Source organism: Ranitomeya variabilis, chromosome 1, assembly GCF_051348905.1.
Source record: "Ranitomeya variabilis isolate aRanVar5 chromosome 1, aRanVar5.hap1, whole genome shotgun sequence".
NCBI lineage: Eukaryota > Metazoa > Chordata > Amphibia > Anura > Dendrobatidae > Ranitomeya > Ranitomeya variabilis.
The window spans coordinates 1,112,122,616-1,112,266,794 of NC_135232.1; the positions used below are offsets into that span (position 1 = coordinate 1,112,122,616).

Sequence of the window (144,179 nt, forward strand, 5' to 3'; positions counted from 1 at the left end):
AAACACAAATTCTTTGTTATTATTATCTTAATTTAATTTGTCTTAAATGAAAAAACACAAAAGAGAATGAAGCAAAAAGCAAAACATTGATCATTTCACACAAAACTCCAAAAATGGGCCAGACAAAAGTATTGGCACCCTCAGCCTAATACTTGGTTGCACAACCTTTAGCCAAAATATCTGCGACCAACCGCTTCCGGTAACCAGCAATGAGTTTCTTATAAAGCTCTGCTGGAATTTTAGACCATTCTTCTTTAGCAAACTGCTCCAGGTCCCTGATATTTGAAGGGTGCCTTCTCCAAACTGCCATTTTTAGATCTCTCCACAGGTGTTCTATGGGATTCAGGTCTGGACTCATTGCTGGCCACCTTAGAAGTCTCCAGTGCTTTCTCTCAAAACATTTTCTAGTGCTTTTTGAAGTGTATTTTGGGTCATTGTCCTGCTGGAAGACCCATGACCTCTGAGGGAGACCCAGCTTTCTCACACTGGACCCTACATTATGCTGCAAAATTTGTGGTAGTCTTCAGACTTCATAATGCCATGCACATGGTCAAGCAGTCCAGTGCCAGAAGCAGCAAAGCAACCCCAAAACATCAGGGAACCTCCGCCATGTTTGACTGTAGGGACCGTGTTCTTTTCTTTGAATGCCTCTTTTTTTTCTCCTGTAAACTCTATGTTGATGCTTTTGCCCAAAAAGCTCTACTTTTGTCTCATCTGACCAGAGAACTTTCTTCCAAAACGTTTTAGGCTTTTTCAGGTAAGTTTTGGCAAACTTCAGCCTGGCTTTTTTATGTCTTGGGGTAAGAAGTGGGGTCTTCCTGGGTCTCCTACCATACAGTCCCTTTTCATTCAGACGCTGACGGATAGTATGGGTTGACACTGTTGTACCCTCGGACTGCAGGGCAGCTTGAACTTGTTTGGATGTTAGTCGAGGTTCTTTATCCAACATCCGCATAATCTTGCGTTGAAATCTCTTGTCAATTTTTCTTTTCCGTCCACATCTAGGGAGGTTAGCCACAGTGCCATGGGCTTTACACTTCTTGATGACACTGCGCACGGTAGACACAGGAACATTCAGGCCTTTGTAGATGGACTTGTAGCCTTGAGATTGCTCATGCTTCCTCACAATTTGGTTTCTCAAGTCCTCAGACAGTTCTTTGGTTTTCTTTCTTTTCTCCATGCTCAATGTGGTACACACAAGGACACAGGACAGAGGTTGAGTCAACTTTAATCCATGTCAACTGGCTGCAAGTGTGATTTAGTTATTGCCAACACCTGTTAGGTGCCACAGGTAAGTTACAGGTGCTGTTAATTACACAAATTTTTCACCATTTTTCTAGCTAAATCAGACAAGATGATTTTCTGGATGTTTTCTCAATTTTGACTCTCATAGTTGTGGTCTACCTATGATGTCAATTACAGGCCTCTCTCATCTTTTTAAGTGGGGGAACTTGCACAATTGGTGGCTGACTAAATATTTTTTTCCCCACTGTATCTGTCTGAGATGGTTTAGTGAATCCTGCATTAAGTAGAGGGGTTGGACACGATGACCTTTGAGGTCCCTTACAACTCTAACATTCTATGATTCTGTGAAATAGGAGACAGCGAGACTGCTATATATACATCACATAAGAGACACTGAGACTATTGTATATACATCACTTAGGATACACTGGAACTCTGCTGTATACATCACATAGGAGACACTGTAACTGCTTCCTTCATTATTGAGATACGAGAGCAGGGGTCTAACTTCACCCACAATGAATGTCCTGACGCTGCCACTGGCCACCTTTATATAGGATCTGGTATTTGTATTTTTCCTTATATGTTTATGTGTCTTATTACATCCCTGTAAATATTTTGTATGTTACGGCCTTTCATTATCTAGTTAATCTTTGTCATAGAAATAAAGTGTAGTGCGGTGCAGTGTTTTAATAGGCTATAGGGATTCAGTGACGTTTCGGTTCAACCTTTTTCATATGTATTTTTTGGCTGTTTATAATACCACCCATGTATATTTATATCTTTGTATTGGCTAGTAGGGAGATGGTTGAGATGTCCTACTCCTCATATATTTAAATCTGGAGACCTAGGTGGGTTATATTGCAATTTTTTTTGCTTTTTAATTGTTTTTAATGTTATTTTTCAGTGATACTATGCAAGTCAGTATTCTATATACTTTTTGTTTGTTTTAAAATATTATGGGATCACTGGTGTCTTAGATACACCACTCTTTTTCTCCTTTCTGATTTTCTTGTTTCTGATGTACGGCACAGTATCGTTCTATCTGGGGGAGGGGGGGGTCTCGTCTAGCTTATCCTCTAGCAGTCCTTGACAATCTGCTTTAGGTCCCCACTTACCATGTACATTTATAATATATGGCATTACAGTTCTTGGGTCTCCTCTGGTACCAGTGCCATGGTGTGAGTGCAATCTCTGGACCCCTAAGGCAAAAACCACTAAACAGTGATGGTCCATTCTGGTGGTCAGCTATTATCTCCTCTGTTCAGCCAATTTTAGATGGTATTTTACCTCTTTAGACGGTATTTTACCCCTTTGTCACCCCAATTAACCCATAAAAAAATAGCCAAAAGTTACTTGACAAAAGATTAATGGCCACTTAAATTCCAACTTGAATAGAAACAAGAAATGGAAACAGAATCTCCACCTCAGAGGTCTCTCCGACATATTAATGCCGTGTTTGTTATGTCTGGATGTACACTGAGATCAAGTCGTTTTTCACTACAGTATACACTGAATTAGCATCCACCGGCGAGAGATCCTTCTGTGCGTGTTTACCTTCCTCCGGCCAAATCAAATCTGAAGTTTCTGGAATTAAGGAATTAAACCAACGAGGGTATGTTTAACTCTTCTGCCACCAGAAAGCTCAGCAGACTCTGTGCCAACTCCGATCCTGTTGGACCCAGGGCATCACTTCGAAAATGGCGAGGAACTACAATGTGGCTCCACATTGGTAATTAGGCCTCATGGCTCTATGTGCTGGGCCTTCAAGACTTTACTTCCAAATGTAATTATTTTCTTTGGTTCTTTTGCTTCCTCTGAAGGAAAACATGACTAATTTGGACTTTTCCTATAGATGTACAGTATGGTAATAGTAGTCTCTTTAGGATGAAAATGGCAGTTTTGCCTGCCAGATTTCCTGTTAATAAGAAGTATTTAGAACAGATGACAAATGTATGGTCAAATTGGGTGCTAACCCAATACCAGATCTTGATTTGTTTAATGACCGTTGATAAAAGTCTTGGCCTAATTTTAGTCTCATCTGCCTAGGAAGAGTCTTTTACATGGTTTTGAGTGATTTCATGTGGGCTTCCTCGATAGGCTGTACACGTGAGGAAGCCCATGCGAAACGCGCGTTGGTGCTGTGGGATAGAAATCACACTGGGATAATTATGGGTAAGATCAGGTGTCACATTTGCATTTGTTGATGGTGCCCATATCAGCATATCAAATGTACCTTTCCTAGCTATAAAGTAATATGTACAGGTTACACTTAGAGTAAATTTACTGGTAACTCTTTTCTTTATAGGAATGTACTACTGATATGACATGGGAGACATCAAGGGCATGAGCATATCATTAACACAAAACTGAAAATAAAGATTAAAAAACAACCACAAGACAGATTTCATCAACCAAGATATCACTTTAATCAGTATAAGGGCGCCGACCTGACACTGCCTGTAGGTTACTATGCATAAGCCTGCTGAAAGGTTCCCTTTAAGAGGACCTTTCACCAAATTATACATGTTGAGCTGGACACACAATATAAAAGTAGTTGCAGTGCAAAATAAAAAAAATTGCAATATTGCCTTGCGCTGGCGTGTACTCCGGAGGACAGAGAATGAACTTCAATCCAATATTGCGGCCAGCATGCAGCCAGCGGGGTAAGGCTACGTTCACATTTGCGTTGTGCGCCGCAGCGTCGGCGCCGCAACGCACAACGCAAACAAAAACGCAGTTGCGTTTTGAACAAAAAACGCTGCGTTTTGCGCCGCATGCGCCCCCCCAAAATCTATACAATGTTTTGCATATTTATTGGAAAACGCATGCGTCGTACAACGCACCACGACGCAAGTACTTGCGTCGTCTGCGTTGTCAATACAAATCAATGGGAAAAAAGGCGCATCGACGACGCAAAAGCGACGCAAACACGACGCATGCGTTTTTTAAAAAGTCAGCGCCGCAAAAAAAATGCAACATGTTGCGTTTGCCGCGCCCTGACAGGTGCGCCCTAACGCCGCATGCGGCGTACGACGCACCAAAACGCATGACAACGCATGTACATGCGGCGCCATGCGGCCCCAATGTTAAAGATAGGGCCGCACGACGCATGCGTTTTGTTGCGGCGACGACGCTGCGGCGCACAACGCAAATGTGAACGTAGCCTAAGGAAAGGGTGAATCAAACACCTGAAAACCCCGCCCATATGACCCAAAACTGGTCCCGCCAAATTCAGGTGACAGGTTCCCTTTAAGCTCTGCTCAAGTTCCTCTCCTGCGTGTTGCTTCTAACCTGTATTTTCGAAGAAGGGTGCCTGTGGTTAGTTTGAACATTCATTTTGTGCCGACAGACTTTTAAACTTCTGTTGGTGGTATTAGCTCTCTTGATGCCTAAGATGGGGGTTTCAAAATGGCCTTCTTAACCCTTGGTCCATAAAGTTCAGCATGATAGTTGTAACACTAATGAGCAATCAATCATCTAATTACCCCATGACCACTTTTCTTATTTATTATCAGAACTCCCCATTTTTCCCATCTCTGTGCAGTTCTAGGTGCAGGAGCGGCCACCCCACCATATATTGTAGTTGGGTCGTAAGCAACATTGGGACATTACTGGTGCCTCTTCTCTCAAAAATGTATTTACAGTTCCCATTGGAGTCCTCATGTTTTTTTAAATATATTATTTAATTCCAATTTCTCATTGAGTGTATTGTAAGGAACTGAAATATGAAATTACCATATTTCTATTTTCTCCAGATTCTCGAATCAAAGGCAACATGATGAACCGAAAATATTTTCCTTCCATTAGATGAAAACAGGCACCCCAGTGTATACGTTTCCAAATCTTTTATATCCTTTATTTTGGCTGGCGGTATAATTTTCAGAACAAGAGTAAACAGCGCGTTTCGGCATCTTAGCGCTCAGAGAATCTGGCCCATGTTTTATATTCCTGGGGAGAAATTTAACAACTTTGGAAGTCAGAACAAATTATATCATGATGTTTATGGCTGTGGACACGGAGCCAGTACAAATGAATGGGCTCCAATTATGGAAAGAGTCCTATAAAAAGCAATAGACTACGAGCAACCGATAAGTACAGTAAGAACAACGATGGAGCCTTTATAAGAAAAAAGTGAATTAGAAGATTTTAGGATTATCTAAATAGAGTGCGTGCACATTTCTAACCAGTTTATATTGCTCTAGAGCATCGAACATAAAAAGTAAAGCAACTTGGCAAAAAGCTTGCGCGTAAAGTCTTCCAACATTTCACGCACAGAGCTCTTACGTAGATAAATTTGTCTCCATGGTTAAACACCTGCCTATATAATGACTGTTAGTGGACATACGGAAGTCATAGGGAGAGATTTTGCACTATGTGCTGGAGCAGAGACAAGATATTTATTTTAACAAAAAATACATAAAAAATGCCCTTCTGTCTGCAGGCCCATTTAGGGTTGATATTTGGTTGGCCACAACTTCATTTGCCGGAGCTTTTTTTTTTTCTACTTGTCTTCACATAGGTGAGGGAAAAATGCTGCACAATAAGATCGGTTTCCAAAACAGACGTGTTAATTTTTATCAATTAAAATGCCAAGTGTGGGAACGAAATAAAAAAAAACAAAAAAAAAACAACAATATTTCATTGAATATTCCGCTTTTCAAGGCTCTGCGCTGGAGGTTGTTCCAAACATCTTGGAGAACTAACCACAGATCTTCTATATATGCAAATCTGTGTTTTCATCAGTTCTTCTTGGTACTTGTCACTTTCACACTTTTTTGAAGGAGCTTGTTCCAAACATCTTGGAGAACCACAGATCGACTGCAGACGTCGCTTGTGGAAATCCTTCTTTCTCTTCATGCGATCCCAGACAGACTGGATGATGTGAGATCAGGGTTCGGCAGGGGACAGATCATCACTTCCAGGACTCCTTGCTCTTCTGTATGTTGAAGATAGTCCTTAATGACATCGCCTATATGTTGGGGGTCATTTTCCTGCTACAGAATAAATTTGGAGCCAATCAGATGCCTCCCTAATGGTATTACATGATGCGTAAGTATTAGTGATGAGCGAGTCTACTCGTTACTCAAGATTTCCCGAGCATGCCCAGGTGGTCTCGGAGTATTTCGGCGTTCTCGGAGATTTAGTTTATGTCGACGCAGCTCATGATCTGTGGCTGCTAGACAGCTTGAATTTATGTGGGGGATGCCTGTTTGTTAAGGAATCCCCACATGTATTCAAGCTGTCTAGCAGCCACAAATCATGCAGCTGCATCGACAAACTAAATCTCCGAGCATGCCGAAATACTGGGAGAACACCCAACCATGCTCAGGAAAATCTCGAGTAATGAGTATACTTGCTCATCACTAGTATCTGACTGAATTTCTCAGCTCTAAAGGCACCGAGAAACGAGCAACGTTGAAGATTATAGACACAGCTGTCGGATAAACTATTTTCAGAGTAAATAAGGACAAGGAGTCCTGAAAGTGATGATCCAACCCCCACAGAGCCCTGATCTCACATCATCCGGTCTGTCCGGGATCACACGAAGAGACAGAAGGATTTTCACAAGCGACGTCTACAGAAGATCTGTGGTTAGTTTTCCAAGATGTTTGGAACAAGCTCCTTCAAAAGCTGTGTGAAAGTGACAAGCACCAAGTAGAACTGATGAAGACAAAGGATGGTCACCAAATATTGATGCGATTTATATTTCTCTTTTATTTATTCACTTTGCATTTTGCTAATTGATATTTATAAACTATTAAAACTTCTATTTCGCAAAGCATTCTTCGTTTTCTGAATTTGTTTCCCAACACCTGCCTAAAACTTTTGAACAGTACTGTACACTGAAGGGTCTTGTCTGAAGCTTCCAACAGAAATTGCATCATATTGGACTCCATGTTACGTAAATTTTCCTGTCAAAACAAAGGACACTACTCTAGAATACACCCAATACAATGCCAGTTTTACACGTCTGTGAAACGGGAACCGTGCTCGGTACAGAATACGTGGCCAGATCGATGTGTCTTCTAACTTGTGTTAACTAATGTACATATGCCTAGGAGGTATTCTGTCCCGAGCAGAAAATGCAAAAAAATGACTATGACCATCAAGAAAATGTCAAATTTTCTACAGGAACAGCTTATTTTTCAATGTGGTTAGCTTTAAAATGGCTACAAGTCATATTATCAAAGGGTGCACATACTTATGCAACAGGGTTTTTTCCCCCAGTGCTCAAAAACTAGCAGTGGCCAGTGTCCTAAGCAAGGTGCGTTATACTTAGCTCTCTCCAGTCAAGCATGCCAGCGTTTTGGCGCTCCTCATTTGCAGCATCGGTGAATGTAGAGTTCAGCAACATGACGATGCCGATGGTCTGACCTGTCAATCAGGAGCGCACCGGTTCCTCGGTAAGAGTAGGTGCACATAACATCTTTTTACGGCAGATCAGTGTCGACAAAAGATCAACATAAAGCACAGGGTTTGGAAATTGTAGAGCGGGTAACAGAAGTAACACGTTCATTCTTCAGGTGGGCTTTATTCAGAAACCGGTGAACCGCTATTTGTAGATGAAGAGCCGCCGGCGGCTGAGCCGCCCAAAAGAGAAGCCGCAAAACCACTAGCAAAGCGGCGTCCGTTTCCTGAGGTGGCTTCGTCTAGCAAAATTTCGGCTGGCCCGTCGGTGTCTTAGAGATGTGTGCACATACTCCTCAGCAGGAAGGTTCAATATGATGTGGCAACCCCTTACGGATGGGAGAATGAATGGTTGATGCAATTCACCCATCATTACGGCACTTAAAACATAGCCCCGTGGATAAAAATTGTTCTGCCTTTTCTGAATTGTCGAGATCGGACAAAGAAGCAAAGATCAGTGGAAGTGGGAAACTTCAATGTTGTTAATTACAAACCAATAACTAGCATTTAACCATTATTAAAAAATATCCTACTTTGTGTATACAGCTCCTATGCGGAAGTACACGTCTCTATGGTAACAGACTACGAACATACCCTAATGTAGCAGTTTTCTAACTTATTCTTCCTCCTTTTCTCACTTTCTTACATGTGACAATAAAAAAGTGACAAATGGAAGGGAGTAACACATGACTACAGACTCTGACTACACTTAGGGTTTTGTTTGTAGTCTGTAACCATAGATACAGTTCTGCATTGGGAGCTGTATGCTCAAAACGAGATAGCTGTACCTTTACATAAAAATTGTATTGGTGTGACAACCATTTATAAATGAATCCTAAATAAAAAAATTAAGTAAATTGTGCATAGCGGCCAACGTAAAATGTAAGAATGTCCACGCGTTAACAAGTCAGATTTAGCTTTATTGTTTTGGTAAAAGTTATGTTCGCCAGGTTAACAAAAGCAGAATGATAATTGATTTGGTGTCTATCCCACAACTTCTCACACCAGCAGCACAGGTCAAATCAAACCAAACCATTCCTCTAACAGAAATCCAGCTACCCAATGAAAAAGAACAAAAAAAAAAACAAACAAAAAAGAATCCATGGAATGCAAATTCAGCAGTATAAAAATGTAAGAAAGTCAACTTCACTTAGATTTCAAAGATAGATCTCGCTATAAAACTATATATAATGTTCAATAAGAAAATTGTTAATTCAAAGTCTACAACAGTTACATGTCATAAAAACCTCAATAAATTATATATATATTTATATATTTATAACTCTTAGTGACAGATCAATCCATGCACAGCCTTGCATATTCTTATTACCGTAAGTTATCTGGAAAGGGAGAAAAAAATAATAAAAAAAATAAATAAAAAAAAAATCGAGGCGTTAGGATATTTGGAAAGTACACACAGCAGACGGGTGTAAAAGAAGATTTTCCTTAAGAAAAAAAATTTAAAAAATCGGAATCGTGTTGCCTGCTCAATACCTTAGCTCAAACTAATTTGGCACCCTGGAAATGTCTTTGTGTTTTAGTAAAAAAAAAACAAAAAAAGATCCTGGAATGACATTACTACATGATTTTTTTTTTTAATAAAGTAATTTCTAGAAAATTAAAGGGGCTTTAGCTAATCTATAGTGATGAGCGAGCATGCTCGGGTGCTAACAGAGTGACTTCGGCGTGCTCAAAAAAATATGTTCGAGTCCCCGCGGCTGTTCGACAGATGCAACACGTGCAGGGATTGCCTAACAAACAGCCGTGTGGACTCAACCATATTTTTCGAGCAAACCAAAGTCACTTGGTTAGCACTCGAGAACACCTTATTTAAGCATGTGCGCTCGTCACTACTAATCTTCCATGGTCAGGAGCCTCCTAGCTTCTAGCGATGCTCTCCTGAAGATCAACAATTTAGACCAGCGGCATGGTCGTGCTCTTCCTTGTTGCAAGCAGAGGCAGAGTTGCCTTTGCTACATTGGGGGGAGGAGAGAGCAAAGGATCATAAGCTGGAAAGATTCAGAAATCAATTTCAAAGCAGCGCTTACAAACTTATGTCAAACCTAGGTCACCGGCCACTGCTGAAAAACTGCAAAGGCGGCCAGTAAACTAGACAATGAAGAGTAAACTAGATAGATCATCAAAAAGCCCTCAAATTCTTAAGAACAGAGAGGATTTTTTTTAAAAAAGGGGGTCATTTACAAAGTTGCTTGTTTTTTACGAGCATTTAGTAATTTTACTTGTAAGAAATTGAAAGCACCGCCTTTAAGTTTGTTTTTTTTTTCCTTATGGTCCAACAAGAAAGTTAATAGAAAACAAAGAAAAAAAATAAAAAAAAATAAAAAAAAAGCAAAACAAAAAAGTATAGATTTTAGGGGAGAATATAAGAAAACATTCACATTCAGGGTAGAGAAGGAGGGACGGGCGTCCTAAGTAGAACATATTTAAACAGATTATTTTAGTGCTTAAAATTGATAAAATTTGTTTATTGCAATATTGTAAAATTCAGGTTTTGCTTTTTTTGTTTTGTTTTCCAATGCAGTCCACGAAATAAACAAAATAAATACTTTATCCACAAGTTTGATGCAAGCACAGAGTGTTCATGACCTTGCGGGGTGTATTCTCAAGGTCATTGATGAACACATTAGAACTTTTCTATTGACCAGCAATCACTCCCACTTTGCAACTAATACGAAAAAAAAAAATAAAAATAAAAAAAGTGAGCATGTTCACACAAAGACAAAAAAAATTAGATAAATATAAATTAGAATTTTTTTTTTTTTGAAAGCCGTTGTAAATAATTTCTCTCTGAGGCGCTGTCTTTCTACCAAACAGCAAATATATACATATACATACAATCATACAATGCAGCTAACAGGACTATACATTTTGTACACTTTTTTTTTTTCAAATATTTTTGGATAAACATAAAAAAAAAAAAGAAAATAAAAAAAAATAAAAATAAAAAAAAAACCAAAACAAAATAGAAGCCTTTTTTTCTGGACTGTTAATAAGTTAAATGTAAGATTTGTGGAGGCAAGGCATTATGTAAAGCTAGGCCTAGGGGCAAGAATAAAGGATTCATTAGGTTAATAATATCTATAAATAACTTTACAAATATACAACGTTAACAAAATAACAATTTTTAGAACAAAACCGACAGTATAAAAATTAGATTATCGATGAGATCAGTGTCATTCTAGATTGCAATGCTTTTAAACCAGGACCAATAACACTTTTTTCTTTTTTTATACATTTTTTTTTACGTATATACATTAACTGTGCATGGGAATTTACATTACATTTTGATACAATTCCTTTTGAAATTAATTGAACAGTCCCCGCTTTCAGGTATCTGAGGTGTAGTTAAAATGCAAAAATCATAAAGGAGGGTTCAATAATCAGAATTAAAAAAAAGTGAAACATCTTAAATCGGTCATTTAAAAATTAAACTTTACAGTGAATTTCGGGAGTTGTATATATATACATATTTTTTTTTAATTATTGTGTTTGTGTGTCTTAACCCGAAATGGTAATGATACATTGGTTATAAAACCACATATTTATGGTAGGTAAAATATAAGCATGTTTCACAGCATTTACTGCTCATATTAATCGTAAGTTCTTACAATAGCATATTTAATGGATTAACAGAAGACTGGTCCCTTTCCATAAATGAAGTATTTTAATCTGCTGCTAATGCCGCTGTTCTCCTGAATCCAATGCAATTTTCCCTTCGTTGCTGTGCCTCTCCGTTCCTGAGATATTAGCGTTTCTCTCCTGTACATAAATTGTGTTTTTTTTCTTACAAGGGGGTGTGGTCCTCTAGAACACTCCCATGAGGAGCTGAAGACCACACCTACTTTTTCTGCAGAGGGAAGAAGTGGCCATATCTCAGGAATGGAGAGACTCAAGAACAAAAGAAAAACAACGCCGGATTCAGGAGAACATCAGCATTTACACCAGGTAACAAAGTTACACATTCATGACAAATAATGAAGACATTATCCCATTACAAAATATTAGTTTAATAAATAAAAATTTCCAAATGTTATTTTGTAAAATATATATATTTTTTTTAGTTTTGCATTAAAGTCTCTCAATTCTGATCCTTTAATTGTTTTTTTTTTTTATCTAAATTTTTCATATCATATGCTTTATGTGCTTACAAGTGCTTCGGTAAATGGTAAGAGCTGAAGGTGACAGAACAATTGTCCTATAATTGGGATATGTGATGGCCCAATAAAATAAAAATAAAGTGTTTAAAAAGAATGTGAGATATACTAGTGCTCAGATACCCAAAAGCAGAACAACGTTTAAGATTTACCCCCAAAACATTCATCATACTGCATGTAAAAAAATACACAAGAAATAAAACCCTAGGAAGTTTTGTTTGGAGCTTGTTTGGATTCTCTTCTAGCATCGCAGGCACAGATTGGTTGCTCACTAGGGGTCACAGCACAAGGACCCCCTTAGTGTTAACATTCTCCTTTTTTCAAATATATAAAACTTTAATATATTTCTTTTTCGTCTTCTTTATATCTTGGCACATAAGTTCCTTCAGGCCAAACAGTGCTTTATGACTTTCTATACAGCAAATATTTTATACGGCTCAAAAAAACAAAACAAAACAAATCCTTGTAACGACCGGGCAGTCCTGTCCATATGCCTCTAGTCTACATTCCTCCTGGGCGTCCGGTATAAAGTCATGTTCGGATGATACAGTTATATTGCTGGTGCTTAGGAAGACAGACCTCGTCCGGAAGAATATCATGTGCAAAGACCGAGTCGTCTCCCGATGAGCAAGTGCTGTGACTGTCCTGGCACGCCGGTGAATACTGTTCAAATGGCACAGAGAGGTCAAGGTACTCCTGAAATAGAAAAAATAAATAAAAAATGCATTACATAAAAATAATAACAATATATAATTTGACAAATTAGTTTGGTCTCTATTAAATGGGTTTCTCATCTTTTAAATGGGGAAAAAAATGCTTAAAAAAAACGACAACACAAGAAACTTTGCAATTTACCCCATATTAAAAAATTCTCTCTGTTCTCAAGAATGGAAGAATTCTATAGTTTACTGCTTGTTGCCAAGGTTACCGACCACCTCTGCTGTCTATAAGAGGAGACTAGAGTTGTAGATCTTTGATTTAGAGCTTGCAGTTGCTTTGAAGCTAACAGGATCGATTGATGTGGGCAGCTTCAGTGCCCTTGCGCTCCTATGATGCGGCAGAGGTAGCTGGGAGCTCTGCGCTCAACCATGCTGCTGATCCAAACTGCCAATCATTAGGAAGGCCACTGCCCCCTACAAAGCAGAGGAGGGGTACACAGCGGTGCAGTCACTATCAGGAGTCACAGTTTTTCACGGCAAGTGAGCGATTTGCATACTTCCGGACACATTACGACTAGACGTAGATACAAGTGAATTGAGAAATGCTGGGCATGACTAGTTGGCAGATGACCGCATGTATGCAAATTGCCAGCAATAACGCCTAGTTGGCAGATGACCACATGTATGCAAATTGCCAGCAATAATGTCTAGTTGGCAGATGACCGCATGTATGCAAATTGTCAGCAATAATGGTGAATACTGACAGCATGAGCACCGCACGATGTCAGCATTCAGAAGTCCGCAGTCACAGAGTGTCTGCAGACTTTTATCCGGAGACCGAACAACCTTCTAATACTGTACAAAAATAATTAAAAATACAAAAAATACCATGAATAAAAAAATAAAGTATTCTTGTTATTTATTTTTCTATTTTATTATTTTTATTTTTACCAATTTAATTTTCAAGTGTTATCTGCTGATTTCCCCAGTTTATCATCACGTAGAAAACTAACCCTTTTGTGATGTGTGAAGTTATTTTTATTTAAAAAGCATTAAGAGCTGTGTGATCAAAAAGAGCTAATCATTCTGACAGAGTAATGCACAGTGCACATCTCACGTCATTCATTCGCGCAAATTGCTTCAATTACGAGTAAAGAAACAAGTTGTCTCAGTCCGTGCACAGAGGGTCTTTGTGTAACGGAGGCTGAGGGAATTCTCTGATGGGGGGCCTGCAGCGGACTGTAGGATTTTTACAGAGTGCAATGAGCTAGTAATGTTATGGCAGTGTAATGCAAGTAGTAGGATCACCGCTAGGTACATATACCCTACAGTGGTGTGTTGTTCTGGACAAGGAGACATTGACGGACGCACTCAGACCACTCAGTCAAGGGTCTAAACATCAACTTCTGCAATAAAATCAAACGTTTCCCTATTGATAGAGGTTGTCTAGTTCAGAAATTCAGAATTTAAAAAAAAAATGGAGGTTCTCTCTCTTTATTTTTTAGGCCCAAAATCAACTACAAGCATGTCTCACTCTGGAGGAAGTCAAGTCTAAGCAATTCACGTTTTGAATGATACCGGTGTAACGCTTCATTTCTCCTCTGGAGGTGAGGTAGGGAAACTCACTTATTGCCAGATTACAGTTGATTAGTGGAAATCCTGGTATGAAATGACTTACATCAGTAGATGTGACAGTAAGAGCACGGTCTAGGTCTTCAACAAGCTGCTTGAATGTTGGTCTTTGTGATGGGACAGCATGCCAGCACTCTCGCATGATCATGTATCTGAGAAAAGAAGAGAACATAGATCATCGATTGACCAACCCACGAAGATCATGCTGGTAGACTTCTTGTACCGGTGATGCAGGGAACTCTTCCATGTTGGCTTGTAATGGGCATCTGTCTTGGTGTCTGATAATGGTCTAATGTGTACGACCATGTGAAGGTCAACAAAGGACCGGTGGACTTTGGTGGGACAAACCATCTAATATGTATGGAGGTCTCACGGCTTTTTCCTTTTGGTTGAGGTCGCGGGAGAGATGGAACCGCCTGTTGGATTTTAACATACCAAAAGTTGTCTTCTCGGGGGAGTGGCTTACTCCCCCCACCTCCACCTTTTCTGAAAAAGTGCACACTCACCCAAGGAAAGTGTGCTTGTATACGGGATGGTATGTAAAAATGCCGACTTGAAGTGTATGGGAAGTAAATAATATGGGCGACTTTGTCTTTGTGGTGGCCAATATCTCAATTTCGTTGCGGATGGAAGCCACCACCACCTTCACTGGATTAGTACGTCCAACAAAGCCACCTGAATGGTCATACCCTGTCCATAATGTATACCCCAGAAGATGATTGGGAGGGGAGTTGGGCATATAAAAATAAAAAATGACGCCCCTTTCAGTAGCGTCTCAACACCACCACACTTCCCCGGACAGGACCGGTGTGGTCCCCACTTTTGACTTGACTATTTCACTTCTTTGAAGTGGTTGTCTATCCGCCTTTTGGGAAAAAAAAAAGTTAAACACTTTCCTGCCAGACTGAGCTGACGGAATTTCAATTAACTCATTCTGTAGCCACTAAAAAAAAAAAAAGAGGCTACACAAGTCAAACGGTGTTTTTAAAGAAACCCAACTGCAAAAATGATATTAGCCCAAAATACGGTACATGCACTTAAGTAAAAATAAATGAATAGAATTAAAAAAAAAAAAAAAAAAAAAAAAAAAATTGTCCTTAGAGGTGGATACCCCACTCTCGAAAAATGGCAGAAGCATGGGCAACATCGCCTCCTCTCGAAAATGGCAGCTGAATGGGCAGCATCGCCCCCTCTCGAAAATGGCAGCTGCATGGGCAGCATCGCCCCCTCTCGAAAATGGCAGCTGCATGGGCAGCATCGCCCCCTCTCGAAAATGGCAGCTGCATGGGCAGCATCGCCCCCTCTCGAAAATGGCAGCTGCATGGGCAGCATCGCCCCCTCTCGAAAATGGCAGCTGCATGGGCAGCATCGCCCCCTCTCGAAAATGGCAGCTGCATGGGCAGCATCGCCCCCTCATGAAAATGGCAGCTGCATGGGCAGCATCGCCCCCTCATGAAAATGGCAGCTGCATGGGCAGCATCGCCCCCTCTCGAAAATGGCAGCTGCATGGGCAGCTTCGATGCTGCGTAGGTCCTTGGTCCCACCATACCAAAGCATCACCAATTTCTTATAAAGTCATCCAATGCATTTAGATGGGAGTTCGACTACTTACAGCTCATGTGTGCAATTGGCGGGCTTGTCCATTCGATGACCTTCTTTTAAGAGCTTAAATAGTTCCTCTACTGGGATCCCAGGGTATGGAGAGCCCCCCAAAGTAAAGATCTCCCAGAGAAGCACTCCGAATGACCATCTGGGGGAAAAAAACACAATTAACATTCACAAGTGTTTCTGCAGCAGAATTGATTGTTGGGGAGGAAGGTGTAGGGCATTCATGTGCGGCCATGCAGGACTAACACTAGTAGAACTAATTGCCCAGGACACTTTAGTTGGGAGAGATCTATGCCCATTTGCAAAAAAAAATAAAAAATATAATAAAAGCCGGGCATGACGTCTAGATCCAAAACGAGCATTTAATCACTGCAGTGATGGCGCCTCCATTATCCCTCCGCCCAACTCTATTGTAAAGATTTCATCTGGGGCCGATGAATGGAACAAATCAAATTATTCATGCCCAGACTGGCCATGCTGAAATACAGCTCCACAGGGGATGTCGACCTGTGGCTTAGAACTACTGGTATAAGACCGGATGCAGACAAATTCAAGATTAGACCCCTCTGGAACAGATGATGGTGGACAGCGCAGACTATACGGCTGTAAGTAACGGAGCGCCTAATATAAGCGCTGTACGATATGATAGCTGGGGGACACGTCTATATAGATCGACTACTTAGGCCAATGTATAGAACCACTACCGCCAGTAGTAGACCATACGATTGTTAGCAGTAAAGTGCCGCAATAATGCGCTCATAATGCACCAATACACAGAGCAAATACATAAACGGAGTGTAAATAGTTTCTCCCCTCAAAACTGTGGTTAATGTGTCTATGATTATGGCGAAACCGGCTGTACGAGGAGAAATTCAGGCTTTACTGCCCTCAACACCCCCCCCTCATGTGCAATACTCAGGGCTATCCAGACCCTCTCCTCTAGCAGTCACCTGAGAGAACAATACCTGCCACACACAGGATCAGTAATGTAATGTATGTACACCGTGACTGCACCAGCAGAATAGTGAGTGCAGCTCTGGAGTATAATACAGGATGTAACTCAGGATACATTACCGTTCCAAAGTTTAGGGTCACTTAGAAATTTCCTTATTTTTGAAAGAAAAGCACAGTTTTTTCCAATGAAGCCAACACTGAATGATTCAGAAATACCCTCTATACATTGTTAATGTGGTAAATTACTATTCTAGCTGTAAATGTCTGGTTTGTAATGCAATATCTTCATAGGTGTATAGAGGCCCATTTCCAACAGCCATCACTCCAGTGTTCTTGTGGTACTTTGTGTTTGCTAACTGTGTAAGAAGGCTAATGGATGGTTAGAATACCCTTGAAAACCGTTGTGCAAGTATGTTAGCACAGCTGAAAAAAGTTTGGCTGATTAGAGAACCTATAAACCTGACCTTCCTTTGAGCTAGTTGAGAATCTGGAGCATTATATTTGTTGGTTCCATTAAACTCTCAAAATGGCCAGAAAAAAAGAACTTTCATGTGAAACTCAACAGTATTATTGTTCTTACAAATGAAGGCTATTCTATACAAGAAAATGCCAAGAAAATGAAGATTTCCTAGAACGGTGTGTACTACTCCCTTCAGAGGAGAGCACAAACAGGCTCTAACCAGAGTATAAAGAGAAGTGGGAGGCCGCGCTGCACAACTGAGCAACAAGACAAGTACATTAGAGTCTGTAGTTTGAGAAATCGACTCCTCACAGGTCCTCAACTGGCAGCTTCATTAAATAGTACACACAAAACGCCAGTGTCAACGTCTACAGTGAAGAGGCGACTCCAGGATGCTGGCCTTCAGGGCAGAGTGGCAAAGAAAAAGCCATATCTGAGACTGGCTAATAAAATGAAAGGATTAATATGGGCAAAAGAACAGACATTGGACAGAGGAAGATTGGAGAAAAGTGTTCTGGACAAACGAATCCAAGTTTGAGGTGTTTGGATCACACAGAAGAACATTTGTGAGGCGCAGAACAACCGAGAAGATGCTGGAAGAGTGCCTGACGCCATCTGTCAAGCATGGTGGAGGTAATGTGATGGTCTGGGGTTGCTTTGGTGCTGGTAAAATGGGAGATTTGTACAAGGTAAAAGGGATATTGAATAAGGAAGGCTATCACTCCATTTTGCAATGCCATAATATAGAGAAGGAAAACCTTCGGCACTCAACTAGTCCACAACTTGTTTTTTATATTTTCAGAAAATTTATTTATTGACGGAGACAGCCAGCCAAACAAAACAGACATCAAACTTCCCAACGTTTCGGCAAAACAATGCCTTTCTCAAGGGGGTCTGTATAGGGAGAGAAAGAGTCCTCAAATGATAAATGCCTATATAGGCTAATATAAGCGGTTCAAACGAGGTGCAGCTCAGTGCCGGCGTGTGTCCCGTAGCTCTAAGGCAGCATTCTCCGACAAAAGCAAAGTTTGAAGGAGAAAATTATTTCAAATAAAAATCTTTTTTTCGAACCTTGTCAATGTCTGGACTAGATTCTCAATTCATTTGGAAACTCATTTGATTAATAAACGTATGAGTTATCATGGAAAACACAAAATTGTCTGGGTGACCCTAAACTTTGGAACGGTAGTGTAAGTAATGTAATGTATGTACTCAGTGACTGCACCAGCAGAACAGTGAGTGCAGCTCTGGAGTATAATACAGGATGTAACTCAGGATCAGTAATGTAATGTATGTACACAGTGACTGCACCAGCAGAATAGTGAGTGCAGCTCTGGAGTATAATACAGGATGTAACTCAGGATCAGTAATGTAATGTATGTACACAGTGACTGCACCAGCAGAATAGTGAGTGCAGCTCTGGAGTATAATACAGGAGGTAACTCAGGATCAGTAATGTAATGTATGTACACAGTGACTGCACCAGCAGAATAGTGAGTGCAGCTCTGGAGTATAATACAGGATGTAACTCAGGATCAGTAATGTAATGTATGTACACAGTGACTGCACCAGCAGAGTAGTGAGTGCAGCTCTGGGGTATAATACAGGATGTAACTCAGGATCAATAATGTAATGTATGTACACAGTGACTGCACCAGCAGAATAGTGAGTGCAGCTCTGGAGTATAATACAGGGTGTAACTCAGGATCAGTATACGATCAATAATGTGATATGTTTTTACTTTTAATGTAGACGTTATCTTCTCGTGAACTAGACAAATCGCCTTCAGTTTTAATAAACCTGACATCAGCTTTGTTCCCATTATTACAATGTGCTTATGTGACTAGAGCCCTCCATGGGGGGAATGTTAATCCTTACACATCGCTCTGGTGAGTGTAGACACGGTCAAACAATGCTTCTGGAGCCATCCACTTCACAGGCAGCCGACCCTATAATTGAAAAGACAAAAAAAAACCCCAGACTGTACCATCAGCACATTGGAGCAGCCGCCCTGGCACCATCCTATCTTCCCACCTAATCCTCCTCCTAAACCCTGCACTGGCGACTGCTGACTACAGCCGTGTCCGGCTAAAAGCGCAGACCACACGTCATCCTGGACAACCACCATCCATGAAGTCTCTGCTCATCCCTCCTGATAACATCAGCAGGATCCCCTCATACCAGGGGTCTATTCAATGCAATATTAGTCACCAGCCTCAATGGGTTAACATGTCTGCTGCATCTGCACTGGAAAAGATGGGGGACAACCAACAGGTTTGCCCTTAAAGTGCACACGGTGGTTGTCAGCCGGCGTTCAGTCTGAGACAAGGCAAGTATGGAGGGTTTCACCACTATCAGGAGTGATGGAATACCAATCCCTTGAATGGAGCGGTGTTACACTTTCCTGCCAGCAGGGGGCGCCACCATGCAGGCAAAGAACAAAGGACCTCAGTTGCTTCATGGACCCCCAGCGATCATAAAGTTCCTAGTGATCACTAGTTTTTTTTTACCTGGATAGTTCTATTCATTGTCTCGGTCTCTGACCTAAGGAGCTTCCGCTCTTATTCCCCTCCCCCGCCATATATACATAACCGCACTAGAGCAACTCACATTTGTGGTCTTCTTGTAGTAGTCTATGTTGTGAATGTCTCTGGCCAAGCCAAAATCGGCAATTTTCATCACATTATCGTCAGTAACGAGCACATTCCTGGCTGCCAGGTCTCGGTGAATACACTGCAAAAAAAAAAATATATATATTTAAATAATACCTAAAAATATGTGTCAAAATAATGATGAACTCAATATAGACCAAGATGGAGGACTTTGGTTACAGGGTATGTATACTTTTTCAACAATTTCTAAACTATTCCAATGTATCAAAAACATGAAAAAAAGGGAAGCAATTTCACAAATACTGTGTGTCTCCATGGCAACAGACTACAAAATAATCCCTGTGTAGTCGGATTGTGTAGTTCTAATTTTTTTTTTTTCGTTTTCTTTTTATCAGTCCCCTCTTTTTAAACATTAGCAAGAAAAGGGGGCAGAATGGTAGGAGTAACGCACAAATACAGACTTGAACAGCACGGGGTTTGTTTGTAGCATGTAATCATGGGAGACATATTGGTCTGCCTGAGAGCTGTGTACACAAACCGGCACGGTAGTTATAATTAAGACTATTTGGAAGGCATCAAGTTTTATTTTCAAAGCATTTGGGAAACTGCAGAAGTAATTGCCAAGGTAACACGTACACCTAAAGACTGAAGCCGGTCAAAACTAATGAAGCCGGGGGGAGAAAATACACTTATCAATTTTTCACATTCTTCCATAACTTGTGGTTGTCTGGAAATGCTGAGAGTTGTAGTCCTCCGACCGGTTTGCAGTTACAGGGTTGATAAAGTCACTAGAAAATGTGGGACCAGAGAAAAAAAAGAACTCAAAGAACAGCGAGCACTGGGACTTTGACTTTTTTTTTAGCCTCTAGAGGGCACCATTTAGCAATGTAGTATTACATATACTGCAGGAATGAAGGAGAGCGTTGGCCTATAGTATATACTGCCATACTCTGAGGCTCTCGTGCTTCCATATGGATGCTGGGTACGTTGCCCTGTCCATATAGACAACTTAGACACAGCAGAGCTGAATTTGTTGGTTTGCATAGGACTGCAGGTTATCAGAACCATGTAAGTGGCAGAGACAGGCAGCCTCAGGGTCCAAGGAGAGAGGTGACCAATGAGTGTATAATCCATTTGCATAGTCTCCTTAAAGGGGTATTCTTACTGTAGACCTTTTGTGGCACATAAAGGATGAAGATTGAGGGTCTTGCACCCCCAGGCTAAAAGGTGAATAGGAATCAATATGGAATCTTAATATCCAGATGCAAACGTTACCCCTTACAGCCCAGTCTGAGGCCTCTCAAGCAGCCAATTGAGATCTCTTGATTTGCACTCAGGAGGGGCAACATCCCAAAACAGGTTTGGCTTTTATCCCAAGTTATGCGGCAAGGCTCGATAAAGTCTTTAAGGATTGCTCAATCCAATAGAGTTCAAGTAATTGAAGAGACAATTCGGATATTTAATTTCCCATAGAAACACTGCATGGCCTATAAGTCTCCTTACACTGTCACGTCACTCTCCACAAGGAGAAACATCACCTCGCAATACCCAGATGCAAGCCATGATAAAGTGTACGAGAAACTCAGCTCTGCTACATCTGTCTCCTTAAAATTAACCCTTGTTTTTTAGTTCCGTAAAGAGTTAAATAACAATAATAATAAAAAAAAAAAAGTATATGAACCCTTTTCTGCTGCAAAAGGCAAAAAAAAAGTTCCCAACTCTGTAGGTTACGGTAGAAGTCATCCAGCTCCGAAATCCTGCACAATAAGTGTCGCCTGAAGCATCTGGTGCTGGAGAGCTCGGATATACAAAGCCACAGGCAGAATGTGGAAGCTAAAGAGATGTCCGGGGCTTTCATTGTGTCCCCGCTGCGTGCTCGGGCGCAGGACAAAGATAATGGAACATCCCTCCCCCTCTTTATACAGCATCCAGTGCCATGATCAGTCCCGGCGAGGGACACCGTGCTGACGATGCGGGTCTATTGTGGGGGTCTGTTTATCAGCCGGATCATCAGGGGAGCATTTTTTGGAGATGAATGGACTGCAGACATCCCGCCGTACCATCCGCTTTCATTATGGGAATGGTTCAGCCGCACAGGCAAAACATCATGGATTGTTTGTGTATGGAGAGGGAGAGTGATCCCTTCATTAAGTTACTGGGTGGGGGGTGGGTGTGGATGACAAACTATCAATGTGACATAGATGCTCAAGAGAGACCGAATGATATGAAGAATGAACTGTGGAAGCAAGCTGAAGATGGAGCAGAGCTCAAGTAATTCTTTGAGAATCGCAACAATGCAGTAGGATAAACGCTGCAGATGCAAAGCGCAGTCCTATGTTAAAAAAAAAACCAAAAAACTATTTGATATAACAACTAGTGATGTGATAAGGTGTTATCTGATCATGATCGGGTGCTAACCGAGTGCTCGAAACATATGTTCAAGTCCTCGCGGCTGCATATCTCGCTGCTGTTCGACAGTCGCAGGGAACAGGAGCGGGAACTGGAATATATTTTTTTGAGCACACCGAAGTCACTCAGTTAGCGAGCTCAGATAACACCTTAACATTTCTTCTTAAAGGATGATGTCAGAACAAAATGACTGATCAAACCAAGCACAGCCACATGACCAAACAGTTCAGCGCACCTTCCCAACTACTTGTTTCCCATCTCCACCACCATATTTCTTGACACCTCAGGAATTACAGGAGCCAGAAGAGGGCAGAGAAAGATGACAAACGCGTAGGTAAGAACATGCCCTGAACTGCTCAACTGTGCCAAGTGCTTGGTTTGAACAGTCATTTTATGCCGACAATATCACCTGTGAAAACTAATTTTTTCACCGCCACACGCTCTCTTCAATCTAAAGGTGGACTTGTTACAAGAAATTATCATTTTTGATTTTAATTAATACATTAACATACTTTTTGAGACGCAAGGTATTCCAAGCCACGGGCGACCTGGTAAGCGCAGGAAACCAAATCTTTCAAAGTCAGTTGTTCAGCTGGAATCTTGCACGTGTCGAAGGAATAGTCCATCCCAGGAGGACGGCGAGCCCTTAAATACTCCCTTAGATTCCCTTTAGATGCATATTCCACCAAGACGTAGAGAGGACCTACCCAAAAATAAACAAAAAAGTGTAAAATATCGGAAATCACTAAGCCAATAAATAAACAATCCTCCACAGATGAGAATCTACTCATCACAGTGATCAGATCACCTTCAGGCCAGCTTCGATATACGAAAAGGTTGTCATTGTCAACTAATCTGGTAGTGGTCAGGAAATTCCCGACATGTACTTAGTGGCCAATACCTGGGTCATTCTACCTGCTATATAGGAGACTGCTTCCCTATATTGCATAGACTGGTATCCAGAATTCTTCAAATAGGAAAGAAGAAATAGGATAAACATAAAGGAACATAAATTTATGGAAAAAGAGGAAAACTTGGAGAAGACAACCAATGTGTAGCAAACGCTGGCACTAGAGGTATATCAGAAGCAAGAAAACCAGGAACATCTCCTCGAACGCCTCCTCCAGGAAACCAAATAATCAGGAACATCTCATAAAGAGGCGATATATCAATCTGGAGTTGGGGGTTGGGTACATATTTCCTGCACATTACTATTGCTTCAACAGTACTAGCTCTTTGGCAAGGAAACCCTTGTTCTGCCACATCTGTTCCTAAAGCCTGTGCCTCATCACGGAGCGGCTGCTGCTTGAAGAAGGTAATTTATTACCGATGCCATTTAGTAAAGCCGGAGATAGATAGATAGATAGATAGATATATATATATATATATATATATATATATATATATATATATATATATATATATATATATATATATATATATATATATATATATACACACACACACAGTGGGGCAAAAAAGTATTTAGTCAGTCAGCAATAGTGCAAGTTCCACCACTTAAAAAGATGAGAGGCGTCTGTAATTTACATCATAGGTAGACCTCAACTATGGGAGACAAACTGAGAAAAAAAAATCCAGAAAATCACATTGTCTGTTTTTTTATCATTTTATTTGCATATTATGGTGGAAAATAAGTATTTGGTCAGAAACAAAATTTCATCTCAATACTTTGTAATATATCCTTTGTTGCAATGACAGAGGTCAAACGTTTTCTGTAAGTCTTCACAAGGTTGCCACACACTGTTGTTGGTATGTTGGCCCATTCCTCCATGCAGATCTCCTCTAGAGCAGTGATGTTTTTGGCTTTTCGCTTGGCAACACGGACTTTCAACTCCCTCCAAAGATTTCTATAGGGTTGAGATCTGGAGACTGGCTAGGCCACTCCAGGACCTTGAAATGCTTCTTACGAAGCCACTCCTTCGTTGCCCTGGCGGTGTGCTTTGGATCATTGTCATGTTGAAAGACCCAGCCATGTTTCATCTTCAATGCCCTTGCTGATGGAAGGAGGTTTGCACTCAAAATCTCACGATACATGGCCCCATTCATTCTTTCATGTACCCGGATCAGTCGTCCTGGCCCCTTTGCAGAGAAACAGCCCCAAAGCATGATGTTTCCACCACCATGCTTTCCAGTAGGTATGGTGTTGGATGGATGCAACTCAGTATTCTTTTTCCTCCAAACACGACAAGTTGTGTTTCTACCAAACAGTTCCAGTTTGGTTTCATCAGACCATAGGACATTCTCCCAAAACTCCTCTGGATCATCCAAATGCTCTCTAGCAAACTTCAGACGGGCCCGGACATGTACTGGCTTAAGCAGTGGGGCACGTCTGGCACTGCAGGATCTGAGTCCATGGTGGCGTAGTGTGTTACTTATGGTAGGCCTTGTTACATTGGTCCCAGCTCTCTGCAGTTCATTCACTAGGTCCCCCCACGTGGTTCTGGGATTTTTGCTCACCGTTCTTGTGATCATTCTGACCCCACGGGGTGGGATTTTGCGTGGAGCCCCAGATCGAGGGAGATTATCAGTGGTCTTGAATGTCTTCCATTTTCTAATTATTGCTCCCACTGTTGATTTCTTCACTCCAAGCTGGTTGGCTATTGCAGATTCAGTCTTCCCAGCCTGGTGCAGGGCTACAATTTTGTTTCTGGTGTCCTTTGACAGCTCTTTGGTCTTCACCATAGTGGAGTTTGGAGTCAGACTGTTTGAGGGTGTGCACAGGTGTCTTTTTATACTGATAACAAGTTTAAACAGGTGCCATTACTACAGGTAATGAGTGGAGGAAAGAGGAGACTCTTAAAGAAGAAGTTACAGGTCTGTGAGAGCCAGAAATCTTGATTGTTTGTTTCTGACCAAATACTTATTTTGCACCATAATATGCAAATAAAATGATAAAAAAAACAGACAATGTGATTTTCTGGATTTTTTTTTCTCAGTTTGTCTCCCATAGTTGAGGTCTACCTATGATGTTTACATCATAGGTAGACCTCAACTATGGGAGATTACAGACGCCTCTCATCTTTTTAAGTGGTGGAACTTGCACTATTGCTGACTGACTAAATACTTTTTTGCCCCACTGTATATACACACACACACACACATACATATATACAGTACAGACCAAAAGCTTGGACGCACCTTCTCATTTAAAGATTTTTCTCTATTTTCATGACTATGAAAATTGTGCGTTCACACTGAAGGCATCAAAACTATGAATTAACACATGTGGAATTATATACTTAACAAAAAAGTGTGAAACAACAGAAATTATGTCTTATATTCTAGGTTCTTCAAAGTAGCCACCTTTTGCTTTGATGACTGCTTTGCACACTCTTGGCATTCTCTTGATGAGCTTCAAGAGGTAGTCACCGGGAATGGCTTTCACTTCACAGGTGTGCCCTGTCAGGTTTAATAAGTGGGATTTCTTGCCTTATAAATGGGGTTGGGACCATCAGTTGTGTTGTGCAGAAGTCTGGTGGATACACAGCTGATAGTCCTACTGAATAGACTGTTAGAATTTGTATTATCGCAAGATAAAAGCAGCTAAGTAAAGAAAAACGAGTGGCCATCACTACTTTAAAAAATGAGGGTCAGTCAGTCCGAAAAATTGGGAAAATTTTGAAAGTGTCCGCAAGTGCAGTTGCAAAAACCATCAAGCGCTACAAAGAAACTGTCTCACATGAGGACCGCCCCAGGAAAGGAAGACCAAGAGTCACCTCTGCTTCTGAGGATAAGTTTATCCAAGTCACCAGCCTCAGAAATCGCAGGTTAACAGCAGCTCAGATTAGAGACCAGGTCAATGCCACACAGAGTTCTAGCAGTAGACACATCTCTACAACAACTGAACGGATGGACTCTACATGCCTGGTTCCCACCGTGAAGCATGGAGGAGGAGGTGTGATGGTGTGGGGGTGCTTTGCTGGTGACTGTTGGGGATTTATTCAAAATTAAAGGCATACTGAACCAGCATGGGTACCACAGCATCTTGCAGCGGCATGCTATCCATCCGGTTTGCTTTTAGTTGGACCATCATTTATATTTCAACAGGACAATAACCCCAAACACACCTCCAGGCTGTCTAAGGGCTATTTGACCAAGAAGGAGAGTGATGGTGTGCTACCTGGCCTCCACAGTCACCAGACCTGAACCCAATAGAGATGGTTTTGGGTGAGCTGGACCGCAGAGTGAAGGCAAAAGGGCCAACAAGTGCTAAGCATCTCTGGGAACTCCTTCAAGATTGTTGGAAGACCATTCCCGGTGACTACCTCTTGAAGCTCATCAAGAGAATGCCAAGAGTGTGCAAATCAGTCATCAAAGCAAACGGTGGCTACTTTGAAGAACCTAGAATATAAGACATAATTTCAGTTGTTTCACACTTTTTTGTTAAGTATATAATTCCACATGTGTTAATTCATAGTTTTGATGCCTTCAGTGTGAATGTACAATTTTCATAGTCATGAAAATACAGAAAAATCTTTAAATGAGAAGGTGTGTCCAAACTTTTGGTCTGAACTGTATACACACACACACACCAACCCACATATATCTTATCAAATAGCAGGGCAATGTGCCGCTAATTAACCACAATGCCACCCTGGTCGTTCAGGAAAAGGCCTATATGAGGGAAAGGTTCACAATCTAAATTCTCATTAATTTTCTCTATCCCCCAATTAATAATTAGGGGGAAGAACTGTTAAAAATTTTCTTTCCTCTGATGCAACTGGCTAAAATAAAAATTAGAAAATTTCCAATATGATTTTTCAGCATGTTCCATTTTTCTAGCATTTAAAGGGTTACTTCCATTTTAATTACATGAATACTGTTGGATAGAGCATGTAAAAAGAAGCAAATTTGCAATTTACTGCTTATTAAAATTTTCAGCCATTCTTGAGATATTAACACTTTTCTTTGCTTTACAGCTTGTTGCCTAGGAGACCGACCACCGCTGCTGTCTAGCTTGTAAGCACTGTATTGAAGCTGGCCTGGGATTGGGAGGTAGCAGAGCACTCCAGCAATCCTGGCCAGCTTCAAAACAATGCTTAAAAGCACCATTTAAAAAAAAAAAATTATATATAAAAAAAAAAAGCTTGTAAGCACGGTGCTTGTTCTGCTATCAGCTGTGGTCGGTCTCTAGGACAACGAGCTGTAAACAAATACCTGAAGAACGGCTGAAAATTTTAATAAGCAATAAATTGCAAACTTGCTTGTATTTACAAGCTCTATCCAACAATACCCTTTTATGAAGATGAAAATAATCCCTTTAAGCCCATTTATAGCAGATGCTAAAATAAGGGATGTCATTCCGCAGCTGGTTTGATTTGATAACTCTATAGTGTTATGCAATGAGACCTTTGTAAAAAGGCCATGGTGTTCTCTTGTTTAGTTGTTTTTTATTCATGCAGATATCAAGGTAATGCTTCTAAATTTCCCCAGATAGATCTAAAAAGGTAAAAAAAAAAAAAAACTACTAGAAGTTAAGAAATTCTAAAATAATAAAAAAAAAAAATTGGGTTAACCCATGCTTAGCCTAACCATTGTACCATATAAACAAGGCAACGTACCATCTTGTGTGCAGGCACCAAGGAGATTGATGATATTTTTATGCTTTCCAATCATCTTCATCATTTCCATTTCAGACACCAGATCTGAGAGATCTTTATCAGTGGCATCATCTGCAACCAGGCAGGAGAGCAAATATTATAACCAAAACATGGAGTAAAAAGGGATGAAAAAATCCATTCCAACTAACTTTGATTTTCGTTTACCTTTTAACATCTTCACAGCTACAGTTATGGCTCTATTGGGTTTGTCCTTATCAATACCGATCGCTTCGGCCATGACGACTTGACCAAAGCATCCTTCACCCAATGGTTTTCCCAAAGTCAACCTAGCACAAAGAAAAAACCTGTAAGAAATGGACTGGATAAGGCCTATTCTTGGTCTTGAAGATCCATTTCCAAAGTTTGAACTCACCTAGATCTTGATAATTCCCATTTTGGGTCGGCTGGCAATCCAAGTTCCGATACATTGGCCAACAATGTCCCATCAGTGGAGGACAAGTGGGTAATTCTCACCAGCGGGGTGTTGGAATTCATGGAAGAGTTGGACTCCAGAGACACCTGCTTAAATAAAGCAAATAAAGTGTATTATTGCCAACTGTGATGGGCTTATGGTTAAAAAAAAAAAGAGGAAAAAGATAGAGAGGAAGAAAGGAGAATTTTGAAGGCATCTAAAGTGGTCTCTGTTGGGCAGGAAGGGGTTTAAGTTCCTCTACTCCTCAAGCATTTCATTGCCATCAAAATGTAAATTGGATAAACTCATCACCATTTTTTTTTTCTCTGGCTGGGAATACATTTAAATGTCATTACTATCATTATTATGAGCACCACAGCATGTTCGGGGAATTGAGCACCTCCAAGGTTACCGGGAAGACAACAAACATATTGCAACATATGTTCTCCAGCTCTGTTCGAGGGAAAGGCGAAGAGTATCCGAGCTTATAAAACATTACATTGATCTTTCATCTCTTTCCCTTAATGGGTAAAAGATCAAAACCCTTTACAAATACATGCAGTTCAGGGTTCTGCAACATCATGCACCCGTGAAGAGGAGAAAGAAGACAGATATGTTAAAAATACCACATGAAAGAAAACCTGAAGGAATAAACGACTGAAGCACTCAAAGGAAATGTGATACGTAAGAGAAAATGTATTATATAAAGCCAATTTTTTAGTGTAACATGAATATACAATTAAAAAAAAAAAGTTAAGAAATCTCAATTACTACAAGAAAGCACTGAGTAATATATTAAGTTGATAGAGCCATCCTGGCATTGAGCTGTCACTGTTTAAGAACTAAAGGGACACTTTAAAAAAATGTGGCCTTTTCTGACTAAGGCTGGCCATACACATTAGATGGCTGTTGGCTGAACGATGCTTTGGCCAACAGTCATCTCAGCTGATACTCCCATACACAGACATGAGTGCTCGCTCAAACGAGCGCTCCTGGGTATTATCATCATTTAACCGCTTTCGGCTCGATTTCGAGCCATGGCGATTTAATGGATGAACGATCTGTAGGAAGATCGATCTTGTACAAGTCTAGATAGGTCAACCAGGGTCTTCTTCTCTTATCTTGATATCATGCCATCGGGTTTCTGGTCTTCCTCTTCGCCTTGTGCCACTGAATGACATGTCTCCCGGTGGCTTATGTTCGGGAGAACAATGCAATCAGTAGTCTAATATCAGACATGCGTGATCAACACCTCTCCCGACCATAAGTCGACCGGCGCCCCCTTATACGTTAGGTCACCGGCCCAATCAGTCGATATCAACGAATTCAGTAGACATTAGCCTGATGTGTACATGGAACCTTACAGGTACCTTGACAAATGTTTGACTATGTCAGATCTTTCGTCTATTGTGAACACCCACAGAATTATGTAAAAGCGAATGTTGGCCAAGTGTCCTTGGTGGTAGAGTCTTAATTTTAGACATGTCTTTTGCAGTACTGTTGGCAGTAAGAGGGGTTTATTTTTGACAAATGACCATCTTTATCACTGCTACTGTAGAATGCAGCCATCGATCTACATACAGGATTGTTTTAGGATTCAGAGGCTTGGCTTCTGAACATGGACATTTAGGAAACCTGCACATGAAAATCTTAGGACGAACGCTATGCTTCTTCATTCTTTGAAGTTAATGGTTAATAGGGAGGAAAAAAAGTATGGAAATTAGTTTTCCCATTTCTCTGGTGAAAGAAAAAATATGGTGGGGCTCAAGTATGGTCAAAATTTGCATCAAATGTTAAGTACAAGTTTTGGTGATGTGACACGTGTCAACACTGGAATACTATGAATGACGATAGGCAGTTGGATTTTGAGATGGTTCCAAATTTAGCTTCAACAGGTGATTAAGATTAGATTCACAATATTAAAGTGGAAGAAATAAAGGAAAAAGCAGATAGCGGTCACACATGCAGAAGCCATAGGACCCAAATGTAGAGTTATATTTATAGACCACCAAGCTAGGAGTACTTGTCAAAGCATGAACCAGAATTGAAGATTGCAGGACCTTTTAGTGAACATATAACTACAAAGCTTTGAACAGGGGAAGCAGAAAAGCGCAACCAGGGCCAAAAGTCCACCTACAGATGGATCTGGGAATCTAGGAAAGACGTATGATGTGGGATTATATTTGACGGGTAGGAGTCTACACTCTTATGAACAGTCAGATAAGCTTTAATTTTTCAGGGGTGATGATGACTATGCCAACATTAAACATAGGTAATGGTAATGGATATTTCATACATAGAGGTGAAGAGTTGTGTGGTCACTGGATTTACTAATGTACAACCACTGGTCAGAGGTCAGTCAAAACTAAAGCACCATAAAGCTATCAATAGGGAATGAAATGCGAAAAGATGGAAGAAGGAAGAAGACCGACAGTAATCTTGTATCTACTTTCTGTTACCTGTCGTTTCAATGGAAATTTGGAAACCTTCTGCACAGTTGGTGTATTCATGGCCTTCTTGGAAATGTTCCTCATCCGGTAAGTGATGACGATGATAATGACCACCAAGAAGAAGACAATAGTTACAGTCACCACAATTAGGATGCTGACAGAGTTGGAGGTGGTGGCTTCTACTTTCACAACTGGTTCTATTGGGATGAAAAATAAATGTTATAGCCCTTAATGGAGTCAAAGAAAGTCTGAACAAAAGGGTAAAAGTGGAGTTGTGCAATACCTAATGGGGATTTAGATAAACTGGCACAGTTACACACGAATCTTGCTGCACACTAAAAATGGGGGGGAATGTTTAGCTTTGAAAATCAGAAATTCAATCTTTTGAGTCTGAGATATGTTAAAGGGATTTTCTGGGTCTTTAATACTGAGAGTGTAATATATTATCGGTGGTGGTATAATTCCAGGGTCTTTCAATAATAACTGAAATAACTGCTATGTCCAGCAAGTTCCAAGCCCCCTCCATGATAAATAATGGGCACTGTGATATATATAGTTTTGTGCCAGGTACTGAATCTCATTACTGAGCTACAGTACCAGGTACTGTCCCAAAAAATTAAGAAGGGTCATAGCACTTGCAAAAGAATTGCGATCTCTTGACTCAACCAGTGTGCTGGGAGTCAGACCGCCACTGATGAAATTCAAAACGGGAAGGCCATCAATATTTTGATCCTTTTTCTGCTCCTTCAGGAATGTGACTAATTAAGAGGGATACAAGACTAATAGATAAATGTAGGTTTGATTACTATATTTAGACTAATAAAATAAAAACAGAATAAAAAATACTATGACATGTAAAAGAGTATGATTGATCAAAATAATCCAGAATCAGTGGAGAGCAGAAGAGCGCTGTAGCATATGGAACGTAGGGGAAAAGAATAAAGGAACCCAACACCATGATTTACAAACACAAAACTACTTACATCGTCATAATAAAAAGGTCAAAACAAATAAGATGTACAGAAATGCCAAACAAAAAGACACAAAAGGAGTTGTGTAAAAAAACATGGAATTAAAAAAAATATACATTGATTTTTTTTTTTTTTTTTATGAACGCTAAGGGTCGATTTCATCATAGTTTTTCCAATTTATACGGCCATCTGACTGAGCCCTAATGGACTGGACCTAGTTTGGCATTTCTTAAGTACATAGGAAGAATCACCGAAAAAGAAAAGAGGGAATACCTGGTAGAACGGTCAGCCAAGCAGTGTGATGTGAATAGCCAATAGAATTCCCAGCCAGACAGGTATACTCCCCAGCATCCTCAAAAGACACATTGCGTAAAACGAGAACCTCAATATCCTTATCCGAGGAGTATACACCCGTAGGCTAAAAAAAGAATGGAAAGAAATAAAACTAAAAACAGGACAAAGAGGAAAACAGGAAGAAAGGGGGGGGGGGGGGGGGGAGAAAAAAAAGAATAACACCAATGAAAACTAATGCAAAAAATAAGCCAGAATCCCAGCAGGAGGCTAAAAGTCAGCAAGGTGTCCTAAGCTTATCACCTGTAAGAGAAACAGAGACCAGAACCCTTCACCAGGTTTTATAAAGATCTGTCCCACCGACAAGGCATGCAAGTGAATGAGATCTGAAAAATGGACCCACAACATGGCTTGAACAGCTTCTAAATGGAGCAAACCCTGGAATTCTCAAAAAGTTTGAGCCTTATTAGTATTACATCATCCACTTAATTTCATAATTAAATGCTGGATGAGTATCAGTCCAAAATGTTATTTGTATCTTGGAGGTTCATGAGGGAGTGTCATTATAAAGCACATCAGACCTCAGTAATTTTCTAAGCTCATAGTAAAATGGGAGGTTTGGCCTACAAAAATCTCTGTCATCATGAAGATGGAGTTATCCACCACATGATACAATTTGCTCAACTTGATTAGAAGAATCCCCCCCAAAAAAGTGGAGTTCCTCATCTACTGGGCTGCTAGTTGTGGGTTTCTTTTTCAGTACAATCTCTTGATTTTGAAGGGACAGAAACACCATCGGTGGTGGAAACACCACATTATTAAGCAACCAAAGACCCAAGAATATTCAATTCTTTTCAGCTTGAAATCTCATTTGAAACCTGGAGGTCTATGGTTTTACCTGCTGCTGGATCGTAAATGTTGAGCCAAAATGTAGCTTCGGCTATGCCGATGAAATTGTTGGCTCTACATATATATTCTCCTTCATCTTTTGAGGTCACATTGCAAAGATTTAAGACAACATCAGCTTCTGAATCATTGCTTATCCATGTCTGCAGGAACAGCAAACACTCAAACTTCAGAATACGGCTTCAAACTTGATAAATCGTCATGAAAGAAACAGGTTGGACTCCATCAAGTCTCATAAAACCATATTTTACTCATTAGTTTTACTCATTAGTTACTCTTTGGGTTTGTCATAGCGTAAAGAATATTTTACAAGATCGCAACGCTTTTCTGAAAGGCTGGACCTTCGTGATTAATCGAAAGTTGCAATACTTTTTGCAAGTCAAATCGAAATGATGGCCAAATTTTATTCACTTGTATTCTGGTGCAAATATTGCATCACACACTGCTCTAAAATGTAAGTTACCATCCATCTCCACCCTTACAGGATTCTTCCAGGAATTAAAGTTAAAAAAGTGCATAGAGTGACTGTTCCAACCAAGTTCAGGCTCTTGGTGCACCTTTGGCATGGCCAAATAAGTTCTGTGCACCTTCCGATCTACTTGTTTTCTATCAATCTCCGCCCTTCTTTTGCTCTATAAAACCAGAGATGTCGGTCAAAATAGATGGGAGGCCAGAGATAAAGGGAAAACAAGTAGGCGGAAAAGTGCACTGAACTTTATGGCCATGCCAAGGATGCACTGAGGTTGGAACAGTCATTCTTTGCTGACAGATTCCCTTTAACGCTTCTAACGTTTAGGTCATTGTGTGTTTGCTCGAAACACAACTAAAATAGAAAAGTGGATATCCTATCCAGTACATCCGGGCTGATGAGTAGCAGTAGGGAATGATGCCTCGAAACCCTACAGATGGTATGGTCCATAGGAATTCCTCTGCAGTATGGGGAAATAGGTGAGCATCCCAGGAATCGGAGGCCTACCTATCAAAGATGCATTATCTAATCTTTATTATATGTACATTATTCTTGGAAAAAAAAAAAAAAAAAAATCGCACATTTTCTTCACCCCCAAAAGTAAAATATAAAAAACCTCATTAAAATATTTATTTTTTTTGTAATAGCTAGATTATTTAAATTTAGGGAAATATTCCCTGCTTTAAAAAAAATCTAATTATTCTGCCCATCCCACCCTACTGCAATTTGATATTTGAATGCAAATGTAAACGGTAAAAAAGAAAAAACCCAAATAAATTTTTTTTTATAAAAAGTAGTCCTAAAGGTAGAGGGGAAAAAAAGGAGAAAATAACTTTTTAGATAAGTAATGCCAAATTCTTTTTTTTTTTTTTTTTACAGGATAGTAAGGCAAAAGTCATTATTTCAGAGTGAGTCAAGTTACTGCACAATATTAACATAATGTCACGGCTGAGCGAGATGAGAGTGCTCCATTTATCCTCCCACCGCGAGTGACATGACCGTCAGTGACTCAGTTATTGTGTTCTGAAAAGAAATAGCTAATCTTCAATGATTTTTCAGGTTAGTCACATTAATCTGGCAGATCCTTCTTAAAGATGACTTATTCATCACCCACAATTGCTCTTGACCGAGCCTGGCACAACAGACTAGAAGAATTAAAAATAAATTCAGTAGACTTTGTGGAGCTTTTACAGAGACGCCTCATAAAAATAAGGCGCAGTCAATAGTAAAAAAAATACCTCCCTCAAACTAAAATAAAGAACATATTCCTAAATCTAGAACCACCTGTATACCACTAAAAAGCTACGACAACTGTTGGTGTGGCTATGCCCGACAGGTGGGGGTACCACCGATCCACAGTTTCCTTGATCCTCCTGCAGAAGGGGATGGTGGCCACTACATCCAGGTGGAGCTTGATGGAAAAGATGGCCGATTATGTCCATGGCTCTCCAGGTTACTGTCTATGAGAGCTATTTAGGCCATAAAAAAAAAGAAAAAAGCAGTCTTATGTATCCTAGAACTCATAGCTAATAATTTGCTGCATTATTACCCGGTGAGCCATAACAGACCGTAAAAATTTGCAATAAATCAAGGATATTAAAAAAAAAAAAAAAACAAGGAGCAGCAGTAATGAAGAGCAAAAACTGACCCGATAAGTCCAACAATGAAAGCCCCTCATTCTGCCCCACCAAGTATCAACCACAAGGCTCCATGAAAGTCTTCCATAAGAGCCATAACCAACTTTGAAGCCACTCAGCTTTTCATAAAACCATAAATGTGTAGAAAATCAGGTGTTCCAAAGCTTACCTTCAGAATTGAGACATAAGGATCTCCGTCCTGTCCATATTTACTTCCATTAATTTCCACATGTTTTAGCCATTGTATGTGAGGTTGCGCATCGCTGTAAACCTTGCAGTGAAATTCCACATCACTCCCAACCACAACAGTTTTATTAGCAGGTAACCCTGCCTGGAGTATGGGTCTGTGAGAAGATCGTTCTAAAAACAATTAAAAAGTGACCATAAAAATGGTCAGTTTGGAAGAAACAAGTACCACAAGTCACAGTTCTCCCACTAAATACTTAAAAAATAATATTAAAAAAAAAAAACATACGACTTGGCCAAAACGTTTGGCAGGTCTCTTCACCTTTCATTGGACCTACATTAAAGACTCTCGTCAATGTTGTTATACGTGAGTGCTGGAGACCTTCAAAACCTCGTTCTTCAGAGGACACATTGTGGCTTGTGAAAGTCATATGCAAACATGTCTGAAGAACCTATGCTGGTCCAACTCAGCTGCCAAGAACTTAGCAATGCCTTGCTGGCCTGCTACGGCTATTGGAGATCTACTATACGTTTGCCAAATATCCAATTTCCTTCCCCAGTTACAAAAAGTACATAAACACCACAACAAACAAACTGGGTATTGTATGGTCTGTACACATATACAGAAGTCCTCTAATAAGGAGGGTCCCACACAAAGATGTCTCAGTAAGGCTCAGATGAGTTCATGCAATTACAACCTCATTATGAATAATGGTATAGTCTTAACAGCATTTTTTGAAGAAATGTTGAGTCTTTCCAATTACCTAGCACATCCAACTGAAAGGTCTGTCGAATAGTACCGTACTTATTCTCCACCACACATGTATAGTTGCCTTTATCGGATGGGACCACACTCTCCATGACCAGGCTCCACTGCTGGTGGCGAAGCTTTAGAGAAATAAAAAGGAAAAACAGGTCAGCAAAACTACGGAATGCTAAGCCAATGTAGGTTGTGATGATCAATGGAGAGAACTCTATGCCAATGTAGGTTGTGATGGTCAACAGGCAGAGATCTATGCCAATTTAGGTTGTGATGATCAATGGAGAAAGCCATTTGCCATTGCAGCTTATAAAGATTAATGTAGAGAAATCTATGCCACTGAGAGGTTATGACGGTCAACGCAGAGAGCTTTATTTCAATGTAGTTTTTAAAGGTCAACGTAGAGAAGTCTATGCCAATGAGGAGCTATGATGGTCCACTGAGAAAGCTCTATGCCAATGTGGGTTATGACTGTCACCATAGAGAACTCTATGCCAATGAGGAGTTATTATGATCAATATAGAGAAATCTATGACGACGAGGGGTTATAATGGTCAATGTAATGAACTTTGCCAATGTAGGTTGTGATGGTCATTATGTATGAAGCTGATCATATAGTTTTACACGTTCCTTGGGTTTAGTAAGGGCTTATTGCTGTTGTCAGGCCGTTATTAGACCTCTGGGAGAAATTTCCTCATCTGGTGGATTTAGTAGTGCTACAGTTGTAGTTGTGACATGTTATTTTTGGTTGTCCAGACCAACTGATGCACACCTATTTAGGGTGGTCAGACATGAGAGATTGAAAAATGATTGACCATAGTTCTTATGTAGCCCACCAAAATTGATTGGATTCCACAAAAAAAACAAAAAAAACAAAACCTTAGGCCAACTCCAAGTCTGACACTCAGGTGGAGCAACCCTTCACTTATGCCTTTGACCATGAATGATAGCGTTCTCAATATTTTATAGTATTTTTACCCCCTGTGTACTTGGAGCAACATGGAATAATTTTTTTTTTTCTTACCCAGTCGTCCGACTCTATACGCTGAAAAAAAAAAAAAAGTCAAAAAGCAGGAGATATCTCCAAGCCCTCGCTAACCAGGACAGACATCACAAAACGTTAAATTTTTCCGTGAGTCAGTGTATAGCTGGAATTCTCCAGAGTTTATTTTTCTCCGTCTCTCCATGGAGACAGTTTTCGGCGCAGTTCGGATCTCAGGCCGAGTAAACGTTACACACAGGAGTCCGGGAAGAGATAATCCACCACTTTTTTCTTCAGGGTCATTTAGTGTACGCAGACTTACCAAAATAGAGATTCCAGGGAGGATTTAGAATATTAAAGCTTTTGAGAAATCTCCAATAAAAAGTCATATGAAATTCTTGTGTATGAGGTGATCACACGCTCAAGGAGGGGGCAGGGTTCATTTAGTTTTTTGTTTTTTTTAGTTCAATTGTAATATTAATGTCACGATTAATTCATATTTTGGAGGTCATCACAGTGTGATAGAAAGGAGGCAGAATTTCGTCTTTACCCTATGTTGGCAAGTGGCGATAATTTCAACATTTGGTTGGGGCATCAAGTTTACCGGATCTGGTTCCAGGGACTGTAAGGCAATTCATGGCCAACCTTGCTATGAGAGGTCTCAGAAAGACCTTCAGAAATATCTGGAGTCCATATGGACAAATGAATCGTTAGTGCCCCCAAATTCCCCATTATGTCCATCAATTACATTTTTGGGACATCATTTGGACACCTGAGCCATTTGGTTTTGAAGTTAAGGGGAATTCTATTGTACATATGCATCTTTATAATCCCGTACTAAAATATTAAGAAAATCCATGGAGGAGTGGGAACAGAATGTGCATTGGCACTAATGTGAAATGAGAGGCACTACGATGGGAACCGTGTTTGCCCTCTTACCCTTTAAAATAGGACCTTTCATTGAAACCTTTCATCTCTGCATACTTTCCAGATTCTGACATCAGCATGTAATGTTTATACGATTACTATTTACCGATATGTCAAAATGAAAATTTCCATTAGCGGGCATTATAGACATTTAGTATACAAGTACGCGAAAGTTAAGAACATTCAAAGTCTTTTAAAGAGATCTGTTCAATGGAGACAACGTGTTTATGTGTGAAAGGACCAGGCTCCGGTGCTCAGATTTCACACTATTCTCCCCAAAATAAAGATTTTATCAGGCAGGGGGGCTTGTGTCTGGAGCCTGTCACCACACACGGCTAGTGAAGCAGTTTGACTGGCGTCCTGTACATTCAGACTGCGGGGTCAGAGGCTGCTTTCTCTCCTGCTAAATGCACATGTGTCTATTACACGGAATATCCTGCAGTTGGAGGAAAAATACTGTTTATAATAATTGTTTTGTGATGATGAATGCCTAATTATTTGCATATATTTGTCTCACGTGTTTGGGGTCCTTAACCCCCCCCACACACACACACACACCTTTCCAATGAAAAATAACCAACATAGATACTTCTTATGATGAAAACAGTATTGACTAATGTAGCCGGGATCAAATCTTTGCAAAAGATTGGACAACACTTTGCCGAATGAAACACACATCTTTAATTTAAAGGGTTTGACTGGTTTAGAAAACTAATTTTCAATACTCTTGTCATAGTTAATGTAAGTGTCTCTGATTTAGGACCCTCATCAATTTGCCAAAATAGAAAAAAACACTACGGAAAAAAAAAAAAAAACGTCCCAAGTTCTGGAGGACTCTATGTAACACAAACATCCCACTGATTTGAATAGGTATCATGTAATACCTTTTTTCTCCTGCGGTGGTGCTGCAGTATAACTGAATACTTTGTCAGATGCCTCCAAGACATAACAAGCGGATCACCAATGATCAATGCCACAAGACATCGTCTGATCGGATTTAAGAAAAATGGATAATCCAAAATAGACAAACTTTAAAATATTTCTCCAGTGTTGTAATATTGTAATGGGGCACTAGTTTCGGTGAAGTTAAATACAATGTGTTACTCCTTGTTATCTACCACAAAGACCGGAGAAGTTGATCGTAGAGTAATTGAAGGGGATGTCTGAGAGGAAGACCTGAAAAATCCATGCCCCCATGATCACTATTTGACCCCACATATCCCAAGTTTTTCACAGGATTCTACAAGATAAAATACGTAAAAAAAAAAATGTATATATATATATATATATATATATATATATATATATATATATATATATATATATATATATATATATATATATATATATTTTTTTATACACACACACACATATATACACACACACATACATACACTGTGTGATTGCTATCCCCATCTCACGCGACCCCCCCTGTTGTGAACTCTGTGTTCAGGCTCCCTCTTGTGGTCACTGGTGGTATGGTGTGACTTTTGCTTTGGGCTCCCCCTGGTGGCTTTGTCTGTTATCCTGCTGGTCTCTGGCTATCAGCTGGTTCGTTATCCTCTGGGAGGTTCCTATATAGCTCTGTTTTACTTCCACTTGTTGCCGGCTGTCGATGTATTCAGTGCTACTCAGATTCCTTCTGACTACCTTGCTCCCAGTCCATCCAGCTCAAGCTAAGTTTTGTTTGCTCATTTTTTTATCAGCAGTGTTTTTCATGTTTTCTGTTCCAGCTTGCTAAAATGTAATTCCCTCGCTTGCTGGTTGCTCTAGTGGGCTGAGTTTCTCCCCACACACCGTTAGTTGGTGTGTGGGTTCTTGAAATCTCAGGATGGATATTTTGTAAGGGTTTTTTATTGATCGCATAGACCCTTGCTCTATTTTCTGCTTTCTAGTACTAGTGGGCCTCTTTTGCTGAATCTGATTTCATCCCTATGTATGTGCCTTCTTCTTACTTCACCGTTAATATTTGTTGGGGGCTTCTATATCTTTGGGGATTATTTCTCTGGAGGCAAGCGAGGTCAGTCTTTCTCTTTAGGGGTAGCTAGTTCCTCAGGCTGGCTCGAGACGTCTAGGAATTTTTTAGGTACGTTCACCGGCTACCTCTAGTTGTTTTGGGATAGGTTCAGATTTGCGATCAGTCCAGTTACCATCTCCCTAGAGCTCGTCCTTAGTTTATTCACTTGCTGGTCTATTTGTGATCCTCAGCCATTAAGGATCATAACACCCCCCCCCAACGAACCTAACCATTACAGTAAATGGCTGCCCACTCTCCCCAGTCCCACAAGCTCGCTGCCTCGGGGTAATCCTTGACGCTGATCTCTCCTACAAACCACATATCCAAGCCCTTTCCACTTCCTGCCGACTTCAACTCAAAAATATTTCACGAATCCGTTCATTACTCAACCAAGAATCTGCAAAAACCCTAGTCCATGCCCTCCTCATCTCTCGCCTTGACTACTGCAACCTCCTGCTCTGTGGCCTCCCCTCGAACACTCTCGCACCCCTCCAATCTATTCTAAACTCTGCTGCCCGACTAATCCACCTGTCCCCCCGCTATTCCCTGGCCTCTCCCCTCTGTCAATCCCTTCACTGGCTCCCTATTGTCCAGAGACTCCACTACAAAACCCTAACCATGACGTACAAAGCCATCCACAACCTGTCACCTCCATACATCTGTGACCTCGTCTCCCGGTACTTACCTACACGCAACCTCCGATCCTCACAAGATCTCCTTCTCTACTCCCCTCTTATCTCCTCTTCCCACAATCGTATACAAGATTTCTCTCGCGTATCACCCCTACTCTGGAACCCTCTACCACAACACATCAGACTCTCACCTACCATCGAAATCTTCAAAAAGAACCTGAAGACCTACCACTTCCGACAAGCCTACAACCTGCAGTAACCACCGATCAACCAAACCGCTGCATGACCAGCTCTATCCTCACTTACTGTATCCTCACCCATCCCTTGTAGATTGTGAGCCTTCGTGGGCAGGGTCCTCTCTCCTTCTGTACCAGTTATGACTTGTATTGTTTAAGATTATTGTACTTGTTTTATTATGTATACCCTCCTCACATGTAAAGCGCCATGGAATAAATAGCGCTATAATAATAAATAATAATAATAATTGATATTTACAGATTTGTCAGTCACTGACCATTTTTTTTTTAAAGTTGATCAATTTTATCCAGTTTAGTAAGATTCATTTAGTAATTTTAATGCCATTTCTGGTGCTTAGTGACCAGGACCAGCGGATAAGACAAAGAGGAGGCTGAACCTCATGCCCTCCCTTTCACTTTCTGATGGGCTTTATCACAGGGGGGCTTTGTTTCTACATTCCTTTGACTTCAAGACTGCAAACAGAAAACATTTCTATAACCACTGTCACTTATTTCCCCGGTAAGGGCACAGGTCACATGCCTGGGGTCAGACCCCTCTGTGGCCATGATGGCTGCCATGCATATCTCTGTTACAGCAAGAGAGGTCTGTGCTTAGCAAGGGGAATATATTGTAAGGAACTGATCAACTTAAATAGTAGCTGGATCGGATGAGTCAAGAAATAAATGTACACATAGAAAAAAAATAAAAATTATATATATATATATATACACATACACATACATACACATACACATATATATATATATATATATATATATATATATATATATATATATATATATATATATATATATATGTATACACACAGTTAAGTCCATATATATTTGGACAGAGACAACATTTTTCTAATTTTGGTTATAGACATTAAAACAATGAATTTTAAGGGCCTTTCTGTCTGAAGTTTAGTCTTTAACAAGTGAAATGCTGCTCAATTGGGTTGAGATCAGGTGACTGACTTGGCCATTCAAGAATATTCCACTTCTTTGCTTTAATAAACTCCTGGGTTGCTTTGGCTTTATGTTTTGGTCATTGTACATCTGTAGTATGAAACGACGACCAATCAGTTTGGTTGCATTTGGCTGGATCTGAGCACACAGTATGGCGGCTCTGAAGACCTCAGAATTCATTCGGCTGCTTCTGTCCTGTGTCACATCATCAATAAACACTAGTGACCCAGTACCACTGGCAGCCATGCATGCCCAAGCCATCACACCGCCTCCGCCGTGTTTTACAGATGATGTGGTATGCTTTGGATCATGAGCTGTACCACGCCTTCGCCATACTTTTCTCTTTCCATCATTCTGGTAGAGGTTGATCATGGTTTCATCTGTCCATAAAATGTTCTTCCAGAACTGTGCTGGCTTTTTTAGATGTTTTTTAGCAAAGTCCAGTCTAGCCTTTTTATTCCTGATGCTTATGAGCGGCTCGCACCGTGCAGTGAACCCTCTGTATTTACTTTCATGCAGTCTTCTCTTTATGGTAGATTTGGATATTGATACGCCGACCTCCTGGAGAGTGTTGGTCACTTGGTTGGCTGTTGTGAAGGGGTTTCTCTTCACCATGGAGATTATTCTGCGATCATCTACCACTGTTGTCTTCCGTGGGCGCCCAGGTCTTTTTGCATTGATGAGTTCACCAGTGCTTTCTTTTTTTCTCAGGATGTACCAAACTGTAGATTTTGCCACTCCTAATATTGTAGCAATTTCTCGGTTATAGCTTTTTTCTGTGTTCGCAGCTTAAGGATGGCTTGTTTCACCTGCAGGGAGAGCTCCTTTGACTGCATGTTTACTTCAGAGCAAAACCTTCCAAATGCAAGCACCGCACCTCAAATCAACTCCAGGCCTTTTATCTGCTTAATTGAGAATGACATAACGAAGGGATTACCCACACCTGTCCATGAAATAGCCTTGGAGTCAATTGTCCAATTACTTTTGGTCCCTTTAAAAACAGGGTGGCACATGTTAAGGAGCTGGAACTCCTAAACACTTCATCTAATTTTAATGTGAAAACCCTCAAATGAAAGCTGAAAGTCTGAACTTCAACTGCATCTGAATTGTTTTGTTTAAAATTCATTGTGGTAATGTCTATAACCAAAATTAGAAAAATGTTGTCTCTGTCCAAATATATATGGACCTAACTGTGTGTGTGTGTATGTATATATATTATATATTTATATATATATATATATATATATATATATATATATATATATATATATATATATATATATATATATATATATATATATATATATATATATATATATATATATATATCTATATATCTATCTATCTATCTATCTATCTATCTATCTATCTATCTATCTATCTATATATATATATATATATATATATATATATATATATCTAATATATAAAGCTGAATGTGTGTGTGTGTGTATGTATGTATGTATGTATGTATGTCCGGGATTGGCATCTGAACCGTAGCAGCTACAGCCACAAAATTTTGCACAGTCACACGTCTGGACCCCGAGAGCGTCATAGGCTATGTTGTGAGGTGAAATTTTAACCCCGCGCTTTCCAATTCACCAAACAATTTTGCCCCTATCTACATAATGGGGAAAAAGTGAAAGGAAAAGTGTTGGAGGCGTCGCAGCTACAGCCACAAAATTTTGCACAGTCACACGTCTGGACCCTGAGAGCGTCAAAGCTATATTGTGAGGTGAAATTTTAACCCCGCGCTTTCCAAGTCACCAAACAATTTTGCCCCTATCTACATAATGGGGAAAAAATGAAAGGAAAAGTGTTGGAGGCAAATTAACAGCTGCCAGATGTGAACAAGGGGGACTTAAAGAATGACAGCGATGGCACCAAAGAGTATATACTGTACAGTTGCTAAGGTGGGGCCCCAACATGGGATAATCACACCACCACGGGGATATGAACACACACACAAAATGCGCCACACACTACCACGTGCTCGAACACATATACCACCCTCAGTGCACATTTCACCACACATACACCAACCTCGCCACATAAAAGTAGAAACACAAAAGTCGCCGCTCAAAACTCGCCACGCGCAAAACTCTCCACATGCAAAACTCGCCACACGTGCAAAACTCGCCACACGCAAAACTTGCACACGCAGAAAAATTGCCACACGCAGAAAAATTGCCACATGCACAAAAGTTGCAACACATGCAAAAGTTGCCTCACACAAAACTTGCACATACTCAAAAGGCACCACACATAAAACTCGCCACGCGCAAAACTCGCCATGCGCAAAACTTGCTGCACACAACTTGCTACACTAACCTGTCACATGCAACTCGACACACAAAAAGTTGCTACACGCATGTCGCCACACAAAACTCATCTCACAAAAGTCCCTACATGCATGTCGCCACACGCAACTCAACACACACAACTTGACACACGAAACTCGCCCTAAAACACACACAAGTCTGGTATCCTTCAAAAATAAAAATCTGATTAATAAGCAGACAAACTACAAGAGCAACAAATGTACCATATAGGAATCCGGCAGCTGTCAGTCACATGACCAGTCTATTATGTGTATGTGTGAGCTAATATATACTGCCAGGGGGTGGGCTTACTGTTGGCTGGGGATTTATCAGGCTGCCATTTTAGCTTACAAATACTGAGGTAAAAATACTGACCAAATAACGTGTGAACGAGGGCTAATACAGGAGGAGATGGCATACAGCTATATACTATATACAGGAGATGACACACAGGTATATACTATTTACAGGGGAGATGACACACAGGTATATACTATATACAGGAGGAGATGACACACAGATATATACTATATACAGGAGAGATGACACACAGGTATATACTATATAGAGGAGGAGATGACATACAGGTACATACTACATACAGGAGGAGATGACATACAGGTATATACTATATACAGGAGGAGATGACACACAGGTATATACTATATACAGGAGCAGATTACCTACAGGTATATAGTATATACAGGAGGAGATGACACAGGTATATGCTATGTATAGGAGGAGATGACATACAGGTATATACTATATACAGGAGATGACACACAGATATATACTATATATAGGTGAGATGACACACAGGTATATACTATATACAGGAGATTACATACAGGTATATCTAATATATAAAGCTGAATGTGTGTATGTATGTATGTGTGTATGTCCGGGATTGGCATCTGTACCGTCGCAGCTACAGCCACAAAATTTTGCACAGTCACACGTCTGGACCCCGAGAGCGTCATAGGCTATGTTGTGAGGTGAAATTTTAACCCCGCGCGTTCCAATTCACCAAACAATTTTGCTCCTATCTACATAATGGGGAAAAAGTGAAGGGAAAAGTGTTGGAGGAAAATTGACAGCTGCCAGATGTGAACAATGAGGACTTAAAGAATGAGAGCGATGGCGACAAAGAGTATATACCGTACAGTTGCTAAGGTGGGGCCCCGACATGGGATACTCACCACACACGGGGATATGAACACAAACACAAAATGCGCCACACACTACCACGTGCTTGAACACATATACCACCCTCAGCACACATTTCACCACACACACACACCAACCTCGCCACATAAAAGTCGAAACACAAAAGTCACCACTCAAAACTCGCTACATGCAAAACTCGCCATATGCAAAACTAGGCTCACGCAAAACTCGCCACACGTGCAAAACTCACCTCATGGAAAACTCACCTCATGCAAAACTTGCACACACAGAAAAATTGCCACATGTACAAAAGTTGCACCACATGCAAAAGTTGCCTCACACAAAACTTGCACATACTCAAAATGCACCACACATAAAACTCGCCACGCGCAAAACTCGCCATGCACAAATCTTGCTGCACACAACTTGCTACACTAACCTGTCACATGCAACTCAACACACAAAATGTTGCTACACGCATGTCGCCACACAAAACTCATCTTACAAAAGTCGCTACATGCATGTCGCCACACGCAACTCAACACACACAACTTGACACATAAAACTCGCCCTAAAACACACACAAGTCTGGTATTGTCCTTCAAAAATAAAAATCTGATTAATAAGCAAACTACAAGAGCAACAAATGTACCATATAGGAAATACGGCAGCTGTCAGTCACATGACCTGTCTATTATGTGTATGTGTGAGCTAATATATACTGCCAGGGGGGAGGGCTTCCTGTTGGCTGGGGATTTATCAGGCTGCCAATAGCAACCAATCACAGCTCAGCTTCTATTTTGCTACAGTTAATTAACCTGAGCTCTGATTGGTTAATATAGGCAACAAAGACATTCTCAGTATAACAAAGCTAATATATGTTGTGAAATGCTTCTATTTGCTTAGTTTTTGCCTTTTAATAATTACATTTCTATCTATTTGTTTTGTGGTTTTTGTGTGCAGAATAAATTTTTGTTAACACATTCTATTTTGCTAACAGCAGTCATTAACCCGGGCGAAGCCGGGTAGTACAGCTAGTATATATATATATATATACATACACTCACCGGCCACTTTATTAGGTACACCATGCTAGTAACGGGTTGGACCCCTTTTGCCTTCAGAACTGCCTCAATTCTTCGTGGCATAGATTCAACAAGGTGCTGGAAGCATTCCTCAGAGATTTTGGTCCATATTGACATGATGGCATCACACAGTTGCCGCAGATTTGTCGGCTGCACATCCTAAAGATGCTCCATACAAGGCAGGATGGATCCATGCTTTCATGTTGTTTACGCCAAATTCTGACCCTACCATCCGAATGTCGCAGCAGAAATCGAGACTCATCAGACCAAGCAACGTTTTTTTAATCTTCTACTGTCCAATTTCGATGAGCTTGTACAAATTGTAGCCTCAGTTTCCTGTTCTTAGCTGAAAGGAGTGGTACCCGGTGTGGTCTTCTGCTGCTGTAGCCCATCTGCCTCAAAGTTCGACGCACTGTGCGTTCAGAGATGCTCTTAGGCCTACCTTGGTTGTAACGGGTGGCGATTTGAGTCACTGTTGCCTTTCTATCAGCTCGAACCAGTCTGCCCATTCTCCTCTGACCTCTGGCATCAACAAGGCATTTCCGCCCACAGAACTGCCGCTCACTGGATTTTTTTTCTTTTTCGGACCATTCTCTGTAAACCCTAGAGATGGTTGTGCGTGAAAATCCCAGTAGATCAGCAGTTTCTGAAATACTCAGACCAGCCCTTCTGGCACCAACAACCATGCCACGTTCAAAGGCACTCAAATCACCTTTCTTCCCCATACTGATGCTCGGTTTGAACTGCAGGAGATTGTCTTGACCATGTCTACATGCCTAAATGCACTGAGTTGCCGCCATGTGATTGGCTGATTAGAAATTAAGTGTTAACAAGAAGTTGGACAGGTGTACCTAATAAAGTGGCCAGTGAGTGTATATATATATATATATATATATATATATATATATATATATATATATATATATATATATATATATATATATATATATATATATATATATATATATATATATATATATAATATAATAATTTATTTAAAAAAAATAAGAAAATATCTAGTAGTAAAAACATATTACACGACCCTGGTCAGACTGCCAAGTAAGCAGTCCGTGGCCAGCAGACCAGAACCGTGTGAGTCTCCTTACTACCCGACAATTACTTAAAGAATTATTGGTAAACTATTTAAGGTTTTAAGAAAGTGCTGAAAATTGAAATCAGACATTTTTTATTTGCACGGCCAATTTTAACATTTTTTTTTTAAATTATTATTTCCTGCTCCTTTTGTTGCAATGCATTTTTTAGCTTCACATAATGTGTACACAAGGGATTACGTGGAGCCTACCGGCTCAGGATACAGTGTAGCTACTTTCGTTATCACGTGTGTCATGTGGCCAGACTTTGACCTGAACATTCCAGGTTCGACAATTTTCCCATCCACAGTCACCTAAGGAGGGAGCAAGTGAACGGATTTTTAGCATTGCACAAAGAGTATATCATCTGGATAAAACGTGCACTTGATCTGATCACAATGCAATGCTAAAAAAGAAAAGCAGAAAAAATTAAAAAAAAGCATGCAAATCAAAAACAAAAACTTACAAGAATAAACTCAACCGATCGACGCCAGTGGGACTTGTATTTAGGAGACTGACCGTGCATTGGAATTCTACAATTGGCCACTGGTATTGTGAAAAATTCAAAATTTTATTTCTGGTGCTGGTTGAAACAAAATGCTTTGGCCCTGCTTGTACCTATACAGATGCCCTCTGAGGCTCAAATTTATTCCAAAATGATACTAGCCTTTACTAACCTCCACTTTCCCCAGTCCCACAAACCCGGTGCCTCGGGGTGATTCTCGACTCGGCCCTCTCTTTCAAGCCACATATCCAAGCCTTTGCCTCCTCCTGCCGTCTCAAACTCAAAAATATTTCCCGGATCCACGCATTCCTTGACTGCGGCACCACACCACAAAAACACTAGTGCATGCCTTTATCTCCCGCCTTGACTACTGCAACCTCCTACTCCCTGAACTCCCCTCTAGCACTCTGGCACCACTCCAATCCATCCTACACTCTGCTGCCCGACTAATCCACCTGTCTCCCCGTTATTCCCTGGCCTCTCCCCTATGCCAAACCCTTCACTGGCTTCCTATTGTCCAGAGACTCCAGTTCAAAACCCTCACAATGACATACAAAGCCATCCACAACCTGTCTCCTCCATACATCTGTGACATGGTCTCCTGGTACCTACCTACACGCAACCTCTGATCCTCTCGAGATCTCCTTCTCTACTCCCCTCATCTCTTCTTCCCACAACCGCATCCAAGACTTCTCCCGTGCTTCCCCCATACTCTGGAACTCTCTACCACAACACATCAGACTCTACCTTCAAAAAGAATCTGAAGACCCACCTCTTCCGACAAGCCTACAGCCTGCAGTGATCCTGAACCTACTGAACCGCCGTACAACCAGCTCCACCCTCTCCTACTGTATTCTCACCCATCCCCTGCAGACTGTGAGCCCTCACAGGCAGGGTCCTCCCTCCTTATGTACCTGTGTGCCTTGTTTTATGCTCATGATTAATGTATTTGTCTATATTTGCCCCGTATTCACATGTAAAGCGCCATGGAATAAATGGCGCTATAAAAATGAATATTAATAATAATAATAATAATAATAATAATAATAATAATAATAATAAAATGGCCAAAGAGTGCACAAAAATGTTCTATAACCACTCGGCCCGGGGAAATGCTCAAACAATATAACCACTTTTATGAATGGGCCTCCGACCCCAAAATTTGACTACTAGAGTTTTTGTTATGGCATTAAGGGGTTGTCCACTACCTGGACAACTTATTTCTAAAATAAGTATCCCCTTTGTAAAAATAAAAAATAACAGATACTCCACTCCTACACCGGGACTCACAGGGCCTGCGTGACATTGTTATGCCACATGAGCCCTGCAGCCAATCAGCCTTTGCTATTGGATTGCTTCATGGCTGCTGATTGTTAAGCTATGTGGACCAGACCAGCCAATGCCATACAAGCCCCGGAAGAAAAGGCGCTAACATCGCTGGAACGGCACAGGAGGTGAGCAACTTATTTTTATTTTACAAGGGAGACAACTTATTGTACTATATACGAATGCAAAATCTGGATGATCAAGAAACAAGACAGAAGAAGAATTGATGCCTTCAAAATGGGGTGCTGGAGAAGGATGTCATCAATACCATGGATTGCAAGAAGAACAAAAAAACAAATCAAGCCAGACATGTTACTGGAAGCAAGGATCACCAAGATACGAGTTGCCTATTTTGAATACATCATATGAAGAGAACAATCACTGGAGAAGGACATCATGGTCGGAAGAAGGGAAGAAACAAGGCAAAGAGAACGAACAGCAACTTGTTGGCTTGATACCATCAAAATAACAGTGGAGAAGACCCAGGTGGACCTATCTAGGCTTGTAAAAAAAAAAAAATCGATCTTCCTACAGAACGTTCATCCATCACGTCACCATGGCTCAGGATTGAGACAAAGGCCATAAAAGAAGACTTCTTTTAAAAGCAGTTGTCTGGGTACTAGAAAACCTCTTTAATAAATGCCTTTCCGACTTGTTTATTAGTCATCTAGTGACCGAACTACCAATTGAGTCATTGGAGTTCATAGATTGGCAGATGATAGACAACACACTATTGGCCAACAACTTATAGGAGACATTGGAAAGATCAGGTACATCACAGTAGTATTATCAAGCATTTGCTATCTACGTCCTAAAACAGTCATTGTATCGGGCCAAAACCAGCACCCTATATCACAGCTTAGCTTCTGATAGTCAGAAGATGAGTTGGATGCTACCCTACTTGACCTTCCATATAAATTGTCCATAAGGTGGAAGGACAACATGTGCAATGTAGAAATAGATTTGGTATAAAAATGGGAAAATCTTCTAGTAAAGAGCATAAATTAGGGTCTCTGCAGGAACTATCCAAAAATAGAGCTTGGAGAAGTTTGGAGAAGTTTTTGAAGGCCCTATCTCTTTATAGGTTTTTGTAAAGCGAATTACAAAGCCCCCCCCCCTGTTATGTCATGAGAAAATTGAAAAAGCCACCTGGAAGCAGGCATTACTGTGATATCAATATGAACATGGTATTTGCATATTGCAACATGATGAAATTATTCCATATGCAAATTATGAAAATGAGAAAATTATGGTGCTTAGCAGCAATGAAGCAATCTGCAGACAAAATTTACCTTGATTCCTCCGATGCGATGTTCCCCTCTGAATTCTTTACCATTTTTTAGCCAGTAGATGGTGGGATGGGGTTTGCCAGCGGCAGCGCATCGGAATCGGACAGTGCTAGCAGCTGGTACTGCAAAAAGCTTCTTTTCCATTTTATCTGGCTGGGTCCAATATGGAGGTTCTGCATTGCAAAACACATTAATATTATTTTAAAATATATCATTTTTTTATTTTTGGTTTTAAAATAAAAAAATTGAGGGAAAAAAGGTCAGATGTTTCACCTACTTAAGACATATTCTTATACCTTACTTGGTACTAAGTTTCTGATGCAGAAAGTACAAATGACTTGGCAATTCTTGTAATTTAAGGACATGGGAAGAAAGAACATGGCTGCGATCTTCAAAAAACAGCGCCAGAATTCATCATTGTAATAAACTAGGCTGTAATACCAGACAACCCATGGACCGGTGAGGCACCATGGCTGTAAGAAAGCAACGAGTGGAGTAACTAGAGTCAGAGGGGCCCCAGTGCAAAATTTTGACCTGTGCACCCACATCCATGTCGGTCAGATGTATGGGCTTTCATAGAATTCTAGATTCCATAAATGCCACATGCTCACCCACCATGTAATACTGTCCCCAGTCTTGGCACCTTCCTGTAATAATGTCCCCATCCTGGGTCCTTAAGCAATCATGATCTTTCTAATCCTAGAAAACCCTTTTAAAAAGGAGTTTGGCTGATTCCATTCACATCATTGAATGGATAGAGCTCACTGTCACTTTATCCCCACAAGTATGTGGACGCCGGTAGCTGCCCCCACATATAGTGGCAATGGTCAGGATGTCCGGTGAATATGCTTTAAGGGACTCCGTCAACTGGAAAGATGACAAGAGTTGAGATAAAAAAAATAAGATTGCGCTTCCTTGGTTCAGCATCCAGTCCTCCAAGGCAGCCTTCAGGTCTACACTCAGGACCCCTGGCAGCTCTTGCATTTATTAGGCTCCATTACATCTTGACGCCGAAGGGTCTAACAAGTGTAAGAGGTGCCCAGGATGCTGGGCACAGAAGTAGAGAAAGCCCTGATCTGGCTGCCATGGAGGACCGGACTGAACGCCAAACTAGGGCAGAGCAAATTTTTTTTGCTCAACTTCCACAACATTCAATGATACTCTACAAGTAATAAAGCTGAACTATTGGCACAAAGTTGTCCACTAAATGGAGATCTTGGCATGTATGCTGCTATGTCTCTGTGACACCACCCTCGAGCTACTTTTTAAAGGGTGAAGCTTTGATATGGCATTAAAATAAACAAAGAGAGACCATCACCTAAATCAGAGGTCCCCAACCTGTGGCTCAGTAGCCACATGAGGCTCACGGGCATATGAGATTTAGCGTTCAACTGTTGGACAACTTGTTGCACCAGGTCTAGCAAACAGCCATGAAGAACAGGTCTCCAGATGTTAATTTTTCTGAGGAGCCCGGCACAGCAGAGCAGATCAGGATGATGGGAAAGATTTGGATGTCCTCAGACTAGGTATTGTTTCTACTGTGGGTGGAGGGGCACAGAACGTGTGAGATAAATGTTTATCTCCTGGTAATCGCTCAAGTAAATGTCCATGCAAAATCGGTCCAAGCATGAACTGCAATGCTTGGACTGACCGTGGCTCTCCCGACCTGAGTATCACAACCACATAGACATATATGAAGCGGACATTCGGGTCAGGAGAGCCGTGGTCAGTCCATGAATTTTGGTCTGCGCTTGGACCGATTTGCAAGGACTTCTGCATGAGGCCTCAGAAAATGTTGAGGACCACTGATCTAAAAACAGTAATGTCTAATGTTGCACTGTCCCACAGCAATAAAAAATTCAAGAGTAAGTGTATCAAAAAAAGAAATGCCAAAGTATTTGTAGAATGAAGCAGAGCATATGCAAATGGTACCAATATTGACCTTCCAAGCATAGTCTCACCTGTAGTATGTATGCACTTGGACTACAGCGGAGAAGTGACACAACACATTCAGATTATCATTCGTTTTTATTTACAGTGCAGCACTGACAAAGTCAACGCCTAAGGACAATATTGGCACAAGGCAGTTCAATTTTCAGATCGATAGCATGCAAGATGATAAATATTGGAGTTTCGCAAGAACAATACGTAATATTTACTTAAACCTACGACACAATCATCCAGGAACATCCAAGCATAGGGCCAGGAGAGGGGGCAGAAAATTCGGCTTAGTGCATGCCGGTTACTCAGAAGTCACACCTGAAATGGGAGACTGATATGGTAGACTAGGGCATCCCAAGCCCACATAAAGAGAAAGGTTTCTTAGGGACGGTCCTGAGCTGTAAGTGATTGGCTTTAAATCAACTCCAAATGCTGTTGAAATCTACTGATCCTTTAGGGCTCAATGTGATCAGACTGTGGGTTCACCAGAATAATCTTTGTGACTCTGTTGTGAATTTGCTTTTTGCTCCCTCTAGTGGTTACTAGTTTTTTGACTCTGGTTTTTCTGTCATTCCTTTTATCCGCACCTGGGTCGTTAGTTAGGGGTGTTGCTATATAAGCTCCCTGGACCTTCAGTTCAATGCCTGGCAACGTAGTTATCAGAGCTAGTCTGCTGTGCTCTTGTCTACTGATCCTGGTTCCAGTTATATCAGCTAAGTCTGCCTTTTGCTTTTTGCTATTTGTTTTGGTTTTGTATTTTTGTCCAGCTTGTTCCAAAACTATATCCTGACCTTTGCTGGAAGCTCTAGGGGGGCTGGTGTTCTCCCCCCGGACCGTTAGACGGTTCGGGGGTTCTTGAATTTCCAGTGTGGATTTTGATAGGGTTTTTGTTGACCATATAAGTTACCTTTCTTTATTCTGCTATCAGTAAGCGGGCCTCTCTGTGCTAAACCTGGTTCATTTCTGTGTTTGTCATTTCCTCTTACCTCACCGTCATTATTTGTGGGGGGCTTCTATCCAGCTTTGGGGTCCCCTTCTCTGGAGGCAAGAAAGGTCTTTGTTTTCCTCTACTAGGGGTAGCTAGATTCTCCGGCTGGCGCGTGTCATCTAGAATCAACGTAGGAATGATCCCCGGCTACTTCTAGTGTTGGCGTTAGGAGTAGATATATGGTCAACCCAGTTACCACTGCCCTATGAGCTGGATTTTTGTATTCTGCAGACTTCCACGTTCCTCTGAGACCCTCGCCATTGGGGTCATAACAGTTTGCCAGGCCAGTATTAAATGTTTAATGCATTGCAGAAGAAGGATTATAAGAAAGAAGATTCAGAGTTTTTTTTTTTTTTCTTCTTCCCCTTTACCTCAGAGTGGCTATGCTTGCTGCAGACATGAATGTCCAGACCTTGATTACAAGTGTGGACCAGCTGGCTACTCGTGTGCAGGGCATACAAGACTATGTTATCAGAAATCCTAGGTCAGAACCTAAAATACCGATTCCTGAACTGTTTTCCGGAGACAGGTTTAAGTTTAGGAATTTCGTGAATAATTGTAAATTGTTTTTGTCCCTGAGACCCTGTTCATCTGGAGATTCTGCTCAGCAAGTAAAAATTGTTATTTCGTTCTTACGGGGCGACCCTCAGGATTGGGCTTTTTCGCTGGCGCCAGGAGATCCGGCATTGGCTGATCTTGATGCGTTTTTTCTGGCGCTCGGTTTACTTTATGAGGAACCCAATCTTGAGATTCAGGCAGAAAAGGCCTTGCTGTCTATGTCTCAGGGGCAGGACGAGGCTGAAGTGTATTGCCAAAAATTTCGGAAATGGTCCGTGCTGACACATTGGAACGAGTGTGCACTGGCCGCTAATTTTAGAAATGGCCTTTCTGAAGCCATTAAGAATGTTATGGTGGGTTTTCCCATTCCCACAGGTCTGAACGATACTATGGCACTGGCTATTCAAATTGACCGGCGGTTGCGGGAGCGCAAAACCGCAAATTCCCTCATGGTGTTGTCTGAACAGACACCTAATTCGGTGCAATGTGATAGAAAGACCGCAAATTCCCTCATGGTGTTGTCTGAACAGACACCTGATTTAATGCAATGTGATAGAATCCTGACTAGAAATGAGCGGAAAATTCATAGACGCCGGAATGGCTTGTGCTACTACTGTGGTGATTCTTCACATGTTATCTCAGCATGCTCTAAACGTATAGCTAAGGTTGTTAGTCCTGTCACCGTTGGTAATTTGCAACCTAAATTTATTCTGTCTGTAACTTTGATTTGCTCACTGTCATCTTATCCTGTCATGGCGTTTGTAGATTCAGGTGCTGCCCTGAGTCTCATGGATCTCTCATTTGCTAAGCGCTGTGGTTTTACTCTTGAACCATTAGAAAATCCTATTCCTCTTAGGGGTATTGATGCTACACCATTGGCTGCAAATAAACCGCAGTATTGGACACAGGTTACCATGTGCATGACTCCTGAACACCGCGAGGTGATACGTTTCCTGGTTTTACATAAAATGCATGATTTGGTTGTTTTAGGGCTGCCATGGTTACAGACCCATAATCCAGTCCTGGACTGGAAGGCTATGTCAGTCTCAAGTTGGGGCTGTCGTGGTATTCATGGGGATTCCCTGCCTGTGTCTATTGCTTCTTCTACGCCTTCGGAAGTTCCGGAGTATTTGTCTGATTATCAGGACGTCTTCAGTGAGTCTGAGTCCAGTGCACTGCCTCCTCATAGGGACTGTGACTGTGCTATAGATTTGATCCCAGGCAGTAAATTTCCTAAGGGAAGACTGTTTAATCTGTCGGTACCTGAACATACCGCTATGCGGTCATATATCAAGGAGTCTCTGGAGAAAGGACATATTCGTCCGTCTTCTTCCCCTCTTGGTGCGGGATTCTTTTTTGTGGCAAAAAAGGACGGATCTTTGAGACCTTGTATTGATTATCGGCTTTTAAATAAGATCACTGTCAAATTTCAGTATCCTTTACCGCTGTTGTCTGACTTGTTTGCCCGGATTAAGGGTGCCAAGTGGTTCACCAAGATAGACCTTCGTGGTGCGTACAACCTTGTGCGCATTAAGCAAGGTGATGAATGGAAAACCGCATTCAATACGCCCGAAGGTCATTTTGAGTACTTGGTGATGCCTTTTGGTCTCTCCAATGCGCCTTCAGTTTTTCAGTCCTTTATGCATGACATTTTCCGGAAGTATCTGGATAAATTTTTGATTGTTTATCTGGATGATATTTTGGTTTTTTCTGATAATTGGGATTCGCATGTGGAGCAGGTCAGGTTGGTCTTTAAAATTTTGCGTGAAAATTCTTTGTTTGTCAAGGGCTCAAAGTGTCTCTTTGGTGTACAGAAGGTTCCCTTTTTGGGGTTCATTTTTTCCCCTTCTGCTGTGGAGATGGACCCAGTCAAGGTCAGAGCTATTCTTGATTGGACTCAGCCCTCGTCAGTTAAGAGTCTTCAGAAGTTCTTGGGCTTCGCTAACTTCTACCGTCGTTTTATCGCTAGTTTTTCTAGCATTGTGAAACCTTTGACGGATATGACCAAGAAGGGCTCCGATGTAGCTAACTGGGCTCCTGCTGCCGTGGAGGCTTTCCAGGAGTTGAAACGCCGGTTTACTTCGGCGCCTGTTTTGTGCCAGCCTGACGTCTCACTTCCCTTTCAGGTTGAGGTGGATGCTTCGGAGATTGGGGCAGGGGCCGTTTTGTCGCAGAGAGGCCCTGGTTGCTCTGTTATGAAACCTTGTGCCTTTTTCTCTAGGAAGTTTTCGCCTGCCGAGCGAAATTATGATGTGGGCAATCGGGAGTTGTTGGCCATGAAATGGGCATTTGAGGAGTGGCGTCATTGGCTCGAGGGTGCTAAGCATCGTGTGGTGGTCTTGACTGATCACAAAAATCTGATGTATCTCGAGTCTGCTAAACGCCTTAATCCGAGACAGGCCCGCTGGTCATTGTTTTTCTCCCGCTTTGATTTTGTTGTCTCTTATTTACCAGGTTCAAAGAATGTGAAGGCCGATGCTCTTTCTAGGAGCTTTGTGCCTGATGCTCCTGGAGTCGCGGATCCTGTTGGTATTCTTAAGGATGGAGTTATCTTGTCAGCTATTTCTCCGGATCTGCGACGTGTGTTGCAGAGATTTCAGGCTGATAGGCCTGAGTCTTGTCCACCTGACAGACTGTTTGTCCCGGATAAGTGGACCAGCAGAGTCATTTCCGAGGTTCATTCCTCGGTGTTGGCAGGTCACCCGGGAATTTTTGGCACCAGAGATCTGGTGGCCAGGTCCTTTTGGTGGCCTTCCTTGTCAAGGGATGTGCGGTCATTTGTGCAGTCCTGTGGGACTTGTGCTCGAGCTAAGCCTTGCTGTTCTCGTGCCAGCGGTTTGCTCTTGCCCTTGCCTGTCCCGAAGAGACCTTGGACACATATCTCCATGGATTTCATTTCTGATCTTCCGCTATCTCAGGGCATGTCCGTTATCTGGGTGATATGTGATCGCTTCTCCAAGATGGTCCATTTGGTTCCTTTGCCTAAGCTGCCTTCCTCTTCCGATCTGGTTCCTGTGTTTTTCCAGAACGTGGTTCGTTTGCACGGCATCCCTGAGAATATTGTGTCTGACAGAGGATCCCAGTTCGTTTCCAGGTTCTGGCGATCCTTTTGTAGTAGGATGGGCATTGATTTGTCGTTTTCGTCTGCTTTCCATCCTCAGACTAATGGACAGACGGAGCGAACCAATCAGACTTTGGAGGCTTATTTGAGGTGTTTTGTCTCTGCTGATCAGGACGATTGGGTGACATTCTTGCCGTTGGCTGAGTTTGCCCTTAATAATCGGGCTAGTTCCGCCACCTTGGTTTCACCTTTTTTCTGCAACTCTGGTTTCCATCCTCGCTTTTCTTCGGGTCATGTGGAGCCTTCTGACTGTCCTGGGGTGGATTCTGTGGTGGATAGGTTGCAGCAGATCTGGAATCATGTGGTGGACAACTTGAAGTTGTCACAGGAGAAGGCTCAGCGCTTTGCCAACCGCCGCCGCGGTGTGGGTCCCCGACTACGCGTTGGGGATTTGGTATGGCTTTCTTCCCGCTTTGTTCCTATGAAGGTCTCCTCTCCCAAATTTAAACCTCGTTTTATTGGGCCTTACAAGATATTGGAAATCCTTAATCCTGTATCTTTTCGTCTGGATCTTCCTGTGTCGTTTGCTATTCACAATGTATTTCATAGGTCCTTGTTGCGGCGGTACATTGTGCCTGTAGTTCCTTCTGCTGAGCCTCCTGCTCCGGTGTTGGTTGAGGGCGAGTTGGAGTACGTGGTGGAGAAGATCTTGGATTCTCGCCTCTCCAGGCGGAGGCTTCAGTACCTGGTCAAGTGGAAGGGCTATGGTCAGGAGGATAATTCCTGGGTGGTCGCCTCTGATGTTCATGCGGCCGATTTAGTTCGTGCCTTTCATGCCGCTCATCCTGATCGCCCTGGTGGTCGTGGTGAGGGTTCGGTGACCCCTCACTAAGGGGGGGGTACTGTTGTGAATTTGCTTTTTGCTCCCTCTAGTGGTTACTAGTTTTTTGACTCTGGTTTTTCTGTCATTCCTTTTATCCGCACCTGGGTCGTTAGTTAGGGGTGTTGCTATATAAGCTCCCTGGACCTTCAGTTCAATGCCTGGCAACGTAGTTATCAGAGCTAGTCTGCTGTGCTCTTGTCTACTGATCCTGGTTCCAGTTATATCAGCTAAGTCTGCCTTTTGCTTTTTGCTATTTGTTTTGGTTTTGTATTTTTGTCCAGCTTGTTCCAAAACTATATCCTGACCTTTGCTGGAAGCTCTAGGGGGGCTGGTGTTCTCCCCCCGGACCGTTAGACGGTTCGGGGGTTCTTGAATTTCCAGTGTGGATTTTGATAGGGTTTTTGTTGACCATATAAGTTACCTTTCTTTATTCTGCTATCAGTAAGCGGGCCTCTCTGTGCTAAACCTGGTTCATTTCTGTGTTTGTAATTTCCTCTTACCTCACCGTCATTATTTGTGGGGGGCTTCTATCCAGCTTTGGGGTCCCCTTCTCTGGAGGCAAGAAAGGTCTTTGTTTTCCTCTACTAGGGGTAGCTAGATTCTCCGGCTGGCGCGTGTCATCTAGAATCAACGTAGGAATGATCCCCGGCTACTTCTAGTGTTGGCGTTAGGAGTAGATATATGGTCAACCCAGTTACCACTGCCCTATGAGCTGGATTTTTGTATTCTGCAGACTTCCACGTTCCTCTGAGACCCTCGCCATTGGGGTCATAACAGACTCTAATAAGATAGTCTGACACTGGGTAAAGGATGATGACAATGGATTGCCAAAACTGACCAGTCTACCAAGGATGGCAATGGTCATATGTAGTTCTGGGAGCAGGCAATGCAAGACTGCCAATCTAATGCTATGATCTATGTAGCAACGCCAGGTAGGACTGGGTTAAATCATAGCACTGGACGCCTTGTTTAGAGGCACTTGGTTAACTTTAACTGAAAACCAAGGACTTTGTCAATCTGCTGAGTGAAGCAAAGTAGAGTGTAATGCTGGCGAATGCTCAGCCAAAATGTGAGCTGTAGCAGGGAGAAAGACAAGCCAGGGTCTCTCTCTGCATGGGTCAGCTAGGAGATCTGAGCAGTTTGTGTGTGTTGGAACTGCAGAGAACTGTGCCCGGAGTTGAATATTTCAGTTAGGCACTGGAACCTGCTGGAGCTCAGTTAGAAAGGTATACTGCAACCGGTGGGACCGTGCCTCTTCTGTGCATGAAGTTTGATCTGGGAGATCTGCAGCATCGGAAGAGTGGATGGACACTGAAGCTGGCTGGGAACAGTGATCCGACCAGCTTTACAGCAGCGATTGCAAGTGCTACACTCCATCTAGGAGATCGGCCACCTCTCCTAGACTGCAGAGGTAGCTGGTAACTTTTGGCAATGAGCAGTGAACTATAGGATTACAAATCCATCTGTTCTTGAGAATGGGGAGCATTTTTTTAAATAAGAGATACATTGCAAAGTTGCTTATTTTACCCAATTTAGAAAGGGAGACAAGCCCCTTAAATGGCAGACGAAATCTCAAAAACAAGATATTTTGGTTATGATATATGACATCATTGTGTAATATGAAACTTCTGTTCAACATTTTCTGGGTAAAAGGGTATTCTTAAATTTTAGAAGTTATCCTCAATCTTTGCGATAGGGGGCAACTGATCGTTAGGTGTCCAACTATTGAGACCTCCACTAACCCTGAGAACCAGAGCTGTGAAAAGCCCCATGGCAATGGAGCGGTGGTTGATCATGTGCACTGCCGCTCCATTCATTCTTAATGGGATCTCTGCGCTCGTCTGGTCTTCGGCACTCCGAAAAGAATGAGCAGAGCGGCAGTGCTCATGATTGACCACCTCTCCATAAACCTGGGGATCCTCAAAGCCCTGTTTCTCAGGATCTGTGAAGGTCCTTGTAGTCGGACCCAAAATGATTGGGAAGTTACCTCTTATCCAATGGATAGCCTTGAGAATACCGCTTTAGAGAATGGTGCCAGCAATGTAAAAACAAAAAAAAAATCCCCCAAGACATTTCGTAGCTAAATAATTTGCTAACCGTTACCATGATCCCCATCTGTAATAACTTAATACCCGCTATAATACCAGCATGGTTCACGGGCAGGTAACAACAGATCTGAATATGGGTGTAGTTTAGTTGATAGCAACCGCTTCAATGAATAAGAACCGGGAAAAGTTAGTCCAAATCCCGTGCACAGTGAAGCTGGGCAAGCTGCCATCTTCCTTATTGCTTTAGAAACCAAGAAGCAGATTGAGAACTCTATGGCAGAAGAGGCCCCAGAGAGCCCTAAATCAAACCGTACGGAAGTATTTTACCACCGTGACATCCAGATTATACACTCTGCAAGCTCTAGGGGATGTGAATACTTGGGCAATAATTCTTCTGGACAACGTGGTTCTTTTACTAGGACGGCTCGACTACCAATCATTGACAGATTTTTTTAAAATTTTTTGCTATTGTTTCTATGTCTTAGATAAAACAGCGCCCCCTTGTGGAGGGGTAATCCGAAATGGATTTGAAAACCAATTATTCATAGAAAAAGTAGTGAAAAACTGTGCATCAACCCACATGTATATAGCCACTCAAATTTCAGGAGACAATGCCGGAGGAGATAACGATTGGGCAGTTTGTTATTTATTTTACTCACTTATATAGTGCTGTCATATTCCGCAGGGCTTTACAGACATTATCGGCACTGTCCCCATAGGGACTTAGATTGTGAGCCCAAATCAATATGCCACTGGAGTGTGAAGAAACCAGAGAACCCGGAGGAAACCCAAGCAAACATGGGGAGAGCATACAAACTTCTTGCATTTGTTCTCCTTGGTGGGATTTGAACTTAGGACCCCAGAGCACAACAGTGCTAACCACTGATCCACCATACAGTGCTATCCACTGAGCCATCATGCTGCTCACTGCATAGTCCTAACCACTGAGCCATCGTGCTGCCCTGCTGAGTTGAAACACCAGAGACTAGCCGTAGATTGCCTCTTCTTTGAAGAAACTATATACACAGAACTAAATAATGTAGTTCAGACCAATAAGGTTTAGGAGCAGCGACTATTGATGATGACATCAGTTCACACAGTGGCTGCTTTGCAGTACTGGCGTCCCGGGTTCAAATCCCACCAAGGACAACATCTGCAAGGAGTTTGTATGTTCTCCCCGTGTTTGTGTGGGTTTCCTCCGGGGTCTCCGGTTTCCTCCCACATTCCAAAGACATACTGATAGAGGAAATTAGATTGTGAGTCCCAATGGGGACAGTGATGATGATAGTATTTGTAAAGCGCTGTGGAATATCATGAAGCTATACAAGTGAAGAAATTATAAATCTATACTTTTTAAATGAACAGTTATGTTTGTGCCTCTTTTTCTGCTTCTGTCAGGGGCTTTCTTTTGAAACACAAAACATGATTCGGACGAGGAACCTTGACGGAGCCATTGTGTTCAATGTGGAAAAGTGAGCCCAAGATCTCCAACATCTCCATCTGGGTTCCGTTCCAATCATATTTTCTGGGCTTCAGAAAAGTCTCTGATGGGGAAAGCAAAAGAGGCACAAGTGTAGTCTGAACGTTTAATTCTCTACGGGCACAAGAGTTCTAGTCCTCTTCCTCTCTGAAGAAGCAATTTGCATATTTAATTTCAAAGAGTAGCCATAAGTCTCTTCACTCTGATAAGCCAGGCCTGGCTTGTCACTCTCCACAAGGAAAAATATTACCCCTTAGATCCTAGTATTAAGCCTATCACCCAGCCAAATCAGATCTCATACTTCACCCCAAAACACAGTGTCCGCAAACAGATTCTGGTTTGGCTTTTACCCTAAGCCATGTGGCAAGGCTCGTTAAAGGCTCGATATTGTCTTTTAGGATTGCTACTCCCAATAGGTGGTGCTAGAGTTCTAGTCCCCTTCCTCACCGAAGAGGCAATTTGCATATCTAAAGGTTCTTTCACACACTTCTTTTGGGGGTCTTCTGTTTGGTGCAAAGAATAAAGCCAATCATTTAATGTACAATTTGGCTTTGAGTGTTTTTTTCCTCCCCTCCTATACATTAATGACTACCAGCCAACATCAGTGTGTGAATGCACTTTAATAGAGATGAAAAAAAAAAAATTATACACACACACACACACACACACACGCAAATAAACACACACATACACACTAATAAAAAGCTATATCTATATTAAAAAATATTTAAACACAAATACAAAATATAAAAATAAAATTACATTTACACGTTTACATTAAAGAAAAAAAATATATACACACACATATATATATATATATATATATATATATATACACACACATACATACACACACACACACACGTGTAACATTTATATTAAAAATATTTTATCAAATACAAAAAATATATAAAAAATCAAAAATAACATTTATACTTAAAAATATATAAAAATAAGCAACAATTAAATTAAAAAAATATTTAGACACAAATACAAAAAAATATATAAAAAAGTATTTGTGGTTATTTTTTTAATATATTTTAGTTTTTATATATTTTTTGTAACATTTACCGTATATTAAAAATAAAAAAACAACAACACGGTTCTCTGCAGTAGCTGAAATGATCAGCAGTTTTCTGGCCACCTTCAAGCTTACATCTATCTGAAAATAAACCCCTAATAATGCCAATGGTAATAAGCAGATGCTTTGGCAGAGCAGCTCATTTTTTCCCCCCAGCGATCCAGACGAGCAGCGACAGGCCAAAAGTGGGTCCCTGCTGAACCATTGCTAACTTTTTACAATTTGACTGCTACATTTAGAAAGTAATTGTCTGTCAACGCCAAGGAACGCTGCCAACTCTGTCCACGTGAGACAAACACGGCTCCGCAGAATGACAGTAATGGTTTTCTTTGTACTTGAATCACACAGACTCGAGATCCTTAACTTCATCTGCGAAAAAAAAAACTGAAAATCACCGAGGACAGCGCTGAAAGCAGGTCTGGGATTAGCCTTTGGCTCTTGGACATAGCTACATTATCTGCGGCACTCGGGGGTTGGTGGAAAAATGAATTTTTAGCTGTTGAGAAAAGGGCTGTGCTGGGTTATCAGGAATATTAAAAGAGTAAAAAAATAATAAATAAGAAAAAAGCAAACAAAAAAAAATAATATATAAAAGACCTTTGAAATTTTTCCAGATGTATACCGAAACATCCCAATTCCTCCATTCCTCTACAGTTTGCTGGAATTAGCATTTATAAGACTGGGATTGCGGTGTCTGGGGCTATAAAATAATTGGCCCCAAATGGACACAATTTAGAAAACAATAAGGTGAAATTCTGGGCTTAATCCTTCTAGAGGGAGGGGTGCTCGTTAATACACTACAATTTCCAAATAAACACTAAATAAATAAACCGGCCACATGGTGCACAGATCACGCTTTGTTGCTTTAGAGGTATTAGAAACTGTTAGCCAAGGACTTTGGGAAGCTCAATGTAATTACATGTTAAACCCATCAGAATTTGGCAGAGACAATAAGAATCCATTATTTTTTTTAATTTTTTTATTTACTTTGGTTGACTAGAATCTTGTAATTTGGGCAGTCATCGGTGAACAGGTGGCTTTCGCTGGTTAAAAAAAAAAAAAAAAGGGTGCAATATTTATCAAAGTCAGGGCCACCTACAAACACCTGGTAAAAAATCAAAAATACTAATGGAGACTTTGGTAAATTTAAAAAAAAACAAAAAAACAGAGGGCGCTCCCAACGTGAGATAAATAGGCAAATCGAATAAAAGTTATAGAAAAATATAAACTTTTTAATTAAAAAAAAGAAAACGCGTTTCGGCTGCATCCAGCCTTCTTCAGGTTTATCCTTCACTCAAACTCGAAATCGAAAAATACAATTTCTTCTATTGCCAAGACCAACAACCCTTCGATATTTAAAAAAAAAATAAAAAAATTGCCCACCATATTGTATAACCTCCAGTCCTTCAGGAATTATGGATTTGGAGAGGGGATTTTATTTCTTGGGAGAGTCAAGAGGGGGGAAATTTTTTTGTAAAGAGAAACCTTTTTTCGCACCATTTTGTTTTCTATAGCGAGACAAAAGGTTCACTTCAACAGACAACACAATCTATTGTGTACAACGGATCTTCTAAAAACCTTCAGATTTTCCTCCAATGTCTGTGACCATTAAAACAGGGTTCAGACAATGGACAAAATTTTGTTTTTTTTGTAGCTGACCACTGGCTGAAATTTTAGCATAAACCTTTTCGAAAACGGAGATCCAACACAAAAGACAGAACAAGTTGTTCATGGACTTACAAAACAAACCACCTTTTGTCAACATGCACGCGAGTACTTTTTTATCGATTGGAGACTTGGGAACCAAAATATCTTGGAATTGATGGGGATGGGAGGAGGGGAAGGTTCTACTAACGTCTCATTGGTACGACACGTGAAGATGATGGAGCTTCACAATCAGACAACTGAGAAGACAGAATCTTTCAGTGTGAACTTGAAAACTGAAAGCCACTCACGTACATGACGCCAATTAATAATTTATACTTTTAGTTGGTTTTAGATATCTTGTCACCTAGCAAATTCTTTATAAGTCAGGTAGTTCTTATAGTTGCTCGGTGAACACGTGAAGTGGATCCAAACCGGTCATCAGTTTGTGGATACATTACTTTAGACTTGGAGTCTGCTAGATTACTCCATGAACCAATTCTCATATTTTTGACACCGACAGAGATGGAGCAAATCGATTTGCAGGACACTGGTCTAGCAGCCAAGCCAACAGTCCATGGTTGCCGAATTGTAGCCCGGTGAACCTTCTACAACCTGCCGGAATGCCAGACGCCACTTCTGATTACGAAGCTCAACACAATGCCATTGATATGGCATGATGCACGGCATGATTTCACGTCAGGCCTACTAATCAGAAGCAACGTCTGGGATACCGGCAGGTAGGAGGAGGTTCGCAGGGCTCTGGTTGAGTGGTCAAGGACTACTGACGTAACTGTTGGACACAGTACTGCAAATCTTTCTGCTCAACTTCAATAAACATCAATAGAAAAACACCTAAAAACATCTCAGAATATTTGCTGCCAGGATCCAGCCATGAAGCAATTTTTCTAGGAAACCAATATCCCTGAGAATTTAATTTCTAGGACATTGATGAAAGGTGGAAAATATATACATATTTGTTTTTCCAAATGTTTAGATAAAATAATTTACACTTTAAGCAGCCTACAAATAATTTAGAGACAAGATATAAGTTTCCTATAGCAGAATTAACACACTTAAAATGACTTCTCAGACCCTCCAAATAATTTTCCAGCTAGCACAAATTTCCAGTCGAATCCACGTCACAAAGTTTTAGAGACTTTTGAAAACCGGAATAAGTTTCAGATTACAGATTAAAATTTATGAAAAGTTAAGACTATATCAAGACAAACTGTAACCGATGAAGATTCTGGGCACCGGTTCAATATTAAATAAACAGTAAATAATTTCCAATAGGTTTCTAATACATAGATTTTTATAAAACGGGACATATAATATACCTTTAAGAAAGAAACAACATTACTGCAGAAAAAACCCCATTATTCACACATTGGTGAAGAAAGATTTTATTTCTACTGTGAAACTAAATACAAACTTTATCAATCACTCGAACTACTGACCTACAGTCCACGGTAATGGAAAATTACTTCTGCAAGTCAGCTTCAGAATAGATTACAAAGATATTTTTTTTTAGAAGTTTGGTTAGAAATAACTAAAAATTCTATGTGCGAAAATTACAGATGATAATAGCTTTTACTTACAAAGTAAAAAATGATGTTCTACTTACCAGTCAGAAAAAAAAGCAAAAAAATAAAACAAAATATCTATCTAGCACAAAAATGATTTGTGAAGATATTACATTCCACCTTATCTAACCAATTTAGAATTGGATAATTTTTGGACTGCAGCAAAATTACACTTCGGATCACAACACAAAATGGCAGATGTAAGATCTTAGCAATGGCGTGATCCAATTTAATTGTCACACTATGGGGTCTGGGTTCAAATTAGAGCAACCTGGGTTTTAGCTATAGATTTCCTCTGACTTTTCACGGCTCGTCCGGATGGGTTACTTGGTCCACGAAAACGTCAGAGATTGGGTTGCGAGATTCCACTGGGCAAAAGGACTAATTTGATGCAAACGCATATTTTTGAAATTTTTCGGTCAGATTATTATTTTTTCATTATACAGACAATATCGAAGGTGAAGAAACCATCTAGATATTGATACTGTATTGAGAGAAGCTTCTAGCGTCATCATCGTAGATTGTAAAACAACAGCAAAGACATTAACTGCACCTTAACAGAATGTTCAGAGCATTTGGCCGTAACCAAATCTGGCAGAAGCTTCGAGTTATAAAAGCTGACAATCCCTTTCCCCGTCACCAAGAATAAACCTGGCTTCAAATGCCTAAGACTTTTCATATACACTGGTCTCATTCCAAAACGGACAGCACCCAAAAAAACAGGAGTGTAATTAGACTGCAGCTTCCAAGACCACCTTGCTACAACAAGCGCAACCAGAATACCAAGTCCCCAAAAAAACGGGAGGAAAAGGATTTTTTAATTTAACTTTAAAACAAAAATCTGGTTACAATGGCCAAAAATTTCTATTTTAGGCATCCAAAAATAACGTAAAAGGAAACCTGTCAGCAGTTTTGGCCAATATAAGATACGGAAACAGCCTTTCAGGGTTTATCTGCAGCATTCTATAAGGCTAGGTTCACATTACGTTATAGCAGCCCGTTCAACACATACGTTAAACGGGCTGCTGTAACGCAAGTGCCGACTTTGGCAGCACGCTAGCGCAGATAGAGCATCTGCTAGCTCTATCTGCGCTAGCAGTGACGGACCCGGAAACGCTGCAGCCCGCGTCTCCGGGTCCGTCACTCAATGACGGCACATCCCTAGCGCACGCCCATTGTGGGCGTGCGCTAGCGATGTGTCCGACATTGCAGTCAATGGCCGCCATAACGGACTACGCTACACCGCACTTATGCCGCGGTGTAACGTAGTCCGTCTAACGGACGCCACTAACGCAATGTGAACCCAGCTTAATGCTGTAGATAAGCCCACGGTCCAACCTGAAAGATAGGAAAAATAAGTTTTATTATACTCACCCGAGGGGGCGGTCCGCTGCGGTCCAATGGGTGTCGCAGGTTCGGGTACAGCACCTCCCATCTTCTTGCGATGCCGCCCTCCTGTTGCTTCATTGTTCCCCGGCATCACGCTCCTGCGCAGGCGTACTTATCTGCCCTGTTTAGGGCAGAGGATAGTACTGCAGTGCGCAGACCCTGGGCCTCTCTAACCTTTCCCAGCGCACTGCAGTACTTTGGTCTGCCCTCAGATAAGCACGCCTGCGATAGAGCACGATGCCGGGGAGCGATGAAGCAACAGGAGGGAGACATCGCAAGGAGATGGGAGGACCGGACCGCCCCCCGGGTGAGTACAATAAAACTTAAATTTTTCTTATCTTTCAGGTCGGACAGGGGGATAATCTACTGCATTATAGAATGCTGTACATAAGCCCTGAAAGGCGGTGACCATATCTTATATCAGCCAAAACTGATGACAGGTTCGCTTTAAATCAGAACGTTTCCATTTTCTCACCCATCACTCTGGTTTATGGGTGTCATGTGGTATTTTATAAGGGGTATCAAACCGTAGGAATTTTTTACATTTTTTTTATGCAAATATAATTACAATGATCCAAAATAACAAAAGGAATAACAATCAACTTGCAGATCAGGTTTGCGTATGTGCCGACACTTCCCTGGTCCGGTAAGTCCTTTGTTCACCATGCTCCAAAGAGGACAAGATGTGTAACACTTTTAGGATTCAGCCAACCAGACTGACAGGGTATGTTTCCAAGGTCAAGAACCGGCAGTGCTTTGGACGCAGCACCTGTCCACCTGAACGCAAGTGATTCCGCATGTGTTCATTGAACCATGCGGAATCACCATGCCCTACACATTGGATGGAAAATTTATTTTGGAGAGTCTGAGTGTCTCCAAAAGATAAATTGACATGCTGCGGTCTCGAAAGACGCACAGTCCATCTCCACAGGGAAGCCGGAGGCATCCATGCACGCATAGTGGAGATGGGATTTCTACAAATCCCATCCACTATATTGTAACATCTGGACACTGCGGGTTTGACGCTGTGGATAAACGCAGCGTGAAACCCGAAAGTGTTTACGGTCCGTGGAATCATACCCTTATGGTGACACTGACACCACTGAGATTACCGCTGTGGCCAGTGATTGGTGGCAGCAGTCGCAGGTTGTGTCAAAATTACATTTCCATATGGAGGGGGATGGGCAATGGACACTTTTGGCACATAGGCGCCAGGGTGTTGGTAAGGTCAGAATTACTTATTTTAGGGCCATGGCAAGTGGTTTGTAAAACTTTTAGGGCTGGATGACCTCTAATTTGAGTTGCCAAACAATACCTAGTAACAAAAAGTGGTGCTGCTAAAAATACCCCCCCCCACTAGAAATTTTAAAAAATATTTATATTGTCGCAGTATAAAAAATTCTGGACAACCCCTTCAAGAATCTAGTGACCTAAAGAACAAATAGACTCACTTGAGAGGATCAGAATTTCTAACCAACAAGACTGTACTAGTCGAAATGTTCCAAAAACAGAATTATTTTAAGATCTTTCAAAAAAAATAAAAAATAAAATAAATTAAATTCCCCTAAAAAAAAAAATGCTGACCCATAACATATGTTTCACCTTACACCAAGTGTCTGCTTTATATTTCAGGTAGAAAAAAATAAATAAAAATCTGTCAGTATATTCACCGAGTAAGACAAGGGGGACCAGTGTAAGAGGCAGCCCACGGAATTCTTTTGGTTACTGCTGCAGAAAATGTTCAATTGTGTCAGATCAGGAGGTTCTTAGCAAATGAACGGTTCTCCAAAAACCACACGCCATCACTGATGGCAAGGACTGGCACCATCCAAGCCACAATTGCTGGCCGCTTCTCCTCGTAAGAGACGTGCTGGAATAAGAGTTACTACCAGAGATCCGTGCCCGATTTTGTTTTAATAGTACATATCCCGTAAGAAAGGCTTTGTGAGATAAATGTACAACTAGAAGTGATTTACAATTCTAAAATATTCAGCATGCCTTGATGGATCACTGCCATACAACCCTCATGCTGAACCCTACATGTTCTGTAGTTTTACTACTCATTTACCTTACTTTTAATCTGCATAGAAAACCATAGACTATAGAATACTTTTACTTTTTTTTTCCCCACCACCTATGATGCAAAGTCTAGTAGACTTTTAACAAGTTTGTGTTTGTCATATCGTACATGCAAATAGTTTCTTCAGAGGGGAAGAGGACTTGAACTTTAATGCTGCCTATTGAATGTACCAATCCTAAAAGTCAACATCTACCCTTTAACAAGCCTTGAATCATAACTTGTGATAAGAAGCCAAACCAGAAACTCCATTTGCAGAAACGTACTTTGGGGTGAATACCCCTTGTCTGTGCAAAAGCAGAATATCTGATTTAGCTGGGTGAAAGGCCTCTGACTGGCATCTAAGGGGGAAAGTGTCTCATTATGGAGAGTACGAAGCCGGTGTAAGGAGACTTATAGCCCCTGAAGATATTTTAATTCACACAAGAGCATCACATGGCCTATAAAACTCTCCTTATGCCTGCTTGGGACTCTACACAAGGAGATATGTTCCCTCTTAGACATCCAGAGGCCTTTCACCTAGCCAAATCAGACCTCTTGCTCTGATGAGGGGCAAACACCCTGAAACAAGTATCTACAAATGGAGATTTTGGTTTGGCTTCTTATCCCAAGTCATTTGGCAAGGCTCATTAAAGGGTCGATATTAACGTTATTAAAACTGAAGACACTACTTGCATATTTAAATTCCGGATGGTCTACAAGTCCCCTCACGCCAGCTTGGCAATATCCACAAGGAGAGACTCTCTCCATTTAAGACCTCCTATACCGCACAATTCTTTCCCAAAGAAAAATTGGCACTAAACACATTTGAGAAATTTCTGAAAAACTTTCATGGCAGACAACAAGACGTCATTAACTCGAAAATTTCGGATGACAGTCGTTTTTTGGACATTCAGAAATCATGGAAAATTGAATAATTACCTCTGTCGGAGCTATAATTGTAGTCAAGATGGTTGAGACAAATACGGTAACTAAAACAATTAAGAAATGTTTACAGCAATTTTTAAATTTTTGTCCAATTCCCTTTTATGGCTAGTGATGCGTTTTTGGATACCATGAGAAATTAATAAACTAGACATCATGTTCACCTATCTATACATTTCCTCCTTTAACAAGGAAACATCTTATAAAGCACCACAAAGCAGTTTTCATCTGCAGAACCCACGAGTTACGTCGCGATGTGGGAATAACTGAAATTACACACAGATGGTATTGTACATGGACCCGTGCCGGTGGATCTCAAGGGCTAGCAGAAGAAATATTTTGCTTTAAAAGCCGCATACATTGCAACATCTGAGTATGATTTGTATGATGTTTTCAGCCAAAACCACCACAAGTCTGCAAATACACAGGTAAGAAAATCCAATGCCTTGTCGCGTCAGTGCTGCAAGACGGAATTGTGCCGTTGCAAATGTACACAAAAAAGAAGACAGTATAATGTGGATTCAGGATAGATACACACATTTAGAATTGGCGATTGCAGAAGATATAACTTTTTTTAAGTTTTTGTTCTCAAAGGAACTTCTAGCAGAATTACTTTAATGGTGTATTTCCCATAGGTATACCATATATATCCAATGGGCGAGAGTCTGATGACCAGGAGACAAAAAATGGGTGATCAGTGACGTGGTCACATACATCATCAAGTGAAGGATGATGAGGACCGATCAGATACTCCTATAGTTTACTTCCCTCAAGGCCCCCATACATATTAGATAGCTGTCGGCAGAGTGATGCTTTGGCCGATCTTTTGGCCGACAGCCATCTCGAACATACACAGGACAGCTTGCTCGGCCAAGCGCGTCTGTGTCCTCCATCAGAAACTGCCGACTTGACATCTCCGATTATCTCCAGAAGAAGCAAGCGATCTTCAGTCCAAAATTGGTCATGCTCGATCAACATCAACAATCTATTGTTTGACAGCCCCATACGTAACCAAAGTGTTTGCTGAACCTGTCGATATTGGAGGATGCAGCCAATATTAGTCTAATGGGGGGATGAGACTCTCATAGAAGGACTCATGAACGGTGGTGCACCTCAACATCCATTCGGCGTAAAAAGCATGTAGACAGGGGTTGTCTTCACGAGAGAACCAATTTCACTGTATGCAGCTAGTTATGGTAGATTGATCTCCTACACCTTAGCAATACTGTCCCTACTTTGGGAATACAATAAAGTATTGTCTCCTTGCAAAAGTAGTAGCTTCCCTTGAAATGTGTATCTGGCCATAACAGTATAACCCTAACTTGCAAAATGGCTGGTTAGATATGCTTGACTTTGCCAGAAACAAATAGGGCAAAACAACGTTTTGTACAACAATGTGAAACAGTTACAGATAGGTGAAAATACAAACAAAACACCAACCTCTTTCTTCAGCTTCGTCATCGTCATCTTCATCATCGCCAGATGACGGCATGTCTGGTGGAAAAAAGAGAAAAGGCAATTAAAAGATGCCCAGGTCACTGGATACTTGACCTTCAAGCTGTTGGTTTGAGGTTTTTCTTTTCATAACATTAGACTTTTTCAAGAGGAAAGTAAGGTTCTGGAATTTAAAAAAAAAAATAAAATAAAATAAAGTGAGAATGATTAGAAATTATCAGTTGCCTTGTTTTGATCAGTTCACCAAGACTTCCTTCATTGTGTCATTTAAGTAAAAAAGGCATTCTCTAGTTTGGAAGTTATCCCTTACACATTGGATACCATTGGGGTTCCGACTGCTGGGGCCCACACTGATCTCAGAAGACTGAGGGCTCTTCTCAGCCCCAGTTCTCGAGATCAGTGGGGGTCCAAGACATCACTTTGAATATGTAATCATAACATTATTTACATGTCAGTAGTTTTGGACCACATCTACAGTCTTTTAGGATCATGTTTCGTAAGTTCTGCTGACTCATTTTGGATGTCTCACCAACTTAAGTGGCTTGTCTCAATTAAGCAAGTAATAAACCTGAATAATAATAATCTGAAGAATAAGTGCTAACTTGCTGATCACTGGAGGTTTGACCAGCTTAGAGCCCACCGCCCCATTCAACCTTCCATGGGACTGATAGAACTAGCAGCACGCTGTATTCCACCATCTCCAGCAGTCCTATACATTATGACTGGAGCGGTGGCAATCACGTGTGGTCACCACTCCCTCTCTCAGTATCATGTGGGTCCCAGTGCTCAGAACCCAAACGTTATAACCTCTTTGAAGTAAGGAGCCGAAGGGCAAAACAATGCATTTCCAAGGCCCTTGGCAAAATTGAGCCTAAGTATTAACTCCAGTGTTTTCTTAACTTTACTACTATGTGGACCTAGCTACAAAAGATAGAGGAAAAAGTGGTTCTGAGTAGAACTAGAGGGTGTAATGCTCACGGCCGCAGAGGGTGCGTGACTGTGACCAGGCCCATGCGGGAGCGGGGATCACCCATGCTAATTTCACCTGGATGTGCATCATCCACGAGAAATGTATTGGGATACAGAGACATGCTGGCTCCATGCACTGCAATCCACACTGCAATCCACACCGCGGGCCAATCAGATTCCGGCAGATGTCGGCTTGCCAGTGACTTGCGGTGCATGGCAGTGATGTCATGCGCTGTCCATATACGCACACTGAAATCAGCTGCTGGATTTTATGCCGACTACAGAAGAGGACTCCATGCGGAGTGCTGGAGAAGAATGAATAGAGCCCAGGATGAGGGACATTATACCAGAAAGGGGCCCAGGATGAGGGACATTATACCGGAAAGGGGGCCCAGGATGAGGGACATTATACCAGAAAGGGGGCCCAGGATGAGGGACATTATACCAGAAAGGGGCCCAGGATGAGGGACATTATACCAGAAAGGGGGCCCAGGATGAGGGACATTATACCAGAAAGGGGGCCCAGGATGAGGGACATTATACCAGAAAGGGGCCCAGGATGAGGGACATTATACCAGAAAGGGGCCCAGGATGAGGGACATTATACCAGAAATGGGCCCAGGATGAGGGACATTATACCAGAAAGGGGCTTAGGATGAGGGACATTATACCAGAAAGAGGCCCAGGATGAGGGACATTATACCAGAAAGGGGCCCAGGATGAGGGACATTATACCAGAAAGGGGCCCAGGATGAGGGACATTATACCAGAAAGGGGCCCAGGATGAGGGACATTATACCAGGAAGGGCCCAGGATGAGGGAAATACCAGGTAGGGGCCAGGTTGAGGGACATTATACCAGGAAGGGGCCCAGGATGAGGGACATTATACCAGGTAGGGGAAAATGCTATAGCATGGGGCCCACGATGTAGATTATTACAATTAAAAGCCAGGACAGGGGACATTATTACATGTGGGGGTTGAACGAATGTCTTTATAGGATCTAGAGGGGGAAACAAACCCGCCAATTTAGCCAAGGTCCAAATTTTGCACTGGGGCCTATCGGACAGCAGTGACACCACTGCTAGAACTGTTTGACAACATGTGAAAAAAAAAAAAATAATAATAGCAGCATAACGCCCGGTAACAAAGAATTCTTGATTAAGGGTGCTCTGTCACCAGAAACGCGTTGATCTTGGATCTTGTTTTTATTCCTATTGTTTGCTGATGTTTTATCCTTTATACCACATGAATTGAAGTGAATAAAGTAACGGATTTTTTCACTACATCGTTGAGCTGGATCTCCTTCCTTTTCCAATAAAGAAGTCTTACACAATGGTATATAAACACGTAATATTAAACATGAAATAAAATAAAGTTTTTGAAAGCTAAAAGCAAAAAACAGAGGGGGCTGGTGGTTAAGATATAGAAGAACAAGGATCTCGCAGCAAACACAATGCAGCCCGCTAATATATTCTGATATCTCTATAAAAGAAAAAAAAAAGGCAGAAGCCTCAACAATGCCTGTTAGCAATTCCACAGAGCTTGCTGCCGGAGGGAATACAGTGTGAATATTTCCCCTTAGAATTACTCCTCATTCCTATTACATAATGTATGACTGCTGCTGGCATAAGAATGAGAACTATTTTAGACAATATGAAGCAACGGCAGGTCACATTTTTTCTGTTAAAGAAGCCATGGGTCCTTACAATCATCACGTATTTGCATTTACATGATTTATGTGCAAAAAATAAAAAAATAAATAAAAAACATTCATCAATCACACGGGGATATAAGGATCTGAGGTTTACAATAAGCCACCGGAAGGTTACAAAACCCAGATAACTCTAGATAAAAGCATTATTTTATACAGACAAGTCATACAAAAAAAAAAGAAAAGACAAATTGTGAATAAAAACGGTTACAGGTCCGATCACACAATTTAATTTTTTTTTTGTTGGAGGGTGAAAAGTGAAAAATGGAAAAGTTAATCCAACATGACGGATTCATTTTCCCTCATGAAAAGTAGATGAATCCAGACTCCAATAGAAATTCTATAAACGGCGAAGGAAACCAAAAAGAAAATCTGTCACCGAGAAGGCTTTTTAAGCTAGGAAGCAAACATAAAAAAGCTTAAAGGGGTTCTCTGGTGGAAACAAGTTATCACCAATCTACTGGATAGGTGGAAATTTACTAATCGGTGGGGGATCGACTGCTGGGAACGGCACCGATCAGCAGAATCTAGAGTTTTTATCCCGCATGGGGCACAAAATGGAGCGGCAGGTCGAATGCTTGGCCGTAGTTCCATTCGTTCTCTAGAGGGCTGCCAGAAATGGAGAATAAACAATGATAAGTTGCCTTGCCCCCTGCCAAACGGTGGAGGTTCCCAGCAAGGCTGTGGCGTTGGAGTCGTGGAGTCAGAGTCGGTGTCATGGAAATTGAGGAGTTGGAGTCGGAGGTTTGGCTTACTGACTCCACAGCTCTGGTTCCCAGCAGTTGGAACCCCATCGATCAACAAGTTATCACCTATCCTAAAGGGGTTGTCCTATAAAAACAGGTTAAGTAATGTATTTGCCACAAGCTTCCCTCCAAGCTTTTATAAAGGAATGGTTCCACGCTTGCTATTTTTGGGCAGCTTTGGCCAGAAGTCTGATCACGTTAAAAAGTCCCTTTCAGGGATTAAGGACTGGCCTTTCATAAGGCAGCTTTTTCCTGATCAATGGGTCAACCCAATTTCCATCTGCCTCATTTGGAGCAAAAGACTGTAGGCGATCAACCTATTCGATCATGGATCACTCGTTATGAGCAGGAATCTGCCCGTCCAGACCCATCTAATAGGATGATACCATATAGTTAGTATAGCCTGATCACTCTATGATCCATGATGGTCCAAACCCTAAGGCCCCCACGGCGGAATAAGTGCAGAACACATAATTAGTAGAACCTATAACTCAATGGCCGGTGGTGGTCCAAACCCTAGGACCCACCACGGAATAAGTGTAGCGTCACCTTCTTAAAGTTTCCCTAGCATAGCGGCACTCCTGGCTATCCAAAGAACAGAAGTCAGCAACATTTACGCGAGACCTTGAAAACATTTTTCATATCGCTGAAAAACAGTTGAACATTCTTGCAAAGAAGTAGGCACCAAAGAAATAAACTCCCGTTTTAATAGTTTATTTTAGTTCTGACCAGAAATCCAAAAATTCCTACAAATAACAAAATGAAAAATTGCTGGGTTTGGGATTGAGAAACTAAAAAAAAAAAGAAAAAAATATATTTATACTGTATATAAACATTTTTTTCCGCCTGAGCCCACTTACCCCCTGAAACCACAACGGAGCCCAGAGAATAGGAGATTTGATCCTTTAAAAAGTCTTCATTATTACTTTCCCGGCTATCAAAACATTGGATCACCTCCGTGGACACACAGCTGTTTTCCATTCAAAAAGTACCACCAGCTGCCCAATTCCAGCCCCCCCAACTTGCACCCTTGATCTCTAAAGGATTTAATGCAATTTTATAGACAAAAACAGATTTTAGGACCTCTGGAGGAGTCCTAGTGACTCTTCTCTTGTTACGGTGATTGGTTTTAAGGAGGAGGGCACTAAAAAAAAAAATAAAGTCCAAAAATGTGCTCTTTTGACTATTTAATTGATGTGACCTCCAAACGTCTGGTGGAATTTCAAATAATAATGATTAAAAGCAGATGTATAAGAAGGTGGCAGGAGAAAAAAAAAGAAAAGGTGCGATTTAAAAAAAGTGTTTGATTTTTCCTCTTAATCCTGGACAGAGACAGATATTCCCCCCCTGAGATCCGATACGTGACTCATTAGGGTCAGCCGGTAGCTTCCAGTGAAGTAGACGTTCTGCCGTCTATACCTCTCGTAGATGTTAAAAATTCTACTCAGGCAGCGGAGTCACAAAGATAGTGTTGATCTACGGCTGATCCAGCTGGTTTTAATAATTAATTACATGCTCTGGTAATTACTTTCTAATTAGGTGTTGATAATTAACATCTTATGGCCTCCTCTTTGGTCTTCAACGATGGCTCAAGGGTTTACCCTTTTTTTTATTTTAGGAAGTGGAAACTGAAAAACCATCATATAAAACATAAAAAATTCATGAAATTGAAATTTTGTAAATTGAAGTTTTGTAAAATTCTGACCTGATAATTAGGGCCCCTGACCAGCAAAAGTCCAGAAAGGCGTTGTCCACTACCTTTGACCATGGGTCCATTTTAATTGTAAGATAGATTTGCAAGAAAAAACAAACACAAAACCCCTATGCAGGGTTCTTTTTTTGGTGATGACCACTGCAGACAATCACAAGTCCCTTATTTGCTGTAATCCAAGCCGGAAGACTAGAGACTAGAGATGGGCGAACCCCTGGATGTTCAGGTGTGGCCGAACATTTTTTAAAAATTATCTGATCATCGCCTGTATGTAGCAGAGCCAATCGGGTTATGGCAGCTTCTAGTCTTCCATTGAGACTATTGAAGCATGCCAAAGTTAAAAAAAAGTTTTTAAAAATATGAAAAAATATAAAAGTTGAAATCACCCCGTTTCGCCCCATTCAAAATAAAACAATAAAACAAAAATCAAACATACACATATTTGGTATCGCCGCGTTCAGAATCACCCAATCAATATAAATTTTTTTTTAACCCAATCGCTAAATGGCGTAGCAAGAAAAATAGTCAAAACGCCAGAATTACATTTTTTTGGTCGCCACGATGGGCGGTCGAAAGATTGTATCTGCACCAACATGGTACCATTAAAAACGTCAGAAACGGCACGCAAAAAATAACACAAGACTTAACAAAAAGTCAAAAACTTACCAGCTACTCTGATGGTAAAGTTCCGGAGAAACTCAGTAGAACGCAATAAAGTGCAGCTATAGATCCCCGAATCATCGTAGGAGACATTTGTGATCTTCAGCAGGTTCTGTCTCGCGTGCGTTCGGTTGCTTTCCTTAATTGCAACCCCATCTTTTGACCATAAAATAGACATGGAAGGGCTCTCCACGCTGCATGACAACTCGATGGTCTCTCCAACACCAAACATCAGATCATCAAGAGCGCCCAATTCTCCGGTAAGGTAATCTAAAAGGCAAAAAAAAAAAAAAAAAGCAATGCAAACGTTAATATTCAACCACCTATGGCAAAAGTAATTTCATAACATGCAAACCCCATAACAATCATCATCGGCTAGCTGGCAAGAAGGAAGATTGTGCAGCAAATTATATTGCTTGGAAATGACAGATCTTAAAAAAGGAATTGTAAGAAATTGGTGACAAAAAAATAAAATAAAAAAAATTAGCGCCACTATTGGCCATGTCTGGTATTGCAGCTTAGTCCCATTCAAATAAAAGTGACAATGCCAGAATTTATGTAGGTCACACGTGAAAAATTCCTGGAATATGACCTCCATGATAATATTATTTTCGGAAAGCCTTAGTTAAGTCTTGCAGGAGGTTGCTGGGACTCTGAAATGCCTACAGGCAGGGTACCACATGCTTGTCAGCTTAACGAAGGGAAAAAAAAAGAAAAATTGGCAAGCAAGCCGCTTCAGGGGGATCAATCAAAACATGCTCCATTTTAATTAACTATCTTCGTAGTGGGCAAGTTCTTTCAAGTTATTGCAAATGCAAAATGTTTCAGTTTTCATGGTTAATTTAACTTACCAAAAAAAAAAAAAAAAAACCCTGAAAAATTAACATTTTTGAAAAAAAATTAAATAAATACCAATAAAAAAACCTGAAGAAATAATTGCAACCATTTTTTCTCATTCTTTGCACTTGGCAAGGGATGCTTATTTTAGTTGAATTGCTGACCCTGCCATTAAAATGGGCTCTAAACCAATTTCGAAAGCTCAAAATAAACACCGAGCTGTAAAATGCTCAACTAGATTTATACTCCGCTTCTGCTTCCTGTCAAAGGCTTCTGTCAGGACATGATATTTAGACATTTCTTTTGCGCGGCGAATCTACCCATAAGGCCTGTCAGTGTAACACCCCTCAGGATCAGTCTTGTCAGAATAATTACACAAGTGATAAACAGTTTTTTGCTGCCAAATGTCCAATTTTCTTTTCAACTTCACCCCCCAAAAAAGTGAGAATATAAAAAAAAAAACCTAAAAAAACCAAACCACTACCATAAGCCCAACAGGGTCAGGAAAGATGTAGAGAACAAAAGAAACCCTCTCGTGTTTCGCAAACTAAAGGCTTATTCAGTCATCCGTGGACATAAGTCCGAGATCGGACCTCTAGTGCATAGACTGGCTGCGGGTCTCGTAACCAGAGAGTCACAACTCCATGTATTTCTAGGAGGCTGTCCTGCTCAGGTTGGGAAAGCCGCGGCAAGTCCGCGCATTCAGGTCCGATAGAGGACCGATTGGCACGAATGCATGAATGAGCCTGGCCTCATTCAGACGTCAGTATTTTCCAGTATGAGAAAAATGGACTTTGATCCAAGTGGTATCTTTTTCTTTTGTTCTTTCCACGAATGAGAAAAACTACCGTAAGTTTCTCCACCTTCCCCTTTCTAACAGTCCATCGATAGTCATCCAAGTGCCATTCAATTATTTCACGGACCCAAAGCCATTGCGTTGTCAATTTAGATTCGACGCTCAGATCAAAAAATTGGACAAGTTTCCGATATTTTCCGTGGACCACTTGGGACAGTCCAGTAGAATATCACGGGTAGCACGCACACAAAAAAATATGAACGGTGAACGAGTCCTGAGATGTGGTCAACACTATGCACTCGAGATAACCATTTGATTTGCGGATAAACCACAGCAATTTAGTCACAATTTTTGGCAAATTTGTTGCAGCTAAAGGTTTTGGAAAAGTATGCTAACAAAATGTACCATGGCTGCAGCAAGTGCCAAATCAGCCCAATTTACAAAATATGCAATTTTTTTTTTTTTTTTTAGTTTTTTCCATACGGTACAAATCATTGATTACAATTAGTCGGCACAAGGCATCACTAACTGAGCCTAAAGGTTTATGTTCTAGCAAAAGGATTTTCACTAATGGCCCCTTCTGTCTACTTATTACCTCTGGGTACTGAGAGTCAAGCACAGGCAGGTGGAGTAACAGCTGGGTGAAAATTTAAGAAAAAAAAAGAAAAAAGCCCCGAGCAGCAAATCCGTCTTGTTTTGTCAACTTTTTAGACCAGACCACTATGGTGACAAGACAGAATAAATATTTAAGCTTGTGCCTGAATATCTTACCTAAAGTTAAATTGTGGATAGAGAGGGAAAAAGAAAGTGTTGTAACTAAAAAATTTTTTTTTTTTTAAATTATGTTTTTCCTTACATTTTTTTCTTAATTTTGAAATAATTAAAAAAAGTTTATAATAATACCAACCCCAAAAAACACAGTGGTTCATATAGCTCTGCCTTAACAAATAGTTAAACAGGTTCTAGATGACTAACCCCTAATACTTTCTTCTGCCAATTAGCGAGCAGGTCTTCTTTGGGTCAGCTGTGCCCTGGTATAGAGCCAAGCTCAGCATGCATGGAGGCGGGAAGAGACTCAAGTGGTTTGTTGATAAAACAAGACATGCCTTGGTGAGCAAGGACTCCTTTTTCAAGCCAAGAAGATAAGGACCACTCGTGGCAGGGTCTTCACAAAGAAGCCGTGACTGGAAGATTGGCTTCTGCCACAAAGGATGCTCAGCAAGAGCTGTACAAACAGACAGCTGTCTACAAGGACACCAGCAGCTCATTCATGAGCTGGCTTCTCATAGAAATCAATGCGTGGAAACAGAAAAGGTTTTAATCCGTCAAGGAGTTATTATTATTATTATTTATTATTATAGCGCCATTTATTCCATGGCGCTTTACATGTGAGGAGGGGTATACATAATAAAAACAAGTACAATAATCTTAAACAATACAAGTACAATACAATACAAGGAGAGAGGACCCTGCCCACGAAGGCTCACAATCTACAAGGGATGGGTGAGAATACAGTAGGTGAGAATAGAGCTGGTCATGCAGCGGTTTGGTTGATCGGTGGTTACTGCAGGTTGTAGGCTTGTCGGAAGAGGTGGGTCTTCAGGCTCTTTTTGAAGGTTTCGATGGTAGGCGAGAGTCTGATGTGTTGTGGTAGAGGGTTCCAGAGTAGGGGTGATACGTGAGAGAAATCTTGTATACGATTGTGGGAAGAGGAGATAAGAGGGGAGTAGAGAAGGAGATCTTGTGAGGATCGGAGGTTGCGTGTAGGTAAGTACCGGGAGACAAGGTCACAGATGTATGGAGGAGACAGGTTGTGGATGGCTTTGTATGTCATGGTTAGGGTTTTGTACTGGAGTCTCTGGGCAATGGGGAGCCAGTGAAAGGATTGACAGAGGGGAGAGGCCGGGGAATAGCGGGGGACAGGTGGATTAGTCGGGCAGCAGAGTTTAGAATAGATTGGAGGGGTGCGAGAGTGTTAGAGGGGAGGCCACAGAGCAGGAGGTTGCAGTAGTCAAGGCGAGAGATGATGAGGGCATAGACTAGGGTTTTTGCAGATTCTTGGTTGAGGAATGTACGGATTCGTGAAATATTTTTGAGTTGAAGTCGGCAGGAAGTGGAAAGGGCTTGGATATGTGGTTTGAAGGAGAGATCAGCATCAACGATTACCCCGAGGCAGCGAGCTTGTGGGACTGGGGAGAGTGGGCAGCCATGCACTGTAATGGATAGGTTCGTTGGGGGGGTCGCGTGAGATGGGGGAAAGATGATGAATTCTGTTTTGTCCATGTTAAGTTTCAGAAATCTAGCGGAGAAGAAGGATGAAATAGTGGACAGACATTGAGGGATTCTGGTTAGTAGGGAGGTGATATCTGGTCCAGAGATGTAGATCTGTGTGTCATCAGCATAGAGGTGATACTGGAAGCCATGAGATTCTATGAGCTGTCCCAGGCCAAAGGTGTAAATGGAGAAGAGCAGGGGCCCAAGGACTGAACCTTGTGGGACTCCGACAGATAGGGGGCGAGGTGAGGAGGTGGTGTGTGAGTGGGAGACGCTGAATGTCTGGTCTGTTAGGTATGATGAGATCCAGGATAGGGCCAAGTCTGTGATGCCAAGGGATGAGAGGGTCTGTAATAATAGGGAATGGTCCACTGTGTCAAAGGCAGCCGACAGGTCGAGGAGGAGGAGGACAGAGTAGTGTCGCTTGCTCTTGGTCGGTTAAGAGGTCATTGGAGACCTTAGTTAGGGCAGTTTCAGTGGAGTGGTGTGACCGGAAGCCAGATTGTAAGCGGTCAAAGAGGGAGCAAGAAGAGAGATGGGATTAAGTTAAGATTTCTAGAAAGTAAAAAGTACATGTATGTAGACCGTCAACCCAAAAAATGTGCCTATAGACACATTACACAGGCAGTATAAACACAGAATTCTTCTTTTTTTCCCCGTTATCTGGTTTTAGATTCTGGATAGAGACAAGTCATCACCACCTTACAGGAGTCCAATATCGGTTAGCTCTACCCAAGTCTAAGCCTCGATAGACATATAAAAGACTAGAGGATAGAGTTTTGTAGCTAGCTTACATACAGTAAGGGTTTTGGCTAAATATGTGTTAAAGTTGGCCATGGACATTAGACAGGAGCAGGTTGATGGTTGATAAACAATTGGCCAAAAGTTCATCTGTTGGACAGTTGTTATGCAGATGTTGCCATACATGTTCAATGGCATCGGGTGAAAAACAAAGGATCCTGTTTTTAAGGGAACGTAATTTCACAAATCTCTTGTGGACTAGAGACTATTGGACTAAACATATTTCCTTCCAGGTGGTCTGTCAGTGGTTGGTTAAAATTATCACCTCCTACATTCCACCAAATCCAAGATCGTTTCAACTAAGAGCTCGAGCACACGTCATCAGTTTTTCTCTGGTGAGACATTTAAAATAATAATAATAATTAAAAAAAAAAAGTTTCTCCACCTTCTCCTATCGATCAGTCCATTAAAACGGACAAGCACTTGGATCGCACTCAAGTGCTGTCTGATATTTTTCACGGATCCATAGAATTTCATTACAATGTTTGATCTAACTCTTGGATCAACATCAGACATGTGTCCACGATTTTGTATGGACCTCTCGACCAGCAAAATATCATGGACAGGTAAACAGCCACAGACTAACATGGGTACAAGTGCTATCCGTGAAATACATGGATAGCGCTCATATATGAAAATCCGATGTGTGGACGAGGCAAAAGGGCGGCCAGGCCTTCTCATTCTCCAGTTGCAGGCCGATGTTCCAATCTGACAGACCTGCTTTAGTGCCCATAATGTAGCTACACCTCAAACAAAATGGTATAGCCAAGGTGGATCCCAACATAACACTTGCCCTAGGTTCTGGTTTCTTTGGGCAGGGAGGCGTTGGTGTGTCTGGCAAGGCGAATTTAGATGAAGATGTAGTGCAATAAAATTAATTTTATCTCCAGATGAAGGATAGCCTAACTTAGGACTCTTATATTTAAGAAGTAAAATTTCACCTTGAGGAAAGGACCAAGATGGGGTAGGAAGACCTATAGGCCAGACAGTGCTCTCTATCTTTTCTCTAAAAATATAACAAATGCATAGAAATATACATTTTCAGCTCCAATTGTAGTAAAAATCTACATTGTCGTAAGGACATTGATTGATCTTCAATTTCAAACTTAAGTATTGAAAGTTACCTCCTTATCCATGAGGATTTCTACATAATTTGCAACCGAAAAAACCCAACATTCTAAGCATGTATGTCGTAAGTCAGTCAAAACCTATTTCAACAAGAGCTCTTCGTGGTACCCATTAGCCAACTGATTTGTAGTTCTAAGCCCACCTTTTTACCATAAAAAAGGGGATTTTTTTTTTCCTGCAAATCAAAACAAAAAACAAAAAAAAACAAATCGATCAGGGCTATGGAGTGAGGGACATTAGCAGCCTCCATTCACTACAGCCCTGGGGCCTCTAAAATGAATATATTTGAGTATAGTAGAAAAGCTAGGAGTGGCATTCAGAATGACGCATATGAATTGTATGTATTCTTCTTTTCCAAAGAACCAAGGGAAAAAGGAAAAAAAAAATGTCTAGGTCTCAAACCTAAGAAAGGAAATAAGGATAGTAAGCTCCAATATCTGATCGCGACAAAGGGAACTTGCCTGATCTGGACACTAAACTAAGCTTTTTATATTTGGAATTAGGTTGCGTACGGTCTGACCCAAAGCAGGAGGGTGGTGTGCAGGGGACCACTTTGTATGACAGTTGTGAAGACAATAGTTAGCACATATCAAAATATTGGTCAAATGATGCATAATTAATAAAAATTCTATTTTTTTAAAAAAATTTTGTTTGTGTGAGGACTAAAGAGGAGCAGATTGATTAGCGGGACTCCGGTCCAGAACCAACACAGTGGTACACGGTAGCTAGACGGGAGGCCCGCGAATCTCTCACTTTCCAGTGTCCCTGGCATGGATGTTGATGAACCCAGGCTGGCGTTGGGTCATCTGTGCATCATGTGACACAGAAGAAGTCATGCAAGCCCTGACAAATAATATGGCGCGCCGGGGACGCCGGAAGGTAAGAGATTCATGGGTCTCCCGTCTGGCTGCTGGGTTACACTGATCTGGTCCGGAGTCCCACTAATTGATTCGCTCATAACTAGTGAGGTCCTATTCTCCAATCTGGGGGCTCCAGTAAAAAGACCACACTTTGGCAAAAATATACAAGGAATAAAAAAAAGAAGAAAAAAAAGCATCTAATAGGAACATAAATCGTGCCATATATCAAGCAGCTTAACAATCAGTATGACATGTCTGAGTGATTTCATTTTATGAGAGAACCTGATATACGTTGTGTAAAGCCGGGCTTTGCAGGAGGAGAAAGAAAAACAGATGTTGCCATGAAAAGGCCTATAAATCTGTCTCTGGTCATAGCCGCTCTGCAGACAGTACGAAGCCTAAATTCTGATTTCTATCTATACGAACAACTCAAAAAAATGAAGTAGTACTCAGGTCACAGGCACAGTATTTTTTCTCCCAAATATTATTTCAACTGATGCATTTTGCTCATTGTCCGTTGATTAGTGGCCTGCTCCATGTCTTAGTCCCTCACAATGGTCAAAAATTTATTTTCAGGATTTGATGAGGAATAGAAAAACCCAAACTATTTAGGTTGCAGTCAGACATCTATTATTATTATTATTATTATTTTTTTTTTTTTGGGGGGGCAAATTAGAAAAAAAATGGACCATTTTTACCACTATGATGGATCCTATATTCAGCCATCTACGGCCCGTGCATCTATTTTGGCCATCAATGTGGCATCAATTTTTCACATATACAAAAAAAAAATCTAAAGCTTTTCATACCCATTGACGGTTAGAATAAAAAGGCAGAAAACACATGGATAAAAACACAGATGGCATCCATGTGCTACTTTGCTCATGGACCCTTGTCTCGGATCAAAAAAAACACACATTTTCAGATCATGCACAGAGACTATATAGGATTCGTGTCTATGAAAAACAAGGAATACCGGATAAATGTGAAAAATTAACATCTGAATGAGTCCTTACTATCCCTCTCATGTGAAACACCTGCAATGAAAAAGGGGAAAATTGTACTTTTGGGGAATTCAAATTCTGGTGGACTTTTACTTCTTCAAAAGACTTTTTGGAAAAAAAAAAAAAGTTCTTGCTCACGTGACAACAGGAAATGGCCATGTAACCCTTCTATCCCCCTCAAATCACAGCTATGTCGACTCAAAACCCGGCCTCCATCTGAATGCTTACACTTTTACTATGAGCCATCTAATCTTTACTGGATGCAGGCAGCTGGCTGCAAATTCTCCACAATAATAGGCTTAATCCCAAGTATCCTGGAAAAGCCTCGACATCTAAATAAAGAAGGAGTAAGAAAAGAACAGCCCTGTCACAGAAGAAAAAAAAAAACAAAAAAACGGCAAAATCTTAGATATCGGCCTGGGACAAAAGGCCTACAACTCACACAATGAGCTAAATGATGCAGGGCGGCTAATTAAAAGCGGAAGTACGGACTCTACACAGTTAATGTTGTGTAGGAGTTTTGAGTCTATTCAAATCGGACCCCCGACTGGGCCCATATTCAGCGAGAAATAATTGTCATTCCAACTACGTGCGTCCTAGTTTCAAACTGAAAATTATTCCCCGGTAGAATCATCAAAAGTATAGAAAAAGGGTCAGGTCAAGGTTAGAAAATTCATTTTTTTTTTTTAAATTTAGAAAAAGCAAATAAAATTATATAAAATGTGTAAATTCTACATGTCTCCACCTATCATGGGCTAAATGGGTATGCTCAATGTGCTCACTATCGGGCACTGCCAAAATCAGAACCTAATTTTTGGCAATACCGATCTAAAATCTGTTGGAGAGTATTATGGAGGCTGGTTTGAGGAGACTAGTGGGCCATTTAAACCACAGAGAACAGTCTCCAACATTTATAAAATGAGCGCGAGGGTGTCAGTACAACACACAGCTTATTGTAAGTTACCGTTATTGGAAGTCGACAGATCACACCAACTTCCCGGGATTTTTAAGGGCCAGTGAGAGCTCACCATGATGCTTAACAGGGCTTGGGCCCTAATATCAGGGCTAACCCGTTCCAGGGGACCCTGCCTTTCACAAAAAAAAAAGTCAACCCTCGCCGGGGCTCCTGCGAGTTTCTTGGGGATAGTCTGTGTTGCTGCTCTGGGAATCCTAGCAATCCCCTTGTTGGAAAGCCTCGATGTTCCGGTGGCATCCGGTGACCTCTCGTCGCTGGTCTTTGAAAAGCTTGCACCAATTGCCCAGATTCCGTGTACTCACCCAGACCTGGGACTTTATGAGTGTTCACTTTACAAGTTGAGTCCAATAGCAGTGATGTTGTGACATGAAGGGGATATGAAGACGTCGGGCTAATTAGCTCAGCCACAACGGTGAAATATGACGGCAAAAAAAGGAACCGGACCACGGTGTCGAAATTGGGTACTGTGAATCTGGTTTCCTCCTCTCTATTGAACATTCATGCAAATCTTTGTATACATGTGGCATTGTCTAAAATTTCCTTGTTTTCTTTTTTTAAGACACCGATTGAAGTGCTAGATTTGAATTGAATGCTACTTTTTCTCATTGAAGAAATTCTGCAAGTAAGAAAATACCATCCATGAGACAAGAACGTAGCAACAAAAAGAGAGACGAGAGATTACTCTCAGAACAGCCAGCGTTGGCGATTTTCTTAAGGGGCGGAATTCCACACATATCGAAAGACATGTGTGACTCCAGCCACTTTCCAGGTCACATTCAACATTTCTAACACACTGTGGTTGCAATTTGTCTTAATTATAGTGAATTACAGACAAGTGAGATACTATTATTAAGCACACTTAGGCATGTTAACTCTTTTGACAGCTACCCATTTTCTTCTCATTAATTGCCAGGAGAAATTACCGTAAGTCTGATATTCTCAGTTCTAAAACATCAGTTTCTGTCAAGATATTAACGTCCTCAGACGGCAGAAAAGTGTTCAGTGCCATTCATATATTGCCGTTTCGTCTTGCGTCAGGTTCCTTGCCATCACCTTTGACTCAGCTTCAAGTCAGATATGATTTCTTACCGCTTTTTGGCTTTCTGGTGAAATCATCAGGTAGAGAAATGAACAGGACTGGGAATCTCATGACAAACCAGTTCTAAAAGTAGAATGGAATGGGCAGAGGTCAAAGGTTGAAAGTCAAATGCAACTAAAGGCTCAAGGGCGGAATCCAAAAATTTGAGTCACATGCATTAGAAAAATGCTGGTCAAACCTACAGATTTGGGCAGGATTGACGTGTTTTGGCATCTTCAATAATCACCGCTCATAGGCAGAGTGAAGATTCAGGTACATCGACTACACCACGCTTGATCCCTTTTTTCCCCCTCATGAGAAAAACATATGACATGGATGTTTAAGACGGAGTTGGAAGAAGAAGCGGTTTGACACCTATTCCCAAAAAAATTTGGAAAATCTCTACCGATTGGATGGGTTTCCTGACAAGAAATTGATCGCAAAGTGTCCCCCACTGATCAGTTGTGATTTGTGGAAAAACCTTGCATTAAGTGAAAAATTTCGCTATAGTGCCGCCACAGGGGAAAATCAGTATTAGTCAATACCCACTCTAAATCAATTAGTTGTCTGTGTGATGTAGGATGAGATGGGTCCTCCAGACCAAGAAGCGATCTGTGCAACTGGGTTCTTGGCTCTGGCCAAGAGATGAGGATCTTGAACCACTTCCGTAAAGTATATACAGTGGGGAAAAAAGTATTTAGTCAGCGACCAAATATGCAATTTATCCCGCTTAAAAAGATGAGAGTGGCCTGTAATTGACATCATAGGTAGACCACAACTATGAGAGTCAAAATGAGAAAACAAATCCAGAAAATCATCTCGTCTGATTTGGCAAGATTTATTTTGCAAATTATGGTGGAAAATAAGTGTTTGGTCACTAACAAAAGTTCTGCTCAATATTTTGTTATATATCCTTTGTTGGCAATGACAGTGGTCAAACATTTTCTGTAAGTCTTCACAAGGTTGGCACACACTGTTGGTGGTATATTGGCCCATTACTCCATGCAGATCTCCTCTAGAGCAGTGATGTTTTGGGCTGGTAGTTGGGCAACACGGACTTTCAACTCCCTCCAAAGTTTTTCTATGGGGTTGAGATCGGGAGATCGGCTAGGCCACTCCAGGACCTTCATATGCTTCTTACAAAACCACTCCTTCATTGCCCTTGAGGTGTGTTTGGGATCATTATCATGCTGAAAGACCCATCCACGTTTCATCTTCAATGCCCTTGCTGATGGAAGGAGGTTTGCACTCAAAAATCTCACGATATATGGCCCCATTCATTCTTTCATGTACACAGATCAGTTGTCCTGGTCCCTTTGCAGAGAAACAGACCCAAAGCATGATGTTGCCACCCCCATGCTTCACAGTAGGTATGGTGTTCTTGGGATGCAACTCCGCATTCTGTCTCCTCCAAACATGACGAGTTTTGTTTCTACCAAACAGTTCTACTTTGGTTTCATCAGACCATATGACATTCTCCTAATACTCTTCTGGATAATCCAAATGTTCTCTAGCAAACTTCAGATGGGAACATACATGTACTGGCTTAAGCAGGGGTACACGTCTGGCACTGCAGGATCTGAGTCCCTGGCAGCGTAGTGTGTTACTGATGGTAGCCTTTGTTACGGTGGTCCCAGCTCTATGCAGGTCATTCACTAGGTCACCACTGTGTGGTTCTGGGATTTTCGCTCACCGTTCTTGTGATCATTTTGACCCCACAGGGTGAGATCTTGCGTGGAGCCCCAGATCGAGGGAGATTATCAGTGGTCTTGTATGTCTTCCATTTTCTTATTATTGCTCCTACAGTTGATTTCATCACACCAAGCTGCTTTCCTATTGTAGATTCAGTCTTCACAGCCTGGTTGAGGGCTACAATTGTTTCTGGTGTCCTTCGAAAGCTCTTTAGTCTTCACCATAGTGGAGTTTGGAGTGTGGCTGTTTGAAATTGTGGACAGGTGTCTTTTATACTGATAAGTTCAAACAGGCGCCATTACTACAGGTAATGAGTGGAGGACAGAGGAGCCTCTTAAAGAAGTTAAAGGTCTGTGAGAGCCAGAAATCTTGCATGTTTTTAGGTGACCAAATACTTATTTTCCACCATATTTTACAAAAAAAATCTTGCCAAATCAGACGAGGTGATTTTCTGGATTTGTTTTCTCATTTTGACTCTCAGTTGTGGTCTACCTATGATGTCAGTTACAGGCCTCTCTCATCTTAAGTGGGAGAACTTGCACAATTGGTCACTGACTAAATACTTTTTTTCCCCACTGTATAGGAATTCTTTTTCTGAACTAGACAACTTACTCACATACGGTCATTATTAAAAGTTTACCCACATCAGCACTGGTTTCAGAAGTCCCAATTTTGGCTAGGGTTTGACCCATTACAGAGTTTTCTGTGATGGCACACGGCAAGTGTTGCCTATGAAGGGGGTAGCTTAGCATTGTAAATGAGCAAAGAAAGGAGACGGCTTAAAAATTAAAACTAGAAAAATCAGCCAGCCCCCTCCATTCACGGCTTCGATGACATGAAACTCTTTCCTAAGTGGAGAACAAGTGTGTATTTCATTTTTAGGCACATCTAAAAAGACGTGCTCTAGCTTGGAGAATAAAAAGTGCACATTAATATGGTACCTACTAAAAATCTTTTTGGGGGTGCTAGTCCCTTTAAATAGAAAATGTATTTTAGAGGTCTGTTGTAGTCATGGATAATGAAAACATAACTTCCCCCATTCTTACCGGTGTCATCTATTCCCAGGAAAGCACATCCTCTCCGCAATATGGAGAGTAAATCAATTGTGAATGAATGAAGAGCAGCATCTGGAGTGGGGATATCATTGATGGGATATGGGACTGCTTCTCCGAGCCTTTGGGTAATCCCATGATTAAAGGCCAGTGAATGCAGACACATCCAATACTTCCTGTGATGTAAGGAGCTTCGGCATAAATGGATTTTGTACAGAGCACATTACGGATCTGAAAGGCGGAATTTCAAAGGATTAGCGAGCAGCGTGCCCACAGGAGAGACCCTCTTATTCGCATCACCGCTAAGGTTCTCCGCTCCTCCGGTTGTCTCCATTTTCACGTCTCAATGATCATTATGCAAAATACCGCAATTATTGCCTGTCGAGGGCTCATCTTACTTGACAAACCGGAGATAAGTCAGTCAATCAGACGCTCGATCTAGTGTTACCCAACGGCCCTCGATGTTATTAGACTCACATATGCACAGCGTTCTTGGGCGGCACGCTTGGTGGACCAATGTAACTGGCATTTACTAGTCAATCGATTCTGCCTGGCTAGGGAACAGCATGGTTGTGGGGGCATACATACCGCACACAGGAGGCCAAAACTGTATTACACCACATCCTCCCCCCTTTTTTTTTTTTTTTTTTTTAAACCCCGCCCAAATGACAAAGAAATGCCTTTTTTATGCAAATCTGAATAGACCCTGCCCCTTTCAGTCAAAATGCAGATTATACCCACATTTAAAAAAAAAACAAAAAAAAAACACAGGAAAGTCAGTAGGTACAATGGCGAGCCGAGCAGTTTTAAGTATTAAGAGTTTAGCGTTTCAGTGAAAAAGTGCTTTTTTTTTTTTTTATCTTTAATTTTGTCCGTTTTAGGTTAATTTCGCCTTCAAATATACATGCGAAACTTGTGCATCCAGCGTTAGCGGCGACCATCTGATAAACATTTGCATAAGTGAATATATGACCAGGGAATTATTCTATTGGGTCCCCTTTAAAGTATTTATTTGCGGGAACAATCACTTACCATAAATATGTATTTTTTCCCCCTATTATAAAAGCCTCTGTTCTCCTGAATCCGGCGTTGTTTTTCTTTTCTTCCTGCGCTGTTCCTGAGATACGGACCTTTCTTCACTGTTATTTTTTTAGCCAAGAGGGTGTGAGCCTCAACTCCTCTATTGGCTTCTTGTAGAGGACCCCGCCCACTTGGCTTACAAATTTAGCTTTACATACAGGGAAGAAGGAAGGGGCTGTATCTCAGGAAAGGAGAGGAGCAGGAACAAGAGAAAAAACGCTGGATTCAGGAGAACAGCGGCATTTACATCAAATAAACAATAAAAATAAGTTATATATTTACAGCATCTTTTTTAAAACAATTTTATATACATTAAATTTTAATTCTTAAAATTTAGATATTTTTTACATGAGGTTTTGTTGAGGATTTTTCCATATTCATTAATATGGGTATAATCTGCTGTAAGAACCGACCCGCTGCAGATTTGAATCTGCAAGGAAAAAAAAAAAAATACTCAACGCGATTTCAGGAATCTCATTCAATTTGTTGGTATTGAAAAAATCCTTTAGTTTGTCACAAAACCATGCAAAAAAAAAAAAAAAAGTGACAAAAACGCAACATGTGCACGCGCAGAAAAAAAAACTGCGTTCAAAACGCCTCTTATCACAAGTGTGAATTATAAGGCGGCTTTGACTACAGTACATGTAAAAGGAAATTCATTTTATTAAACAAAAACAATTTTTGCAGCTTCTTCATTGCTTTCTAAAGGCAGCAGATTTCCCAATTTAGTCTGAAAAAAAAAAAAGAGAAAAAAAACAAACAAAAAAAAAACACCAAGTGTGTGCCTGAGATTTCTGAAATCTTAAAACTTTTGCTGGTTTTAATTTGCACAAAAATAATAAAAAAATAAATCAGAAAAAAAATGCTGCAAAAACGCAACGTGTGAACATACGGTAGTATAAAGCAGAATTCTCAAAGGTCTTTGATGACAGCTCTGATAAGTGAGGCCGCTCTAAAAACACCATAAAAACGGTCTTTTAAAAAAAAAAAAAAAATTATAATTTTTTTCCTAGAAAATGCATCCAAAAAACAGACGGCCATTCTGGACCCTTGTGAAACGCAATCTGGGGAGAGCGGTGGACCAGCGCCGGGCTTTCATCATATAATGACTGTAAATCAAGGCAAACATTTTCACTTTCATGAGCTGAAAGCCAATCGTGCATGACAAAGGGAACATTTCATTAAATGGAAATCAATTAACTTTGCGGCACAGATCACTTGGCAGAGAATACAACTGTACTCCTGATTTATAGATAACCAAAAGGGGAGAAAAAAAAAAAAAGTACCAGAATCTGATACAACAGATCATTCTGGAACAGGAATACAATTCCAGAGCGTCAGTAAAGACCGACATAAAAAGGGAATGGGTTTATATACTATTGAGTAAGAATTTGCAAGCAACGTCCACGCAGAGACAAACCTTTCAAATTGACAACATTACATCCAAAGAAGATTGACAGCACAATTTTTTCTACTTTTAAAATGGAATGTTAAAAGGGAAATGAAGCTTTTACGTCAATTATATGTTCCAGTTACCTTGTCCTGGAGTTAAAAAAAATCAATTAAGAGATGATAGGCGAGTATCAAGTCTGTGTAGAGGTAGCTTTATGGTTGATGGGGGATGGATTGGAGTCTTTGTGCATGAAAATCTGCATTTGTGTAAATTTTCCACCCAGATCTGCAGCGTGGCATAGACCTATGATTAAGAACATTACTATTCGAAACGCGTGGGACAGTCCTAGGGTCCGTTGCCTTTTTTGCAATGTTTTTAATCATGTGAAATAAAAAAAGAAAGTTTTTCATCTATATCTTTTTCTCCAGTAAATTGACAGACATATCTGCCCCAATATATCAGTTTTACCCAGAAAGCTCCTTTTTCTCCAAATGTATATTGCCCTTAGTGGCTGGTATAGGAAATACAAGACAAAAGAGGACTTGTCACCAGGTCAAAAGGTGGCCATTACATTCCTGATGTTCCCATCTTTATAAGGGGCATTGCCAGATGATCCTCGGGGGCGTGTCTTTAGGCTGCTTTGCATTATTACATAGTAAACAACGCCCACTTGACAAAGACCATAAAAAAAAGTTCATATCTCGGGAACCGTAAGACAGGTCTTTGTGAAATGTGGAGGATAAGTAAAGCTGGCCTGAGAAATTAGGTAGCGGCTTATCTACCTGTTGAACAGGTGACTACGTTCTAACCACCTGATTCTTATCTGTGGGGGCCCTTAAGTGATCGCCGATCCCAACAAAATTGGCGCGTTGGGCTGATTATTCAGGGTTTGTTCACACATGGTGGAGGTTGGTGGAGATCAGAAGAACCTGCTGCCAATAATGTGTGCACATGGCCGTCTGGAGGCTTTTCACCGACGCCTCTTGCCGTCCGGATGACATCCAGAGCGGTTCTACTAATGACTGACTGTATATTCACATCGTCTTATCTTCCGGTGTGAACAACATGATGCTGAGCGGCTCCACCAACTTCAGCGGGATTATCAGAGAAACAAGTGTCACTTGAGGCCTTATCAGCTGGAGATACAACATCGGGGCCCTGGTGCTCCTCAAGTCTAGACTTTCACATGGACACTTCAAGAAATCATGATCCTTCCCCCAGGACCCCCAGATAATAAGGTACCAATTAATCTCCAAGATAACCAGCCAAGAGATTCCTTCTGTAATGACAGCTAAGAATAGATGTTGCTTTCAGAGAACAGATACCTAATCAATACATTAGAGGAGGCTGGTCTGGAAATGTTCTTTTAAAATATTCCTCTAAAATAGACCTCTTCTAATTAGGAGGCTGCTACGATGAGCGAGTCGTGGCACAATGATGTCGCAAAGGCTTAATAATCAGAAAAGGTTGCGGGGATGCGGGCAGGTAGGACTTTGGTCCAGTGGCCATTGGACCAGGATGTCTTACCTAGACAGCTCATTGATTTTGGAAAATGCTGTATAATGCTTCACTTGTCCTCTGGAGGCGCTGTTGCAAATCAAATAATTGTTTGTTCACTTGCAGATTAAAGCAGATTTTAGGAGACTCAACAAAATGATTGCAATAAAAAAAAAAAAAATGGACAACCTCATTAATATTGACAAGAAAAATTACAACAGTCAAATTTCCAAAATTTTCTGTCTTCAGGAGAGCACTGTGCTTCTTCCTCCTGTCTTACCATTTCCCGAGAGTGATCCTGTAGTTTGAAGTAGCGGCCCCCTCGAGCCCCAGGCAGAAGCAGCCACCCCCTCGAGCCACAGGCGGGCGCAGCCGCCCCCCTCGAGCCGCAGGCGGACGCAGCCGCCCCCCTCGAGCCGCAGGCGGACGCAGCCGCCCCCCTCGAGCCGCAGGCGGATGCAGCCGCCCCCCTCGAGCCGCAGGCGGAGGCAGTTATGACTCTGCAGCATCAATGCTGAATGTGGACGGAAGGTGGATGGAACCAGCGATTTAGCTAGCTTCAGAGTAAGATTTGCAGACTCTTTGCCCTAGTTAACCAGCCAATCAGACTGCAGAGGTGACCAATAACCTTGGCAAATGAGCAAAAAACAAAAAAAAAACAAAAAAAACTACCGTATAAAAAAGTAAAAATCCCTCCGTTCTTGAGGAAACTTTCAAAGTTGCTTGTTCTTACAATCCCTTCTCAATTTTAATCAGTTAAGAGCATGAGAATAACTTTTTCAACCAAGTGTTAAAAAAAAAAAAAAAAAGAGCTAGTATTAGGAGAAAAGCCACAAAACATTTGAATACTTTAAAATTGTGGCATTTATATTTCATAAAACAGAATTAAAAAATAAATCATTGAGTTAAAAAAGGAAAAATTTAACTAAAGTCAAACTTAAAAAAAAAATAAGATCTTCATTTTTAGAGCATGGTGCAAAGTATAACTAAAATGCATTGCAAAATTATTTGCCCCCCTGTGAACCAAGTGCTGCATCTCTGCCTGGCAGAAGAAGAGGGAGTGTATCAACAAAGTTCCACAGGTCACAGATAAACCTCACAATATTTTCCATGCATTTCGCTCTAGAAGAAAAGGTTTAAAGACAATTATCTTCTTAGAAGCAATTACTGGCTCAAAACAGAAGATAACGCTCAAGGACATATCACAACAAAATGGACAAAAAGTAAAAACTTTGTAATTCTTTTTAAAACATGCCCGTGAGAAACTTTCCCTAGGTATTTCACAAGACGCTTACTGAAGGTTTCTAACCTCAGGGATAAATATCTTACCAGCTATTTTAACGAAGTATGACGAGTACCTAGAAAAGGATTCCAGAAATTGTGGATGAAAAAATAAAAAAAAATAAAAAACCCTAACATCTGAAATATATCCGCATAAATGTTATTTCAATAGGGAGATAAGCAAACATATTTGGTGACGCCTGTCTCCAAGAAAGAAGGAATAAGTACAAAGAAGAGTAAGGGTCCCAAAGCCAAGCTCAAGATGGAGCACCAAATATCCGGCGTTGGACTGAGGGACTGACGTTTGTTGCTTCCTCTTTTACCACTTTATACATTTTGGGCCAACAATGCAATTGGCATGGATGGCCAACTGTCCCCTGGAGAAAAGGGAAGACTACCAAGACACCCAAGAAAAATTGGCAAATCTTCTAGGAGCCACTAAAATAAAAAAAAGATTAAACAAACACCCAAAAAAGAGAATTTTCAAAGGTTAAATGTGAGTGACAATGGAATGTCATCAAGACATTCCCCCAGAATCCACATGGTGGAAAAACGTGGACCCTGGTAACATGGTAAAAATGGTCTACATGGTTGCCTGGATCAGAAATATTTGAAGTATTGGAGGTTAGACAGAAGAATCCTCTGTAGAGCCAACAAGGGGGATAGATTCAACCAGGGTTAGGTACCCTCTCTCCAAAAGGTATGTATGACGGACTGGAAACCACCCTATAAAAAAGGCACACTTTACTCCATTAAAGGGTTATTCCCATCATCATAGACGGATATTGTTGGATAGAACTTGTAAAAGCAATTACTTTTGCCATTTACTAATTTTCATCTGTTTTTGAGATCCACACTTTTCTTTTCACCCCATTGCCTAGGAGACCGACCACCGCTGTGGTGTAGCTTGTAAGCACTGCGCTAAAGCTAGCATGGGAGATAACAGCGTGCTCCGGACCCCCTTCAAAATCAATAGAAAAAGAGCTTATAAGCAGTGTGGATGTCCCGTTGCCTAGAATCAGTGGTCGGTCTCCAAGGCAACGAGCTGTAAACAAAAAAAAAATTGTAAATGTCTCAAGAACGACTGAAAATTTTAATAAACAGGAAATTGCAAAATTGCTTGTATTTATAAGCGCTTTCCGACAATATCCATTTATGAAGATGGGAATAGCACCTTTATTATATTTACAGTTTTCTTCCTCTCATATTCTAAAAGTTGTCACATAGCAATTTATTTTTAAGAGATGTTGTCCGTGAAACCAGGATACTTCTCCCATGAAGTGTTGTTGCTTCCCATAAAAATTAGTCATAACCTAGAGGACAGGACAGAGGAGCTCTTCTTACCCAGGAGTGTGGGATTACTGGCATTTATAGGGCTTGACAGGGTAATGTGGCATCAATAGAGTGTCACTGACATATGACGTAGGGCTGGATAGCCCTCAGGTGGAGGGCATACAGCGGGCAGTATGCGGGGGGCACTGATCATACGCCCAGGCTAAACTCTCCAGCACACTGACGTCAGAGAGCCACACTGCTCGCACTGAACACTACCTGCATATTACGCCCTGGTGATTTACGACGTAGTGGAACTTGCTAGATCCATCATGTAATAGGTTTTTTGGCTTTCGGGAGGTAATTACGCTGCTGTAGGAGCACTAGACAGGTGCAGAGAGAAACAAGATGTGGACATACAAGTGCTTCTCACTAATTTAGAATATCATCAAAAAGTTAATTTATTCCCGTTCTTCAATAAAAAAAAAGTGAAACTGATATGTAGAGTCATTACAAACAGAGTGATGTATTTCAAGTGTTTATTTCTGTTAATGTTGATTATGGCTTACAGCCAATGAAAACCCAAAAGTCATTATCTTAGTAAATTAGAATTAAAAAAAAAAACATCTGCAAAGGCTTCCTAAGCGTTTAAAAAGGTCCCTTAGTCTGTTTCAGTAGCTCCACAATCATGGGGAAGACTGCTGACGCGACAGATGTCCAGAATGTAGTCATTGACACTCTCCACAAGGAGGGGAAGCCACAAAAGGTAATTGCTAAGGAAGCCGGCTGTTCACAGAGTGCTGTATCCAAGCATCTTAGTGGAAAGTTGAGTGGAAGGAAAAAGTGTGGTAGAAAAAGGTGCACAAGCAACCGGGATAACCACAGCCTTGAAAGGATGGTTAAGAAAAAGCCAGTCAACAATTTGGGTGAGATTCACAAGGAGTGGACTACTGCTGGAGTCATTGCTTCAAGAGCCGCCACACACAGACGTATCCAGGACATGGGCTACAAGTGTCACATTCCTTGTGTCAGCCACTCATGGCCAATAGACAATGCCAGAAGAATCTTACCTGGGCCAAGAAGAAAAAGAACTGGACTATTGTTCAGTGGTCCAAGGTGTTGTTTTCAGATGAAAGTAAATTTTGCATTTCATTTGGAAATCAAGGTCCCAGAGTCTGGAGAAAGAGTGGAGAGGCCACAATCCAAGCTGCTGGAGGTCTAGTGTGAAGTTTCCACAATCAGTGATGGTTTGGGGAGCCATGTCATCTGCTGGTGTAGGTCCACTGTGTTTTATCAAGACCTAAGTCAGCGCAGCCTTCTACCAGGAAATTTTAGAGCACTTCATCCTTCCTTCTGCCCACAAGCTTTTTGGAGACGGAAATGTCATTCTCCAGCAGGACTTGGCACCTGTCCACACTGCCAAAAGTACCAATACCTGGTTTAAACACAACAGTATCACTGTGCTTGATTGGCAGCAAACTCACCTGACCTTAACCCTATAGAGAATCTATGGAGTATTGTCAAGAGGAAGATGAGAGACATCAGACCCAACAACGCAGACGAGCTAAAGGCTGCTATCAAAGCAACCTGGGCTTCCATAACCCCTCAGCAGTGCCACAGGCTGATCGCCTCCAGGCCACGCCGCATTGATGCAGTAATTGATGCAAAAGGAGCCCGACCAAGTATTGAGTGCATTTACTGAACATACATATCAGCAGGTCAACATTTTGGATTTTAAAATCATTTTTCAAGCTGGTGTTATGAAGTATTCTAATTTACTGAGATAATGCCTTTTGGGTTTTCAGCAGCTGTAAGCCATAATCATCAACATTAACAGAAATTAACACTTAAATAGATGACTGTGTAATGACTATATAATATAGGTGTTTCACTTTTTGCATTGAAGAAATGTAATATATTAACTTTTTGATGATATTCTAATTTAGTGAGAAGCACTTATATAGGTGCTCAATTTAGCTCTTGGAAGGTGCGGGATGTTCTTGGAGAGATCCAACCGGTGTAGCGCGTCTTACAGGCAATGCTCCTTGGGATAAACATATGCAAATGAATTTAAGCATAAATAAATTTGAAAAAAAAAAAAAATCTGGACGACCCGACATGTTTATTCCTTACATGGAAAGCCCATTGGTTCCAATGTGAATGTTGTAATCATTTTCATCATCATCCATGTGATGGAGCTACAGGGATATGGAGTTTCCTCCAATGCCGCAGGACACCACCACTGTTTTATTACCATGAGACTCTTCTCCCAAAAAGGGATTGTCAAAAGAGGACCTCTTTCAATCCAATCAGTTGGGTTCTTATTCCAACCACCGCTCTTTAGTCCCCATTTAACCAGAGGCTGCTCTATAAAAGTCAGTGGTCAACCCTTTACCAGGGGTATTCCTTTAAGTCAAAGGGACAACGTTTAGATTGGTGGTACCCATACCGATAACCAGGATGGTGCACTTTTAGCAATGTTTAACTTAAACGGTAGTGAGCATGTGCAAACACCTTTCCATTCCTTATGAGGCTGCCCAAAAAAATTCAAGTACGGAGCTCCAGCCGCCCCATAGATAAAGGATCAAATGGAAGTTGAGCATGCGCACTGCTGCTCCATTCTACTAGGGATAAAAGTTCTGTCAGTGGCGATCTAGAAGTTGTCTCTCCTGTGGTCCATGGCAAAATGAGAGAACGAGCGGCAGATAGACAGCGCGCGACAAAAAGACGGCGCGCGACAAAAAGACGGCGCGCGACAAAAAGACAGCGCGCGACAAAAAGACAGCGCGCGACAAAAAGACAGCGCGAGACAAAAAGACAGCGCGAGACAAAAAGACAGCGCGAGACAAAAAGACAGCGCGCGACAAAAAGACAGCGCGCGACAAAAAGACAGCGCGCGACAAAAAGACAGCGCGCGACAAAAAGACAGCGCGCGACAAAAAGACAGCGCGCGACAAAAAGACAGCGCGCGACAAAAAGACAGCGCGCGACAAAAAAAGACAGCGCGCGACAAAAAAAGACAGCGCGCGACAAAAAAAGACAGCGCGCGACAAAAAGACAGCGCGCGACACAAAGACAGCGCGCGACACAAAGACAGCGCGCGACAAAAAGACAGCGCGCGACAAAAAGACAGCGCGCGACAAAAAGACAGCGCGAGACAAAAAGACAGCGCGCGACAAAAAGACAGCGCGCGACAAAAAGACAGCGCGCGACAAAAGGACAGCGCGAGACAAAAAGACAGCGCGAGACAAAAAGACAGCGCGAGACAAAAAGACAGCGCGAGACAAAAAGACAGCGCGAGACAAAAAGACAGCGCGAGACAAACAGACAGCGCGAGACAAAAAGACAGCCCGAGACAAAAAGACAGCGCGCGACAAAAAGACAGCGCGCGACAAAAAGACAGCGCGCGACAAAAAAAAAAAAAAGACAGCGCGCGACAAAAAAAAAAAAAAGACAGCGCGCGACAAAAAAAGACAGCGCGCGACAAAAAGAGATAGAAGTAGTTGTTTTAGTATGTTTGGTTTTTCCAATAACATGAGAAATGATCAAACTTCTCCGCAGGGACCGGAGCTCCAGTAATCCGTCTGATGCAGCTTGAACTAAATGTTCTCTAGGTATTTACTTTCCAATAACACAAGATTATGGGATAATATTAAGACCATAAAACGATGGAAAATAAAAACAGCCAAGGAAAGGTACATAACACATGTTGGTATTATCATTGTCCAAGGCGAAGGCACTGCAGAAAAACAGGACAGGGCACAGTTCCTTTTTAAAGGAGACCTCCTGATTTCAGGAAAAAAATGCCCATAGAAACAAAGCCTCCTTAAATGGATTGCATGTGGGCAAAAACATTTTTATACAAATTTGTTTTTTAACAAAATGTGGAGAACAGACAAAGACAAAAAAAACACCTAGAAAAATTAATTATGCCCCCGGCTAGGTTTACATCCAATGATCAACAACACCAAAAAAGGAACAAAGACTCAATACACAAGTACCGTATTCAATAAAAAACATTTTTTTCGTCCCTGTGAAGTTGGCATCATCAATGTGACAAAAATTAGAGACTGATGGGAGCAGCATGGAAATGGAAGTAGAGATGGATCGTGAGGCTAGTATTGCATTTATCATTTTATTTATTTTTTTAATCTCAAAGACGCAATACATCTTTGTTCCAGTGCTGACCCCGTTACCTCTCTGGTGTCAACTTAAAATGATGATCGATACGGCCAATGGCTGGCCACTGTGCTGGACTGACTCAGCCTCCGATTGGCTGCAGTGGTTACACCTCACATCATCGGAGGTAGACTCCGGAACTGACCAGGAGGAGCAGGGATCAGCGAGATGAGCATGGCTTCTTCCTTTTTTTAAAAAAAAAAATGCATTTTCTTAAAAAAACAAAAAAACAATATGGAGGAGATTTGACGCACATGGGCCACAACTCCATATAAGAGTCAGTGTTTTTTTTTTTACTATCATTCACATCCAGTTATGCGAATACCAATGCAAATTGGCTCAGGGGTCCACGGTACGCTGCCCCCTTCCACATTTATTCCATCCTGAATAGAGTGACCGCCATCTCAAGGAGGTAGAAAGAGTCCCCTGACCTCACTAATCATCTCTATCATGGCCAAAGAGAGGATTACACATTCAAATACCCTCATGCAACTTCGATTCATTCATAAAAATAAAAAAAAACTATAACATTGTTAAGAGGAAAAAAAAAAAAATCCTGATGAGGCCCCCAGTGTTTTGGGCTTGGATTGTACTCAATAACCCCACCATCTGCCTTCCTCTCGCTAGGAGTAGAACACTTCCCTGCGGGGATGTGAAAGTGTACACCGTTTCTATATAGCCTAATGGGCATCATTCATATTAGCAAACATGCACATACCTCCAGAATGCCTGCCCTTCAATGAGTGTTTTATGCAGCCCGATGCTAGCACAAAGCAGTAGCTGTTACCTCGCCCGCCGCCCTGTGTGGAGAATTAGCTCACTAGGGGGAAAAAAAAAAAAAAAGAAAAAAAAAATCCTTCCAAGCCGCTTTTATGGAAAATAAGGACTTAGGCTGTTAACGTAAAATCTACTGAACAACAAGCGCCACTAATGAGCTAATAACACATGGACCATTTCACTAAGAGAGCTTTCCTTTCATAGTGTACAAGTTACATGGAGTAGGAGGGGGTAGAAGGCGTCTTTGTGTTCTGTAGCAAAGCTCTACTCTGTACCTACAAAACAAGAGTCTCCTTACTGTAATCTACAGGTTTACTCTGCCCGCATAGTCCACCACCTGCGAAGGGAAAGGCGAAGATTCTGCTGATGTCCATACAAAATGGACAGCAACAGCGCCACAAGAATAGTATACGTAGTTATCACTTGTACTACTTGTGTGGTCTAAAGATGGGCATGTATTCTACGAATATCATTTTTATAACCTGAAGCCCTGTAATGTCATGGACAGTGGGAGGTTCCCATAAAAAGTTTATATTTATTGTGGTCGATTGATAATCTCCCATTGAGGTAAGTGGATCAAAATCTATAAAGGTACCGTCACACTAAGCGACTTTGCAGCGAGAACGACGACGATCCGTGACGTTGCAGTGTCCTGGATAGCGATCTCGTTGTGTTTGACACGCAGCAGCGATCTGGATCCCGCTGTGATATCACTGGTCGGAGCTAGAAGTCCAGAACTTTATTTCGTCGCTGATCACCTGCTGTCATCGCTGGATCGGTGTGTGTGACACTGATCCAGCGATGTGTTCACTTGTAACCAGGGTAAATATCGGGTTACTAAGCGCAGGGACGCGCTTAGTAACCAGATATTTACCCTGGTTACCATTGTAAAAGTAAAAAAAAAAAAAAAAAACACTACATACTCACCTTCTGATGTCTGTCACGTCCCCCGCCGGCGGCTTCCGCTGCTGCCGGCGCTGACACATTCAGTCAGTGCAGGAAGCTCTCGGCAGCAGCGCGTAACCCTGTGGACGCCCAGGGACGCGACAGACATCAGAAGGTGAGTATGTAGTGTTTTTTTTACTTTTACAATGGTAACCAGGGTAAATATCAGGTTACTAAGCGCGGCCCTGCACTTAGTAACCCGATGTTTACCCTGGTTACCCGGGTGCTGCAGGGGGACTTCGGCATCGTTGAAGACAGTTTCAACGATGCCGAAGTCGTTCCCCTGATCGTTGGTCGCTGGAGAGAGCTGTCTGTGTGACAGCTCCCCAGCGACCACACAACGACTTACCAACGATCGCATTGCTGGTCGTTGGTAAGTCATTTAGTGTACCGGTACCTTAAGAGCATCACCTCCACTTTCTCAAAAACCCTCATCAAAAGGAAAAAAAATGACCTGTTCTACTTGTATTGATTTGTAGACACCCTTGTTTTTATAAATGTACATGGAGGAAACTGCTAAAAGAATACTACTGCCGAAACATACACGCTATGTTTTTTCTAGTGCAGATCCTCAGGGGCAGAGCCTGAATTTGTATTAATGCTCCACCCCCTACATTAGGATCTACAAAAGAGTTTCAGTTCTGCCACCGGTGTTCATTTAACCTCAAAATATGAAATGGGCCGATTACAAGGAACATCTAAAACATAGCTAGTCTTCTATGTGTCAAAAAGGAACAGTAAGAAGGCATCAAATGTCTATGTGTAGTGTTAGTGTCGCATCATAGGGATTGGTGATATCCCTGACCTAAAAAAAATTATATATATATATATATATATATATATATATATATATATATATATATACACACACACACATATTTTTTTTTTATTTTAGTTTTGTTTTTTTTACAGCGAATCCAGATTTAAAAGAAAAGATATATAGATAGAATATGTGAAGCATATGAATTTGATCAAATTGATTTGTCCAATATGCTAATGTTAGAGAGACCGTGAATTATGCATTTCCACAAATCGTTAGATCCATGAAAATTAGGAATTTAAAAAAATAATAAAAATTAAAATAAAAATTAAAAAATAGACGGCAGCTTTAAATTTCACAACGAGATCTCATCTAGTTCATGAAAAGTTTCGCCATCTAATCTATAAAACCACTGTGCACGCTCCAGCACCTGCGATTGGACAGATATAAACACAATCTGTGCAGCTCGCAGCCTTCGTTACATCACGTAGCAACACCAATTTTTTACTTTTAACAGGAGAGGGGAAAAAAAAAAAAAAAAAAGCCTAAAACCGTCTCGCAGCACTTAAATCACAATTTCTACTGTCGAGCTTGCATTAACCCTTCGCTAACTTCTAGTCCAAGTCACGTAGAGGTGCTTGGAAAAATAAGCGAAGCAGCAGCAGCATTGCCACGTGGTGCATGTATACAAGGATGTCATGTCTCCCCGGATCAATGAACGCTCTAATGTCTACAGAATGTTCCGTGTGTGAAGCAGGGAGGGAACAAGAAATTAAAATAAAGACCTTAGAGGAAAATGAAGGTAGAATCTGCATCACTTGTCAATACTTCATCACTTTTTAGATCTCTGCTTGCTCTCAACGAATAGGAGCATTCTTAAGATTTTAAACCTGTCATGATCTTATCAAACTTGGCACATAGCCAGCTAGAAAAAGATATGAGTCGATTCTGCTGCAGATTCAGACACCAATTCCACTCTGCTACATAGGAACATTTGAAAACTACACAGCCGGAAGAAATGTACATGGGGCAAAATTCCTCAGAAAGTGGATTACGTTAGTGAAAATGCTCATCCCTTTGCAAGTGCTGTAAATCCACTGTGACACTACATGTGTGAATCCATAGGCAAAATCTACTACACTTGACTGTTTGGGCCTTCCTATCCTTACCCCCAATTGCTACAAATGGGGGCCCTGATGGTGTATTGTCATATGCAACCAAGAAATGCAACCACAAAATATTGCAGATTTTCAGTTTTTGCTCTATAGTCAAATGTTTAACCATTGGTTTATAAAAAACAAACAAAAAAAAACTATCAATAGTATTCATGAAAATACAAAACTTTGTAACATATCTAATTGGAGAAATCTGCTTCTTTCTCCTCCTGCTTTGATTATTCAGTCTCAAAATTCTCAAGACACGGGTAAAATTTGCCTTCAGTGAATACAGATTATCCCATTACTCAGAAGATGACAATTGGTGCTCAAAGTTCTATGGAGACCTGTAACTTTCAGTAGAACTTGCAGTAGAAGGTCTGCGTCTTCCTCCAGCTCCTCCCTAGAATGACTGCATCTTCCTCCAGCTCCTCCCTAGAATGTCAGCATTTTCCTCTAGCTCCTCCCTAGAATGTCCGCGTCTTCCTCTAGCTTCTCCCTAGAATGTCTGTCTTCCTCTAGCTCCTCCCTAGAATGTCTGTGTTCCTCTAGCTCCTCCCTAGAATGTCAGCATTTTCCTCTAGCTCCTCCCTAGAATGTCTGTCTGTTCCTCTAGCTCCTCCCTAGACTGTCTGTGTGTTCCTCTAGCTCCTCCCTATAATGTCTGTGTGTTCCTCTAGCTCCTCCCTAGAATGTCCGCGTCTTCCTCCAGCTCCTCCCTAGAATGTCCGCGTCTTCCTCCAGCTCCTCCCTAGAATGTCTGTGTCTTCCTCTAGCTCCTCCCTAGAATGTCAGCATCTTCCTGTAGCTCCTCCCTAGAATGTCCGCGTCTTCCTCTAGCTTCTCCCTAGAATGTCTGTCTGTTCCTCTAGCTCCTCCCTAGAATGTCTGTGTCTTCCTCTAGCTCCTCCCTAGAATGTCTGTGTCTTCCTCTAGCTCCTCCCTAGAATGTCTGTGTTCCTCTAACTCCTCCCTAGAATGTCTGTGTTCCTCTAGCTCCTCCCTAGAATGTCTGTGTTCCCCTAGCTCCTCCCTAGAATGTCTGTGTTCCCCTAGCTCCTCCCCAGAATGTCTGTGTTCCTTTAGCTCCTCCCCAGAATGTCTGTGTTCCTCTAGCTCCTCCCCAGAATGTCTGTGTGTTCCTCTAGCTCCTCCCTAGAATGTCTGTGTTCCTCTAGCTCCTCCCCAGAATGTCTGTGTGTTCCTCTAGCTCCTCCCTAGATTGTCTGTGTTCCTCTAGCTCCTCCCCAGAATGTCTGTGTTCCTCTAGCTCCTCCCTAGAATGTCTGTGTGTTCCTCTAGCTCCTCCCTAGAATGTCTGTGTTCCCCTAGCTCCTCCCTAGAATGTCTGTGTTCCCCTAGCTCCTCCCCAGAATGTCTGTGTTCCTCTAGCTCCTCCCCAGAATGTCTGTGTTCCTCTAGCTCCTCCCCAGAATGTATGTGTGTTCCTCTAGCTCCTCCCTAGAATGTCTGTGTTCCTCTAGCTCCTCCCCAGAATGTCTGTGTTCCTCTAGCTCCTCCCTAGAATGTCTGTGTGTTCCTCTAGCTCCTCCCTAGAATGTCTGTGTTCCTCTAGCTCCTCCCCAGAATGTCTGTGTTCCTCTAGCTCCTCCCCAGAATGTCTGTGTGTTCCTCTAGCTCCTCCCTAGAATGTCTGTGTTCCTCTAGCTCCTCCCTAGAATGTCTGTGTTCCTCTAGCTCCTCCCTAGAATGTCTGTGTTCCTCTAGCTCCTCCCTAGAATGTCTGTGTGTTCCTCTAGCTCCTCCCTAGAATGTCTGTGTTCCTCTAGCTCCTCCCTAGAATGTCTGTGCTCCTCTAGCTCCTCCCTAGAATGTCTGTGTTCCTCTAGCTCCTCCCCAGAATGTCTGTGTTCCTCTAGCTCCTCCCCAGAATGTCTGTGTTCCTCTAGCTACTCCCCAGAATGTCTGTGTGTTCCTCTAGCTTTTCCCTAGAATGTCTGTGTTTTCTACTAGCTCCTCCCTTCTCCATAGAATTGTTAAATCACCAACTGTCACCTCCTATTTCGCTAATGGGAAAATCTGTTTTCATCGAGTACAGATTTCATCCATGAATTGAGAGGGATAGATCAATCCAGGAGGAGAAAAAGCAGATTTTTCTGATAAAAACAAAAACAAACTTTTACATGCAAGATATATTACAACAAACAATTAAAGTGACAGTTGCGCTTTAAAAAAAGAAGCAAACAAAAACAGGTTTTCAACCTTTAATTGACCGTAGTTTTAACTTGCAACTGCAGAAGCAATGAACAGACCGGCAGTCGAGCATTCAACTCCGTGAACATAAAAGTGTCCCACTCTCCCGGGAGTCGGATCTCCACCGATCAATCTGTGATAAAAGGGGTTATCCAGTAAAAGAATGTTCAAGTGATTTCTATTAGCGGGTTTTTTGCTACCTAATCTGACAGCAGCATAATGTAAGGGCAGAGACCTTGATTCCAACGGTGTGTCACTTACTGGGCTGCTTGCCGAAGCTTTGATAAAATCACTGTTTTATCAGCAGGACTAGTAAACCTGCTTCCATGTAGTCTGACATATTCCCGAGCACCGTATAACCCCGCCGTCACCACTGATTGGCAGCTTTCTGCCTATGCACAGTGTACACTGAAAGCTGTCAATCAGTGGTGTGGGCGGAGTTATACAGAGCTCAGCAATTAGAGCACTGCTAGATCTGCTGCAGAGAAAACCGATTTTATCAAAACTGCAGCTGGCAGCCCAGTAAGTTACACATTAATGTAAAATCTTGTGGTTTTTCCCCAACTAAAAACAAAAAAAGAAAAAAGGACGATTAAACGCAGCTTGTGAACAAGCCCTAAAAACCTGCAGATAGATATAGGTGTTCCAGAATGACAACTCCTAGGATGCCATGTCAGAGCATATTGGGGGTTGTAGTTACAGTCTCACTACGTGGAAGTACCAAGCTGTACATGGCCAAGAATGATGGGAGTTGTAGTCCCGATTTCTCCGGCATAACCAAACCATGAACTCTGGTGAAGAGAACCTGCAGGAGGTTGTTGTGACAGCCAGAACAAGAGTTTCCATGGGGTTTTTGACGGGTAATTGATCTATACGGAGAGGAGGCACAAGAACACAATGAAGAAGCCGACGGAGGGAACTTAGCGCTCAAACTGAAGAAAAATGAAGAATATTAAAAATGGAGGCGGGGAAGTGGGGGGATATTCTACATTAAGTGCACAGATCGCTAGACAGTAATTACTCGTTTTATCACGTTGATTCTGGCAGGATTACTTTCCCGCGCAGACAATGGAGCGGGGTTATTTCATGACAGCGCTGCCTGTCAGGAATTCCATCATGACAGATATCAGGCCTCATTTATCAAAACTGCCTCAAAAGAAACACAAATCTTTCTTGGTTTCCCACAGCAACCAATCAGAACTCAGCTTTCATTTCCAAAACAGCTCTGGTAAAATAAAAGCTGCTCTGTGATTGGTTGCTACACGCAGTGGGTCAGATTGATCAAGACTGATCTTTATTGCCCATAGCAACCAATCAGAGAGCAACTTTCATGTTACCAGAGATGTTTTACAAATGGAAGCCGAGCTCCGATTGGTCACTAGGATCAACGAGAGCTTAGCATTTGGTCTGTGATTGGTTGCTATGGGCAACAGACAGATTTTTGTTTAATTTTGAGAAATCTGACGAGCGTTTAGGCCTAGATTTTGTCAGATGCAGGAGGGAATTTATGCACATTATGAACCCTATTAGGGTGGGGCGGCAGTATGGCTACAAGTAGGGTCCTGCTAGTGAAGTACTGAGGAGCCATCATGTAAAACATGGAGGCAAGGGTTACTTGGAATAGTCAGATCTGTCCTACTACAATGATCGGATGCGACCAGGGGTGTAACTATAGTGGGTGCAGGGGTGCAATAGCACCCAGGCCTTGGGGCTTAGGGGTCCCAAAAAATGTCCCGTAGGTCCATATAAGAAGATCAATACTATTCAAGACCCGTGATGGTTGGAGATTTTGCATTGTTACACCATGTGACTGGTCTGGCCGATACGTGGGACAATAACAGTGAACATGACGTATTACTAGGGACTAGGACAATCACAATCGTGGTTGTTCACTCTTGGAGACATTTTTTTTCTTGCTCAAATTCATGTATTTGGGGCTAAAAAAAAAAAAAATAAATCACTTTTGCAATTGAGTTACATTCAAAATATGTCTTCCACATCCTGAGGTAATGAGGTAACTGAGGATCCATCAGTGAGCCCGCTAGGATGTTCTGACAGCCAGTTTGTAACTGAGGTTAGGGCTACAACAACTATCACACAGCCAAAGTTTGTGCCGATGTTACACTGCACCACAAAACAAGTAAATGGGGTCCAGCGCGCCCCCGAGGGCACAGTGAGGGCTCGTGCACACGCTGCGGATTTTGCTGCGTATCCGCAGCGGATTTGACGCTGCGGATCCGCAGCAGTTTTCCCAAAGTTTACAGTACCATGTAAACCTATGGGAAAAAAAAACCGCTGTGCACATGCTGCGGAAAAATCCGCACGGAAACGCAGCAGATTATTTTCCGCAGCATGTCAATTCTTTGTGCGGATTCCGCAGCGGTTTTACACCTGCACCAAGAGGAAACTGCAGTTGTAAAACCGCAGTGGAATCCGCAGAAGAAACCGCGATAAAATCTGCAGTGAAAACCGCAGTGGTTTTGCACTGCGGATTTTCAAAATCCGCTGCGGAAAAATCCGCAGCAGAATCCGCAACGTGTGCACATACCCTAAGTGCGACAAGCAATGCACAAAAAGTCCAGAGTTTTAATTTTTTGTGTGACTTGATTATGGCAGTCGCACTACCCTCGAAATAACAATGTTACCCCATTCACTTTGGCAGTGCGACAGGGTCGCGGCCATAGACCACGTGTTATCTGTCTTCTCCCGGGCTCTTCTCAGCTGATTTATGACCACTGACCACATAAAAGATGAAGGAGCAGAGAGGCAAACAGATTGTAAAAAGCAAAATGGGGCAACATTTTTAATGAAATCCAATAGAAAAAAATACTTTTAGTCCTACATACATTCTTTAAAGTTAAAAAATAAAATAAAAATATTATTATTATATTTTAATAATAGATATATAATAATAATATTTACCCAAATGTGGACAATGTGCGACCCTCAGGCTCCCTAGTCCATCAGAAAGCATTCCACAGCTCATCTGCACTTTCCAACAATTGGATGCCATCCATGAGATCATTAATAATGACATATAAACAGTGCGCCACATAGCAAATTCACCATCACTGCACAGCCATGACCACACAGGAGCCTACAGCAGGACCACGTCAGCCACAGAGGAGACCATCTCCATATGAAGCAGAGTCTCTATAACGGACAATATTAAAGGTATATACACAGAAAACACAGATGTAGCAGGGTCGAGTTTGTGATATGGCACAACAATAATCTGACAGTAGCAGAGCCCAGTTTGTTGTTGGCACAAGTGTTATCTGTGATTGCACTCTGGACTAGACGTAACCATACAACATTATCTATATCACAGGCATCTACTGTATTATTTACAAAACGTATTACATAGGACTGCAGGTAAAGAATTCGGTCATTCATAGGACTGCATGTAAACATACTACCTTCTATTTACTCAAGACCCAGGCTGATTTGTAGTTTTACATGGGACTGCATCTGAACCCTACAACATATTATTTAGAAATGAATGATCACATCTCGTTTGTGGCTTTACATAGGGCTGCATGTGAATATACAAAATGAGGACTATTGAAAAAAAAAAAAAAACTGCGATAATCCTTATTTGTAATTGTACATAGGACTGCACATGAAGCTACTACATTCAGAATGCTCAGAAGTGCACCATCATACATTGTTTTGTTTTTTAAATAGGACTGCAAGAAAGCCCAATACCTTTTTTTCCCACTTCAAATTATCGAAATTCACAAGAAAAGTCACACAAAAACGATGAGTCAAAATTCCTCTCTGCTACATCAATGCGTCATTATAGCATTACATAGGACTTCATATGCAAAATGTTTATTGAGAAAGTAGTGAAGCTGCCCATTTGCAGTTTTACATGGGACTGCTGGCCCACCTACAGTATTCTGAATGCTCAAATGCACAAGCCAATCTTCGTTGTATTTTTACATATGACTGCATGTGAACTGAACACAATATTTACAAATATATGATCATAGCTCATTTGTGGTTTGCATAGGACTGCATGTAAATCTACACCATTCTGAATGCTTGAATATCGATGGTTATGTCTAATTTAGGGTTTTACATAGGACTGTCTGTAAACATACATTGTTCTGAATCTTTAGAAACACTACATCAAAAAGAACAAGCGCACAGAGCTACATAATAGCCAAGGTATTTTCTGCAGACAGTCATTATTTATGGTTTGACATGGGACTGCATGTGAACATGCTACCGTTCTGCTTACTCAGAAAGCTATGAGGATGTGTTATTTGTGGTTTTTCACAGGACTGCATTATTCTGAATGGTCACAAATACGATATCATATTTCTGGTTCTACATAGGACTGCAAGTAAACCTACAACATTTATGAATATTGAGAAGTGTACAACCACATCTCAATTATGGTTTAGCAGGTAAAACCTACAAAGTCGTGAATATTTAGAATTGCACAATCACATCTCATTTATTGTTTTGCATAGGACTGAAGGTAAAACCTACAAAGTTGTGAATATTTAGAATTGCACAATCAAATCTCATCTGTGGTTTTGCATAGGACTGCAGATAACATTCCTTCTCATCAAGATGCAAACGATTCTGAAGTAAAATGCCAAGAGACAAATTTGGCTCTGCTACATCTTCATGGATCTAACGACATATGTATACCCCGTTTTTCCAATGAAAACTGAGCTCTGCTACAATTCGATGTAGGTAGCGTCTATCCAATTAGGCTGCAGCAACAGTCGGCTCTGCTATGTCGCCAACGCTCCTCTACCCCATGATGCACAATCCAAGGCAGCAACCTGTCCACATAATCACATTTATGGCCACTTCTGCAATAACTTTCTGATGGCTGCCATGATACAATACGGACCTGCAATGATGTGCCACGGACCCCCACAAGCTGGGAGGGGAGCGCACAGCACTGTACACACATTAGGACCCCTCCATACACAAACAACACAGTGTGGGAAGCAAGATAGCCCTGCAGCACCAAAGGAGTTAATCTGAGAGTCAACTTGCCCAGTGATTAATTAGGGTCCTCAAACAATGTCCCCCCCCATCCTGCCAACCTCCTATAGTGCAAGTCAGGGACAACAGGCAAATCCTGCATTTCTCATGAGAAGCTCAAGGGGTCTGATAGATGAGACCCCTGTCTTCCCTCCCCATTCGTAGGCGAGCAAATTTGCAAAGCCGAGGGTGGATCCGTATGGTTACCTGCTGGTTTTCCCTCTGGCTTGTCCTCTTCTGGCTGGGCAACTGGAAGCCTGGCAGCCGGCACTCCACTCACTGTCACCAGGCAAAAGCAGAGTGTGCACCACACGGTGACCATTCCCACTAATATCCCTTGGCACGGGGATAACCTGCAGCCCCCTCCAGCCTCAGACATCCTCCGGTTGCATACTTTGCTCCCTTGGGCTCAGCGCTGTAACCCCGGCACTGGTCACCTTGACCGAAGAAGTAGCACCGACCTAGAGAATGCAGAAGAGTAAAGTTATCAGTCTGGCATACTGGGACCTATACAGAACCACATACTGGGTGAGGATACTGGGGGAGGTCAGGAGAGGGACTGGTTATCCTTTAAACCACACAGGGTTTGCCATTAATGAACCTCAGAGGACTGGCGGAGCGGCACATTGCTGGAATGCCTCATTGCCCAGTGACTTGTAGATCTGTTCTACACTGATACATTGTATCCAATACAAAGTAAACAATAAGTTAAATATTGATACAAAGATGAATAAACAGATGGACTGAACCCAATGGGTCTGGTCTGTGCCCAGAGATCATGGCACAAGTAGGTGGTCTCAGAACAAAGTCAGACTGATCTCACTGGTGGCCAGGTGACCAAAGCTTAGATCATTCCAGGAACCGAGATCCGCGCTGTAAGGTCACGTTCACACCTTCAGTATATTAGACTTCTCCTCTGATTGTTCCACTCCTGGTTTTGGCTTATAAATACTGATGTAAAATACTGACCGAACACTGACCGTGTGAACGTGGCCTAAAAGAGGAGAGGACTGCATGAAGACTGTGAGGACACAGAGGAGAGGACTGCATGAAGACTGTGAGGACACATTGACAGATCTACTGAACGTCATAAGGGATCACAATGTGATCTACGCCTGATGGATTTCTCAGTCTGAGGTCCCATGTGATTTGCTCTTCCCCGTATAGATTTCACTGTAAGTCGTGCAGGTAACAGTAAGATGCGGAAAGGTTTATGGACGTGCAATTGTTAGAGAACTGCTGGAGCTTCTCCCTAAGCCATATTGTAGCTGGAAAACTACAACTCCCAGCGTGAGAAATTGCACTATTGCAGCGGCATTAGACTGGCAGGGTTTGTGCATTTTTTTTGCTTTTTTTAAAAAAATACATACATATATACATACATACATACATACATACATACATATATATATATATACACACACACACACACACACACACACACACACACACATACAGTATATATATATATAATAATATTATATATTAAAAATAAAATAAATAGTATTAATAAATCTTTTTTGTTATGGGTCAAAAATATGGGAAAAAATGCACTGCTGTGGAGGAAGCCATGAGGTTGTAGCTTTGGAGGATGGCCCCCACGGCACTGCACACTGGTCGCTCACAGGTCACACTGGCACTTTCCTCCCGGCAGGTGACAGTTTGTGCATTGGGCTCCTGCAGTGGGGGTCTTCCTTACACAGGAGCCCCCCAGGGTCTGCTGCCATGTGAGCTCTGTAGCCTTAGTGCATGGTCCCCCAACCTTCGGAGCCCCCTATGACACAGCCCCCTATTTGGTTACACATCCAGGCTGATAAAATGTGCAAAAAAAAACTTCATCGCAACTCCAAAGTGTCCATCGTTATGGGGTCCCAGCACAGTTCACAGTGGGGTCCAGCACCTTACCTGCTGCCCCTGTAGCTCCAGAGCCCGGGGGAGCTCAGCTCCGGGTGCCCAGCTCCTGTGCTCCGGGTGCCCAGCTCCTGTCCTCCCGCCGTACACCAGCAAAGTGCCGGCCACTCCGCTCCTCCAACCCCCTGACAGCGAGCTCCAATGTGCCGGGCGTGGCTACACCGCACAACCACGCCCCCGTCCGCGGCAGAACACGCCCCCCTCAGACCTGCTATCAGACACGCCCCCTCTGAGGGGTGACGTCACCGTGTGTGCCCCCCCCCCCTTCCTTCTCCCCTTCTTTAACCCCTTCCTTTGCCTGCGGCTCGTGTGCAGATGACTGAGATGCGAAAAATCGAGTTCCGAGGTGGATTTTTTTTTAAGAAAAAGGTGCGTAAAAAAAAAAAAAAAAAATGTAAAAAAAATCTTGAAAATGTTTTACTTGCAAAATAAAAGAATGCTATGCAGATTATAAAAAAAAAAAAGCTGCCCGAGTGCATGCTGGGAGTTGTAGTTTTCTGACAGCCTCATGTTAACTTCTTTTTTTCTTTAATTCCCTCTGGAATATATTGGTGTTTTTAGCAAAAAAAAAAAAAAATAAATATAAGCGTAACAGCAAAAAAAAAAAAAAGTGAATCCATAAAAAAAAAAAACCTGGAATAATTAGGGGTGAAAAAAAAAAAAAAAACCCGAACATATTGGGGAGCGTTCACACTGACGGAGCAGCGTTGGAGAATAGAACGATTTTCTACTCAGATCAATGGTCGGGATGGAAAAATAAAAATCCCAGCAAACGTGCAGATTTCTGGACTGGACTGGTTCACACTAGGGATGTGTTCACACTGCGTCTTTTTTATATTTAAAAAGTGTTTTTCCAGCAGTTGGAGCTGCAGGTTTCGCGCCTTTTCTTTGGAGTTTTGTAATATTGAAGCTTTTTTTTTTAGGAGTTTTTTTACATCATTTTTTTACCCAGCGTTTCTTTTTAATTTCCATAAAGAAATGCAGAGAATTAAATTTTTTTGCAGCGAAAATGCTAAAAAAAAGTTTCTCCCCCCCCCCCCCAAAAAAAAAAAAACCCCTCACCTTTTTAGGCTGTGACGTTCCGGATTTTTTGCATTTTTTTCACGTTTTTTCTCTATAAAAACACGATAGAACCGCGAAAAAAAACGCATCCATTTAGCATCCTATTAATAGAATGCAATCCGCAATTTTTGTGCACATGTTAATTAATTTTGTGGATTTTTTCCACGTTTTTGCTGCTTTATATTGCATCGGGGAAGCTCCGGAAAAAAATGCGAAAAATCTGCCAAAAAAAAGCTCAAAAAACGCATGCGGATTTCCTGCGGAAAAAGTCCGGTTTGGGTCAGGAAATTTCTGCAAAGATTCCTGACGCGTGCACATAATCTTAGTCTTCCCACTGACTTGTATTGCAGCGGTTTCCTGGAGGATTTACACGCTGTTTTTGTTTTGTTTTGTTTTTTTAAACTTTTGCTGTCTTTTAAAAAAACATTTAAAAAAGAAGCTTCAAAGACCAAACATTTAGCAGAATCTGAGCAGCGAGTCGTTTTCACATAGAGATGAATACGCTCAGTCTTTTTTGGATTCTGCCTGGAATCAGCTGCAAAAACTATCATAGCGCACAGCAATGGTCCAACTTTTGCTACTTTTTTAAACCACATTGGGGTTTGAGGACCATGTAGTCAGGGGTGTACATAGAAATCATGGAACCCCATAGCAGAAGTTCTAATTGCACCCCTGCCCCTCCCCAAGGAAAAAAAAAAGTTTAATATTCATCAGGGTCACAGACGCGCGTATCTCACAACTTTGCAGCCTTTACAAAGTAATTTTCCTCCTACTGAAGCTCTGGATTCCCCTTTCATCGTACCCATAAAGTAAGATGCCAAGTAAAGTGCCCCACAAATACTGTATGATACCTCCAGAGCGAATTCCTCCAACACAGTATGATCCCCCAAATGTGATCGCCACACAGCCCTTCATGCAGTCTAATGGGCCCACATACAGAATATTGGCCCCACATCTCACCACACTGTATAAAGGCCCCCACTAGTCCTACAAACAATATAATAGCTCCCACAGTATGAAACCTTCACTGTATAATTGCATGCATACAGTATAATGGCCCTCGATATAGTATAATGGGCCCCATAGTCCTCCATATAGTATACGACACCTCATAGTCCTCCATATAGTATAATGCAATCAACATAGTCCTTCATACAGTATAATGCTCCCCCCATAGTCCTCCATAGATTATAATGCACCCCCATAGTCCTCCATACAATATAATGCACCCCCATAGTCCTCCAGAGTATAATGCACCCTCATAGTCCTCCATAGAGTATAATGCACCCCATAGTCCTCCATACAGTATAATGCACCCCCATAGTCCTCCATAGAGTATAATCCACCCCCATAGTCCTCCAAACAGTATAATACACCCCCATAGTCCTCCATATAGTATACGGCACCCCATAGTCCTCCATATAGTATAATGCAATCAACATAGTCCTTCATACAGTATAATCCACTCCCATATTCCTCCATACAGTATAATGTACCCCCCATAGTCCTCCATAGAGTATAATGCACCCCCATAGTCCTCCATACAGTATAATGCACCCCCCATAGTCCTCCATAGAGTATAATGCACGCCTCATAGTTCTCCTTAGAGTATAATGCATCCACACAATCTTCCATACAGTATAATACACTTCCCATAGTCCTCCATACAGTATAATGCAACCCCACAATCTTCCATATAGTATAATGCACCCTCCATAGTCTTCCATATAGTATAATGCACTCTCCATAGGCCTCCTGTGCTAGTTGTGATTTTTATTGTTTAAGATTACTGTACTTGTTTTTATTATGTATACCCCCTTTCACATGTAAAGCGCCATGGAATAAATGGCGCTATAATAATAAATATTAATAATGCACTTCCATAGTCCTCCATACAGTATAATGCACTCACCATAGTCCTCCATACAGTATAATGCATTCTCTATCGTCCTCCATACAGTTTAATGCACACCCCATTGTCCTCCATACAGTAAAATACACTCCCCATAGTCCTCCATATAGTATAATGCACCCTCAATAGTCCTCCATATAGTATAATGCACCCTCCATAGACCTCCATATAGTATAATGCACTCACCATTGTCCTCCATATAGTATAATGTACTCTCCATAGTGCTCCTTACAGTATAATGCACTCATAGTCTAGGCTATTAATGTCAACCCACAACTGTCTGTTTAGCTTTTGCTGGTTTAATTTTATATGGACACCCTACGTAATTTTTTTCAGGGGTCCCCTATAAAATCACCAGTAAAGGCTAAGCAAACAGCTGTGGGCTGTTATTAATAGTCTGCGAACCTTTTGCTTTATTGCCCCTTGTCCTAGATTACTAACATCTGCTCCCAACCATGAGATTTCCCTCTGCTGGTTATGAAAATTAAGCGGGAGTCCATTATTTAAAATTGAATTCTTAATTTTACACAGGATGTACACAGCAGATGCGGAATACAACTCCCATCATTGTCTCCTGGTTGTGCTGAGCTCAGGGAGACCAAGTGACAATGATGAGAGCTGCCTTCAGTAGCCGGCACCTGGGATCAGCGTAAACTGTATAGCTGGTTTCCAGGAGCCAGTACGTGTCACGCTGATGTCCTCAGACAGTTCTCTTCTCCTCTCCATGCTTAGTGTGGCACATACACACAATGCAAAGATTGAGTCAACTTCTTCCCCTTTTTATCTGGCTTCAGGTGTGATTTTCATATTGCCCACACATGTTACTTGCCACAAGTGAGTTTGAATGAGCATCACATGCTTGAAAGAAAGTTGTTTACCCACAATTTTGGAAAGGTGCCAACAATTTTGTCCAGACCATTTTGGGGGTTTTGTAAGAAATTATGTCCAATTTGCCTTTTTTCTCAGTTTTTTTTTCTTGTGTTATTCCAATACACACAAAGGAAGTACACGTGTATAACAAAACGTGCAATTGCAATAATTTTTTTTAAAGAAATACTTCAATTTCTGAAAAAATTTCAAGAGTGCCAACATTTTTGGCCATGACTGTACATGACATGCTCTTCCATTTTTTTCCCCACCACGTGTGTTTCAGAACATTTTCAGGAATAAAAAGGCTTACAAAAAAAAAACTCTCCTCATATGAACAGCAAAGTTGTGATGGTGAGGGTTTCAGAAAGGAGCCTCTCCACAAAAAACTTAAAAAAAACCCCTGTGTGAAGGTAGCCATACATTTTTTTGAGTACGATCAAGTATGGTCAATAACCATTGCGAGACCCCTTGGCTTGGATGGTTAGGGAGCAGTAGGTCTTTAGGGATCGGAGTGCAATTTTTTAAAATCCATACTTGGGTGAGAGAAAACAATATCAAAATCCATAATTTGTACGTAATGTGAGATTCCACTGGTAAAGGACAGGGGGCGTACAATTGTTGACCCCCCATTACTGAGGGAAGGGAAGCGACAAAGGCGCATTTCAGGAACGGAGTCCCGGTTGTCACTTTTCCTCACGTTCCTCTGTGTAAATCATTACATAAAACACTGACTATTGATATGTTAATAGTGACGTCATCATTCCATACAGACACCAGAGTGATGGTTCCCTCAGCAGCAGTGATTTTGTCACCATGACTCGAAGCTTTGTAGTGAAATCTTCCAGACGGCCATCTATAAACCTCAGGCATTAGTGGTAGTGCGAGGTCTGTTCACTATGAAGGATTAGGGAAAGTTAAACATGTAAGAAGTGACTAAATCCTACAAATAATGACTCAGAAGTAGAGCGGAGAGCTCATCGTCTTCTCCTTCCCGGCCTTATTACATCAGACAGCTGGATACAGGGGTATAACAAATCGGCGTCACAGAGGGTAAGATCACGACCAGGCCCGTGCGGGAGAAGGCCCATCGACGCCTATTTCAGCATTATAGGAGGAAGCGACCAGGAAATGGATATTATTACTGGAAAGAGCCAAGGATGGAGGACATTGTGCCAGGAAGAGGCCCAAGATAGAGGACTTTATACCAAGAAAGGGCCCAGGATGGGGGACAATAATTCACGACGGGGCTCAGGTTAGGGGAAAATAATCAAGAATGTGCTCAGAGCAGGGGACTTCAATTCAGGAGCGGGCCAAAATGGGGACAATTTTACAGCAAGGAGACAGGATGGGGGTCATTATTACATGGGGGTCACATACACATGTTCTTATATGTTCTAGAATGCTACAAGGCCCTAAATATCTGACCAACGTGAAGCTGAAATGTCTAGCTCATAAAGGGGTACACCCTGTCGCGGTGGGATGGCCTTCACACTTTATGTTATAAACATGTACTATTATGATTTATTTATGTACTCACTCCAGGGTATATTCTCATTTCGTAGTAGATAGCACAGGATCCACCATTCACAATAGGTGATGTCACAGCTCAGCTCACCTCCTCCTCCTGTACAATGACTGATAACACCTCTATATACAGTAGATAACACAGGATCCACCATTCACAATAGGTGATGTCACAGCTCACCTCCTCCTCCTGTACAGTGACTGATAACACCTCTATATACAGTAGGTAACACAGGATCCACCATCCACAATAGGTGATGTCACAGCTCACCTCCTCCTGTACAATGACTGATAACACCTCTATATACAGTAGATAACACAGAATCCACCATTCACAATAGGTGATGTCACAGCTCACCTCCTCCTCCTGCACAATGACTGATAACGCATCTATATACAGCAGGTAACACAGGATCCTCCATTCACAATAGGTGATGTCACAGCTCACCTGCTCCTCCTGTACAATGACTGATAACACCTCTATATACAGTAGATAACACAGGATCCATCATTCACAATATGTGATGTCACAGCTCACCTCCTCCTCCTGTACAATGACTGATAACACCTCTATATACAGTAGATAACACAGGATCCACCATTCACAATAGGTGATGTCACAGCTCACCTCCTCCTCCTGTACAATGACTGATAACACCTCTATATACAGTAGATAACACAGGATCCACCATTCACAATAGGTGATGTCACAGCTCACCCCCTCCTCCTGTACAATGACTGATAACACCTCTATATACAGTAGATATCACAGGATTTACCATTCACAATAGGTGATGTCACAGCTCACCTCCTCCTCCTGTACAATGACTGATAACACCTCTATATACAGTAGATATCACAGGATTTACCATTCACAATAGGTGATGTCACAGCTCACCTCCTCCTCCTGTACAATGACTTTTTCCCAGATCAAAGCAGGGCTTTAAATCTGTCCTGAAGAAGTCAATGAGTCGGTGGCAGGGTATTGCTACGTATGTTCTTGCAGCTGCTGAGCAGAAAGTATGAGCTTAGTATTAGGCTTAGCAGCCAGTATAAAAATTGCAAGATTTCAGGTTTGTTTTTTTTATGTTTTTAAATGAAGTACCGTACTTAGTTTGGGCATTAAGAGGGAGATTAGGGGTGCAAGGTTAAAATGCTAAGGTCACCAGGACAGTAATATGGAAAATAAGTTATATGGAAAGTAGAAATAATAATGTTAAAAATGAATAAAATATATATATAGATTTAATATGTAAATGCCTGATTTAAAGAAGAGGTTGTTTCCTGATGACACATTACCTTTAAAGATTAATCTACTAGACTGGAGTCATATCAATAGAATACGCCATAAATGATTTATCTGTGGGGTTCCCACTATCGAAACCCCCAATTTCTCTGAAAATGGGGCTGCCCAGTGAAATGTTTGGTATTATGGGATTAGTGGTCATTCCATTCTTCGATTGCTGGTTATTAGACGCCATTAGGACAAATGCTTCATGTGGAGCCAAACCTGAAAACTCCACATAATCATAGCTTCTCATATCAGATAATCCCTTTCTTTTCTACACACGCTGTCGTTTATTCTTAGATTTGAGGGGTCTGTGAATTTTGGCGATTGTATATATATATATATATATATATATATATATATATATATCTCTAATACCGTACCCGCCATGTAACCATACGTAGCGCCAGGTTCGGCCAACGCCGGTCCTACAGAATAGACCGGATTGTTGGTGTCGCAGTGAAATTACAACGGGAGCGTTGCCAATTAACGAGAGCCTGTAACCTTCCATGTTTTTCCCAATGTTTCACGTAAATTAATCAGTCTACGAGATTCAGAATATAAAGGTTTATATATTTAAAAGATTGTCATAATTTTTTTTTCTGATGAGATGCAATATGTAGGAACGAATATAAGAATTAAAGATGAAGTCACACTGAGTCACTTTGCTAGAATCTGCCCAACAACAAAGAACATGGTCAATGGGTGACAAAGGTGCATCTCCAAACTTTTTAATAGTTGGAATATATTTGTAAGTCCCCCCCATGGCACTAAACTGAGCCCTCCATACACATGAGAACATCTGTCTGGCAGCCATCTCGTTCGTCTCTCCCATGCACAGGAGCGCTGGTTTGGCCAAGAGCGCCTGTGTTCTCTATAAGAAAGCCACCTGCAGACATCTTGGTCGTCTCACCCATCCACAAAAGTGCTTGTTTGACCAAAGCTCCATGTTCTTTATAAGAGAGCCATGAGCAGACATCATTGTCATGTCTCCCATCCACACGAACGCTCGTTTAGCGGAGAGCTCCTGTGTTCTCTATAAGAGAGCCACCTGTAAACATCTCAGTCATCTTTCCATGCACAGGAGCGCTTGTTTTTTAAGAGAAAACCTGTGTTCTCTATAAAAGAGCTACCTGCAGACATCTTGGTCTTTTCTCCCATCCGCAAGAGCATTCCTTTGACCAAACGCTTCATGCTCTCTAAAATGGAGCTGCCTACAGACATCTTGGTCATCTCTTCCATCCTCAGAAGTGCTTGTTTGGCGAAGACCTCCTGTGTTCTTTACAAGAGAGCCACCAGCAGACATCTCAGTCATCTTTCCCATCCACAGGATCTCTCATTTGGCAGAGAGCTCCTGTGTTCTGTATAAGAGAGCTACCTGTAGACATCTTGGTCTTTTCTCCAACCCACAAGAATGCTCGTTTGGTCAAATGCTCCATGTTGTCTAAAAGGAAGCAACCTGCAGACATCTTGATCATCTCTTTCATCTTCAGTAACGCTCGTTTGGCCAAGAGCACCCGTGTTCTGTATAAGAAAGCCACTTGCAGACATCTCGGTTGTCTCACCCATCCACAAGAGTGCTCGTTTGACCAAACGCTCCATTTTCTTTATAAGACAACCACCAGCAGACATCTCAGTCATGTCTCCCATCCACATGAACGCTTGTTTAATGGAGAGCTCCTATGTTCTCTATAAGAGAGCCAAATGTAAACAACTCGGTCATGTCTCCAATCCACATGAGCGCTTGTTTGGTCGAATGTCCCCATATTCTCTATAAGTAAACCACCTGTAAACATCTCGGTCATGTCTCCCATCCACATGAATGCTCGTTTGGTCTAACACTCAATGTTCTCCATAAGACAACCACCCGTAGACATCTCAGTCGTCTTGTTTGGTCGAGACTTCCTATGTTCTCTGTAAGAGAGTCATCTACAGACATCTCGGGAATCACTACCATCCACAGGAGCCGTCGTTTGGTTGAACGCTCCATGTTCTCTATAAGTAAGCCACCTGTAAACATCTTGGTCGTGTCTCCCATCCACATGAATGCTCCTTTGGTTGAACACTCAATCTTCTCTATAAGGCCGGGGTCACACTTGCGAGGGAGTGCAATGCGAGAAACTCGCACAAGTCTCTCACATCAATAACCTACACTTAGGTAGGCAAAAAGGATCATCCCCACGCTGCCGCAAGAAGAATTCCAAAAATTGTCGAGGTTTCAACGTGGTTTATTCTACACGTTTGAGGGTTCAGGCGGCAGTTCCGGGTAGCGATCTGAGAGACTTGTGTGAGTTTCTCACATTGCACTCGCAAGTGTAACCCCGGCCTAAGAGAGTCATCTGCAGACATCTCGGTAGTTTCTCCCATCCACAGGAGCGCTCGTTTGAAGTGAACAGGATCAGGCAAAATCTGACTCTAAGTTCAATCCTTACGCATTTGCATTGTTGCTGCTTTTTGAAAAGACATCACCATGCAAAATAAACATATAAAGCCCCCCAGTGCGTAGAGATTGTTTTGCAACTCATTTCATTCGGAGAAGCCTTCTTAACAGCGGCATTATTCATCTTCCCTTCTTAGTCGACGAAGCACAAGGATTTTCAGAAGTCTTCATTTTAGCAACTGTCATAACATACCTGCTCTGTGTATTCTGTGTTTAAAGTTTTCACTAGAAAATGTTAGCGGAGTTATGGAGAGGTGGAGGACGGATGAAGGATGGCTACGACCACTGTCTGGTTTATATGATGAGCGCGAGCAGGGTGGGAGGGGAAGTAAAATTTACACAACCCCCTCTAAACATCTTATAATCACCACTTTATGTGTATTTAAAGTTATCTCTCGCCTACATACAGCTCTCGCCTACGTACATGGATTGTATGTGAGCATTAGTAACCACAAGTTGCAGAACACTCTCTTCCATGTTAAAACTTTTGGACAAATCCTGTTTGTTAAAAGAAGCCCCTGACAATAATCTGATCCCAAAGTCCTCAGCCATCACCTACAATCTGTAGGGAAGCCTGGTAGTAAGTTTTAAAATTCCCTATAGCGCCACTACAGGTGAAATAAAGTACTACACTGTGCAAAATCACTTTAATGGGTTGCGTGCAGAGATGACAAGTCAGTTTGCTTCAAATGTTCCCGTTTTGATGGATTATTGAGGGCTGGAAAAAATATTACACTTATTCACATCTCACCTGTCCCCCCCGGGCCGCAGCTTTCCACAAAATACGCCACTGGCTTCCTCAGGCTCCAGTCTCTTCTGGTGTTCATGGCCGGCAACATCCTTTTCCACATCTTCCATTACTCTGCGGCAGAAGATCCTGCAGCTTCGGGTGAAGCATAATGTGACCTGAGGACATCAACATGTGCAATACCCAAAGTCTAGCTGTCGTCTTGGGGAACACAAGTCCCGATGTCATGGACTGCATCACCCAAGGTGGAAGAGGATGTAGGTGCAGCGCCCCAGAGTCCTGGTCGTTGCAGTACTGTGGCTCCGCCACTATGGGTAGCTATGGTGCGTCCGATGGCACTGAAGGAGTTCATCTGACCAGGTATCACAGACACCAATACATTTCACAGCCGGGCCTCCGGGGGGAGCTAAGGGTTCTATTCATTAGGCCACTCCCCACCATAGTGGGTAAACTGGGGGTCAGGCAGGAAGTTAGATCAGAAAGCTGACTGGATTGGATGAAGCAACACCTAGTGGCAGAGGGTGTTGTGGAGGAAGAGACAGTAGGGTCTCTGTCAGGGGTGGGATCCTGACAGAGGCTTGGCATTGAAAAGAACGTAACGGGTCCGCGCCAGCTCCGGGAAGCGGCGGGACCCAAGAAAGGACTAGAAGCGAGATAGATTGTGCTGAGTGAGAAACGAGATCAAGCAATAGGAGAATTCCAGTAGGGGTCGTGCTGTAAGACCGGAGCAACACCCTACTGAGGCGCACTACCGGTGGCCGGAACGCCGAGGGAGTATTATAACATTCAGCTTCAAGCAATACTCTAAACAGCGGCAGGACAGTCAGTCTCAGGCGGGCTGTCTAACACATATCACCTATGAAGTCTTGGGAGGCAATTGCGGGAGAGGGGCGTCTCTAGGGTCCCGGAAGAACTCCAGGCCTATCCGACAAACGGGTGCCGTTCTAACTGTAACATCAGGAAGGGACGGAAGATTAGAAGAACATCATTTAATCGAGTTGTGAGGGAACTTAAGAAACAGACACAACGGTTGTGGGGTACTTTCCGTAAGCACAGCAGGGGAGGACTACAACACATAGCGCTAAGAAGGAAGGCACCGATTTCCACCTGTGAAGTGAACTCTGGAGGTGCCATTGGACCGGCCGGACTTGCGCAGCCTGGTGAACCGTATTCTGGACTGAGGACTCAGAGATCTCCAGTAAAGAGGTAAAGAGACTGCAACCTGGTGTCCTCGTTATTTACCGCGACCTGCACCCCACAACTGCACCGTTACAACACCACTTATTGCACCGGACGTCCCCCACTGACAGACAGGGCCACGGACCGGGTCTAGCCACCGTGACAACCCCAGGACTGAGACCCAGAGGCCCGGCTCCGGGTACCCCTCGGCCCTGCGGCGGTGTGGGGGCGCTCCAAAACTTGGCGTCACGAACAGGATCTACTTAAGCCTGAAGAATCAGGTCATGTGTGCCTTGGAACTGTGATTTACTGTACTTTATTGCAAAGACTGTGGATTGTCACTTGCCGCCAAAAGTTCGCGCCAAAACCGCCGCCATTACAGCGCTAAGGAGAGCGCAGGAGAAGAAGAAGGGCGTGGAAGTGGGCGTGAACAAGCTGAAGAGCGCGAAAGACAATGGCCGCCCAGTCTAAATATCTCGGCCCCCTGAGGACGTGTCCGTCAGCAGCCAAGATCCGCCTCCTGATCCTCAATGGTGGGCAGAGACAGAGAAAACGAAACCGCCCACGAAGGAGAGCGGGAAAAGGACCAGGAAGAAGAATTCAGCGACATGGAGGACGCCATGGCCAGCCGCCCGGAGCCGGAGCGTGGGGTCGGAGCCGAGGACTCCCCCAGCTACCCGGAGAGGCACTGCAGCCAGACCTCCACAGTTGACGCTGACCTCCTGCAGACCGGAGCGGACGGGCTGATCCATCAACCCCGGCGGATGCAGCTGAGCACTGAGGCCGGGTGGAAGAAGACCATCATCGGGAGCCTCGCCAGACGTCTGTCGGCAGCCTCGTCTGGTCCGGAGCAAGAAAGAAGTTCCAGCACTCCGAAGCCAGAAAGCAAGTCCCTGCCGGAAGGTGAGGTACTGCAAGCAGAGATGACAGCGTCGCAGCACAAGGCCCTGCAACCAGTGCTACAGGCCGCAGTGGAGACGGAGCAGACCGGCACCGGAGGGACCGCATCTGAAGCAGGTATGAAGGACGACCCTGCCCTGACGACCGACACCACTCCAGCGACTGCTAGTGCCACAGCTGCTGACTCCGTTCCAGTGACTGATCTTGCAGCAGCCGCTACCTCTGCTGCAGCAAATGCCCATACTCAAGCTGCGCAGACCTCCATCGCTGCGCATGATTTAACTGTACATGAGAGACGGATTAACGGCGTGTGTCCAGCACTAGGTGCAACCCTGGACTTCACCCTTCCCGGGCCAAGAGGGGTTAAGTGCCAGGTGCAGCCCTGGAAGCCGTTCAACTAAAGGTACCGTCACACTAAGCAACGTCGCCAGCGATCTGTGACGTTGCAGCGTCCTAGGGAGCGATATCGCTGTATTTGACACGCAGCAGCGATCAGAATCCCGCTGTGAAATTGCTGGTCGCTGCTAGAAGGTCTGCACATTATTTGGTCGCTAGGTCGCCGTGTATCGCCGTGTTTGACAGCAAAAGCAACCATACCAGCGATATTTTACACTAGTAACCAGGGTAAACATCGGGTTACTAAGCGCAGGGCCGCGCTTAGTAACCCGATGTTTACCCTGGTTACCAGCGTAAAATGTAAAAAAACAAACAGTACATGCTCACCTGCGCGTCCCCCAGCCTCTGCTTCCTGACTCTTACTGATCGCCGGCCCTAAACTGAAAGTGAAAGCACAGCGGTGACGTCACCGCTGTGCTGTTAGGGCCGGAGCTCAGTCAGTGTCAGGAAGCAGAGGCTGGGGGACGCGCTGGTGAGTATGTACTGTTTGTTTTTTTAACTTTTACGCTGGTAACCAGGGTAAACATCGGGTTACTAAGCGCGGCCCTGCGCTTAGCAACCCGATGTTTACCCTGGTTACCCGGGGGCCTCGGCATCGTTGGTCGCTGGAGAGCGGTCTGTGTGACAGCTCTCCAGCGACCAAACAGCGACGCTGCAGCGATCGGCATCGCTGTCGCTATCGCTGCAGCGTCGCTTAGTGTGACGGTACCTTAAGCCTCGGAAACCTGAACTGTAAATAGTTAACTGTTTATTTCCTTGCTATTTTGCTGCTAAAACCCGTCCTGGGTTAACTCTTAAAGGGATCCCTTTGTTTACCCGGGATCCCTATTGCTTTTTATTTTTGCTTTCACTTTCGTTTTTGCTTTTTGTTCCACAATGTTATAAGAACTGCAGTAATCATGGACCGTGCATGATACAAACTCTTCTTTGTAAATAGTTTACACCTTCTTAAGGGTGTTTCCTACGGGTTATACTTAAAGACTCTTTGTGAAGATACCATACCGGAGCTTTTGCTGAGAAAGGACTGGTAGCTAGAGAACAAATGCTACCTCCTAAAGACTTGGTCCCCTCTTAAAGGGGATGTTCACGTGTTGCACTTAAAGAAATGGTATTGCTTTAAGACTGATAGATAGCAATGATGTTTGATAAGAGAAAATGATGATACTTACATGTAAAAGTTATATGTATCCAACTGGTTAACTGTAAAGAAATGCTGATAATGTTCCTTAGAAGAAAGATTGAGAGACAGAAGGAAGGTGCAGTAGGCCACTAGGGGTAGACAGAATGTCCTGCATAGTCGGAAGTAAGAAAGTATTAATGAAGGTTGATGATCTAAGAAGATAGTTGATAATGTTGATAAGAAAATGGGGATAGAAGGTAAACCCTGAGTCCTCCATCGAAAGTTAAGAAAGAGTTAGTAATGTGTTACAGAGGACAGAAAGTGAACCCGTAGGGGTTAGGTAGTGAGTCCTCCTAGGAGCCATACGTAGATGGCTCAAAGCTTCTAAAACTGAAAGTATGTTATGTTCTATACTGTGTATAGTAGTTGAAAAGGCAGTAGGCCCTGGCTGAACGGGGCGGTCCTGTAGCAGAAAGGAGAGGCAGTAGGTCTGGTGCCAATAGGACAGGCGGTCCTGCAGACCCAAAGTAGGAGAATGAGAAAGTTAAAATGCCTTATAATGTGATTATAGGAAGGTCTTTAGTGGATAAAGAGTGTATGTCCTTAAAGGCAAAGTTAAATTATTGTTCAATACTGTTTGCACTTAGTAGAAGACCCGGTTGGGTAAGAAAAGTTAATTATAGCATGTTGCTATGATATTTTTGCCATGTTTGTAACGTTCAAGTGTCCTTACCTCCCATAAAGGGAAGCCTGTTCAAGTATACTTATTGTCATTTGCACTCAACAAAATTGTATGTCTTTTTGCTAAACTTGTATTGTTGTTTTCTTCCCAGTCCCGGAGTACTGTGTTTAACCAGGGGGAGTGCAGTGCCCCAGAGTCCTGGTCATTGCAGTACTGTGGCTCCGCCACTATGGGGAGCTATGGTGCGTCCGATGGCACTGAAGGAGTTCATCTGACCAGGTATCACAGACACCAATACATTTCACAGCCGGGCCTCCGGGGGGAGCTAAGGGTTCTATTCATTAGGCCACTCCCCACCATAGTGGGTAAACTGGGGGTCAGGCAGGAAGTTAGATCAGAAAGCTGACTGGATTGGACGAAGCAACACCTAGTGGCAGAGGGTGTTGTGGAGGAAGAGACAGTAGGGTCTCTGTCAGGGGTGGGATCCTGACAGAGGCTTGGCATTGAAAAGAACGTAACGGGTCCGCGCCAGCTCCGGGAAGCGGCGGGACCCAAGAAAGGACTAGAAGCGAGATAGATTGTGCTGAGTGAGAAACGAGATCAAGCAATAGGAGAATTCCAGTAGGGGTCGTGCTGTAAGACCGGAGCAACACCCTACTGAGGCGCACTACCGGTGGCCGGAACGCCGAGGGAGTATTATAACATTCAGCTTCAAGCAATACTCTAAACAGCGGCAGGACAGTCAGTTTAAGGCGGGCTGTCTAACACATATCACCTATGAAGTCTTGGGAGGCAATTGCGGGAGAGGGGCGTCTCTAGGGTCCCGGAAGAACTCCAGGCCTATCCGACAAACGGGTGCCGTTCTAACTGTAACATCAGGAAGGGACGGAAGATTAGAAGAACATCATTTAATCGAGTTGTGAGGGAACTTAAGAAACAGACACAACGGTTGTGGGGTACTTTCCGTAAGCACAGCAGGGGAGGACTACAACACATAGCGCTAAGAAGGAAGGCACCGATTTCCACCTGTGAAGTGAACTCTGGAGGTGCCATTGGACCGGCCGGACTTGCGCAGCCTGGTGAACCGTATTCTGGACTGAGGACTCAGAGATCTCCAGTAAAGAGGTAAAGAGACTGCAACCTGGTGTCCTCGTTATTTACCGCGACCTGCACCCCACAACTGCACCGTTACAACACCACTTATTGCACCGGACGTCCCCCACTGACAGACAGGGCCACGGACCGGGTCTAGCCACCGTGACAACCCCAGGACTGAGACCCAGAGGCCCGGCTCCGGGTACCCCTCGGCCCTGCGGCGGTGTGGGGGCGCTCCATAGGAAACAGAGATCACTTGCCATGAATACTAGAAGATACTGGGAACTGAGGGAGCCAACGGAGGACCAGATGGGGGCACCACCAGCAAAGTGATTATACTATTTCTTAATTTTTAGCTCCTATGTTCATTATGCCCTGGAGTCTGTGCACCACCAAAAATAATAAGGAGCATTATCTTCACATTGAATGAGAGGAAGAGAGAGAGGAGAGAGAAAGGGATAGAGAGGAGCGTGAAAGGTGACAGAAAGGGAGAGAGAGGAGAAAGGGAGAAAGAGAGGAGAAAGAGAAAGAGGAGTGCAAGAGAAGAGAGAGAAAGGGAGAGAGAGAGGAGAGAGAAAGGGATAGAGAGGAGCGTGAGAGGTGACAGAAAGGGGAAGAGAGAGGAGAGAGAAAGGGAGAAAGAGAGAGAAAGAGAGGGGAGAGAAAGGGAGAAAGAGAGAGAAAGAGAGGAGAGAGAAAGAGAAAAAGAGAGGAGAGAGAAAGGGAGAAAGAGGAGTGCAAGAGAAGAGAGAGAAAGAAAGGGAGAGAGAGGAGAGAGAAAGGGATAGAAAGGAGCTCGAGAGGGGAGAGAAAAGGAGAAAGAGGTGTGCAAGAGGTGAACGAGAGAGAAAGGGAGATAGAGAGAGGAGAGAGAAAAGGATAGAGAGAAGTGCCAGAGGAAAGAGAAAGGGAGAAAGAGGAGCACAAGAGGAGAGAGAGAAAGGGAGAGAGAAAGGGATAGAGAGGAGACAGGGTGAGAGAAATGGGAGAGGGGAGATAGAAGAGAGAGAGGAGCACGAGAGGAAAGAGAGAAAGAGGAGGGAGAGATTGAGAGAAAGAGAGGAAAGCTAGAGGGAAAGAGAAGGGATGTGTCACAGCAACAGTGACCTGGTCCGTGGCCCTGGGAGCCAATAAAAGGGAATGAAATGAAGGGGGAATAAAGTTTAAAGGGGAATTGTTCGTGACGCCACCCGTTGTATTCTGCAATAAGGTGTGGCCGACGCTGCAGTTCAGGTCCTCTGGGGCAGATGGTGATGCAGCAGAGTTGGTACAGCTCTCCATGGGTAGAGCTTAGTCCCTAGAGCAGTTATGGTGTTAGTGTTAATGGTGGATGTTGTGGTGCAGGTCAGGTGACGCAGAAATAATTCAGAAGACACAGCAGGATGCAGTTTCCACAGATTTACTCACAGTTCTTAGATGCAGTCCCCAGCTGGGGTGCTGTGTCCTCTGGGTCTGTGGTCCAGCCAGCTCTCAGGTACTTTGGGTGCACTTTTCCAGGACCCCTTTCTTATGTTCCTTTCCTGGCAGTCTCGCTGCCCTGGCTCCCACCTCTCCTGCCCTGTGCCTTCACACACAGTGTCCCAAGCCAGCAGCCTCAGATCTTGTCAGGCAACGACTTTCTGGTCCCCTTGGTACTATGTGGCTGCCTTTTTAGCGAATATGTGTGGATGTGGCTGTGGCACATACAGATACCACAGCCTCTGGCTTTCTAACTGAGCCTTGTATTTCTCCACTAGTCTTGGGGGGCCAGTTTCCCCGCTGCGACCTGTCCCTCCACCCAACGGTAATCAGCGTGGATACGGACCCCATGGGTGGATTCCTCACTATCTGTGCCCCTAGGACCCCTTCTTTCTCTTCTTTCTGTCTACTTTCTCTCACAGTCTCTCACTTCTGCTCTGCTCTCCTCCTCCCCACAGACTCACTAACTTCCCTCCAACTGTTACCACCCTTCTTGCCTGAGTGAGATCCCGCTCCTTTTTCTAGGGTCTGCCCAACTTGCCAGGCTAAAGTGGTGTGATGTTAAAAGTATGTGGGCCCTGGATAGTGCCCCCTCTTTACCTGAGAGAGGAGTCCCACAACTCTGGATGAGGTGCAGTACCTCTGTGGCGACCGGACCTCAGAGGTGCCACAGGAGCGCAAGAGAGAAGATTGAGGGGAAAGGAGAGAGAAGAGAGGAGGAGAGAGAAGAGAGGAGGAGAGAGAGAGGAAGAAAGAGAAAAAGAGGAGGGAGAGAGAAGTGATGCTATTTGTGACTGCTGTGGAGAGAGGGAGAGGTGAGAAAGAGAGGCAAGAAAGAGAGGTGAGAGACAATATGCTATTTGTAACTGCTCTGTAGAGAGAGGAGAGGGAGAGGGGAGCCGAGGGAGAAAGAAGAGTGCAAGAGTAGAGAGAGAAAAAAGAGAAGAGAGAGAAAAGAGATGCTATTTGTAACTGCTAGAGTGAAAGAGGAGAGAGAGCGAGAGTAAGAGAGAGAGAGAGGTGGAAGAGAGAAAAAAGATGTTATTTATAACTGGTCTGTAGAGAGAGAAAAGAGAGAGAGAGAAGAGAGAGGAGAGATGCTATTAGTAAACTGCTCTGAAGCATAAGACACAGCAATTTTTTTCTCTGTTCCAGACTTGTGTAACACGGCAAGGGGCGGTAGCCAGGGGCGAGGCATTCGTCTTCAGCGTCCCGGTATGTTACATGAATATGGGGCTCCTGACTGGGTGTGTAGATTTGCGCTGTGAGGGGGCTACACTCGTGAAAGCTCATGTAGCCGGTGTTGTGGACTGGCCAGGACCATAGATTCCACTGTTCAATGAGAGAGACGGCCATTCAAGAATCAAGTCCTTACTGAACGGTAACTTGGTAAATTTTATATACGAGGGATAGCGGGCACAAATCTTATGGACGGTTCCTTTACAGCATGAAGCATTTTCTACCCAGCACCCTTCCACTGTAGTTTACTCCAGGGCTAGCGAGGCACACTGTTTCTCCCTACTTCACCACAACCCAGATTATCGCTGCAGTCCTGAGTCACAAGTCTCCTTTACTTGCTCAGCAGTTCAGCGCCCTGTTTTTTCCACTACTGGTGCCCTGGATTTCCCGCTCGAGACCGTTCCTTAGTCCCTGTCTCTCAGTCTTACTAAGGCCCGTTACCTACTGCATTACAAGCTCAAGGTCTCATGGCTAGTGGTCCTCTCCTAGGACCCATCTCTGGAAGGCCACTCTGTCCCGTAGGAATGTTTTTCTTTAGGATCGTATTATCCCTTCTTAGTCTCCTCTCACTCAGGGTCACCCTTTATGCGGCTCTTCTCACTACGCACTCCAAACCCTATCTAACCAACTAACAGGAAAACAGTTCCTTTCTCTCTCACTGTGGGCTAGTCCCGAACTTTAACTCTACATACATCTATCATACATATCTATCATACATTATCTACATGAAACATTACACTAGTACCTATCATACATTATCACATCCTACATTATACATTACTATTATTACCTACTGTATAACGCTGCTACATACTATGCATAAACATATCACAATACATTACATGACACGATATATATATTTATACCAAAAGATGCATGACATAATACACGCACGACGCGATTGGTGTCTTCAGAGGTAAGCTGAAAACATTGCATTTTCTGATAAATTTACTCTGTGAGATCTTTTGCTGATTTGCGTCACTTCTTTTTTTTAGAGGTGAGCGACGGGAGGTATTAATTTATAATTTTTACAATTTTGTAAATATTAGCCTGTTATTTGTATTCTATCAAAATCTTGAATTCAGGGTTTCTTTTTGGGTGGCAGTGTATTTTTTTCCTAATCATCATAAATGGTTTTACATTTTTTTTTTACGGTTTGTAGCAATTAGCAGGTATATATGTATTTTTTTTTTATTTTATGACTGTAATAAAATTGGTTTAATTAAAAAACAACATTCAATGAAAAAAACAAAACAATCAACAATACATTAAAAAACAATAAATGAAAACATTATAATATTACAAAAATAAGGGCTTTAAAATGAACCGGTTTCATCCCTGGTACAAGTTGTGCTTTAAGGGGGTGTTTCTTGCTATTAGTCATAATTGTGTGCTGTCTGAGGCTGGCAAGACATTAAAGGGGGTAGCGGAGGTAATGCCGAGGATAGAGGGGGTGCTAAATTACATATTTCTGTCTAGGCTGTCCAAGGACAGACAGCATTGATAACTGGAAGCTGACAAGCTGTACATAAACTCGTCTGGGCCGTGAGCCTCCTGCTACCTTGTAAGGGCACACGTCGTCTTATATACATGAGATATTGAAAAAAATGAGATATTTATTGTATTATTATTGTAAGGAGTACAGGGCGGAAATTGGGAGTCCCAGGCAAGGTTCAGGAACAGTGATCTCAGGTCAACTCAAGGCTAATCCAGCACAACTCTGTACTGAGCAGGATCTTGTGGAGTAGTAGTCTCCAAGCTGTTGTGTAGCTGTTAGTTCTATTATGCTGGGACTTGTAGTTCACAACGGGAGAGCCACATGTTGAAAACTTCCGCACTAGAGCGTCTGTCGTCTGATTCTTAAATTCTCCTTTCTCTCTAGATTAGTATTTTTATTCATAGGTGGTAGTCTTCTAGTAGATATAATATCATGGGGCACTATATAAAATATATATATATATATATATATATATATATATATATATATATATATATATATATACTAGCTATTGAACCCGTTCTACGCCCGGGTGGCGAGCATTTATATTGGTATATGGTCTCCATCCTGGTATGTGTTGCTTCCATCCTGCGCCCTAATCTTGTCATGTGCTGCTACCATCTTGCGCCCCCATCCTGTCATGTGCATCCCCCATCCTGTTTTGTGTGCCTCCATCTTGTGATGTGCTACTGTCTTCCTGAGCACTCATCCTGTCATGTGCTCCCATCCTGTACCCCAATCCTGTCATGTGGTACTCCCATACTCCACCCCAATTCTGTCATGTGCTGCTACCATCATGCGCCCCCATCCTGTCATGTGCTACTCTCTTCCTGAGCCCTCATCCTGTCATGTGCTCCCATCCTGCGCCAGCATGCTGTCATGTAGTGCTCCCATCCTGCGCCCTCATCTTGTCATGTAGTGCTTGCATCCTACACCCACATGCTGGCATGTGCTGCTCCCATTCTGCGCCTACATTTTGGTTATGTGCTGCTCCCATCCTGCGCCCCATCCTTTCATGTGCTGCTCCGATCCTGTCATGTGCTGCTCCCATCCTGAGCCCCGATTCTGTCATGTGCTGCTGCCATCCTGCGCCCCCATTCTGTCATGTGCTGCTCCCATCCTACCCCCCCGTTCTGTCATGTGCTGCTCCCATCCTGTGCCCCCATGCTGTCATGCGCTGCTCCCATCTTGAGCCCCCATTCTGACATGTGCTGCTCCCATCCTACGCCCCAGTTCTGTCATGTGCTGCTACCATCCTGCGGCCCCATTCTGTCATGTGCTGCTCCCATCCTGCGCCCCCATTCTGACATGTGCTGCTCCCATCCTGCACCTCCATTCTGTCATTTGCTGCTCCCATCTTGCGCCCCCATCCTGTCATGGGCTGCTGCCATCCTGCTCCCCCGTTCTGTCATGTGCTGCTTCCATCCTGCACCCCCGTTCTGTCATGTGCTGCTCCAATCCTACCCCCCCATTCTGTCATGTGCTGCTCCCATCCTGTGCCCCCATGCTGTCATGAGCTGCTCCCATCTTGAGCCCCCATTCTGACATGTGCTGCTCCCATCCTACGCCCCAGTTCTGTCATGTGCTGCTCCCATCCTGCACCTCCATTCTGTCATTTGCTGCTCCCATCTTGCGCCCCCATCCTGTCATGGGCTGCTGCCATCCTGCACCCCCGTTCTGTCATGTGCTGCTTCCATCCTGCACCCCCGTTCTGTAATTTGCTGCTCCCATCCATATGCCCCATACGCTGCTCCATAAAGGTTGATGGCCCCCATAAGATGCTCCATAGTATATGCCTCATATGCTGCTCCATTATGGTTGATGGCCCCCATAAGATGCTCCATAGTATATGCCTCATATGCTGCTCCATTATGGTTGATGGCCCCCATAAGATGCTCCATAGTATTATATGCCCTGTATGCTGCTGCAATAAAAAAAAAAAAAAAAAATACTCACCTATCATCGCTGGGCGCCGAGTGCTGGGGGGCCTGAGCAGGCGGGGACACCGGCGCGCTGTGGGGGTCAGGTGCCGGAGTCGCCGCTAGCTCAGGCCCCCGACACTTGCTATAGTCACCTGGCCCTGATCCAGTGCTGCGTCATCGCGCCCTCTGACCTGAACGTCACAGGCAGAGGATGTGGAGGACGGAGCAGCGCGCTTCACTGGAACGGGACAGGTGAATATAGCATACTCACCCTCCTGGCACGTCCCTGCTTCTCCGTGGGAGATCGCGGTGTGCGTTCAGTGTTTACGCATACCGCGATCTCCTGGGCTGCATCACTCTGTGGGGTCCAGACTGCGCCGGCGCTTGCGCAGTCTATAAAGGCTTCGGACAGAGTGACGCTCTCAGCATTATATTATAGAGATTTGGCAAGTATACACATGCATGATCGACACCAGTACCAGTCTCAAAATCCTTAAAAAGGGGAGGTGTCATCTTGCCTTTAGGAGTGCACCGCTCCCCTGACTACTGGCTTCCTGATGGTGCGCTCCTAGTGCAGCGCCCCAGAGTCCTGGTCGTGCAGTATTGTCGCTCTGCCACTAAGGGGAGTGATGGTACGTCTGATGGCACTAAAGGAGTTCACCTGACCAGGTATCACAGTCACACATTACACTTCACACTCCGGCCACCAGGGGGAGCAAAAGGTTCTATTTACTAGGCCACTCCTCACACTCTGGTAAAACTGGGGGTTGGATAGAAAGTTAGAGGGAAAAGCTGACTGGGTTTTGCCCAGGCAACATCCAGTGAGAGAGGTTGTTGCGGGGAAAGATTCAGGGGGGTCCCTGTCAGGGGTGGGATCCTGACAGAGGCCTAGCAAGAGACAGATCGTTATGGAGCCGCGCCTGCACTTCATTGCGGCAGCATCTTAAGAAAGGACAAGAAGCGAAGTATATTGTGGAGAAGTGAGAAACGAGATCACAGCAACAAAGGAGATAATACCGGGAGGAGTCGTGCCCTAAGATTGTGGCAACATCCTTCTGAGGCGCGTAGCCGGTGGCCGGAACACCGAGGGAGTACTGGCTCTACGCTTTACTTCAATCACGGCAGGGCAGTTGACTTTAGGTTGGCTGTCTCACCTTTTCACCTAAGCAGACAACGGAGGCAAATTGTGGGAGAGGGGCGTCTCTAGGGTCCCTATAAAATACCTCCAGGCCTACCCCGTCATACGGGTGCGTCCTATCGAAACTGGGGGACGGAGAGAGAGAACATCAGAAACAGATACAAGAGTTGTGAGGACTATCCCGTGGTGCTCAGCAGGGAGGTACTACAACACACAGGCGCAAGTAGGAAGGCTACTGATTTCCACCTGTAAAGGGAACTCTGGATGTGCCTTCGGACCGGCCGGATTCAGCAAGCCCTGTTAGCAGTGCTCTGGATTGTGGATGCCGAAGTCTACAGTAAAAGGTAAAGAGACTGCAACCTTGTGTCCTCGTTATTTACCGCGACCTAAACCACCGCCGCCTACACCTTTAATTGGACGCCCCTTAGCAGGGCCACGGACCGGGTCGGGCCACCGTGACATCCCCAGAACCGCGACAGAGGGACCCGGTACCGAGTACCCTATTGCCCTGCGTCTGGGGGTGCTCCACTAACTGAGCGGTAGTTTGGACCAGCGTACAGCCAGGCCACCGGCCTGAACTGTGGCACTGGAGGAGCGCAGCAGCAATGAAGCTGGCTGTATCAAGTGGTCCGGTCAGCTTCAGAGAAGCGCTTACAAGCTCTATAGCAAATACCTTGCTTAGGAGATCGGCCACTGCTGTTTCACTGCAAAGGTGACCGGTAACCAAGGCAGCAAGAAGTAAACTATAAAATTAAAAAGACCTCCTTTATTGAATATAAAAAAAGATTTTTAACTAGAAGTAAATAAGTAATTTGTTTGCTTTGTTTTAGAAGCTCTTTGCAGTTTTTTTCATTACAGAACTTCAGCGAAAAAAAACCTTAAAAAAACTCAGGATCATTTGCTCACATGGAGATTTTACAGTATAAAAATATTGAGCCTTTCCTGTTTCGCTCTACACAGTCCGAGGCACCAGACAATAATGTGGGAGTCCTAGGCTCTGATTTAATAATATGCACCTAATAAAAAAAACAACTCTAAAGGCTCAGCAAAAGACAACTCTATGTTGAACTGAGTTTGGAGGGGCCTTGCTTTCCACCAATATTTTCTTAGGTTTGGTTTTTTCTCTAATGACAACCAAAGCAAAATATGTGGCCAATATGCGACACGTGAGTTGGGGGGATGTGCCGGTGCCATTGGCTCACTGTTCCACCATTCAGCCTGTGTGTCTGAGTCCCAGCACAGCAGGCACCATGACATCGTTAGGTCATTCTTGGAGCCTCAGTCCACACACTACAGAGATCAAAGCAGCGGGGCTAGGTGAGCGGCCTATTATTTTATTCTGTCAGTCAGTACTTTGGGGAGATGTGGCTACGGTGGCACTTATACCATGTGTGGGGGGGGGGTGTGTGTGAGGGTCATCACACTGTGTGGGAGTCTATGGAGGCATCATACTGTGTGTGGGCATTTGGGGGTCATTATACTGTGTAGGGGCATGTGGGGGTATCATACTGTGCGAGAGGATGTTGGGGCATCATACTGTGCATGGGGGACTCTAAGGTCATCATACTGTGTGCGGGACTGTGGGGGTATCATACTGTGTGGGAGACTGTGGAGGCATCATACTGTGTGCGGGACTGTGGGGGTATCATACTGTGTGGGAGACTGTGGAGGCATCATACTGTGTGCGGGACTGTGGGGGTATCATACTGTGTGGGAGACTGTGGAGGCATCATACTGTGTGCGGGACTGTGGGGGTATCATACTGTGTGGGAGACTGTGGAGGCATCATACTGTGTGCGGGACTGTGGGGGTATCATACTGTGTGGGAGACTGTGGAGGCATCATACTGTGTGCGGGACTGTGGGGGTATCATACTGTGTGGGAGACTGTGGAGGCATCATACTGTGTGCGGGACTGTGGGGGTATCATACTGTGTGGGAGACTGTGGAGGCATCATACTGTGTGCGGGACTGTGGGGGTATCATACTGTGTGGGAGAATGTGAAGGAATCATACTGTGTGTGGAGTAATGTATAGGCATTATACTGTGTTGTGCTCTTGTGGGGGAATCAAACATTGGCTGGCTGTGGAGGGAATTATACTGTGCGTTGGGACACTCAATGGGACATTGAACTATGTGGGGGACAATGTAGAGTCATTATGCTGCTTTGAAGGTAGTTTCTGGGGCATCATACAATGTTGGGGAGCACCGTGCAGAATCATACAGTGTGAGCATTATATTGTGTGGGGGCCACTGCGGAGGCATCATGATGTGCATGGGACATCATCACATTGTGTTGCAGGGCTGTGGGACATTATGATGTGTATGGGGTACATCAGGGGTATTGTACTGTATGTGGGGCACTGTAGGGGCATTGTACTGTGTAGGGGCACCATACTTTGCTAGAGACACTGTGGTATCATCATTCTGTGCATATGGAGGGTACTATGTTGGCAAATTGTGTGGGAAAATTCACTGAGCTGGTATCATACAGCGTGTGTTTGGGGGAGTATTTTCAGGGGTATAAAGGGTGAAGTTAGATGTACGCCGAACCGTTACTCAGCACATCCAGTACAATTCAAGTCTCTTAAGCACAGGCTTTATAAACAGTACAGCTGCTTCTTAGAGGAACATAGACAAGACAGTCTCTTTTGATAGCACAGTTCAGCACAGCTCAAGACTCTTTACAAAAGCACAGTGTACACAGCATTCCTTCTAGCACAGTGTAATGGAGGAGGGGGTAGGGTTTGGTGAGGGAGATGATCTTGGTGACACAATTTCTACCAATAACTATCTTCCTGCTCCTGATAGACTTTCTCCGCTCTGTAAATGAATACTGTGTCTCTATGGTTCACTTGCCTGAACTCTTGTGAGAGAGAGAGATCACACACCACTCATCCCTTTGGATGCAGCCACTGCCAGAGCAGTAAACAGGTTTCCCACAATCCCCCTGTGGCTCTGCTACCAATCCCTGTCTCCTGTGACTGTCTTAACCCCTCTAGTTGCCGGATGCTTGTGAAGCACCAGCAGTTATCACTAGTTCTGCATGTCACAGTGAGAACACATTGAGGCTTCAGTAGGGACATAATTGCAGTGTACAAGCCACAATACATGACCCTCTCCCTATCTATAAAAGTTAGGAGCTATGTATTTTTGTGACTGGGCCTACAGGTGCTTCTCACAAAATGAGAATATCATCAAAAAGTTAATTTATTTCAGTTCCTTAATACAAAAAGTGAATCTCATATATTGGATAGAGTAATTACAAACAGAGTAATTTATTTCAAGTGTTTATTTCTGTTAATGTTGATGATTATGGCTTACAGCCAATGAAAACCCAAAAGTCGTTATCTCAGTAAATTAGAATACTTTATAACACCAGCTTGAAAAATGATTTTACTATCTGAAATGTTGGCCTACTGAAATGTATGTTCAGTAAATACACTCAATACTTGGTCAGGGCTCCTTTTGCATCAATTACTGCATCAATGTGGTGTGGCATGGAGGCGATCAACCTGTGGCACTGCTGAGGGGTTATGGAAGCCCAGGTTGCTTTGCTAGCAGCCTTCAGCTCGTCTGCATTGTTGGGTCTGGTGTCTCTCATCTTCCTCCTGACAATACCCTATAGATTCTCTATGGGGTTAAGATCAGGCGAGTTTGCTGCCAATCAAGCTCAGTGATAGTGTTGTTGGTAAACCAGGTATTGGTACTTTTGGCAGTGTGGACAGGTGACAAGTCCTGCTGGAGAATGACATTTCCATCTCCAAAAAGCTTGTCGGCAGAGGGAAGCATGAAGTGCTCTAAAATTTCCTGGTAGACGGCTGCGCTGACTTTGGTCTTGATAAAACACAGTGGACCTACACCAGCAGATGACATGGCTCCCCAAACCATCACTGATTGTGGAAACTTCACACTAGACCTCCAGCAGCTTGGATTGTGGCCTCTCCACTCTTCCTCCAGACTCTGGGACCTTGATTTCCAAATGAAATGCAAAATTTACTTTCATCTGAAAACACCTTGGACCACTGACAACAGTCTAGTTTTTCTCCTTGGCCCAGGTAAGACGCTTCTGGTGTTGTCTATTGGTCATGAGTGGCCTGACACAAGAAATGCGACAATTGTAGCCCATGTCCTGGATACGTCTGTGTGTGGTGGCTCCTGAAGCAATGACCCCAGCAGCAGTCCACTCCTTGTGAATCTCCCCCAAATTTTTTAATGACCTTTTCTTAATCCTTGCAAGGCTGCAGTTATCCCGGTTGCTTGTGCACTTTTTTCTACCAAACTTTTTCCTTCCACTCAACTTTCCATTAATATGCTTGGATACAGCACTCTGTGAACAGCCGGCTTCCTTAGCAATAACCTTTTGTGGCTTCCCCTCCTTGTGGAGAGTGTCAATGACTGCCTTCTGGACATCTGTCATGTCAGCAGTCTTCCCCATGATTGTGGAGCTACTGAAACAGACTAAGGGACCTTTATATACGTTAAGGAAGCCTTTACATGTGTTTTTGTTAATTATTCTAATTTACTGAGATAATTACTTTTGGGTTTTTATTGGCTGTAAACCATAATCATCAACATTAACATAAATAAATTCTTGAAATAGATCGCTCTGCTTGTAATGACTCTATATGATATATGAGTTTCACTTTTTGTAATGATGAACTGAAATAAATGAACTTTTGATGATATTCTAATTTTGTGAGAAGCACCTGTATGTACTTGTGATCCTGCCTACTCCACCGGATATTTTTTGGAGGATGCAATTTAGACTTTTGCAGGGGCTCCATGATTTCTATGGAAGCCCCTGTATCAGAGGTTTCTAGTATCCCCAAAAACAAATTGTATGGTTGGGTGTGAATGGAGAATAAGGCATGATGTAATTATACATTAGTACATGTGGAGCATCATGTTCAGTAGCTCGGTAGTTTATACCCTGGAGCAAGAATCCCGAGAAGCTTGTGAAGGGTTAACAAAGATTCCATGGCTGCCAGCGAAATAGTGACATGACTGCGAGCGGAGCCGGTGCTGCAGGCGGCGTCTATATTTCTGAGCAAACAGAGTTCTGCCGTTGGGCAGGTGACTGCTGTCTTTTTTCATAATCGCTGATGAGAAATGCTGATAAAGAGCTCATGTACATGAAAATAAACAGAGAGGAGGAAACGCGTTGTGCCGGCTTCCCCTCACTAGGAAACGTATGCAATGACACAATAACAGAGCTGCCACTGATCACTGACCTGAGTCACCTCATCTACAGTACATGTCTGCTGGAGCGGTCTCATCAGAAAGTGGTCTATGGATTAAATCAGGCTTTTATGTTAAACGTATTTTTTAATAATGTTTATTTTTTATCATCATATGACGCTCCTTCTCCCATCATTCCCTCTCGTCGTTTGATATCTCAGTGCAGTGGGAGCGATGATGTCACTACATGATGCCCGCTGCCCTGACATGTGCGGGCGCGTCAGATCGCTCACTGCAGAGACCGGAGCAGAGGAGGAGCAAAAAGGAGAAGTGAGTATTGTATTTTTTTTTTTTTTTAAATCAGTGAGTATATTGTGGTGGTCATAATACTATATGGAGGACTATGGGGAGTGCAGTATATGGTATGGAGGACTATGGGGAGTGCATTTTACTATTTGGATGACTATGAGGTATATTATACTGTATAGAGGACTATGGGGTGCATTATATTATATGGAGGACTATAGGGAGTGCATTATACTCTATGGGGACAATGTTGTGCATTATACTATATAGAGACCTATGGGGAGTGTATTAAACTAAACTATATGCAGGACTATGTGGAGTTCATTATACTGTATGGAGGATAATGGGGTGCAGTGTACTATATTGAGGGTTATGTGGTGAAGTATACTATATGGAGGACTATGGGGGACATTATACTATATGGAGGGCTATGTGGGGGTCATTATACTGTATGCAAGCAATTATACAGTGTGAATGTTTGTGTCGGGTCCATCATACTGTGTGGTGGTCATTATATTATTTAGAGGTCTAGTTGGGGGCCATTATACAGTGTGGAGAGGTGTGGGGCAATTATACTGTATGTAAGCCCATTATACTGCATGGCGGGCTGTGTGGGGGTCACAGTTGGGGAATTATACTGTGTTGGTGCCACGATACTTTGCCGGTGTAGTTGACGTTGGATACAGTAGGAACATCATACTGTGCATGTGGATGGTACTGTGGGAATATGATACTGTGTTTAGAGGGCACTTTTGTTGTAATCATACTTTATGGGAGCAATAAAAGGGGAATCTAGGGCTTCGGTAGGAAGAAAATTACTTAACAAAGGTTGCAAAGTTGTTGGATATGCTCTTCTGAATATTAATTATTTATATTTTGCCCAATTAAAACTTCTGCTATGGGGCCCCATGATTTCTATGTATGACCACGCTGTGTATTATGGTATTATGACGGGTATTATTTTATACATTATATTTTACTATTGGATCATGGCCTCCCTGCTCGGTTATTTGTGTGTTGTATGTGTACTTTGTTTTCTATGTCTGCTTGCAGATATATCAGATGACACACATAATGACACTAATTTCAGGATTGACAAGCGTTCAAATTGCCCTAATTTGGTTTAATTTTGTCATAGTCCATGTAGAAGAATTACGACCTGTAGAGACTAGGGATGAATTCTCTGCTTTTACCAGACTGAGATTACTGATTAGATAGATAAGGAGATAGACTGGCCAAAAAGTAACAACCAATTTGGTTATAGTAAAATTGCTCTTTTAACCCCTTAACGACCAGGGCTTTTTTCGGTATTGCGTTTTCACTCCTCTCCTTTCCAGAGCCATAACTTTTTTATTTTTCAGTCAATATGGCCATGTGAGGGTTTGTTTTTTTGCGGGATGAGTTGTACTTTTGAACACCATTTGTTTTACCATGTCGTGTACTAGGAAATGGGAAAAAATTTGGGGTTTTTTTTTGGCTTTTTTACTAGGTTCACTAAATGCTGAAACTGACCTGATATTATGATTCTCCAGGTCATTATGAGTTCATAGGCACCAAACATGTCTAGGTTCTTATTTATCTAAGTGGTGAAAAAAATTCCAAAGTTTGTAAAAAAAAGTTGCCATTTTCCGAGACCTGTAGCGTCTCCATTTTTCGTGATCTGGAGCTGGGCTTATTTTTTGCGTGCCGAGCTGACGTTTTTAATGATGCCATTTTGGTGTAGATACAATCTTTTGATTGCCAATTATTGCATATTATTGCAATGTTGCAGGGACCAAAAAGAAGGAATTTAGGCGTTTGATTTTTTTTCTCTTTACGCCGTTTACTGATTGGATTAATTCTTTTTTTTATTGATAGATCGGGCGATTCTGAAGCAGTGATACAAAATATGTCTATATTTGATTTTTTTTTAATTGTTTTATTTTGAATGGAGCGAAAGGGGGGTGATTTGAACTTTTATATTTTATATATTTTTTTTAATATTTTTTAAAACTTGTTTTCACTTTCCACTTGCTTCAATAGTTTCCATGGGAGACTAGAAGCTGCAGTTGTCCTATCGCCTCTGCTACATAGAGAAGGGCTGCAGTCATGCTCTATGTAGAAGATATGCTCACATACCACCGGGGTCTCCTGCTGACCCCGGGTTGTCATGCCAACCCATCGGCGACCCGTGGTCATGTGACACGGGTGAGATGGGAGGAGCTAATGACGCGCTTCCTGGTCTCTCCGCCAGCTGCAGAAGAGGGCACCACGCATCCTGGGAGCAGGGGAAGGTGAGACAGATGTTTGGGTTTTTTTTTTAAATGTGTTAGAAAAAAGTGGCAAAATGGGCCCAGGAAAGGGAAATTGTTACTGGATGGGGGACAGAGACATTGTACCAGGATGGGGGACATTGTACTAGGAAGTGGCCTAGTATGGGGGACATTATTACTGGAAGGAGCCAGGATGGGGACATTATACCAGGAATTGGCCTAGGCTGTTGAACATTATTACTGGAAGGGACCCAGGAGGAGAAATATTCATTCAGGTAAGTTCACAAGATGTTGGACATTATTACTGCCGGGGGACCTAGGATGTGGACATTATCACTTGAAGGGGTCCAGGATGGAGGACATTATACCCGGAAGGGGCCCAGGATGGGGTACATTATTACTTGAAGGGGTCCAGGATGGAGGACATTATACCAGGAAAGGGTCCAGGATGGGGGACACTAGTACAAGATGAGGGAAATTATTGCATTATGTGGGGAAGGAGAGCAACACGTATATAGGAAATAGAATGTTAGAAGGGACCATAAATCTGACTAACATGCAGGTGGAGGCCCAGGTCCAAATTTTACAGCGGGGCCCATCAGACTCTAATTACACTAATGACTACAATATTGTGAGTCATCTTTTTAATTAAGCATGCACTCATAACCA

General features: G+C 42.4%; 1 protein-coding gene across 4 annotated transcripts; it reads right to left on the minus strand.

Moving 5' to 3' along the window:
* Positions 1 to 10,439: 10,439 nt before the first annotated feature.
* On the minus strand, positions 10,440 to 113,430 carry FGFR3 (fibroblast growth factor receptor 3). 4 transcript variants are annotated; one of them, XM_077280197.1, is made up of 18 exons: positions 113,295 to 113,430; positions 111,597 to 111,850; positions 77,336 to 77,599; positions 71,516 to 71,569; positions 50,419 to 50,588; positions 35,873 to 35,996; positions 35,092 to 35,282; positions 31,893 to 32,037; positions 30,658 to 30,845; positions 28,160 to 28,305; positions 27,952 to 28,073; positions 27,748 to 27,858; positions 22,678 to 22,868; positions 19,755 to 19,877; positions 19,023 to 19,093; positions 15,735 to 15,872; positions 14,169 to 14,274; positions 10,440 to 12,527 (listed from the first exon to the last, which is right to left on the minus strand). In XM_077280197.1, the coding sequence occupies exons 2-18, from the start codon at positions 111,766 to 111,768 to the stop codon at positions 12,363 to 12,365; spliced, it is 2,481 nt and encodes an 826-aa protein (XP_077136312.1). In that variant the 5' UTR covers positions 111,769 to 111,850; positions 113,295 to 113,430; the 3' UTR covers positions 10,440 to 12,362. The 4 variants fall into 4 exon arrangements, with proteins under 4 accessions (XP_077136312.1, XP_077136311.1, XP_077136310.1 ...); XM_077280196.1 differs by having other exon boundaries at positions 28,160 to 28,308; positions 113,295 to 113,428; XM_077280195.1 differs by lacking the exon at positions 31,893 to 32,037 and adding an exon at positions 32,809 to 32,959 and having other exon boundaries at positions 113,295 to 113,428.
* Positions 113,431 to 144,179: the final 30,749 nt, after the last annotated feature.

Coding starts and splice junctions, on each gene's coding strand:
- FGFR3 (XM_077280194.1), bottom strand. CDS start 111,768: ATGTCTGAGGCTGGAGGGGGCTGCAGGTTATCCCCGTGCCAAGGGATA. Junction 71,570..77,335: donor CTTTACCATCAGAGTAGCTG/GTAAGTTTTTGA, acceptor TTTTTCCACCAG/ACATGCCGTCATCTGGCGAT. Junction 27,859..27,951: donor AGCTGTGAAGATGTTAAAAG/GTAAACGAAAAT, acceptor GCCTGGTTGCAG/ATGATGCCACTGATAAAGAT.